The following is a 137,922-nucleotide window of genomic DNA, read 5'->3' on the forward strand; positions in this document are numbered from 1 at the left end:
GATCTTCAAATTTGTTCACCAAAGCAACAAAGTTAGCGAACGTTATTCATTGTTGCATCTTTCTAAACAGCAGCTACAGACAGAAGAAAGAAAAGAAGTAAAGATGACACTGTATAGAGACAAGGGCACAATAAAAATAGACGGAACTTTTTATTTACAAAAAAAAGATGAACAGTGATTTGTCATTCATTCTGAGACTCTCCCCATGTCTTCATTTTTCTAATTTACTTTATTAGTATTCCTTTTTTTAATAATATATTTATTTTTTAAGTGTACATGTGTTTGTATGTGTATATATGTATATACATATATGTATTTGTGTGTGTATATGTATGTGTGTGTGTGTGTGTGTGTGTGTGTGTGTATTATTGTTTTATTTATTTTTAATTCTCTCTATTTTGTCATTATTATTCTTGTTGATGATGGAGATATGGTTCCCCGTTCCTCTTTCTGTGAATGTTCCTGTAAAAAAAGTCATAAATAAAAAGTTTTTAAAAAAGCGTTTGTTTTTTTCAGGTTTTGAAAGAGTGAACAAAAAAGAGGGAATAGATTGATGATGGTGGCTACAGTGTGTAGACAATAGCATTTGAGTTATCTTATTAAGTCCAGCTTTGCATTGTTCTGAATACTATAATAATCCTAATGCTGATAAATTGCATCACTTTCTCACAAGAGATTCAGGTCAAAGTGCTTTAATCAAAAATGAACGACGAAAAAGAGATATTGATGATAACATTGTCCTATCAGGGACATTTTCAACGGCATTTGTGTTTTAAAAGCGCCTTTGTTCATTTCAGTGAAGCTGCAGCGTACAGACTTGTTTGGCTTTACTGTTTCTGATGAACAGTCACACCTGTGCAGCCACCAAACATGGAGAGAGGTGTGACTGCGCTGTGTGTGATTAAACACTGTCAAGAATGACTGCAGTCATAATTCCCAATCTCTCTCCATCTCGCTGCCTAAGCCTGCTGGCATTCTGTGCATGATGATCTAAAACAACTGTGACCGACCCCCAGATCAAGTCTTGATGCCCAAAATGTCAGCTCCTTGCTTGTACATCACCAAACTGTCCGTGGGCCAATCCACAGACTGAACCCACCTCTCTGTCCCAACCGTTTGGTGCTGAGGCCTGCAGCTAGACGTCAGTTCGTTACTTTATACGAGGAGGTAATTCAAAGCTGCACAAATGTCTAATAACCAAAACATGAGCATTAATGGTTCTGGCCACATTAGGGCTCTAAATGATTTTGGGGAACACTGGGGACGTAAGGAGAGCTGTTGCTCTGAGAAGTCAGCTGTTGCAGTGGGCTGCAGTATAGCAGTGCAGGGGGACGACGCTACATGTGCTTCCCTATGTGTTTGTATGTGTGTGTGTGTTTACGTGTCGGAGTTTGTGAACTTATTTAAAGCCGACAGCTCTGGGGACTTTGGGATTCATCTCCTCCTCATGTGTTATCTGCATGCCAGCTTTTCAAATGGTGCACCAAGTGACATAGTACATAAACCAGCCTCTGCCTCTCTGAAGAGACCCTTGTCCCAGAATAGCTCAGGCCTACTCTATCTAACTGATGCCCAAGAAAGTTTGAGCCATCACGGCAACACCTCTCAGTCTGCCACGGCAACAGATAGTGACATCAACAAAGATGGCTGCCTCCCCAACTCAAGACATCCCTCTAGGAGTTTGGTGTTCTTGTCTCTCTCTGCGTTTGCGTCCACGCGTGTGGAGGACAAACACATTCTGTCATAGTACAACTTGACCGGTCATTACTGAGGGTTTTGTAAAAATGACGGCACCTCTCCTGGCAGTGGACGGCCATTTTCGGCTTATCTGCGTGGCTTTTGCAAAATTCGACACAGCCAACGGTTAACAGTCAATCTCCCTATCAGGAATGCTGGACTCTGGCTTTGTCTATTCTGAGAAACTGTGGTCCCCTTTCCCTCCCCCCATGCTGCACTGTCACCCTGCTCTCATACCAGGCACCAACCTCTCCCCTTGCTCTGAAGGTCAGATCTGGTGGAGCACAAGCGTGAGAGGCGCAGAGCTTATGCCACAATTACTGGATACACAAAACAACACCAGCTACGTGTGACGATACGACACACGGAGTTATCGACGGACTATTACCGAGATTATTCCCATCTTCTTTTGAGGCCCGATGTGCTAAAGTTTGTGATGTTTTTGGCTGTGTTCTCACAGAAAAAATCTTTAAAAACCAAAACTAAATTCAGAATCTGTCATCACACCTTCTGGACGAATTGCAACACGTTTATTGGTGTTAAATCCATGTGAGGCGCTTTATTGTGTGACAGTGGTCGTGCGCCATGTTTCGCTCTATTAATATAATGTTGTGTATTTATAGTAGCATGTTTAATGCCACACAGCTCCTGAAATAATCTCTTCTAAGGTTGCATCCTCCGCGGCCACACACAATAGCAAACATCCCTGGCAGCACTTAACAACACACAGACTGCAGGGTTGTTACTTAGAGGCCAGCTTGAGTTCGCAGCATCAAAGTCACCCAAAGGGAGTTCATTTCTGCTCAAGGTGGAGTAAAATGACACAACCGGGTTTTACATGTGTATTTAGAACTACTGTCTGTAACTTTCATTCACTTTAAGATTTCCTGCTTTTATTATTTAGTGCTGTTCCTGCTTGGTGAAGTTGTTCTTGGACACAAATCTCTGTCTTAGCAGAGGTAAAGATGCATTGCCCTTCAGAATGCACAGAGTGAAAAAATTCCCCCCTACTGGGATGCTCCTAGTGCAGCTCTCTCCCTCACAGTGTGTACAGTGCATAAAATAACTGGGATACAAAAATAGCCGGCTTGAGTTTAGCGCAATGACAAAAACGTAGCTTTCCTTTTGTGTCAATTGAGACAGGCGCTCAGCACCAATAGGCGCTGGAGGAGGTGGCATATGCTAATGAGGGACAAATGTCCACTGACCGTGACCTTGACGAACACAGTATAAAGGAGGGCACATCTCAGTAAGCTGTTATTTCGTTGTGGTCGTCCTGAGGTCAGTGGACAACTTTTTTTTTCTTTTTTTTTGCCTTCGTTTGGTAGGTTGCTCCTTTTGCGCGCGGGTTGGCTGCCCTTTAAAGAGTCTCACAGAGTCTTAATTTCATTCTCAGCTGTAAAGTAATACTGTTTACCTCCTGCCGGCACGTGTCGGTTAATGCGCAATACTGTGTTTCTGATCTCATTTTGGTAACAGTGGAGTTGCGCTTTTTACGCACAAGCAGGTTTTTTTTTTAATTGTTTTATCAATAATGGAAGGTTGAAGTTACAAAAACAGCTTTAAAATATGACGAACTGCTGACCTTAAGATTTGTTTTCTCACCAAAGGAATTCCACAACTCGTGCGTCTCGCTGGTGACTCCGGTTTTCGAGGAGCTTCCAGCATGTCGCGCTTTGACATGAAAGAGTTTGGAGAGGCTGCACCGTTTTTACGCAAATCTGACCTGGAGCTGTTGGCGGCGCAAACCATCGCTTTTGACGGTAGGCCTAATAAGGAGACTGCAAAGAACCGGAGCCTTATAGGGCGCATTACATAAAACATATTCATAAAAGAAATTAATTTGGGTTTGGATGCGATCTTCATTTTGCAATAGTTCTTTGAAAAGGGGGAAATCCGTGAGGTGGTGTAAATTTGTGCTTTGTCATTGTTTCATTCGACGCAGTGTTTATAAAACAAATGTGCAAATAATGAAACTAGTCAAAATTTGTATGAATATTTTTTTATTTAAGGTAATTCTGCTGGACACAATAACAACAGTAGTAAACTGTTGGATTTAGTTCTTTTGGTTAAATGTCACAGTTCTTTGCTATTTTATTGTGAACTTGCTTTTGAAAACAAAAATCTAAAATTATTATATTACAACAAGACTTTTTTTAATTTTGAAAAACTGTTTGCCAGATTTTGGAGACTTTTGCTAGAGTCCCCAAATGCTCCCACTAAATCCACATTCCTCTGTTGTGCTGTTAGGTAAGAAGCGAGTCTGGATCCCTGATGAAAAAGAAGCTTACATTGAGGTGGAGACCAAGGAGCTCAACGGTGATAAGGTCACTGTTGAGACCAAAGATGGGAAGGTAAGTGTCCATCTTGCTACAGAAACATCTTTTCAGCATACGTACGTGCTCTCCTCCTCATGTCTACCCGTGCCCATCACTTCAGACCATGACAGTGAAGGACTGCGACATCCAGTACATGAATCCTCCAAAGTATGACATGATCGAAGACATGGCCATGCTGACTCATCTCAACGAGGCCTCTGTGCTCTTCAACCTGCGCAGACGCTACGCCGCCTGGATGATCTACGTGAGTATCCCTTTATGGAGAGATGGTACTTCCCCTCCACCATGTGTCCTTAAGAGGCAAGATTATCCAGATGAAATTACAGAGTTCATCTTTGACCTCGAGCAATGTCAACCTGTCAGTGGCAGGATGGTTTTAGGGAAAGTATCACAGTAAGTTAATCTTGTGTCATGTCCTCCTGTTTCCTCAGACCTACTCGGGCCTCTTCTGTGTGACGGTCAATCCATACAAATGGCTGCCGGTCTACACAGCTCCTGTGGTCGCCGCCTACAGAGGCAAACGCCGCTCTGAGGCGCCGCCGCACATCTACTCCATCGCAGACAATGCCTACAATGACATGCTGCGCAGTGAGTGCACAAACTCCTACATTTAGTGCCAAAGCACAGTAGACACAAGCACATACAGCCAAGCCTGAAATTATTCATACCACTAGCGAATTCTGACTTAAAGTTACTTTTAAATGTAAATAAAAGCTGAGAAATTATTTTTTCCACAATGATGCCTCTTGTATATCTTCTTTTTATCTTTTGGGAAACACCTGTGTCATTTCAAATCAAAAACAAACTTGTTGGTTCAATACATGTAACTTTAAGTGAAAATTTGCGAAAATAATTTGGGGCTTGACTTTATTTACTGACAAATATACCGAATATGAACACACGTTTATTTTATCCTCACCAGATCGGGAGAACCAGTCCATGCTCATCACGTAAGTATCAGCCACTTCAAATTTATCTCATTTTAAATCACAAATTAGAGGTGAAACACACAACTTGTAACAGCCTCATAAAATTAAGACTGTCCACACACAGTCATTTTAAAGATTTTATATTTTTTCCTTCAAGTTTTTGATTTTCTCACTTTTTTCTTTTCTTTTTTCTTCTCTTGTAACATGCAGTGTTCATTTGCTAGTTTTGTGACCAGTTTTTACTGTACTTGTTGTATGTGCACTTTATTATTTTTTTACACTCCTATAGCGGAGAATCCGGTGCTGGCAAAACTGTCAACACGAAACGTGTCATTCAGTATTTTGCCATTGTGGCAGCTCTTGGGGAAACTTCTGCCAAAAAAGGAGTAAGGCTAATGTGGCAACACCTTTTTTTGTTTCCCACTTCCTGTTTTCCAGCTTTTTTTTTGCTGTATTTTATTTGTATTTTCCTCATTTTTTTGGTCCCAGGAATCCTTCAGTGTATTCCCTTTACCATGTCCATACATTTTCTTCACTGTCAGAACTGTGAATGTGATTACATTCATGTCTGAGTCTTTACCCCTCATGTGTTGTGTAGCCATTTCCAGCCACTCCGCTCTGCCTTCTTATTGGTTTTTAACTTGTATTTTCTTTCCCCTTCTCACGTCCTTTTTATGGCTCAAAATTTTCATTTTCCTTAATTTTTCCCTTTTGCTTTGATTTTAGTTTTTTTACTTTTCTATGTTGTTTGATGCTCATTTTTCCTCCCCTTTTGTCCCCTGCGTTCACCACATTTCATCACATGAAACAAGGTGGCCATTGGTTTTTACCACAGCTTTAACAACCAGTTTCTAATTTTCCAGTTGGTTTTGATGTTCCCCTTTGATTGTGAAAGCATTATTTAATCATGCTTCCTAATTATAAGACACTCATTTGCTTCTCACCGTCTTCGTTTGCAGCAAGGTCCAGCCACTAAAACAGGGGTGAGTTTTACAGCAATTAAAATAAATTAGAAGTTATAAAAATGATGCTTCAAGCCATCTTGAAATTATATTTTTGCTCTCTTCTAGGGGACTTTGGAGGATCAGATCATTGAGGCGAATCCCGCCATGGAGGCGTTTGGTAATGCCAAAACGCTAAGGAACGACAACTCATCTCGATTTGTGAGTCAGATTTCCTTCATTAAGAACACAGTACATAAATTCAAACTGGTTCAGTATTGTTGATATTTTTAATTGTTCAATTTTTGGTTCATTTCTTTCTTATTCTGATATTTTTCCTGCAGGGCAAGTTCATCAGGATCCATTTCGGTCCTACTGGCAAACTGGCCTCGGCTGATATTGATATATGTGAGTAAATGGACACAGGCCGTTTTTGTTTTTTTAACACTACATTTCTTCCTTTTGTTTCTTGTCTGAAATGAACATGCCACAACTCTCTCTGTCCTTCAGATCTTCTGGAAAAATCCAGAGTAATATTTCAACAGCCTGGAGAGAGGAGCTACCACATTTATTACCAGATTATGTCGCAGAAGAAACCAGAACTCTTAGGTTTGTAAATGAACTTGTTCTAGATATTTCTTTGCCTATAAATGCAGAGCTCAGCCGTGATATTGTAAACTGTTTGTTGCAGACATGCTGCTGGTGTCGTCCAACCCGTACGACTACCACTTCTGCTCTCAGGGTGTGACCACTGTGGAGAACCTGGATGATGGACAGGAGCTGATGGCCACCGATGTGAGAGCTTTTGTCTTTTGCACGTGAGAGGTGGTGAGAATACAGTAAATTGAGTAGATTTGCAGTCCTGACATTGCTTTTCTTGATTTACAGCATGCCATGGACATCCTCGGCTTTCTCCCCGATGAGAAGTACGGCTGCTATAAAATAGTCGGAGCCATCATGCACTTTGGCAACATGAAATTCAAGCAAAAGCAGCGCGAGGAGCAGGCGGAGGCCGACGGCACTGAAAGTAAGCACCAGCAGTAAGCGCTAAAAATATAGCTACAAATTTTAAATTGAATTTGTGTGACAATCTTTTTGACATTTTTGGTGATTAGGTGCCGACAAGGCCTCATACCTGATGGGGGTCAGTTCAGCTGATCTCATCAAGGGCCTCCTCCACCCGAGGGTGAAGGTGGGCAACGAGTACGTGGTGAAGGGACAGAATGTCGAACAGGTGAGGAAATAAAAAGGCTTCTGTCTGCGTTTTTGTTGTATTCTTTCAGACTGTGCAATGTGACACCATCCAGCCCAGACAGATCAAATATCTGCCACTGTGTCCGACACGTAAAAGCACCACTGTGGTATGAAAGGCACGTTACAGCGGAGTAAAAATCCAGTGTGTTGAGTTTCACCTTGTTCTGGTGGATGATATTTTCTTAACTCTCGGTCAAACAATACAGTCGTCGCTCCGCCCATAGTAGATTCTGGTATCTAAGCAACAGAGGCCATCCATGTGAATGACAGCTGTATTCCTTCTGTGTGTACGTGTGTGTTGCTGCTGAAGGTCACCTATGCTGTCGGCGCTCTGGCCAAAGCCACATACGATCGCATGTTCAAATGGCTCGTGGGACGCATCAACCGAACACTGTACACCTCCCTGCCTCGCCAGTACTTCATAGGAGTCCTGGACATTGCAGGGTTTGAGATCTTTGAGGTAAGTTGGCATTTCCTTTCAAACAACAATCATTACAGATGGAAGTTTTTTTCAAACCATTTCTGTTTGCATGCTTGTGTCTCCACCCTTCTCTCACTATGATGAATTAGTTATTACGACGGCAGTATGAACGTGGGTGACATTTTCTCATATTGTTCCTGCTGAGCACCTGTTCTTTTTCATTGCAGCTCAACAGCTTCGAGCAGCTGTGCATCAACTTTACAAATGAGAAACTGCAACAGTTTTTCAACCACCATATGTTCATCCTGGAGCAGGAGGAGTACAAGAGGGAAGGCATTGAATGGACCTTCATCGACTTTGGTCTGGACCTTCAAGCTTGCATCGATCTCATTGAAAAGGTTCTTTACTCATAACAACCTTAATTTGATCACTAGTGAGTTTTTTGAGAGAATAATGAGGCTAACATGTTGCTCTTTCTTCAGCCGCTGGGCATCATGTCCATCCTTGAAGAGGAGTGCATGTTCCCAAAGGCCACAGACAGCAGCTTTAAAGCTAAGATGTATGATAATCACATTGGAAAATCGCCTAATTTCCAAAAACCACGGCCAGACAAGAAGCGCAAGTACGAGGCTCATTTTGAGCTGGTGCACTACGCTGGAGTGGTACGTGTTCTCACTAAACCACCAACACAATCTCACCACAGTCAGCCTTTCAGAGAATAAATTTCCTGTTTATTGATTTCAGGTTTTTTTTTTTCACAGGTACCATATAACATTTTTGGTTGGTTAGACAAAAACAAGGACCCACTGAATGAGACGGTGGTGGCGTGTTTCCAAAAGTCCTCCAACAAGCTGCTGGCTTCTCTGTATGAGAATTACATCGGCTCAGACTCAGGTGGGAAATGCTTAGAGAGCAATGTGGAAGAAAGAACTGAGAATTTAGGTTGATAGAATCAATCACTCCTCTGATTCTCTTCTAGTGTCCGACCATAAGATTGGTGGCAAGGAAAAGAGGAAGAAGGCGGCCTCCTTCCAGACTGTATCTCAGCTTCACAAGGTGAGGCCGACTCCACAGGACTATTAGAAATGCACACTGGCGATGCATGTGAATGTCATTTGGGATTTTGTGAGGCATCATTGGACAACTGGGGTGGAGGCAGTTAAGACTTGCAGTGATGTTTAGGGCAATGATCACATGAACATCACTTTAAGTCTGTGCTGGCTCCTCTCTCCGTCACGTCGAGGATTTCACAAGTGAGCCACAAAAATTTGCACAATGGATTGACTTTGTTGTTATTGTTTGCACTCAATGATGTTTTAATAGAATAATGAATGTATTTTTACTTACTCAATCATCCATTTGCTGTTTCTTCCTGCAGGAAAATCTGAATAAGCTGATGACCAACCTCCGCAGCACCCAGCCCCACTTTGTTCGCTGCATCATCCCTAATGAGACCAAGACTCCAGGTAACACAAAGCAAAAATCATCACATATCAAAGGCCTTTAAACAATAAGAATACATATTACTTATATAGTGCTTTTCAAGACAGTCAAAGACACATAGGATAAGAATAGGGATTAGGCTGATGTTTGAAACCCGCTCTACACAGGGATCATGGATCCATTCCTGGTGCTGCACCAGCTGCGCTGCAACGGTGTGCTGGAAGGCATCAGGATCTGCAGAAAAGGTTTTCCCAACCGCATCCTCTATGCTGAGTTCAAACAGCGGTGAGACAAATACACACACTGCACGAATTAAATATCACAGCATTAAAACTGAAACTGACGCATTCTTGGTTCATAATTTCAGCTACCGCATCCTGAATCCACATGCCATCCCAGATGATAAGTTTGTGGACAGCAGGAAAGCTGCAGAGAAGCTGCTGGCGTCCCTGGATGTCGACCACAATCAGTATAGATTTGGACACACAAAGGTGAGAGGTTGTGTGTTTTTACTCAAATACCCTATCTATACAATTTATGCATCTGCACCACATTACTAGTTAATTTTCAAATTACCACAAAATATATAATTTTGTATTTTTCAGATTAAATTATCCAAAAAACACATGCAGTAGTAAAATTAGCTAAACAATGATGAACTGCATTAAAATGTTTACACATTAATGTATCGTATTAATAATCCAGTAAATTAATGTTTCTATATTTACACTTAAATGGGACAGTTTTCTGCATTATGCTTTCTTTTAACACTTTATGTATATTTAGCTAATAGTACTTGCGCTAAATTTTGAATACAATGATTTCACTTGTAATTATTAACACTTTTATTGTATTGTTACCAACAGCAAAATATTCTGTCTACATCTCCTGAAATTTGAAATTATTTAGAAATCCCAGGTTTATATTCATAATAGTGACGATTTGATTAGATCTGAAAAAAAGTCTTATGTTTTTCATTAATTAGTTTTAGTTACACGTTTTTTAAACAAAGGTGCTGCCAATTTAATCTTTGCTTCTTCTACTCTTTGCTTCATGTAGGTGTTCTTTAAAACAGGCCTGTTGGGTCACCTCGAAGAAATGAGGGACGAACGTCTGGCCAAAGTCCTGACACTGTTGCAAGCGGCTGCTCGTGGTAAAATCATGAGGATGGAGCTGCTAAAGATGATGGAAAGAAGGTAAAAAAAAAAAAAAAAGACCAAAATGACTTTCATTTGATGCCAACAAAGCCATAAAAGAATACAAAACGTGTTCTTGGGCACTCCAAAGTCTTTGAGCTCTACCTCACAGGAAGGTGAAGACATGAGTACGGAAAAAAAGACCTCTGACACCAGTTGCTTCCGTGAACAGGTTTAATAACAACACGGTCGGCCGCGAGCCCTTCAGCCTGTGATACACTACACCTTCGCTTTCACTCCCCTGCTCAAGTATGTGTGGCATTCAAGGGCAGTGTTATCAGCGTGTGTGAGGCGTGTGCTTGCCCTTGTATGGTTACCAGGCATGTGTGTGGCCCTGTTGTTAATAAGGGTCCCGTCCCATCCCACACCACACACACACACTCGTAGGTCTCTGGCCATTCTCTCCATCCACTCTCTCTAAATTAAACAATGTGGACGGTGTCCTCAGAGCCAGGTGGCGACATGTGTCAAGTGGCAGCTGCTCAGGCCCTCCCTAAAAATACAACCCGGCCCCCTCCCTGGATGCCCGATGGCCCCTGGTCCCTTTTGTCCACGGCGCCTGCACTTCTAAGTGAGTGCATTGATGGGATATGTGGTGGGTGACAGGATTAAAGCCCGTTGGACAGAGGGCTTTGGTTTCTAAATAAACACGAACGCTCACCTTTGAGGGGCACCCAGCATGGAGTCATGTCAAAAATGCAATCAGCTCCCCCACCCTCATTCAGTCACCTCCCACCCCGGCGTGTGCGAGCTCACTCAAACCCTCTAAACACCGACAAGAAGTCCTTGACCAAACCGCCGTGGGTCCATATTTAGGGCTGTGAGACACCATCCTACTGAGACTAAATCAATCTGGTAACCCTGTTTGGCCACAGTCGTGAAACATCAAAAGCAGCATTAGGTGTATGATTTCATTTGGCATCGCTCTGCATATGATTAGATACACAGAGTGTGTAGCTGCAGGATTAGTGCCAAAAATCAAGCACCAAGGAGAAGCCACGAAATAAATAAACGGGGAAGTCCGGGATAAATCTTTTTGACCTCGCTTCTCTAAACGGCACTGGTCTAAAGTTCAAGTTTTGAACTAATCTTAAACAGGACTGGACCACTACTGGATTTTGTTACATTTTTAGTGTTTAAAAAAAATTATGGTTTGACAATGTTTGCAAACATTTGCCCAACTTTCTTCTTCTGACAGTATGTCTCTGCAAGTACTGGATTCAGTTAGGCACTAAGCACATGCAGACTACCGTTCAAAAGTTTGGTGTCACTTTTGACAGAAAAGCAGTTTTATTCAATGGAAATAAGATTAAATTAATCAGAAAGACAGTCTACACACTGTTAATGTGGTGAATGACTATTCTAGCTGGAAGCAGCTGATTTTTACTGAAATATCTACATAGGAGCACAGAGGAACATTTCCAGCAACCATCACTCCTGTGTTCTAATGCTACATTGTGTTAGCTAGTGATGTTGAAAGGCTAACTGATGATTAGAAAACCCTTGTGCAATGAGGTTAGCATATAAATAAAAGTGTCAGTTTTCATGGAAAACATGAAACTGAATGGGTCACCCCAAACTTTTGAACAGTAGTGTATTTTTTAAATTGCAAAGTCATAGAGTATCCCAACAACTTTAACAATCTCCTCAACACAATTATGAAAAGCCTTCTTTACTATAGATCATGTTTAACATGTTTATAATGTCCAGGACAAGCGTTTAATGGTAAAAGTAGTGAAATCACTCTGAAAATAGCATAGGATTTATTTAGTTAAAAGGGTTATTTCTATTGGAAAAAAAAACCCCAGAAATCATTCTAGTGCAGTCATTTAGGGAAATGTCAATAGAAAAGCATAGGCACAAGTAATAAACTTTTTATGTACTCTCTGTGATGTTCAGGTATTACAGCTGTCTTAGTAAGTGGATATATATGCGTTACAGGTGAAATTAGAATCCAGGCAGATTTTAAATCCGCCTAGGCAGAATTAGAATTTTGATTTTGCTTAGGCGAGATTGAAATTTGAAGGGTTTTGAATACGATATGCTCTGTTAATGTAATTATTTGTTTCATGATTATTATTATGTACCTTGAAATTTGGTTTTAGATACAAGGTAAATAATTAATTTTGAATTAATGTCAACTTTTGTCCTCAACACTTGGCAAAATAAGCAGGGAAAAAATTATGTTGTCAAAGTAGTTTCTGGGTTTTTTTTTTTTTTTTTTACTGTATACCAAAATCCTGCTAGAGAGTTAGGGTTAGGGTTATTCTTTCTAATATACAGGCTATTGATATATCAAGATTGAAATCCGTACAACAACCATGGTAGGATTTTGATTTCGCCTAGGCAAAATCAAAATTCTAATTCTGCCTAGGTGGATTCTAAATCTGCCTGGATTCTAATTTGGCCTGTGACACACACACACACACACATATATATTTTTTTAAATAAAATACACTGGATGAGATTAGCTTAACTACTCTATAGTATTTCCACATACTCCATGGCAGCTGCAGTAGTAACCTTGATTAGCAGTCACAGAGCCATGTGACATTTTAGGTTAATTTTATTTTTTAAATATTTAGATCATAAAGTGCCACTCTTCTATTCTCTCCCATTCTTGAACTTCAGGGAAGCTCTGATGATCATTCAGTGGAACATCCGAGCCTTCAACGCTGTCAAGCACTGGCCTTGGATGAAGCTCTTCTTCAAAATAAAGCCTCTACTGAAGAGTGCCGCTACTGAGAAAGAGCTACTCTCTCTGAAAGAAGAGCTAGCTAAGCTGAAGGAAGCTCTGGAGAAATCTGAGCTCAAGCGGAAAGAGTTGGAGGAGAAGCAGGTCAGCTTGATCCAAGAGAAGAATGACCTTTCTCTACAGCTACAAGCAGTAAGTGTTACTTCTGATGTACAGTTTTCACACATTCAGCCTTTACAGATTCTGTAATAATGCGGCAACGCACTGAACACATTCTCTGTTTGTCCCGTAGGAGCAGGACAATCTGGCAGATGCTGAGGACCGCTGTGACCTGCTCATCAAAAGTAAGATCCAGCTTGAGGCCAAAGTCAAAGAAATCATGGAGAGGCTGGAGGATGAGGAGGAGATGAGCGCTAATGTGCTCGCTAAAAAGCGAAAGTTGGAGGATGAGTGTGCCGAGCTGAAGAAAGACATAGACGATCTGGAGATAACTCTGGCCAAAGTGGAAAAAGAGAAACATGCCACCGAGAACAAGGTGAGATAACTAGAACATGAGAGCAGTAAGTTTCCTCTGGAGGGGGGGGGGGACACACCATAAAAGCTCAGTGTTATATTAATTTTCAGGTAAAAAACCTGATTGAGGAAATGGCAGTTCTGGATGAGACAATCATGAAGTTGACCAAGGAGAAGAAAGCTCTTCAGGAGGCTCACCAGCAGACTCTGGATGATCTCCAGGCAGAGGAAGACAAAGTCAACACTCTGACCAAAGCCAAGGCCAAGCTGGAGCAACAAGTAGATGATGTGAGGAAACTGTACTGCTGCATCATTTAGTCTTAAGCTGTTAAATAATATATATCTAACTGGTGACATATTTTTAACCTTCCTATTGCGAATCAGCTTGAGGGTTCCTTAGAACAAGAGAAAAAGCTGCGCATGGACCTGGAACGGGTCAAACGTAAGCTGGAAGGAGATCTGAAACTTTCCTTGGAGTCAGTTATGGACCTCGAAAATGACAAGCAACAACTTGAAGAGAAGCTGAAAAAGTAAGAGCCATCATGTATTCACAGATAAACATGTAAATTTTAAACTATTATGAAGAAATATTAAAGTATGATTATCGATTATTTTCTACTAGGAAAGACTTTGAAATGAATGAGATGAGTGCAAGGATTGAAGATGAGCAAGCCTTGGTCAGTCAGCTGCAAAAGAAGATAAAAGAGCTACAGGTGAAAACCCTTCTTTCAGCTACCAATGGAACCCTTATATGATCCATAAAAACAAAATAACTGACCATTGCCTTCCTACAGGCTCGTACAGAGGAGCTGGAGGAGGAACTGGAGGCCGACAAGGCTTGCAGGGCCAAAGTGGAGAAGCAGCGTGGCGATGTGGCTCGGGAGCTGGAGGAACTAAGCGAGCGCTTGGAGGAGGCTGGTGGAGCCACCTCAGCACAGATAGAGATGAACAAGAAGAGAGAGGCAGACTTTCTAAAGCTGCGGCGAGACCTGGAGGAAGCCATGCTGCACCACGAGGCCACGACGGCAGCTTTACGGAAGAAGCATGCTGACAGCGTCGCAGAGCTGAGCGAGCAGATTGACAGCCTGCAGAGAGTCAAGCAGAAGCTGGAGAAGGAGAGGAGCGAGGCCAAGATGGAGGCCGACGATCTGACCTCGACTGTGGAGCAGCTCTCCAAGGGCAAGGTATATAAATGAACAAGGCACACAAGAGACTAAACTAGATCAAGTCAAGACCTTAAAAGACTAAAATTTCTGTCTCGTCTGCAGGCCACCTCAGAGAAGATGTGTCATCTCTATGAAGATCAAATGAACGAAGCTAAAGCCAAAGTGGAGGAGCTCCAAAGGCAGCTCAATGAAACCAACACACACAGGGCTCGAGCTCAGGCTGAGAGCGGTACAGGACTTTAATTTTATCAAAAATCTTGCTAACAGACTTCACAGAATTATAAGTAATGTCTACTTTGATTTCCTCTCCTCAAATAGGTGAGCTGGGTAGGAAACTGGAAGAGCGGGAAGCCATGGTCTCCCAGCTGCAGCGTACCAAGAACTCCTTCAGCCATAATGTGGAGGAGCTCAAGAAGCAGCTGGAAGAAGAGAATAAGGTAACAACCTGTAAATGCACCAGTCAATAGTTACTGTCTCCAAGACTGGTGCTTATCTCAGCAAATATTCAGAACTCAGACAGGTAAATTAACTGCTGTTTACATCATGATTGATCTCTGAAGGCCAAGAGCGCCCTGGCCCATGCACTGCAGTCATCTCGACATGACTGTGATCTCCTGAGAGAGCAGTATGAGGAGGAACAGGAGGCCAAAGCTGAGCTGCAAAGAGTTCTGTCCAAGGCCAACGCCGAGGTGGCTCAGTGGAGGACTAAGTATGAAACTGATGCCATCCAGAGGACTGAGGAGCTGGAGGAAGCCAAGTGAGTGAGATGTGTTTTGAACCTACAGAATCGCATGGAGCAGAATGATCACTAAAGGTCTGACCATCAAATCTGTTTGCTTCTCATTAGAAAGAAGCTGGTGACACGTCTGCAGGAGGCTGAAGAGACTGTGGAAGCTTCCAATGCAAAGTGTTCATCCCTGGAGAAGACAAAACATCGGCTCCAGACAGAGATCGAGGATCTCGTCATTGATCTGGAACGTTCCAATGCTGCAGCTGCTGCTCTGGACAAAAAGCAACGCAACTTTGACAAGGTACCGGCAATTAGAATGTTTCTACATTAAGAGAATGTGTTTCTAATGACAGCTACTACAGAAGATCGTCTCTGCTTCCATTAGGGGATAGGATCGTAATATCTTGCTTGGCACCGATTTGTTAGGTTTGGGTACAATTCACTGAGGTTACATCAGGACATAGATTCCAGATCCAGTGTACTCTAGAAAAGATGCAGTTTGAAATGGATCATTGTCCATCCCAGGTGTTGGGTGAGTGGAGGCAGAAGTACGAAGAATGCCAGTCAGAGCTGGAGTCCTCTCAAAAAGAGTCCCGCAGCCTGAGCACAGAGCTCTTCAAACTGAAGAACTCCTATGAAGAAGCTCTGGAACATCTGGAGACCATCAAGAGGGAGAACAAGAACCTTCAAGGTACAGCTGACATTAATAAAATCCAGTTGGAAGTTTGTATTAAAGAAAACACTGGTTCTGCCTTAACATAATGTGAAATAAACTACTTTTGTATCTCTTTCTACCTTCAGAGGAGATTGCTGACCTCTCAGATCAACTCAGTCAGGGAGCAAAGACCATCCACGAGCTGGAGAAGATGAAGAAGGGCCTGGATATGGAGAAAAGCGAGATTCAAGCTGCACTAGAGGAAGCTGAAGTAAGCCATTTTCTGAGGTCTTTTACTTCCTCCTTTTTGTGGTTTGTGGGGTTTTCCTGACTGAGGACAATCTCCTCAAAACCTCAGTGCTGTGTCTGTCTGTCTCAGGGCACTCTGGAGCACGAAGAGAGTAAAACTCTCCGGATACAACTGGAGCTTAATCAGATTAAAGCTGACGTTGACAGAAAGTTGGTGGAGAAGGATGAGGAAATTGACAACCTTCGGTAAGTTTTAGAGATAATTCTGTCCCATCATCCCCATCACATCATTACTATCCCACCAAAGAATGTTTCAAAACTTTATCGCCATTTTAGCCGGAGCCACCAGAGGACACTGGAGTCCATGCAGGCCACCTTGGATGCTGAGGCCAAGTCTCGCAACGAGGCAGTGCGCCTGAGGAAGAAGATGGAGGGCGACCTGAATGAGATGGAGGTACAGCTGAATCACGCTAACAGGCAGGCCTCAGAGTCCCAGAAACTCCTGAGAAACCTTCAGGTCCAGATCAAGGTGAGTCCATACTGCAGTCAGGCAATGACCTTGTCCAATATATATTATCATCTCCTACCTGAACTTGATCTGTGACTGCAGGAAGTTCAACTGGAGCTGGACGACACTATCCATCAGAATGAGGAGCTGAAGGAGCAGATGGCAGTGACGGAGCGTCGAAACAACTTGCTCGCTGCTGAGGTGGAGGAGCTAAGGATGCTGTTGGAGCAGAACGACCGGACACGCAAGCTGGCCGAGCATGAGCTGCTGGAGGCCACTGAAAGGGTCAACCTGTTGCACTCCCAGGTGGGAAGACAACTTTAAAGACACCACATTCTCAGTAAAGGGGCATGAAGATGGAATTTAGTTTTCCAAGCTTTCTAAAAATAATTTGCAAAAGATAACCTATTAATTGATATCTGTTTTAGCTACCCTCATTGTTATGTTAGAGGTTAGTTTTAGAAATGTAAGAAACCAAAGCTGACTCTGTTGCTTCAGAACACTGGGCTGATCAGCCAGAAGAAGAAGCTCGAGTGTGATCTGTCCATAATGTCGAATGAGGTGGACGATGCTGTACAAGAGTGTCACAATGCAGAAGAGAAGGCCAAAAAGGCTATCACTGATGTAAGTGCAGCAGTTTAAACAATTTGGCTCTAGACATACAATCACGGTGTCTGATTAAGATCCTGTTCACCCAACAGTCGTAAACACACACATCTGTGCCAGAAGCCTTTGGGTGTTTCCAGTTCTAATACAGTTAAGAAATTCTCTACCGCCCATTTAACACAAATTATCTGCATTTGTAGGCAGCCATGATGGCAGAGGAGCTGAAGAAGGAGCAGGACACAAGCGCACATCTGGAGAGGATGAAGAAGAACATGGAGCAGACCGTAAAGGATCTGCAGATGCGTCTGGACGAGGCTGAGCAGATCGCCCTCAAGGGAGGCAAGAAGCAAGTTCAGAAACTGGAGGCCAGAGTAAGGGACTAACTGAAATAATTCTCTACAGTATCACTGTTCTATCTGCTTGCAATAATATTTTTTGTTGGCAGTTTGCAATGAAGTAAAGAGAGTTTTCATATCTTACTGGTAGGTCAAAGACCTGGAGAATGAAATGGAATCTGAGCAAAAGAAGAGCCAAGAGTATCAGAAAGTAGCGCGCAAATATGAGAGGAGAATCAAAGAGCTCTCCTACCAGGTAAGAAATCAGTCTGTTTGAAGATACAGCATGCTAGAGTCTGCAAATCAAAAGTGGAGTAAGAGCTAAATGTGCTGTCTGTGCAGGCTGAGGAAGACAAGAAGAACCTGAGCCGCCTGCAAGAACTCATCGATAAGCTGCAGGCCAAAGTGAAGAGTTATAAGAGACAGGCTGAAGAAGCGGTGAGTCCACGGTCAAAGATGCTGTACTGGCTCACATCTTAGTGATGAAGCGTAAAATACAGCTATGAGGTGATGGTGAGGTTCATAAAGTCATATCAAAAAGATTCTTTGGTTCGCTGTATGCTAAACAGTTTTCGTGAATTCCTTCTCTGCAGGAGGATGAGGCAAACACCAACCTAACTAAGTACAGGAAGCTCCAGCATGAGCTCGATGATGCAGAGGAGAGGGCAGATATGGCCGAAACGCAGGTCAACAAGCTCCGTGTGCGCACCCGCGACCAGAGCAGCAAGGTTGGTCCACAATGCCATTCACATTACAGCACGCTGCAGAGTGGAATTGTCTGACCTTTGGAAGAATTTATTAAAATTAGCCAGCAGGCTTCAGAGCAAGAACTAATTTTAGAGGAGACTGGATGTAATCCTCCGTTAAAGATGAACCCACATAGCCCTTTCATGTGATCGCCGCCGTGGTTCTGAGTAACTCTGGCACTGTGTACGTTGTTGCTAATAAACATCTCTGTCTCGTGCATTTCAGCTCGCTGAGTGATGTGGTGAAGAAGAAAGCGCTCAGTCGGCCAGCTGCAACAGCTGTGCGTGACCGGGACGACACACCCGAATAAAGACTTTAAAACCTCTGAAGGCGACTGTTGTTTTGTGTTTCTGTGTGAATAATATGATAAAGATATCCAATCCAACAGAGACAGTCTAAAGAAGAATTTATTATATCATTAGCTTGACAAACAGCTGTTAAATAAGGAAAAATGAAGTTCAATACCAGCATTAGAGGGGGAGCATGAGGGTGAGAGTTGGTTACAGAAGTGGTTATAGTAGAATGTGAAAATGAAACTTTTCTCTGCTTGGTAGTTTAAACAGAGTTACACAGAGATTAAGACTGAAGTGAAAAGATGAAAGTGAAATGCAAAATATATATATATGGGCCGCTTCCTTAAATGATCTTATGATTGAGATTTTACACCATATCATCCACTTTCAGCCTCTCTTAAATGCCGTCAGCCTTAGTGAGGCGAGATACAATCACATTTGATCAATAAAAGCACCACAGTTTTAAAATGTGTCTGGCTTCAAAATGTGTCTCATAAGGACTTCATCATGCTAAACATTACATAAGTCTACGGTTAAAGTCAAAGTTTCAGGGATCTAAAATAAAACTCAAATAGTGTGTTATAATATGCAGCATGTTCTTGGCCAAGAGGATAACATTTCAACATTTTCTATACAAACTATTAGATGAAATCTAAGGCCTAGTAGGAGCGTCACACCACATAACTGTTGAGAACCAGTTCTCTTGTGCATCTTACAGAAGGACCTCTCTCAAACTCAGATCACAAAGCTACAGAAGTCAGGGTTCAGAGATTGTTTATACAGTTGCTCCAAAGAGCTCACAACATTCATGCCATCACACCAACAGCCTCTCTGACTTCCACCGCGGATGACCGAAGCAAGAAGAGTGATGATAACACACAGTCAGTACTAAAGAACACCACTGCAGAAGAATCCTGCCTCAAACTATATTGTGATTTCAAGAAACAACAGCAAACTTTCTTGGGCATTCAACAAAGAAAACTAAGAATCCGTAAGAGAAGCACTTGTTGTGTACTTGCATTTATGCCACTGCAAAGCACAAAAGATGAACTAATTAAAAGTATGTGCACACCCATCAAGAGATTTAAGACATGCTGAATGAAAGCTAGAAAACAATCTTAATTAGCTTTAAAGCAAATAAAAGGCTTCAAACATGTAAAGAACGTGTTTGTTTGCATCCCAAGGCGGCAGAGCACAAGTAAAACTCATGGCATCAGGGGCCAACCGTAGAAATGCCCTTATACATTCACATGAACGCGTGTTATGACTCATGACATGCTGGGAGTAAATCTGTACACTTGTCATCAGAAGTGGTTTGATCTGTACGGTGTCAGGATAAAATATGAGGTAGCTGATTCATTTGTACTTATCTCAGGTTCACACTGTTTAATTTAAGACACCAAATTATCTGCTCAGCTCCGCATCTGCCGTTTCTAATAAATCAGCAGCACGTTCAGGCTATAGACATCTTTTACAGAGCTGTGCTTCACCGTTCCTCCTCAATCCGAGTTAAACATCAAGTTGTGCCATGCAAAGAAAGAGCCATCAAAACAGAAAGATTGTCATTCTCAGCTTGTGGCCAAAGACTGTGAAAAATGGCAGCTAACCAGAAAAAGTGGTGGACTTTCAATCCAAAGCTGATGATGTTGGGCTGAAGGCTAAGTCACGTAAAACAAACTGTGTGGGCTGGAACAAAAAGTCTCGTCTTAACACTAACGCCTGCATAGTTTATTCTCTTCCCAAAGCATCTCTCACAACATGGATACAAATTCTGTTACAGAATGAAGATGTTTTTAATGAACAAATGTGTTAAAATATAATAAACAATAAAAACAATTCATCTGTGCAATGTTTTATTCTACAATTTAACCAGAGCTAAAAGCCATTGTTTTGAACAAGACAAAAAGTCAATCAACAAAAATAACCTGGAAAAAAGTCGAGTCCCTGGAGTGAAGCTTCTGAAGCCACAACAGAATGGATGGTTTTAGGTACGAGGAACCCCGTGTGATATGTAGAACATGTCAGCCGGCCCTCAAGCTACCTAAATGTGCTGAGTACAGCCAGAAAGCACCATCAACAATAGCCACCTAACAAAATAGACCCACAGACAGGTTAAATGAAAATGCTCTTTTGAGAAGACCCCCTGCAAAAAAACTCCACTATCACCAGTTTGCCCCACAGGTCAGGCAGTGGAGTGGCATGGAGTCAACAGAGAGCGTGAAGGTAGTGTGAGAGTGAGGCTGGTGACTCCTGGCAGCCCTGGGACACACCACCAACCTGCACGTCTGGGTGAAAGCTCTATCTGTGGTCATTTCCAAACCAAGTCCACGTGAAAAGAATCTTTTTTTCTAACATATAATTTGTTGAATCATACATATTTTTTCATAGAATTTTGTATAGGTTATATAAAAAGCTCTATCTGAATTTCACCTAAAGCAAACAACCAATGCAGGTGTCATTTTCCAAGGTCCTTAAACTGTCCGTTATACCGTGTGGCCAATCTGGGGCGGGCTTACAGGTTTTTCTCCTCTTCCTTTGATAACTTAGTGAGAAGACGGCAGCCAGGCAAATTGCGCATCTGCTCACGTCTGTGAGGACGGCCTCCATGCGAAGGTGCAGACAGTAGACAGGTGAGATTTACATCCAGAACGCAGTCACAAAGCGCCTGGATGGCTCGGCTCAGGGGAGTCGTCACCAGCTTTAGGTGTCCATGTTCCCCGTGACCGTCTGCCCCATCCCATCCCCAGCACACTGAGTGCACACGCTGGAGGTCAATCCTCCAGCAGGTCTCTGTCCAGATCCATGAAAGGCTCATCGATGTAGCTCGCTATGGCACACAGAGAAGTCCTGTCTGAGCCCAGCAGCACTGACACCGTCTCCTTCCAGTAGCTGAAGGGGATACAGGAGCTCTGAGAGGACGGAAACCAGAGCAAAATTAGAGCAACAAAACTTATTTTATTTGCTACCAACTTCCCAGTTAGCCTTCTTATGTAAGGGACAGACTGGGAAGAATTTCACCAGTTTGCATGCTCAACTGGGAAATCAGCCTGTTTAGCTAGACGTCTACTGGATCAGTATCAACAATTACATACATAAAGTTAAATAGAAGACTTTGTCGTTGTACATGTGTCCAACAAAAATGTAATGGTTGGGTTATGAAACTTGGTCATGATTGATTTTCCTCACCAGGGGGCAGCAGAATGAGTTAAAAACACTGAAATCCCCTACAAATAGCTGTTAGCTGACAAAGAACTGCCTTTTCACACATCCAGCAGACATTGGTGCATTCAGTTAAGCAGTTTGTGAATGTAGGTCATATGTTTACTCTCCCTTTAGCTGTGTTGTCGTCCTACTCATCCCCTTACCAAAACAGACAACTCTTAAGCTGTTAAAGGCATCCTTCTATTGATCAGTTGGACACTAACTTTATCTGTGTGCTGTTTGGTGCTGATCAGGAAGTTTATGGTGCATTTAAAAGGGATTTCTCAGTGGCACAGATGGAAATAATACTGATCGGAGCAGTGAAAGTGAGAAAAAGTTATGGAGAAATGTTTTAGAACCGAGGGAAAACGTAGTTAGTGATAACTTTTTGTGAGTTTGTCACTACAGACCAACCCCAATTTCACAAACATCTGTAAGTACATTACTGTCTGCTTTCAGAGGCAAAATGATTTAGAAAACTGGGAGAAATTAGCAAAATGTGATTGAAGCTAGATCATTTCTTACCATTTCCACTGCCCTTGAACATGTGATTCCTACTGCTTTAAGAGTGCTTTTAGAAGACACTTAAGATATGAGTCATGGCCAAAGTAACAAAATTAGTTTTCTTCAGTGGAAAAGGAGGTAAAGTTCTTGATTTCCTGAATGTAAAGGAGATTTGACCTACAACAGCCCTTTCTAAAAATGCAAAACAAAGTTTTATCTATTAAGAACACAACTTGTACATTTCTACAATGAGCTGTTCCTTGGAATTTGTCCATTCTATTTGAACCACTGCTGTGTGAACCGGTTGTAAACAAATGCGTTTCAGCCTCGTCACACTCGCACTGCCCTGACACAGCACTTGGATTCTTGTTTTAACGGGCATGCAAGCATGTGATTTCTCTTTGGGAATGTTTTTAATGTGTGACAGAAAAGCCACTGAACAAGAACAACGGACACTGAGAGTAGCTTCTCATTGGCTGCTTGTGTAAACCAGCTGGTACAGCCTCTGAAAACGAAGACATTTACTGATGCTTCAGCTTATTACAGGAAAGAGGCACAGCTACTCACGTTCTCCAGACAGGTGCTGTCTTTGTCCTTGTTGAGGTAGTGGCGCTGCCAGAAGCGCAGTAGGTTGTGGAAATTGTTGAGCAGGCAGCCTGGGTACTTTTCAGCATACTCCTTCTCCCGCAGGGCATTGAGGTAGAAGGGCAGTTTAGCCTTTCTTCTTGCCAGCATCAAGATCACCAAACTGGTGTTTAAACAGCTCACATTCTCCTGCAGGAATTACAGATGGGGAAGATGGAAAAACTTTACACTGACAAACGATTTTGCTTCCTAATTAAAATGTACTTGATATGCTAATCTGACATATCTAATGTTACTAAAACAGAGTTAAATTCATTCAGCTAAATAATCAGACACTTTCTCTGAAAACAAGACAAAGAGAAAATGAAACAAGACCTGTGTGAGTGTCTGTACGTTGATGATGTTGATCAGTCGGAAGAGGAAGGACAGCCTGTTCTCAACTCTGGCCATGTAGGACAGCAGGCAGCACTCAGAAAGTACCTCTACCACTGAGGGAGAGGCAGATTACCAAAATCATTGCAAAAAGATAGCTTAAACTTGGACTCAAAACAGAAAATGATGTGACAATACTAATAAGTATGTAACATGTAAATAGTGTTTTCAGGTATCATCTGTCAACTTAAATGCAGCTTTCCGATATATTGTGTCAGCTCTAGAAGATGTTGTTTCATGGTTAACCATTTGACAAACGGAAATATTTTACTATTGGACAAAATGTGTCATGTTTATTAAATATGCTCAGACCAAATTAAACTCCCCAAAGTCCTAACTAAACACCTTAAACGTTCTGTACTGAATCAGTCAGCATCCCTGTTTACCTTTGACATCTTCAGTCTGGCTCTCAAAGCGGTCCAGCGAGAGGACGATGCAGCGCACCAGCATGTTAGAGTCCACCAGAGAACTGTTGATCTGTGTCAGGAAGGTCTGAAACTAAAAAGCAAAATCAAATACCATTAGCTGTAATTTTTTTTGGGGAAAAAAAGCACAACCATGTCGTAAAAGGGCAATACAGACAATATATTTTTATAAGACGCACAAATTCTACCTTCTCTGGAGTGTTGACGTATTTGTTGAATCTTTTGAAGGCATCGATGTTGAACTTCATGAGTTCTCCAAGCAGATCGAAGTAGCTCTGAAGGACATCTCGAGATGTACAGCCACTGTCTATGATGCAGAACAGGATGTGCTGTTGAGAGATTTAAGCAGAAAGTGAGCAGCCATTCATTTAAGCAATTGGTAAACAGGAAATTGTGCAGTGTGGACGTCTCTTTATAGGTGATGTGACAAACACTAAGGCTGTAGTTTTACCTCCAGCAGTCCCCTCTTCAGAAGGAACATTTGGTCTGCATAGGATGTGGCTCCTCTGAGGAAACTTTCCACTGCTCTTGCCTGCCAGAATCTACATTTACATAACAGAAGGAATCAGCAAAGAAGCAGAACTAGACAGACAAATCTTGAGTAATCTTTGTAACAATTTCTTCCATCTCAGTTCTGACAAAACTCAGGGCCTTGTAACCGACATCACTCCTTTTTAGCAAAGGAGGAGGTCCGTTGCTATTTTCATGATCTAATAACATCAAGACTGCTTCTAAGAATCTTGGTGTTGTTTTCGACCAACAACTGATCTTTGAATCTCCTAATACTAAGCTCACTCAGTCAGATTCCTTTCAATAGAGAAACATTGCAAAAATCAAAGTCATCAAAGTATTATCAGTCAAAGACACAAAACATCTAGTGCATGTCTTCTGTCTTCTGTTTAGACACGTGTAACTCGGAGTTGTCGGTTCCTCATCACTCCAGTTCTTGCTTCCCTTCATCACTTCCAGTAAAACATAAAATTGTCTTCAAAATGTAAATAAATTGCATAAAAAGCATTGCATGGCCTGGCCTCTGCATATACAGCTGAGTTGCTGAGCCCTTCTTTCAGCAGTCAGACTCTCCAATCATCTGATTAAGGCATGTTAGCCGTTGCCCAGTCCTATTTTAAAACCTTTTAAAATCTTTGTGGTCGTAAGTCCTCAACACAGGAGCAGCCTTTTTTAAAAAAAAAAAAAATCAAAACTCTGCTGAACTTCAGTGTAGAATATTTTGGTCCTGTGCTTCACGTTCTCTCCATTTACAATGAATTAAATATCTATATTTGTATTTATATGTGTGTATTTTATTGTATATGAGAAGCACTTTGAAACAGTGTGTTTTATAAAGTGCTATAAAATTAAAAATCAGAATCATTATTATAAAAATTGCAGAGAACATTGTGCTTTAACATGAGGATATTTAACTCTTAAAAGAAGGCACTTAATATCAACAAATTCATTTTCTACATCTTGATCTTTGCACTACGTGATGCTAACCTGAAAGACGAATCTGGAGGCTCCCTCTTCATGACAGTAAGGAGACGTGTGAGGAGGCCCTTCTTTCCATCACACACTAGACTTCTGTCTGTGTTGACCAGAGCTTCCACCTCTGGGATGTTGGCCTTCATGGATATGGCACTCAGTTCATTCAGCTCCTGGCTGTTCAGGAGGAGGTACTTGTTTCTGGAAAACAGAAACACCTTTCAGAAAATGTACATAAACATAGCATCAAAGGACACATCAGAATAAAAGTAATCAGAAATGGCTGCTTACTCATGATGATCACTGAAACTCTGAAGTAGCCGCAAGAACTGGATTTTGAAGGAGATTTCCTGCATGACGACAGTTAGAGGGTCACTGCTGAAATTCACAAGTTTCACTTAGTTGTTTGGAGTCTATTTGTTAAAGAGCAATTTGCAGGTTGGCAATGCAGTGAAGAAAAATGAGGCAAAACTAGGTTTTATAAAATTATATCTATATGTGAACTAAAATAACAGTGTAGTTTTTATAACCGTTTTATACTCGGCTCAAAACAAAGAGTTTAGTCATGTCAGCAGAACAGACAGCGCAGCCAAGCTAAGTCCAGCGTAACAGTATGAAATACGGATCAAACAGTAGTTTGACAATGAAGAGGTTAAAAATGTATATCCATACACATATAAGTGCAACTTTACTCATGAGCCTGCCAGGTATTGAGGAGATCAGAAACAGGGAAGGATTGTAAGATTTAACAGCCATCAGTGAGAAATTACAAAGTGGTGTCTGACATTTGATAATGTTAGTTCCTGTTGTGTTACATCTCACTACTGTAAAGTTTGCAATTACATATCAGGCTCCAACACAGCAGGTATTGGTTGTTCAATACTGGAGAGCTGGTACTTTAAACTGTCTTATCTCACTTATCCAACATAAATCAACACATTTTATTCTGCCACAAGTGAGTACATACAAGAGTCAGAGAGAGAAAGAGAGAAACACAGGAGTAGTAAAGAGCTGAACATTTTTAGAAGTCTGCAACCATAAAAGAGACCTACAGTGCAGATTCACATTTTCTTTGAGCTGACTCCCTGACAGATCTGTGGTTGCTGCCACCACCGGTGCCAAAACCAGAAGCTGCTGCTGATGGAACTGAAACTTCTACGTGCACCATGGGAATCATCACTAGCTATCAGTATCACACATCCTGACTGATTCTCATCTTGAACTCTCATCCCTTCCCTGATTCCATCTTATCTTGACTAACATAATCCTCCTGTCTGAAATGAGCCCTGAACAAAAGTGTGTTTTGCATTACAGATGCAGAAGTGTAGTCTCCACTCATGCAAAACTGGTCCAGGCATAAAGCTACTTTGCAGTTAGGGAAAGTGTGGACTCAGTGTCCTGACAGGCTGGAATGTTCTTAACATGCATAAACACAGTAAAATACAATGACGAAAAATTCTGAAATGCAAAGTGATTAGGAAAATATAGCCACTTTCTAAATCACAGCGAGTCAGATCCACTACTGCCTATGAGTGCACAGGACACTTTGGCAGAGACGGCTCTCTTACGTGACGTAATGTGACAGACTGTAGGCAAGAAAGTGTTTTAAAGAACTTGTTCATGTTAACTTTTGCCTTTGTGGCTAATAAAACATGAAAAATATATGCACAAACCTTCCAAACTGTCATTTCCTACAAATATTAAGTAGATATTCAGTTTAAAAAAAAAAAATCAACCTGCAAGTTGCTATTTAAAAGATTCGTGGGTTAATAGTTCATACTGGACTACAGTCGCAGTTCTCATTCTGGCCGTGCACCACATGGTTTGAAGCTGTGTATTTCCTCCAGATGAGTTTGTCAAACAGGTTGTTGAGACCTGGGATGAGACGGAACTCAGCCAGCATCTTGTGAACCTGTGAAGACACACAATACATGGGTCAGTGGAAAAACTCAGTCAATATCCCAGTTCAACCCAAAAGGAGGGAGGAGAGTACCTGGTTCCTCTGTCGGCCCATAAGGAGGACACAGAGCACATAGAGCACTTCCACTTTGTACATGATCTCATGAACGATCTTCATGGACTGGGGCAGTCGATGCCTCAGAGGGCTGGTAGCCAGAGAGCTCTCATCTGATGACTCTGCAGGTGAGAAAAATAATCCTAACATGTTAACCAAAGTCCAAAGGATTTAGGCAAAGTGAGGAAAAATCCTAACAACTGAAAGCTCACCTGTGCTGCTTTGTTCAGCCTCCTCTGTAGCCATCTGCATGAGGGCATCCAGCACCAGAGCATTGTCCAGCCACGTGTACCAGTCCTCCAGCTCCTGCAGGAAGTTGGCGCCTGTAGCTTCAGACACCTTCCTAGTGGCCAGCTTACACAGCCGCTCAATGAAACCAGGGATGTTCAGAAGGGTGACTGTGGGGAAGCAATGTTCAGAGTTCAGTTACTGATTCATTCTTCTGCAATAGAGCACCACATGGTAAGCAGTAGAACTGAGGTCTGTACACTAAAGACAGCCTACCCTGGTTGACCTCTGCTCGCGAGGGACTAGCATTGCGCTTCTGCTGAGCATTTTTGGCCAACAGGGTGTGCTTGTCATCATTTCCTACGTCAGGTTCTGAGATTGTGACAGACAGGATGCGACAGAAGTTGGCCAGCTGTTGCTGGTCAAAGCTTTGGACCAGGCCTGACAGGTTGGGGATGCCCTCTAACTGGATCATCTCCTGAAAAGTGCAAACAGATTCACTGTCATCAAATGCTGACAGAACACAGCTATGCAGCATCTTCACAAGCAACATGTTTTGAGTTTGACCCCGGCTGAATTTGATTTACTTAAACAGACTCATGGATAAAAACTACACATATTACAGTGACTTATTTTTATTTACAACTAACAGACAGTGTCTTAACTTATGGCTGAATCATCACTTTTATATAAACGTTTTCTTACTCAGTGATTTTTGAATAGTTCCTAATTTCTGTCATTTTTGGTAATTTACCGATCACAAGTACTAAAACGAAGAAAATTTGCTTTTGTCCAACTGCACCTATAAACACCATAGGAGTATTTACTAAGCCTCCACATGTGGGCGCCACAACACATTGATGGAATCACACAATTGCAGGATTTGGAAGATTTAGTGACATGATCCAATTTACAAATGACTATGAACACTTCAAGCCAAAGTCTCAGAATATACAGCTGAGGGACAGTGACTTGAACTTTGAAATAAGCACATCAAGGTTTTAAAATGAAGGCATGAATGTGATGTGAGGGACACATTCAACAATATCGGTGTCAGCACTTGGACTGGAGAACAGAACCAGCAGACAAATACACAATAGGTTCTCATTTGAACAGAAAGCGTATGATTGACTTTATGATGAAAGAAACAGGAGTGCATAAAATTATTAATTCTAAAATTAGCAGCATTTGCATTCTCATGCTGAAGATTCAATCCAAGTTTGACCCTGACCTTTTTAACTCCAAGAATATCTTCAATGAGAGTAGCAGTCTGTAGGAAAGTCTTCTTGTTTGTCATCAAGGTGAAGAGAAACAGAACAAAGTCATCCCTCGCTGCCAGGCTCTTTGTGACCCCCTCCGTCTACGAATTGAAAGAAGAAATTTTGCGTTGTTCATGTCCTGTCTATAAAAATGGTTCTGATTTGAAAAAAATATCTCAGCGCAGACAAACTTAAGAGAAAATATGTCTAGTCATACACATCAGTTAAAGTGAAGCAAGGTATGATGAACCTCTGACATTTTCAGGTATGTAAAAAATGTAATGTGATACTTACACATATACAACAGTTGTAGAGAACACTAAGGCAGTCTTTGACCAAGTCATCATTCACTGTTGTAACAGAAGCACAGATGTTATCTGTTACAGCATAACGAAAATCAAATCAATTATCATCATGTACAAATGTGTCTACTCCCCAAAAAGAAAATCTCTACAGAGATGTGATTTTAGTGTAACTTACTTTTGGGTTTTTTCTTCTGCATAGTTAGTGTAGGTCTCATCAGGATCTCCACAAGCAGCTTAAAAACAAAACAAACAGAAAAATGAGAAAATGAGTAATCAAAACAACCTCCAGGGCATCTGAATCCAACAATAACAGAATTTCAGGCATTAGGAAAGTAAAACTTACATCGACTCCACCAAAGAGGTCAAAGGTGTACGTGTTGGGGAAGGTGGATTCCTGAGCGGTCTTCCTGTCCTCCGTGACAAAGGACATGGCCTCCATGGAGAGCTGGGAAGATAAAACCTGGCGAAGAGCATTTATAATATGGCATTGTAATCATCCAGATTCCAAAATAAAACATTCAGCAATAAGTGGCTAAACTAGTAACACACACTGTAGCCACAATGAGCACGTAATACATGTGGATCATTAATGGAGTGGCTGCTCCAACAATACACCTCCATTTTCATCAATAAAACTGACTAAACCAGGCATGAGAGCAGCATGTGGTACATATGCATCAGAAATATCTGCTCTGCAAATGTAATAATAGATCAGCCTTCTATTTATATTTTTATTCAAGCTGTTCACTGCTATTTCACACAGAAACGGGTCATAAAGTATCTATTTACCTTTTTAAGCTAGTCTACCAGCTGCCCAATGTTTAATAACTTTATCCCATAGGTAGCTTGCTCTGTAGATGGTAAATTTCCTACCTTAAATATTCACAATGCTGTGCTGAGTGACTGAAGACGCAATCCCAAAACAAAAGCTTGCCCATTTTTTGCATCTAACAGTGTTACAGGTGTGGCCAGTACAGGGAAGCATTCCACAGCACATTCACTCTGCATATGTTACGCGTTCAGTGTGGCCAAAGCATCACTGTTGGATGGACTAGAGTGCACTGTGTACCTACCTTAAGAAAGCTGTGGGCATGGGAGAGGTCACTGTTGGGATGGCTGCTCTCGTAGAGCTTCTGCAGCAGAGTAGGGATGCCATGCCATTTGGCGCGTTTATCTCTCTCCTGGAGCAGGCCACCTGGGAGCTACAACACATAAAGACAGGCAACTTTAAAATAGTGCAACGTACACAGCGAAAATGCATAGCTATTTGTTTTAGGTCTACAGAGGGTTTACAGGTTCATAATGTTATTTTGGCCTCCAAGGCAAGTTTCACACAGTGTGATTCACTTATGTATAAAACATATGCATGTGTGGTCTGTCAAATATTTAACACATATGAAAACCACAGACTGAGATAGCTGCTCTTCCCATGAATTATAAGTACAACTTTTAAAAGACGAACAGATAAGGGTCAGGATTATATAAAGATTATTAACCTTCTATTAAATTAGACTTAGGAGCCACACCTTAAGTCATTTAACAGACTACGCAAGAGAATAGAAATTTAAAGCACATTCAGAACATTTTATCCGTGGAATAATTAAGAGCATAGGGCAAGACAGTTCTCATCTGCCCAGTTCACAATCATTAAAACCAAAATGTACTGTGTTGCACAAGATGCAGCAGAATCCTAAGTTCACCCTGCTGCGTATAGGATGCCAGCACTGCTGAGTTTAGTTCTTATTTAGATTAAACCCTAGTGGGGCTTTTTGAAATGAGTTTTTTGGCACAGTCACAGAAGAAAACATTCTCTATATTTACAGAAAGGATTTTCTGACTCTTCAAGTAATGAAAACACGGACTGTTTGGTTGTTAGAACAATTCTCAGTAGACAACCTCTGTTAAAAATAAAAGGCTGTAACAACAGAGTGACCATAAATATGCATTAAAAATTGTATGATAATTTCTAATCCTAGCAGACACAGTAATCTTAATAGAAACAGAATCTCCTGGCATTCTGTATTTACCCCTACAACTAATGTTTTTATCTTTTTTGCAAAGGAAAAAACAAGCCAAATAAACAGCAATCTGGCACAACTCAGCTATCATAGGCAATCCACGCAAAAAAAAAATAAAAATACAGAAAAGTTAAATCATATTAATTCATATCATTTTATCAATAACATGACTGATATCACAATACTGATATCTACTACATCTCTGTGAGCAGTCAAAGTAAGTTGATGACGTATTTTTCAAAAAGTGTGCTGCCTCCGAAAACCTCCCATTAAGATGTGATGTGTCAGCAGCACTGGCATGAAAGCAGCAGTAGTCTCAACACTCAGTGATCAGTGAGAGAAAAAGTGTCGAGGTTGATATTTATAGGGTTATATAAATATACTTTGTGTTTTTGGCACGTCTGCGTAATTTAAAAGTTGAAGTGTCACCTCCAAGAAGCACCGCGTTTCCCTGAAAACAGCAGTTCAGCAAAGAGGGTAAAAGTCACGACAGCAAAATATGCAGAAACATTGCATAAGAAAATAGAGTAAGTGGTTTTATATGGTTTGTAATGGAACGATTTAGGTCATGAGTTGATAAGGAAGAAGGTGGAAGAGACATGAAGCAGCTACATGACCAGAAATGCCCGGACAGGTGTGCCGTTCACGAGCAGAGGCACCGAAGAGAATCAAAACAGTTGACGTAAACTGTCGCTAACGTTAAACCCAAACCAGCTCAACGAATACGGTTTTCAAAGTTACAAATGTCGTTTAAATGTCTGCATGTGTTAAATAAAAGTAAACTTGCCAACGTTAAGTTGCTCTAACAGCTGTTGTGGCGCATCCATTTATGGAAACGATAGTTATTGTGGTTAGTGTGTCGTTACGTAATCACCTGAGCTGTTCAGCTGGCTTAGCTAGCTAGCTGACGTTACCCGTTAGCAACATTAGCAAACGATACTGTCGTTGATTGGGAGATTTAAACATTACAAGAATTACACTACTGGCTCTCTAGTAACACTGACACTACGGCACCCGAAATAAACAACAATAGTCAGAGAAAGTTAGCTTCAGAGCATTTTATATCGTATTTAACCTGGCCTGTAATGCTAAGCTAACATAGAGCTAACAACAAAAGACCCACTCGCAGCGGAGCATTTCTTCAAACACTTGCTGTACTGATAACGTTGTTTTAGCTTGTCAGCGAGCAAATAAGGCTCCCTAGAAGTCAGCTATATTAAGATTTAAGATGTGCGTTTCATAAAAAGCCCGTAATGTTTCAGCTAGTTGTGAAGCTAAAGCTGACAGAAGCGACTACATCTCCAGTGAAGTCACCAGGACAACGTCTTCATTTTCAGGCTTGATTCCAAGCGCAAGTCCCTGGTCTCAGTCGACCAACTTTCGGGCGTCTCAACTGTCGAAGCAGGCGTCGTTTCTCTTACCTGTGTCCCTCGGCTGAAACCCTGGCCAGTAATCTTACTGGCCGTGAACTTTGTGACGATATTGCTGCTGCAATTTCTTCGTTTTCCTCCAGTACAAGGGGACTCGGACCCCAGAAGCGTCGCCATTATTTCTTCTTCCTGAACTGAGCTGTTCGGGCAGGAAGAGGAAGGCTTTGATGAATTATTGGACGTAATTAAGCGGCATCTGCTGGCAGAGAAGCTGCAAGACACCGCAAGAAAAAAACATCTTACTATGGCTCAGTCCGTGTCAGAACACACACAGGTCAGGAAATATGTTCCTGTACTGTTTTGGATTTTTTTTTGGCCCAAAGATCAAAATATGTTAAACATTTTAGCTGAATTGTGAGAATTTCAACTCATACAGCAATTTAATTTAGTGAGATCTAAGCAGATCGAAATGGCCAAATGGCTCCACAGAGGGTACATTTTTAATTACTGGCGCATGGAAATAGAACAAAAGAATGAATGAATGAATGAATGAATTTATTTTGGTCAGACACTTCAACACATTATATTCTCAATTTCATCATCATCAAAGTGCAATATTTTTAAGCAAGGGTTGTATATATGATGTTATATCAGGCATAACATTGTGACCACCTGCCTAATATTGTGTTGGTGTCCTTTATGCTGCTGAAACTCCTCTGACCCAGTGGGGCATGGACACAAGACCTCTGGGGAGATGGTGGCAGTGAATTCTGTCGGTCCTGTGGGTTGCAGGGTGGGACCTACCTAGAGGCTTATACTGGTGCATTCCACAGATGCTTAGTAAGATTTGGATCTGGGGAGTGTGGAACCCGGATGAACACCTTAGCTCTGTCATGTTCCCCGGGCCACTCCTGAGCAGAATTGTGGTGTGTCGGGGTGCGTTGTCCTGCTGAGGGTGGCAACTGCCATCAAGCATTCCCATGGGGGGTTGCTTTATCTGCAGTGCTTAGATAGGTGGTACATGTCAAACATCCACATGAATGTCAGGACTCAAGGTTTCCCAGCAGAACGTTGCATTATAACAAGGTAATCGATGTTATTCACTTCACCTGTCAGTGGTCATAATGTTGTATTTTTTGCTCTTAACATGCCAGAATGGTGATATGGAGTCATTCAAATGAACATAAAAACTGATGTGCAAAGGGTTCAAATGGCCTCCATCTAATTATATCTATTGGTTGCTCGTGATACATATCTGTCACCAGCAAAGGAGGCAAAGACAGTCCAAACTAAGACCAACTGAAACACTGAAACCTCTGCAAATAAATGTAATGTTATTCCATTGAGAAATAATGGCTCTTTTGTATTGCTTTCTTTCAGTACAGTACTGATCTCATCATTCATTTGTCTTGTTGTTACAGCACTCGCCATGATGTGATTCAATAAATAGGAGATTTTTTTGGGATGTCTGTCTGATTATCATCACTTTCCATGTTCAGTGTTCATTTTAAGTGAATGCATGGGAGCATTCAGTGAGAAAAATAAGGCTCATATGTTGTTAAAGTTTAACATGAAGACAGCATGAAACCACCTTCAAACTTTGTACATATAATGACAATATACAGACCTCTATACACACCGGTGTTTGTGTTCTTGCGAATGACTCCACATTTTCATTTTGCCATGCCATAACAGCAAACACACTGGACCCTTGGCTCACAATACTTAACACACAACGAGTTCTACTGATGTTAGGGGCCTCAAATAGTGGTGAAATGTCTGAAATATGTTTTTAGTTGTATGGAAAAGCAGTCATTATAGCAGCCTTAGCAGCAGCAGTGATCACAGTTGTATCCGGAGCAGCGTTGGCATTAGCTCCACAAAAGTGTTGCTCTGATGTTTTCACATATTATAAAGAAAGTATTTGTTGTTTTTTTGCTAAAACTAATGGAGGTACTTCTCTGTGAATCTCATGTAAACAATAAAGATATGTGTAAAAGTGTACAGAGGTTCATTTTGCACTTCAAAATATTACACCAACCTACCTCAGAATTATTTTTCACTTTCTTCATATCATTAAAATTGAATTATTTCTGTTTTTAGATTAGCAGATGGCTTCCATCCAAGAACAGACCTGAAATGAAAATTGATAATGTGTAGTGGTTAAAAAGAGAATTATACTGAAATGGGTTGTTACCCCAGTCGGGATTTTACCCTAGTTTATACCCAAACAGTAGTGTTGTAGTTTACGCAGCAATAGTGGGAAATAGAAGGGTTATATTGAACATTATGTCTAAGCATTGTGATCCGTAAATCACATTGTACACTCTCCCAAAAAGAAATAATAATATACATATGATATATATTAATACTATATTCTCTTAGCTACAATTCTATACAGTCATCTGTTGTTTGAAACATGTTCTTCCACTGAACCTTTAAACATTTTGATAGTTCTAACTACATGTAATCTCACACCAGCACCACAGGCAGTCAGATACCAGTTCCTTCTTACTAGCTGATGTTGATTTATTTTTTGTACGCCGTTCATAACTGGTAAACTGTTTTTACATCCTGTGAAAGGGCCTTGGTTCAGCATTTCTCTGTGTGGTGTTTGTCATGTGATGCCCCTGCAGGCCAGAGAGAGAAAATAATGCAGGTACTCAGCGTTGCACAACCTGCGATGATTGCAGCTATAATCTGTTCCATTGTGTGAATGTGAGTCTGACCCTGAAAGAGGCACATGCTGGTACATGTTGGAGTGTTTTTACTGTCTGTAGCCAACTGAAATAAAGCCCTTTTATATTTTTAAACTCATCTTAATACCCTGGACTTTGATATTTTAGGACATTTTTTTCTTTCGCCCCTCTTCATTTTTATTCCCTTTTATGAGCACCAGTGTTTGAAGGACACCTCCTTCAGGACAATTTCAATAAAATGCAGACCAGAGCTTTTCTTTGTGAGATTATACTCGTATATTTTGCACATTCACCACATAGGTAATATATTCCATTGGATTCCAATAACATAATCATGACAATATCATATTACAACAATATCACCACATATTATTACATTCAAACCGCATGTGAATATTAGGTTATAATAAAAGAAAACATTCAAATGGGAGCAAATGTCTCATTGACTTTAAGTTTTCAGCTCACACCTCACCTGTATGTCTCTTTGGACACACAAAACAGTCCTCTAGCTGACACAGTTTGCCCATATCTCTGAACAGTGTAGTGTCTGAGCCCTCCTGTTCCTCCAGAGCAGCCCACAGGCGTTATATTTGGGCCTGCTGACGGCCTCTAGCATTGGCTTGCCCGAGCCGCAGCTGAGACAGGACAGTATCTGACTCCAGTCCATCTGTCTGACTTTGTTTTCTCAGACCGACCCGCTGTGTTTCCTCAGGTGTCCCAGCTGTTGTCTGTCATTTGGAGGTAGGAGCTGATGGCCTCCCTCAGACCCTCGCTCACCAGAGAGTTGTCTGACTCCGATCTCTTCCTTCTTAAAATCACTGACCTGGAGAGGACAGAGAGAGGATTTGAATGAGTAAAGAGATTACAATTTCGGATGTGCTACAATTTAAGTTTCGTGAAAATGTCCCAAACATGCCTGCATTGTCTTGAAACATATAAATTAACGTGTAAACAGGGACAGATGTAGCTTTGTAATAAATAGCTAAATCCAACCTGCTCTGTCTTAGTTACATACAGTCACACCTGGCACCTACCCAGTGCAACCAGTCTTATCTGTTGGCATATCTGCTGGTGTTTACACGCTCCTCTAACCAGTTTACTCAGCACTCAGCACCACACATTACTGTGGAGTTTTTGGGACACAGTGTCAACAAAAGCTGAAAATGATACGCTTCGCTAAGACAGGGCTGCCAGGTGCTCATGCAGTGCTAAAAACTGAGCAACACAGTGACATCTTGTGGCATTCATGAGCAGAAGCAAAGCCACAGAGAGTCTGCCACACCTGCTAATGTCCTTCCAGTTGATGGTGGGCCTCCTGATAGTCGTTGGAACAGGCCTGGCCTCTCTAGCGTTGTCTAACCCCTGGATGAAGCAAGGCACCGTGAGCCGACAGCACAGTCCATCTGCACATTCTGTAGAAGGAGGCGGCCTTTTAGTATATTAGTCTTTGGTGCATTCATTTAAGAAAAGAGGGTCACAACCACGGCACAAACCTGAGTAGTGATCCACCAGCTGGTGCAGGCAGGAGAATGTGAGTCTTGGAGATATGTAGAACCAGCCGTTGGGGAGGACGGAGATGCGGTAGTGCTTCACACAGTCCTGGTAGGAAGAGCTGGTTCTCCTCAGGACAGACAGCGAGTAGCAATCTGAAGACAGACACAACAACAGTTAGAATATAATGGTGCTGATTCTTAAGTTTGCATTCATATCTATCACTCAGTTTGATCTTAATACAAGGCAAATTGAATGACTGCGTTTGTCACAATGTAATCTACACTACTGTTTAAATAGCAGAAGTTGCATTTTAATTTAAATTATCTCGTCCAACTAACACACACATAGTATTATTACAATGTTGGGCTCAGAGGTCGATGAGTTGCTCTAATCATTTCCTTATACTACATTACTGCACAGTGCAAATTCTTTATTCAAAGAGTAAAAATACAGCATGCATGTAACTCGATTATCGCCATATTAATATTTATTATAATTTATACTCATTTTTATTTTCTTAATACACAGTAAATGATTTAGTATTTATTGCTTCGATTTTTTTGACTTATTATTATAATATTTTTATATATTTTTGTACTTATGTTTATCCTTTATTTTTTTCTACTGCTTAGATTTCAGCAAATGTATGTGCGATTTTCCCCTCTGGAATCAATAAAGTATTTCTGATTCTGATGCATTTATGTATCAAAAGTAAAAGATTTTGCAAAAGAAACTGCACTCTGCGACTGATAAGTTATTATATATTATATTGTTAGATTGTTAATATGGATGTATCGGTGCATATGTTGCATTTTAATGTTGAACTTTAGTACTGACAGATCTTTGGAGGGAATCTGTGCCATTTTCTTTTATTATTTTTATGTTGAGGTTTAATCATTAACAAATGAGTGCATGTTATAACTGCATGCCTTTTTAAATGATGCTTTATGTCAGATAAATTAATTGGAACACCTCTGAGTTGAGTATAAAGTAGTGTAAGATAGAAATACTCAACCAAATTGCAAACACCTCAGAACTGCAGCATTTAAATGAATATGTATATAATCACTTAACACCACAGGTTGAGTCTGGATTGAATCTTTTATGATGCAATTTGAAAAGAAAAACTTCTCTAACCTCTGCTTGTTTCTGACTCCCGGATCAAGAAGGCTCCGCTCTGGTTATCAGGATGCATGAGCAGCTCCACCGCCTTGTACCTGCTGATGCCCGAGAACAGCCACCTGCACAAAACAAAGATCCACATGTTCAGAGCAGCAGCACAATAAGACAAAAGAGCATCATGCTGACAAAAGAGAAATATATATTTTGCATTTGTCTTTAAATTTGGAACATCCGCTGGAACAACATCAGAGCACATTTCGCCACCGGAGGAGGACCGAAACTGCAGGAGGCAGAGGCTGATCGAGTCACTGGAGAGTTCCAAACATCTGTCTCCAGTGAGGTAAAGTTCACCTACACCAAGACCCCTCCCACTCTGCAGGGAACCCCCCTCCTTTCAGTTCTTCTGCTCTTTAGTACAACTCCTCTGCTTTCTCAGATCAGCAATGACTCAAAGCACATGTCCTCCTGAAGTGAACTCACCTGTTAGTCACTTTGGCTGTATAATTGGTGGGGATGTAGCTCTCGTGGCCTGTTGTTGTGGATCTCACCATCATGAAATCACCATCGCTGTTTGATAAAAACAAAAACAAGCCGTCATGACTAAATGTGTCTCTCTAGATGAAACCGCAGGTGAAGGTGAAGCAGTAGCTGCAACTCTTACTCTGATATGACGGTTAGTCTTTCCCCGATGCACATGGTCAGCTCTCTGTGTCCAAATGAAGGGTAGTCATGGAGGGACACAGTCACGCTTTCCTGGAGGTCTGCAGAGAGGTCTGCAGAAAGGTGGAGACATTGGAAGTTACTTTTTTTTTTTCATTAGTTTGAATTTATTTATGTATTACTCTCTTGGGACTGAACCGACCTGGAGACTCAGATTCACGTGGATTTTCAAGTATAGTCCGGTTTGATCGACATCTAGTGGGGCAGATCCCCATGTTCTTTGGCTTCTTGGTGATTTAAAATGTCTGCTGTGGATTTAAAAGAAGAAGAAAAAGAACAGAGAGAGAGATTAGACAAATGAGGCCTAATTAGAAAATGATCTGTATTAAAAGCCCTTCAATAACTAATCTTCATAATTTCATCTTCCTCCAGTTATCAGATTATGACTACATCAGTGAACCCTCCTGTTGTCCTCATTTAGAGGCACCAAAAAAATATTGTTTCCTTGTCTGAAAAAATACAAAAATTCAGCAAAAAAAGTTCCCCAAATGTCTGAAAATTTGCAAAACCTTCAGGAAGAAATACTTTTTTCCAATAATTCCAATAATTCCTTAACAATTTCCTTTAAAACTTTTGTTTAAAACAAATACCCCAACTTTGGCAAAAAAAATTCTTATATTTTCAAAAAATGAGTAAAAATCTTCCCCAAAAAATCCTAAAAATATCTAAAGTGATTAAATATATATCAGTAAAGCTTCTAATATTTTCTTTAAGAACATTCACATAAAAACCAACCAAAATCCAGAGAAATTTGCTGGATTTTGGTTGGTTTTTATGTGAATGTTCTCAAAGAAACATTTTTAAAAGTTCTTTTTTCCACCAAAAAATGTTCAAAGATTTCCCAGAAATGTTGAAAATGTAGACATCAGAAGTTTCACTGTGAAAATAAACATATTTTTCCACATTTTCAAATTTTAAAACGGTTCAATTTTGACCCGCCAGACGACACAAGGGTTAACCGACTCACAGGAGCCGTATATTATTTTGCAACCAGGCAACTAGACCGAGATGATACAGGAAGACGCCTAACCACAACAAGAGTCTTGAATATCCTGTGTTAAATTTCCACTGAAAAACATGCATGCCAGGAATAAGATTTACTCCCCACGAGAGCAGAAAAATTCAAATCTAATGAAGCAGACAATTTTTTTTTCTTTTTAACTGTGGTAATAATGATAAAATATCTTAAATAATGTTCACAAAATACAAACCAGTAATTAATTTCTCTGTTTATTTTCAGTGCATGGTCATTTCTGAGTGATAAGAGTTGATATTTTATGTAACAAAACCTATCAAGCAATGTGTTTGTAATGTCCTGGATGTAGAAAGTCACCTAAAAAATGAAAGAAAAGAAGTGACTTACTCACCTCCTTCAATTCTTGTTTGAAAAGCCAGGAAAGAGTATTCTGCAGGAGTAGTTAGATAAATTCCTCTCACAGCAGCAAGTAAATTCCAAGTCTTCTTGATGAAAAATGCTTGCTGCCTTCAGCACACACACGTTGGGCCTGTCATACGTGTAATAGATCAGGTTTCCACTGAGGCCTGCTGATCAATCAGAGTGACTATGCTCCCTCCTCTGATCTGTTCCCATCAGTGTTGTTGCAGCTGTTCATAGAGTGGGCTGACTGAAGAGAGGAGGCCTTTTTGTGTGTCGCACAGCTGCAGCTTCCTGTGACGCTCAACTGTGACATCCTGACTCAGATCAAGATGCACTGATCGCTCACAGACAGGGCTGTTTTCAAGTGGAGCCAGAAGCGCATCACTTGTTTATGGAATGAACTGTACATCTACGTAAGCAGCATTTACGTGCACATGTACAGGCAACTTGTGGTGCAATGTTGTGGGCTGAAGTAGTGATTTCATGTCATGGCGTCAGTAAACGTTTAAATATACGTACACTGGACAAACTGCATTCACCGGCCAGTCTGATTAGTAGAAATCAGTGACCATATTTTCCTTATCAGCTCAGTGCTCTCATTATTATTATTCCTCGTGTGGAAATGTTAAAAGCTAAGATCAAACTTCTGCAGAATAATGATGAAGGCTGCCATGATTTATCAGCAGTCATCCATCATGCTGACACTGCAGAGTCAATGAAACAGAGCAGCAGTGACTCCGGCTGGCATTAAGAGCCTTTTGTATCTGTGAATCAACTCGCTGTGAAAGGTTAAAGAAAAGTAACAACTGATTTTTATGATGAATCATTTATTTTTTGCCAACTGTGCAGTCCTAATGCATATTCATTTATGAATACTTGAAATGGCAAGAAAACAACCCACAGGATTATTGTGTTTTGTCTGAGAAGAGTTCCGATCTCTAATCAGATGTACTGTGAAGTCAGAACATGATATCAGATGTGCTTCTTGAGAAGCAAAAGGGCAACTCTGCTGTGAATGGAAACAGTAAACCAAGAACTGATCAGATTGGTGCTGAATCACCACGGCAGCCTGTTGGTGCAGATGGAAGGAACATTTAATCAACAATTAAATCATTCCACACTGTTGTGGCTTATCTTTCTAAAATTGGTTCACCAAATACTACCAGTTGTCACGATGCATGTTTGATCATTTTTAAAATGCAGGTGCATCGTGTTAAATGCTTTTGATTTTAGCACACATTGGCTTGGACACAGTGTACGGGAGTACAGTCCAGTCTAGCTGGGCTAATATTCTGATCAGATGATTGCTACATGACATATTGTTATGCTGGTACAGATATTTTAGTTTCCACCTCTCTACTTAGTTAGCGAGGTTAACTTCTCTGCAGTGCTGCAGTGGAAAACAGAATGATGCTGTAAGAGAAGCCTCAGTGGCTGATATGATTCCCACAGTAACACTTCGTGACATTTTGTGCATCTCTTTGGTTGGAAGATAATCTTATCACATTTGCAGAACAGCTGATCAATGTTTTTTTTTTCTTATGTGTGCTAAATATAGATAACCTTATTTCTGACAACAGCAGTTATAGCCGGCTGAGGAAATAAGAGCCACTGTGGTTGGAAACTAACTCACCACAGTCACCTCACTTTTCCACTAACACAAGCACTCGCTGCTCTGAAACGTACTTTCTCTTTCTGTCAGTCAGTCTACTACATTAGATGCAGCTGTTGCATGTATTGGCAATGTATTGATAAATTAAAAACGCTGGACATGTCCTCATCTTGTAGCTTTATTCAGTAGTAATATAAATGAGCTGAATAAGCAGACAGTGAGAAGCACCTCTTGGCCCCCATATGAGGAGACTCATACTTTTCACATCCGATCCCACTTGTTAAAGGTTGTTAAAACATTACTGAATAATCTATTCAACTGAACAAAAACATCAACACAAAGCAGAAAGAAAAAAAAAACAAAGGAGATGGTGAGTTCAATTACAAAAAATAATCCAAAGACAATGAATGCATTGTGAAGTGAGACACAACCGAATGTTCAAGAGCAACTCTACAAAGTTTTGACTTAGGTTTGCTTAGTGTGCTACAGTATGCAATGCTACTTCCACGTACCATCACGTCAACATTTTAAGTGTGCACTGCAGTTGTATTTCTGCTGCAACTGTAGATTCAGTGATCTTTCTGTAGACTTTGTGACTAATTCGCATTGCAGCAAGTTTGGAAATAAAACAAAGATATAATGACTCACAATCAATGTAGTCAACATGTTAAGAGTTTTAAAAAAAATGTTATTTTGAACACATGGAGGGTTTCTAAAGCATGTGAAGACATTCAAAACAAAGACAATGTGAAAAAAATAAATACAAGGTTGGACAGCTGAGTCACATGGTCAATGACATGGTTTAACCACTGGAATATACAACACATCTGAATGTAGCGATGGTTTCTGACAGGAATGTGACTTTGACAGTGTACTTAATATAATATTTTATAATATGCATCTGTTAATATATTCATTGCATCCTCCTTTCTAATCACATAGGTCATTACAGAGTTTCCTGGCAATGAGTTGCTCAGGAGAGAGAAAGAGAGAGGGGGGTAAGAGAAACAGAGAGAGAGAGAGAGCGAGAGAGAGAGGGGGGGAGAGGGCACATAAGTTACTATGGGAGAGTGCAGGGACAGAGTGGGGTTTAGCAGGAGACCTCCATGGTCTGGGGCCTGGCCTGGCTGTCCAGGGCCCCGGTGGCGCTGCCCTCCAGCAGACTGTTGAGGTTGTTGCGGCTGCGACTGCTGTCCATGGAGGTGATGCTGGAAGAGGAGGTGGTACGAGAGCGAGCCAGACGAGTCATTCCTGCTGACGGCACTGAAACAGAGAAACAGGCGTTGATATTCCAGTCACACAGCACACAGGCTCAGTGGGTGGAGTACAGATACCCAGATACGACAACAGGAAACACAGTGCTTACCATGCAAATAGTTCTCAAACATGGAGACTAATCAAATGAAAGAAATGTTTAACAGAAAACTGCTGAATGCATCTACTGAAAGAAATAATGAAAGAAATACAACAGCAGAATACAGCATTTGGAATTCAACTGAACTGACACGAAGCAACGGCAGCAGGTCATGCAGCAAAATAGGACACTGAGGACAGAATCCATGCTAACAGAGGAAACTAAACTCCTACAGGGAGATGAATGTGGTCAAAGTATGCAAAGGGGATCTCAGTTTGTATGTTACAGACTATATCCACCAATCTGAGCTGCTGTTGGAAATATCAAACAGTGATCTCTGGAGAAATCTCTGCATACATTGACATTCATCCACTGTAGTGTTACAGGACCACTGGGTTCAAAGCCTCCTTGTCTGGCAGCTGCTTAAGAATCTGGTACCTGATTCGTTGCTCAAGTGACTGAGAAGAACGTAGGGAACTGCAAGCAATGGTTAAAGAGGGAAAGAAAGGAGAAAGGGAGATGTGTTGAAAAGGTAGATTGTATGTTGCTTTACCCCACCTCACTGTATTTCTGATTAAAACTTTCTCACAGCTTTGAGGTTTTTGAGGACAGGTTAGAAATCATGTGTGGAAACTAGAATGTTTACTTCCTGTAGTCTTTGGCTGTTTCCCGTTTGCATTTCACACGGTGGCAACGTGTTAATGAGGGAAAAGCAGCTTTCAGAAACATGCTGAGGTGTTAAGATTTATTTTCCACACTTTCTCTGCATGAAAACACTCTTTTTAATCTGTTCTAATCCTACAGTGGCATTTACTCAACAGGGGGACTTGGTGGCCTTTAAAGCAACACTGAGGCACTGACATACTAGCTGCACCCGAGAGTGCCTCCCACAGTGAAGGGTTTGGGAACAAGAGAGAGCAAAAGAGAGTCAGCATTAAAGAAACACACACACAAACAGACTTCATCTGTGTGGCTGGAGCAAGCAAACCTATATTCACGACTCCCTCCATCCATGGATCAGAGTCTGGTTGGTGCACAACAATTCAGGATTGTCTGACAGTGATGTGTTTAGTTTTTTTCTTTGCAAATTAATGACTGTAAAACCTGGAGGCCTGTTTAACTATGCACCTTTAGTCTCCTTTCAAAGAGACCGCATCATTAAACAGTTCTGGACAGAAAATAAAAGCACACCAGGCACAAAAACAAAACAAAACAAAAAAAAAAAACACAAAAGGTAATTTTTAACGCCCACTCCTGACTGAACAGAAAGTACATTGCTGTTCAGCACATCGAGTGCCACCGTCATTTCAGTCATGCTAGAAGCACGTACACCTCACCTACTGAGGGTTGTGGGTGCCACACACTGCAAAGAGCAGAGAGGAAATGGTGTTAGCATCCATCGAGCCGCACAGGCTGCCTCTCCGTGACCAGGCTGACAAAAAACTGTTTCTTTTCATGCACTGCTGGCCACAGTCCAAACCCCATCAGCAGGGGTCTTTAGCAACCGTTCATAGCAGGCTGCAGTGAGAAAAATCCTCGTTTAAGTAACTTTTGTCATTGCACTCACGTCAACAGGAAATTCAGCGAGGAACAAAGACAAACCTGGACCACAAACACGTCAACCCAAAGCGGCGTTAGTCTGAAAACAACTCTTGGACACTGACTACTGAGTCGACTAGTGTGAACCAGTTTTACTCTATATTTAGATGTGTTTATGCACATAAAAAGAAACATGTTTACTTACTGTAGCCCATGCCCTGAACAAAGTACTTGAACGCCTCAGCAAGTTTCCCTGGCTGTAAGGAAATATACAATAAATGTAAATTGATTATTTTGACTGGAAAATTGCTTGATATCATGTTTTTTAAGGAATAAAAACTCACCTGCACAACCTGGGGCAAGCCTCCACAGTCAGCCATCTAGAAGGATATTATCAGCCTTATTAATAAATCCTCATTACAGTCAAAATATGAGTTTAAACACAGTAGAAACTGTATTGCAGAAACTTCACCTTTAGCAATGTAGTCTTGGTGGGATTTAACCTGGAATTGCACTCAACCTGAAACATCAAAGAGAAGTAAATACCGAGGAACAAAAGACAGATAAATAACAATTCCTATTCTTTGGCTTAGCTAATCCATCCCAAAGCTTCTTAGGTAACTGAGATGATGGAGTGTGACTTACCACAGCCTCCACAGCAGGTGAAGTGTCACCAACCACCAGCAAAGCAGGGCACCTGGAATATATGAGGAGGAAATATTCATAAATCACAGAATGCACTCAGAGAGAAATGTGTATTTGCTTCATCTTAGTCTTAAAACGTACGTTAGTGTGTTGACTGTGTCCTCATTCAGACCTACGACCGGCCTCTCGATCTCAAGGTCTCGACGGCTGCAGCAGGCGACAAATTACGATTTGTTAGAGGAACTGAAACAATATTATATGGTTGAAATTTTCTCTGCAATTGAAGGGTTATTATTCTGCCCTTGAGCTCTGGCTTATTGGAAAATAGATTTACATGCCGTAGCTGTGTCCAATAAAAAACACACAATAAATAAGGAAAAATGCTAGCACCGGTTTACACAAAACAGAATGTACATTGTAAGGTAATCATGTAACGTATCGTACTATTGGTAGGAGCCACAGAAGAGGGCCAAGTTGTCCTGGTTGATGTCTTGGGCAATGTGGAGGCGGTAGGTCTGGATCAGCTCCTGGTTGTCCGTCAGCTCATCCTGGAGAGCAGAAAACACTTAGTCTGATTCAAACAGGACATCCTATTCTACTTAAAGCCCCAAAAATGAAGAATAAATAAGAGATAGGCTTTATGCAAAGTGTCGGTAAGTAGCATATATTAAAACGCCAGGGAACTGTTTACATTTACACTGATAATCCAGACAAGCTGCTAGGTCTGTTTGTACGGCATAATTAGCTTTAGCATGGCTGGTTATTAAACCGTGTCATGTATATGTTACAATCTGCCAGTCTGTGTATCCAGCAGGAGAGAAATGATGTAATTAGCAAGAGTCTGTTATAAGAGTGAGATGAAGGAAAGCTATCGAGGGAAATCAAGAAAAGTCTCCTGAGGTTCTGCTACTGTTTCACATTGTGAATGACAAAGGTCAGCAGCACAAAGAAATAACACAGGAGAATAAAGTGCTGTAAGGGAAACTCACGGTGCTGAAGTGGTGAGCCATGACAATATCCACCAAGTTACTGGTCCATCCAGACAGCTGCACAGTAGAAAAGTAAGTAAGTACTTTTAGTAAAAGACAAACCAAGCAGCTGAGACGACTTAGGAATCTGAACATTATGGTTCTGGCTACATGGCAATGCCTGGGACCTGTAATGTAATGCAGATAGACATGATACAACATTTGGTAACCACAAAGCAAAAGCAAAAATTGTAAACGACTCCAGGTTACTTACTGGGTAACCATCGGAACCACAGAACCCACCAGTGGGTTTTACAAGCAAGTTTATCTTCACATAAATGGCCAAATAACAAATGTTAGAGGAGTTACAGAGTATCTAAACTGAGAATCGGCTGCTTTAAACTATCCAGTCTTTGAATGAAACTGAACCAAATCTAAGCTTAAGTTTATGGTACTTAATCAAAATCACTTTATTCTACAAATCAAATTCATAAATTCACAAAAAGTAAACCATTTTGCAGTAACCAGATTCTGTAAAAAAAAAAAAAAAATCTGCCCTTCTCAGCACAACCGAGAATCTATTAATGACTTTGCTCTGACCAACAGTGATGTGACAAAAATTTAGGGACTTAACAGTGAAGTTATGCTGAACTGCAGACTGTGTTTACACAGAGCAGATAGGAGACAAGTAGGAAAACTAACTAAAAAATTAGGTAATATCAACTGTATGTTGAGTTACTGTTTTATTCTAGGATTGGTAGAAGCTGTGGGCATTTGAGAAATTGCTGTACATGTTATTTCTATGTTTTATCAATTTTTGTAAAATCAGTCAAAGACATAAGCTTTTGCAGTTCCTTTTTATGCTTTAAGGAACTTTATAAGGCATGTTTGAGTTTCTTCTGCTTCTAGCTATAGTTGTGAATGAGACACAGAGCAGAAAATGCCCAGAGACTTGTTGGGGGTTCAGAGAGTTAAAAGCATATTACTATAAACTCACAGTTGCTGGATTAACTTTGGCTGGGGAACGTGCATGTTATATAATCCTCACCTCTCGCCTTTAAATATTTCCAGTTGCTATTCGATACATGTAAATGTAAAAAAAAATCTTAAACAAAAGAAATGGCTTAGTTTGTGGTTTTAAATGTGGAACTTGGAACCAAATATTAACAAATAATAAGAAGAGAGCATGAAAGTGTTGTTTCAAATACATATGGGACAAAGGTCATATCAAACTCCTTTGGCTCCATGACTGAGTGTAACACTAACACGGCAAGGAATGTTCTATTCGAACAATGTAGTAGAGCAACACAACAATTTACAGTACAAAGTATTACAGTAGAATAGGAGTGAATTACAGCATTATGACCCACTGCGTCCTGTACCCAAAGCCAATTATTCCACTTTAAATGAACCCATTTAAAATGAAAAAACACCAGAAGTCTCAACGTGGTGTAAACAATTTTGCTCAGTATAATCTGAAGCTTAGTTTTAGTTAACTTTAAACTGAACCCCAAAACAGCAAGTGTAATCAAATTAAGACAGGATTAGTGCCCAGCTTGTGCTTTTAATGCCATAAGGTCCAACATTTCAAAGCAGAAAAAGAATCGTATATTTAGCCTGAAGTAGTACTGTCAGGGTAGAAAGAAGGCTTTAACACCAGAATTCATTCATTTATAATAACCTAACATAAGGCTGGAAAACTGAACTGAAATGGATGCTTCATTATTTAAAGATCCTGTCAGTGATGTATGAATGATATTCATTTAGAGCTTGACACTGGAAGACTACAAGAAGCAGAATGTTTCTGAGCTGAAGGTGGGTGATTGTACATTGATTTGTGACAGCACTACACATACGTCAAGAATATATTTTCAGTAGTACGGGCAGCATCGTGTATCCAGCAGTTAACCTTTAGATATTAGAAAAAAGATGCATATTCATATATTCTGTATTTTCAATGAGGAGGGAGATGCCTCATTGGTGTCATTTTAAGGATTTTTAACCGGTACATTCAAAGGTGAGTATTTTCTTATATCCTGAAATATGCCTGTAGAGGATATTTAAGCATCAGCTCAATGTAATGGTATTTTTCCAGGTCAGTGGTGCAGTGATAATACTGACCTTTGAAGCAGCCCAGTCAATCCAGCCTTCAGCACACGGATCAACATTGATCAGAACCAGCCCCTCCACGAGGGTGGGGTTGTTCAGCTGTGAATTAAAGGATACACGTCAGTGCATTGTGCAAACAGTATGACTTTTAGTATCTGTATAGTGCTTTTTCCTGTATTTTCTGTGTTGTGGTACCCTTATAGTTTTCAGCCGATAACTGTCACTGGTGTAAAATTACAATACAACAAAGACATTGATAAAACGTGAAGGTAAAGTGTGTCTGTGAATTTGGTGACATGAAACAACAAAGACGGAATTCTGGGCTTCCAAATTAAAGGGAATGGTTTTGGAATCGCCTGAAGACAGAAAGAGGATGTCTGGGGAAATCCAAGATCCATTTTGCCCCAATGTCGAGGGAATGCTGCGGATGCTGCTTTCAACAAGATGCAAATCCAGTGCAGCAACAGCTGCTGTAAGTCTATCATGGGTAAACAACACACATCATTCCAAGCCAGTTAAAGCAAATGCATTTCACAATCAATTTTTCCTCATTAAATCAAAACAAGAGCAGACTCTCCAAAGAGAGCCCAGAGTAAGAATTCCTAATCTCTGCATCCTGTTAACCTCTTCTCTTTTCATTATTCATCTTTTAATGCTTCTTCGCACCTCTCCGTCACTTCTGGATCTCTCTGCTAGAATGTGCTTATTTTAGCTCCACTGCGAGTGTGGAAACAAGACAAAAGCAACTGAAAAGGAGAGAATCACCAAGGTGATTCATCATCTGGGGAATGGAAGCATATGCAGCAGACTGTAGAGCAACCCGATGCCCTGTGTGGGCTTGATTGGAGGCTTTAATGTTCAGTGTAACAAGCTCTGTGGTCGGAAAACCTTCAATTATTACGGGCCAGACAGAAAAGAAGAATAAAAAAATAATGAGGGGTGACAGTGTGGACGCTGTGGTCCTGCTGCGAACTCACTGCAAAGCGGGTGAGGATGTATGCTCCCGCTCCCACGCCGATGCCGATCACGCTGTTGACCCTACAGAGAAACCACCGGTTACCGTGGGACTGCAGATAAACAGTTAGTACATGAACATTCATCACATCCTGATCAGCTATCAACAGAGGGCCACTTACTTCAGCTGAGTCATCACAGAGGGCAGCATCTCAGCCAGCTCGTCCATGGTCGGGTAACGATACCTGGAGATACATGACGCATGTGAGTCGATGCAAGTAGTAAGGAAAGCTTTCATTCCATGTGTCTGAGTTAATCAGAGGGAATGAGATGATCATATATTTGAATACTAGAGGAAATACTTGACTAATGGATTAGACAATGAATGGGCTTCCATTAGCAAATGAACTACCAGCTCACTTATATTCTATGTAATGCAGCTCCTGAAATAATTGTGCTCCTATTTATCAGCACTGTACTCACCCGCTGGGGAAGGGAGGGGCGGCCTCCTGCTGGCCGGGAGCATCCACATGAACCACGGCAAAGTGCTGGGTGATCTCCTGCATGTCCTCATAGTTGAACAGGGTGTTGAAGCACGACTTGTCTAGAAAGGTGCAAAGTTGAGGACACAAAATGTGAAATTCCAGGAACTAAAACTGTCAGGAAATTTAAAAAAAAACACTGTCGAGGACCTGAGCAGACATGCAGAGGCTGAAGCAAAACAGTTTTATCAACACCAGGACATCGAATATTGATAAGCCTATTTTAGGCTGACTCACGGTTGAGGCCGATGTCGTGATAGGTGAGGATGACGGGTCTGTTGCCCTTGGGAACACCTCTCATTGTCACATGGAGAACGCCATGTGGAGTCTCAATGTCATGCTCCTGCAGTCAAACAAAGGAAAAAAATAATTCAGGACCAATGATGCATGCAAAGAGAAAAAACTTACACTTAAGACAGTCACAGCTCTTATATATGGCTTTCATATAAAAAAATGATATGTGTATAATGCTGTCTTTTGATGACATATTCCTTCATTAACCATTAGCCATAACCATTTGTTCCTTTCAGCTGGTCACACTAGTAAAGACATATAAACAGAGACACATCTTTGAGCATGCTCAGTAACATCTGTGTGACACACAATCACTAGAGACAGGACATGCAGTTGCAGGATAAATTACACTGTCTCTGTTCATTCTAATGAAGGGATGTCACCAAACATTAACTTTTGTGTTAACCCAGATAGCAAACTATGGGTGAATCAATGTTGAATCTATGTTGAGACCTAACGTAGAAATTATACAGAAAGCGCAAGGTTGATAAAATGTTGAGTCAACGTTTGCTTACATAGATTACATGTTTGCAAACATAGATTCAACATTAATTAAACATTGACCCGTCAAACATTTTAATTAAACCAAAATACAATGTAGATTCAATGGCATCTTTTAAACACAAACTTCAGTATTGACAAAATGTTGCTGAATCAACGTTGATCCAACCATCAATCTTTAACCGTAACCAAAATTCAACCTTCTTAACTCTAATTCAACAATTGACTTAACATCTTTTGCTATCTGGGTAAAGTGTGATTTATGGTTGAAAAGCAAACGTTGACTCAACATTTTATCAACCTTGCGCTTTCTGTATAATTTCGACGTTAGGTCTCAACATAGATTCAACATTGATTCACCCATAGTTTGCTATCTGGGAAGGCACAGAGGAAGACACTACAGTGCATTTACTGACTGAGAACTCCAGTTTACCATTTTAAACGTTACAGAAATAAGACTGTATGAGATTTTTTTTCTTTAAAAGGAACATTATTGCTGCAAGGTACAAAGCCAGAGATTATCTGTGTGATTTCGACAAAATCCACATATCAGCTACATTTTTTATACTGATAGATGAAATCTTTGACAAGGAAACACAAATGCCCTTAAAAGAACACCCACTGACCAACACAGCGTTTGGGGTTTATATCCACAATTGGTAATGCGAGGCATGCTCTTCTTGTCTCCTCCACACATCCCCCTGTGCCCTTAGACAAACAAAGCACTGAATGGGCTGTCTTCAAAAACAGTCCGTTCAACTGGGAAAATAGTGTTTTTGTCAAAGGATCTGGAACTCACAGCGCTTTCACAAGTATGACTCTGCAAAACCGCCACCATCATTTGCTTTAGCTGAACGTCTTTGCAGGAGGACCCATTAAAATTCAAAGCGCTCACACCAGCTACTCTATCACTTTAGAATTAGAATTTCATTCTCTATCAGACACTGACAAGCTCCAGGTCAGTGCTGCACACACACAGTGTTTCTGACAAGGAAAGGCATTGAATAGCTTAAAGACAATTCCAGCTGACAGTGAATCGGACTGGTAGATGCAGAAATGTGACAAAGATTAATGGGGAAATTAGTCAAGAGATGACACAGCAAAAACGATCAGTCTCCTTATCATGTTGATGAAATTCAAAGAGCATGTGGGATAAAAGAGAAATGGTAAACTACACAAAAAGTGACAAAGCCAGTTTCCAGTCTTCCCACACACACACTTTGCAAGGTCAGCGTGATCTGGTGCTGCAAATAACACGGTTCATGACGTAGCAACGTGCGTGCGTGCGTGCGTGCGTGCGTGCGTGCGTGCGTGCGTGCATGTGTGTGTACTGCACAGAACGGCAGGCGGGGCCCATCCTCTTGCGGAGTCTCAAGGCCCACTGGTCATCAATTATAAAAAGAGAGAGCCCGAGCAGAAAAGAGAGACACAGGTTACGGCTGACAGACCAAGAGGGGGTGCGAATGACTGTAGGCTGCTGCTTTTGCTACTGGATCTCTTCTAGGTTGATGGATATGTGTCAGTCTCTTGCGATGAGATGAAGGTTAATTCTCAAGGACAAGGCTGCAGTAATTTGTAACTGAGGCCTATAATGGACAACAACACCAGAGGAAGACTGCTCATCCTGTCAGCAACGGAATGGGATGTTTTCAGACGAGTGGGACCTGCTACACAGATTAGCCTGTCGCACAAAACATGAAAACTGTTCACATAAAGCAGTCCTTGCTGGCTGTCTGCTGGCGATACTGTGCTACAATATAGAGCTACTGAATATAACCTCTCTTCCTGAGATGAAACAAACCTTGGAGAAAGTGTCTTGGAAGCCTTTACTCATCTTAGGCCTTTTCACTGATAATGAAATGATTGTGCAACCTCAGCCTGGTGGGGTTGTAGAACAAACTGTTACAGAATAAAAGGTAACTTTCTCCATGGCTGTGTTGCAGCAGGATTTTCATTTTTAGACAAGGACAGAGTCAAGGACACTCAGTGTAAAAAGGGAGGCTTTGCTCTAAGACACAAGGCAAACAGACTTTGTTTCAAATGCTGCCTTCTGCCATGTGTGCATGCATGTGTGTGCTGTACATGCGCAAGAAAAAGCAGGCGTGTACACCCCACCAGTGATAGGAAATGAAAATGTGGAAGAAATATGGGAGGGATACAGAGAATGAAGATGAGAAAGATGGAACAAGAGATAGAGAGAGTCTGGAAGTGGATGGGAGGAAATAGAGCGTGAAAGCAAATGGTGACAGAGACAGGAGAAAAAGAGAGAAGACAGGGGCAGTCCTGTACGTCAAAAAGAAGGGTGTGCCTTAAAACAGAACGGACGCATCACTTTAATCTCGCATGCTTTTAGTGCTATGTTCTAACACAACAAAGATGGAGAATAATGAAAGAGGATGCTGTGGAGAGGGAGTGAGGAAGAGTGTCTTTCATCTGTCCATTTAGGTCTTGGCACAGTTCAAAAGGTACATTGATCTGGGAGACCTGCCTCCCATCATTCCTTTTTGCACACGCATGTTTGGGTTTATGTATGTACACACAGAAGCATGACACGAACACAGGCGTGGGGCGGGGCTGCTAGTCTGGACAGCTAGAGGGGAAAAAGAAGGAGAGGACTGCAATGGCGTCAACCGTTTCCCTTTTTATACATTCATGGTGACGAGGAGATGGGACAAAAAGTGTGTGCAGGGGTTTCGGGGTGGTGGGTGGGATACGAATACTGACTGAGTAGAGGTTTGTGCTTTGAGAAAAAGGGCTTCAGGAGGTTTCCTGGTACTATAGGAGCGGTGAGGACTCATTTTCAGGTTACAAAGAAAAAGGGGGAAAGAGATGGGGTTAGGTCAAAAAAAAGAAGAGCACTATGTCATGCTGATTCTCGTCCTGCAATCCCACGGTTATCAATCGCTCTTCCTCACTTTCCCCGCCCTGCTAGGGAAGGCATAAATCATCCTGGAGAGCAGCATTACAGGGCAGAAACACCAAGCAGCCAATAAACAACTTAAGTGCACAGAAGCAGGCTCATACAGACACATCCATATATCCTGTGCATACTCTCCAATGGGATCATCCCACATACATGCCATCCTGATCCATTTCTTATACAAACACAACCCTCCCCACCTGCAGCGCACACACAGCGTGTGTCTGTCATTGAAGCAGTGGGTTGAAACTATACACTCGAGGTCTCTGCAGGGATGGGAAGGACCTGCTACAGTGATTTTGGTGTGTTGTTGCCACAGTGTGTGTGGAGGGTGAGTGACCTCTCTCCCAGTTTGTGTCATAACAGAACGAAGAACACAATGCATGCACTGTGCAACATCCACAATCATTCACTAATCACTGGGCAAAACATATATCCTGCAGTCATGGATACACACAAACCAACATAATGAGACCTTATTGATGGACACCCACACACTGACAAGCACACATCTGCAGGTTGTGGCATTTGCAGATTCAAAGACACTTGAGCACCACACATGCATCTTTCATATCATCACATTTATATGCACCACTGCACCCTGAACATGTTGACTGTACAGAGTGCAGACTGCACACATGGACACTGTGTGAACTGTAGGTGAATGCACGCGCCCGCACACAAAGACACACTGCACAAATGTTCACCCCATCCCAGCAGCTGCTCAAAGAGAAAAAGCCCCAACAAGCAAGCCAAGAAAGATTCCACCAGCTACTCCCTTCCTATAGGCAACTACTGTCACCCTGCCTTTGGAGAAATCACACAACAGCACCCCTGATCTGAACCAGAACCTCCGTGCTGCTGCAAGGACCAAGCGAGGTGTGTCATGTCAGTCAAGACAATTTGTCACTCACCACTCCATTTCCAGCGCATGCAATCTGGTCCAGGTCCAGAATAGCTGACATGTTTTTCCCACACAGGAGAGGAGTGTGTTATGCTATGTGCAAGTGTGTGCTGGGAAGCTTTGAAGATCTCCAAAGGAGGAGGAGGAGGGAGGAGGCTTTGGTAGGAAGGGAGGGATGTAGGGTGAGGCGGCTAGAGGAGCAGCGACAAGCGAGGAAGAGAGGAAGAAAGGGAGGCGAAAGACACAGCGGCAGGAGTGAGGAGGAGATGGGTAAGTAACCTGAATGAAAGCGGAACAGGGGGAGGCAGATAGGATGCAGAGAGAACAAGAGAGAGACAGAGACAAGAGGTGGGAAAGAGAGCAGGAAAAGAGACAGAGGGGGAGGAGAGTGAGACTGCAGTTTGTGCTTGGTAGTCACAGCGCGTCCGTAAATCCAGCCACTAGTGCATCTAATTGGATTGCAGAGGGTCAGGTGGGTAGTGGGAGAGGGTGGGGCTTAGAGGAGAACGGAGAGGAGGAGGGGGAGTGTAGGAGGAAGAACGGGAAGGCAGCGTGGAAGAGGGGTGATGGGGTGCAAAAGGATGCAGAGGCAGTCCAGGAACATGGGCAGGCTGCTGACGTCACACTCTGTTATTGATAAGGAGGAGGAGAGGAGGCTGACTTTGACAGCTCACCCTGGGCTGTTTTCTGCATCAGCAAAATGGCTGCTCATCTCCAAGATTCAACAAGATCTGTCTCCAGATTCACTTGTGCATCACCTTTGTGAAGGACAAATTTTTCAGTGTGAATGGGTATAATCACACCTGTTAATATACTCAAAATACAAGAGTGAGTCACTCAGCAGCGCTAATGTACAATGCAGCAGCGTGGCAAACACCAGCAGGAGCTTTACTGCAAATGTTGGCTCATTCTGCAACAATAACTAATCATACAAATGTCCTTGCATTGCTCAGGTATTCATTTCAGTATTGACCTTTAACAGATAACCCTCCTCGTGTTGCAGGCTTACCAGAAAAAAAGACGCTACAAGCTACTATTTTAGTATTTTTTCAACAATCACAGCCATACATCATGAGGATCCATGCCCTCTACACTTTCCGCTGAGTCATTTGATCCACATAGTTTATTGATTTCTCCTTTTCTACTCTCCTCTGTCATCAGCACCACTGCTCGCAGTGCAGGGTGTCACACCTTTGTCTGAGACAGGCTGCTTTGTGCAGCCAATAGCACACATGTAGACAACAGAGTCGGTGGGATTAAAAGAACCAGGGGTGCGTCATTGGCTGGTCAATGTGACAGCATGTCTGGTTGTAAACTGCTGTTTCCCTACATTTTTCCTATCCAAACCCACAGAGGGTGCCAGTGACACACTTGTAATCTATGTACACATGAAGGACTAAACACTTGTAGTCCATACAAAACAAAGACAACAACTCAAGCATTAAAAATATGCACTTTTTTTTAAAATATAAGACTAAAAGAAATGAATACATCCAACATTATATTTACATACACTGACAACATTTTTGTTGCTTTTCTTCCCATCTGTAGCCATTCGAGCCAGAGTAATGAGAACATTGTTCAATCAGTTATCCCAGATTATGGTATACATGCATGTGGTCACATCATCTCACGGAGATGATGTCTATGACTGAACACATCCTTTTCTCATCAGAGCAGGTGTCTCTTTGTATCATACTTTGAGCTATTAAGTGTCTCTGCATAGGGCAGTACAATGTAGAATTTTGTATCAACATTTCCACAATTCAGGATTTTATTTCAGCGTGTTTATGTATATAAAAATGGCCAAGCTCAACAAAACATTTTTGCATAAAACTGTCCACCACGTGACATGACATCACATGTCCTCCTCTAAGACAACGAATAGGGCTTGGATTTGGATTATACCAGCTTTTTAAGATGCCTAAGTCCCCTTAAGGACCCTCCAACAACAATAAAATGCACAGCGGACTGAAAAGACATCACAGAAAAGCAGAATGATCGAAACACAAAATGAACAGCCTAATGGCGCCCTCTGCTGAGCTTAATGAGACAGTGAGGATTTAAAAAGCTGAAGGCATGACTTCATAGCCATTTGTCTCAATAATTATTCAAGATGATTTATCAAAGCTGGACATTGCCATGAAATGTCAAACTTAATGAGTAATGATGACAAGATTACATGGAAAAACAATACTTATCACTAGAGAGACTCATTGAAACCAAGGAATAAAAACATTGCATTAACACTATCACACCATGAGGTCTATTTTTTGAGCATACAGTCAGCCATTTCCATGTGCATGAAATATCTGGGTGTTCTGAATCATGCACTTTAAAACACAGCGGGTCCCATGGGTGTGACGAAGCTGACTCACACCTTCATCCCCTCCTCGCCTCTCAGTGATGTAAGCAGGGTCTTATTGCAGACACAAGACTGCAGCTGGACTCCTTCTGGTTCTCTTTTCTAACCCCACCTCACCACTGCCATCACGATCCGCCTCCTTCAGGTGCACAGGGCTTTGGAGACTTGGGGCTTTGACATAACTGCCTCAGTACCTGTGGTTGGCCTGTGGTGGGAGCTCTAGCAGCAGGAGGAGAGCAGCTGGCTTCGTCCTCCAGCTGCTGGAGTGTCACGGCTCAGACGGTGCAGTGGTAAATTCCCCTCTTACACATGCTCTATTCATGGAAAGTCTGATGCCTTGTAGTGCGTGTGAGCTTCATTTGCTCTTGTATTACTACACATAGTGAAAGCTACTATAAAATAACACAACTTGTTTCAACATGACATTTTATCATTTCCTACATTTTCAAATGACATAATGCCAAAAAGTGGGTCAACGTTAATTCAATTTGTCAAATTTTATTTGAAGTGAGCTAGAGCTTTCTGCAAGATTAACAATTCATCTAGTGATTATCCCTCGAGTTGTTACACTGGTACAACCTCCTGAATAGAGTTTAAACAAATCATTACTTTAAGGATTTATCTTAATTCCTTGAAACTCCTGAGTGTGACTTTGTGAGGTCAAAATGGCCGCCTTGGAAATAAGGTCAAATACACTTAAGTCTGCCTCAATACCACTGAGACGAATCCTGGCACAATTCTTTCTGTAACTTACAACTGCATGACTTGAACTGAATCACAACAAGGTGAGAGGGAACGAACATCACGCTGAGAACATGAGCAGCTGATGGAGGGCAGCACTGTATGAATATAAATGTATTAATATTAGTGCAGGCAGGAATGTATGCTGGGGAGCATGTGGCATGCCTGCTCCAGCTAACATGCTTACTCTCCTCCCCTGCCTGCAGCAGCTATATTTAGCTCTGGTGGGATGCTGGAAGCAACCGTGACTGCAGAAAGTGAGAGAGGGATGAAAGGTTTAACCCTTTGCAGTCGTGATACCCATTAAAACACAGCAGAGAGCTCTACTCATGCAGGAGACTCCTTGGTAGAAAAAGCAAATTGCACAAGAGGCAGAGGGATGGCAATCTGATTCCCTATGCAAAGATAGGATCAAACAAAAGAATCTGGAGCATTGCCCACTCAAGGCCAATAACCTTGTTTTCTGGAATGATAATTACTCTGACTTTATCACATAAATAGATCCCCTCATAGCTGAATATCTACTGCAAAAAGCAGGCTCATTGTCTGCAACACTACAAGCAAACTGCGGCAGATACCACCTGCAACAACTCTTAGAAGAGATCCAACTCTGTAAAGACCATGTGTTCACCACAAAAAAAGAGAGAAAAGAAGTATCTCCACAGATCTTAGGAACACATCTATACCTAGAAATACATTACTATCCTCAAACAGCGACACTGTATGCCCTTTGGGAAGCCAGTCTAAAGGTCCTGCTAAAAATCTCTAGAGACGGGGCTAAACCAACTGCTGGATCTACGATGAGCTGATTGAAAAACATGATGCCCTTCAAGTCCTCACAAAAGTATAATTCCACAGTGTCAGCATCCAAGGCTATTTTTATGGCATTTTGCCCGTTTCTAGTGATCTTACAGTACGATGTTCCAAAGGGAGTGAGATGAGAATGACATGTAGGGTTTCCAGCCAGATTAAAGATCATCAGGGTGTTCAACCTCGCAGGAATATTTCTCTGACCTTAAAAATTGAATGAGGTTTCACATATTTGGAAGGGTGATCCAGCTGCCCATCAACATAATTCTTTGTTTTTGTAAAAAGGAGATCCAAAAATATTCTTTTTCCTTCAGTGTTTCCCAAACTACCTTAACTTCACTAAACAGGTTGCTAATGTGAATATAGTGGCTCTTTATATCAGTCCAAAGCACCCACAGTCCACAAACATGACAGCCAATTGACACAGAATTATGGTTCATACATACTAATTCAAGAAAACAAAACAAGGCAGGGTTGCAGGAAAACCTGTGATGTGTTGTAATATAACTCGACATTGTTATGGCGATGCTGAAGTGTAGTAGCTATATAGTTTCCATCTTTCACCTTCAGAGGTCTCAGTTTGAAACCCCATTTTTATCTTGTTTTGTACAGCCTAAACCCTTTGAGAATACACAGACATTTACCACTGCCATTCCTCTAGCCTAATATGGCTAATGTTACCATTAACTTTGAATGTATGTCGACAGGTGAGAGCTCTGTGGAAATTAAGGGATGGTGGAAACTTAAAGGCCAATTTGAAACCAATAAACTAGACTGGCTGGGTTACGGTTTTTAATGTCGTCTGTTGTTCAGTGAAACCTAAATTAAGCTGGTGTCTACATCTGTTTTCTTCTCTCTTGCTCTATGTGGTCACATATAGTTCATTTTAATGCAGTAAAAAACTTCAAAACAATCGCTTTTATTTCACAGGGAAATATTTAGCGCTATTTCCCTGTCAAATAAACGTGGTCAACTGTTTTGCCTCGTGCTGTCAATCACAGACGCAGAGAGAGTCTTCTTCCTGAAAGAAGCACTGAGAGCAGCTCAACTGTATTGAAAGCTACAGACACTGAAACAGCCCATTTAGAGCATGACTAAAACCAGGAGTTACACAGTCATGTTAAAATTCATCTTTTCTTTTTTACTTGAACATTTGTAACTGATAAATTTAAATATATATTCTGAGCACAATATGGGACCTTTAAGAGGTTCACTGCCAACACAGACCCTAAATATTGAATATTCTTTGCCCACTGAATGAAAAAGAAAAATCAAACATGCTTTTATCGAATGAACTCATCATTAATACTCTGATTGGGGCTTCATCAGGAATGGTCTCTTGTGTCCAGGATTTATCTGATAGGTCAAATATTTGCATGCTACGCCACAGAAACACAGGTGCACATAATCAAAAGCAACAGAAGGTTAATCATGAAAGAGCTTTTTTCCCGCTAAACTCTTGTTTTCTCTATTCTGTTAACAGTCAGTGCCAGCAAGGGCAGACTTGGGAGAACCAGCTGAGCAAAACACTCCCTGACCTCACTGGTTTATCCATTGAAAAAAACAAAAAACAACACATTTCACCTGCATGTGGTAAAATGGGCTGTTACTGGTGAGGAACAATGTTTAGATGTAGGGCAGGAAAACGGATGGGTTCAGCAGTGAGGGGCTGAGAATGAGGCCATGTCCCAATGCCCCCAACCCCCCCAACCCCCTTCCACAAGCACAACAGCATCGTCTCTAACCACAGTACAACAAAAGGAGCAGAGAGCAACACTCACCTGGCAGTCAAAATCTTGAAAGTTGCGTGCATTCTGCAAGAAAAGATGAAGAGGTGAGACAAAATGTACCTTACACCTACAGATGCCACATTTCTGTATGAAGCCAAAAGTATGTTTGTGAAATGGAGGTTTATTCATTACAGTTCCTTCTCTTTCTTACATTAACACCAATAATACTTTAGTTTAACAGCAGAAGAAATAATTTCTTTCTAGGATGGTGCATCATTAGTCTTTATTGAATCAGTAGGATGCTAGAGAGTAGATGGGCAGAGAGGTGAGAGTGGGCAGCAGACAACAGAGAAGATTCTTATGGGATTCATTTGTAGGTACAACATGTACTTGGGTTTGGAGGCAGATGGTGGCTACAGAGCCGTCTTTCTTCTTAGTGCTGACATAGCTGTGTGGCAGAAATCATGGTAAAATCATGCTTGTTGCAAGACTACACTTAATTTTCAGATAATGATAAAAAGTGATGAAGCCAGTTCAAAGGAATGAAAAGCGTTTTCTTAGGTCTTAAGATAAGTGAACCTCAACGTGCGAGCAACACATTAAAAAAAATTGCCCACAGGATATATAATAAAACATGTTTAAGATCTATTTAGAAAGCATCTTCATCACAGTAAAGTGCCTCAACACGTTCAAGATTAAGATGGGGGAGTTTTTAATAAATTAGCATATTTTCCATATAATCTGATGCAGCTCTGTTTAAATGGATGAAATTCCCATCAGCTGTTGGACTATAAAATATTACTGATGGTACCTTTTTGTATCAGATACCAAGACATTAGCAGCAGATTCTACAAGTCTTGTAAGTGGAGAGTCGGACTTGGCATCCTGTTGCTTAGAATCACCTTATAGGTGGCTTGAAAAGAATCAAAAGTCACATATATTCATAATCCCAGATGATAAAACATGTTTAGTTGGTCTTGACTGCTGTTATGGTTACTTTGCAGCAGTTCTTTTTTTCTTCCTCTTTCCTAGCTGCATGATCAGTTAAAATCTTGTATGATCCATATGGTAATCAGAACCTGTTTCTGCATAGAACCAAACAGAAAAAAAATGAGGATCCTTTTTCCATCACTGTTTCAAGACTCCCGGTTTAACTTTTTAATGAGCTGGCCACTAGGTGGAGTGAGAGGTCAGTGCCAGTCTCCTTCATTCAGATGATTTTTATGAAGCATGTTCCGCACCCTGTATGCTCACAGAAGACGTTTACCTTAACGAGTATAAAACCCTGGCAAAGCCAAATGTTCTCCTGCTCGTTCTTCCAGCTCATCGCTGAGGCAACGCAAACCCCCTCCGACCTGATACGCTAGCATCGCTGCTCCCCCCCACCCCACCGACTCTCCCCAGGGGAGAACAAAACACTCTGGTGTAAACACCCTCTTTCTAATCAGTTAATCAGCCGCTGAGATGAAGCTGAGAAGAGAAGGAGGCCAGAAGAGGACAGGAGGAGCTTTGATCTGCCATTTGGCTGTTCCTTTGCGTCTTCTGTCTGTTCTCCTCGTCGCTCACTTGATGGAGTCTTTCAAGCTTTCAGAAAAAAAGAGAGATGAATTTCTTCCAGCTTCTCTTTTGATCTTTCTTCATTCTTGCTGGACTGTTTTCTGTGACTCTCATACATTGCACACCTCCTTCTCTTCTACTCTATTGCCTCATTCTGTCTATGTCTTTTCTTTTTTTCCCCTCTAAATCGACTTGCTCTCTCATTTTTTTCCCTTTTTTTCCTTTCCCTCTTGACGGTTGAGCAGATATGAATAATTCACTTTGATGAACGAGACTGCAGAGTGTGCTTGCGTGGTATATTAGCGTATGTATTTGCCAAGGACCGCCATAGTGGGAGCTGATTCACTTACAGAGCACAAAACATGCCTTTTCACTTTGTGTGTGTGGTTATATAGATGTTTTTGGGTGCACGGCCGAGCGTCAGTGTTGTCTCGTTCTCACCACAGCTTACCTTATTGGTCAGCAGCGGCTTGATCTCAGTCAGCTGTACATCCTGCAGCTCATCCATCTTCCTGTCTGGTCACTCTAAACCACTCTGTCCAACAAGAGAAAGAGAAAAACATTATACTCTGCTTTAATAAATAAGAGCAGCTGGCCGAGCAACACACGTGCAACATGCACATCTAGCAAAAAATTGTCCATCTTTCTACTGACCGTTCAAAATGACTGAATAAAAGAAGATGTCTAAAGTCATGTATAATGTATGTTTAATGGCAGTTCTGTTCGCTGCAACTAATTATAATCATCATCACTGATTCAGATATTGCTTCATAACTTGATTAATTCTTTAGTCTCTTGTAAAACGGTGAAAAGCGCCCTTTACAATTTCCCAAAGTCTTTATTTTGTCTGAGTAGCATGGGGTTGAAAGCATCTCCCTCTCCTGGGTCTCTTGTCCTTTCAACTCCATGCTGGCGCACTGTGATACCGATATGAGGATACCAGAGCCAGGGATGGGAGATAGAGAGGTCGTTTTCTCAGTTCTTCAGGAAAGGGCACACTTCCAGTCAACACAGGTGGTGTGCAAACAAGCGCACACACAAAGAGGGATCAGGCCAGGTTTAACAAGAAGCTCTAAAGCCCACCTCATTTGTTTTCCCCTTGAAACCAGCCGTTTGTCCCCGCACATAATTACTGAACAAGAACATTGACACAAAAATGTCCCCCCTCCCCCACCATTCCCTGAAACGGTACCTCTTCGGCCTTGCCTGTTTGCACAAGGTGAGGACAGGAAGTAGCATTGAATTACCTGGCTGTGCCCAGGAGTGTGGCTCAAGTTGCAAATAACAGCAGATGGAGCCGCTGCCTCTTCTAGGTCAATGTTTAGAAAGGGAAGACAAAGCCATATTAACCTGTACTGCACGACAGCAGCCTTGTGGTGCAGCCTTGATATAAAAAAGACAAGCATTTATCAGAGCAAATGCACTTGATGCCACCAGAAAGAAGCAAGAAGTAGGACTGGGCAGAGGACTAGCTAGCAGCTAAGCACGGCGCCTGAAATCACTTCCTGAGTCAGCGCCAACCCTCCTGTAATGACCTTGAGCTGCTAGAATCAGATAACCTTCAGGCTGGTTAGTGAGGAGTCCAGCAGCCAACTTTGAGCTGGAAACACCAGCAATAATGATGTCATGCCATGTCTGTGTTATGAGCAGCTTCATCCTCTGATTGCTTGACAAAGGTCTGAACAGACATCTGGCTGTTGACGCATGAAACGGGTCAAGGGTCGCCCTGCTCTGGCACCTCGCTTAGAAACAACCAGATAAAGCAGATGGGTACAACTGAGCACAATCCTCAAATTACATAAAACAGTCCTGAAAAAAAAACAGTAAAAACATCCAGAGTTGGAAGTACTCAGCGAGCAGAAATGGGGAGTGAAAACATGCCCGGCAAAATCCCTGCTGACAAATCCGGCTCAAGGGTGGAACTAAATAATATTTAGACAACTGAACAAGGAAAAAAGAAAAACAAATACTCTGAATGCTTGAGCAGATTGAACGTATTGGCCGGATCAATCCAACACTTCCTCGGGCTGTCACAGAAAGTGGGATGGAGGCAAAGACTGCTTTAATTGTAGCTGGCTAGCCGGGAAATTCAGGTGTTAAGGGAGACAGGGGTCAAGGCGAGCTTAAAGTGACAGACTGACTGGGTGGCTTTCACAGTTCAACCCCACTGACCTCTCATACTGGGTTACCCGGGCAACTAAGCACTTCGCCTCCATTCCCTCCCATCATAACCTCTGTCCTTTGGTTTCCACCAGACAGACAGATGTGACCCCCCCTGGGTTCCTGCTGGTCCTTTAACCTACTGTAACACCAAATCAGCTGAAAGAACAGCACACCGCATTTAGAAACATCCACCAGCATCGCCACCCCTTCCTGCCTACTCCTTCACTGTTCAGCATGCACAGTTGTTGCCATAGAGACAAAGCTGGTTGCTGATGTTTATTCTAAGCTAGGATAGACCCACGGGACAGATGTGAGGAAAGGAGACAAGGGGAATAGATAGTGGTAGAAAAGACTGCTGCTGAAACCTGTTCTGAGCTTCATCGCCTTCAGTTCAATTTTACCCCTGACAATTCCTGAGAAGTCAAACGTAACATACATACTGTCTTGATATGACAGCACAGCTTAGTGTAATTGCAACAGGAAAGTAGTACCAGATGACAGCGGAGGAAATGTCATTTGCAATCTGTGCAGCTTGCAGGGTTTGTCCCACATTCACACCATGTCAGGAATGTGGAAGAGGATGGGGGAAGGATTGAGAGAGCTGATGTGATAGAACAAGACCCTCTAGCCTCTAGAGTCGGAGCATCTGATGTGGTAGATTGCTCTCATAAATGGTCTCCCTGACACCAGATTCTGTTTTACCTGGTTCTTACGTTATTAAGAATGAGGTAACACAAGATTACATTCCAGTGCTCACGCATGATTTCCCTCGTTTCTTCTTCAGGTCAATTTCCCTGCACGGCATGTTGCTATCAGGGGAGCCTCGTTTCAAGGCTAAATATCATGCCACATAGCGAGGGACAAGGGGAATGTGCTGAATGAACAAATGACAAGAAACAACCCATGTCAGAAAACCACACGAGGCTCTTTATATGCAGGAAAAGGTCAGCTTTCACCGCAGCCTAGTGTCAGCAGTGTCTCTGGCAGATCAGGAGGCTTTATTTCTGACAGTGATTTTATCAGAGGAACTGTAGACACATGTTGAAATCTGTCAGTTTAATAAGTGGATAAATTATTTAGCATCCCTCCCTCCCTCCCTCCCTCCCTCCTCTCTTGTTGGCAATAGGGCTGGACCCGAATACCCTGAATATCCGAATATTCGTTCGCTACAACACTATCCGGATATTAATTTTGGTATCCGAATACCCCCCCACCCCCACCGTCGGACGTCACCGGGCAGAAAGAATATGCAGTGTTACTGTCTTCCCTCCGCCTTCGGTCCACATCGGCTCATCTCGTCCTGTGATCACATAAACATATACACATACACACGTGGACAAAATTGTTGGTACCCCTCAGTTAAAGAAGGAAAAACCCACAATTCTCACTGAAATCACTTGAAACTCACAAAAGTAACAATAAATAAAAAAATTTGAAAATTAAGTAATCAAAAACAGCCATTACTTTTGAATTGTTGATTAACATAATTATTTAAAAAAACAAACTAATGAAACAGGCCTGGACAAAAATGATGGTACCTCTATAAAAGATTGAAAACTATTTGACCAGAGTGACATGATTAACTCAGGTGTGTCATTTAATTGACATCACAGGTGTTTCCAAACTCATAATCAGTCAGTCTGCCTATTTAAAGGGAGACAAGTAGTCACCCTGCTGTTTGGTGAAAAGGTGTGTACCACACTGAACATGGACAACAGAAAGCGAAGGAGAGAATTGTCCCAGGACATCCGAAAAAAAATTATAGACAAACATCTTAAAGGTAAAGGCTATAAGACCATCTCTAAACAGCTTGAAGTTCCTGTGACAACAGTGGCTCATATTATTCAGAAGTTCAAGACCCACGGGACAGTAGCCAACCTCCCTGGACGTGGCCGCAAGAGGAAAATTGATGACAAATTGAAGAGACGGATCGTTGGAATTGTATCCAAAGAGCCCAGAGCAACCTCCAAAGAAATTAAAGGTGAACTCCAAGGCCAAGGTACATCAGTGTCAGATCGCACCATTCGTCGTTGTTTGAGCCAAAGTGGACTTCGTGGGAGACGACCAAGGAGGACACCACTGCTGAAAAAAACTCATAAAAAAGCCAGACTGGAATTTGCAAAAATGCATGTTGACAAGCCACAAAGCTTCTGGGAGAATGTCCTTTGGACAGATGAGACCAAACTGGAGCTTTTTGGTAAGGCACATCAACTCTATGTTCATAGACTCAAAAACCAAGCATACGAAGAAAAGAACACTGTCCCTACGGTGAAACATGGAGGAGGCTCAGTAATGTTTTGGGGCTGCTTTGCTGCATCTGGCACAGGGTGTCTTGAAAGTGTGCAAGGTACGATGAAATCTGAAGACTATCAAGGCATTCTGGAGAGAAATGTGCTGCCTAGTGTCAGAAAGCTTGGTCTCAGTCGCAGGTCATGGGTCTTCCAACAGGACAACGATCCAAAACACACAGCCAAAAACACCCAAGAATGGCTGAGAGAAAAGCGTTGGACTATTCTAAAGTGGCCTTCTATGAGCCCAGATCTGAATCCCATTGAACATATGTGGAAGGAGCTGAAACATGCCATTTGGAGAAGACACCCATCAAACCTGAGACAACTGGAGCTGTTTGCTCATGAGGAGTGGGCCAAAATACCTGTTGACAGCTGCAGAACGCTCATTGACAAATACAGAAATCGTTTAATTGCAGTGATTGCCTCAAAAGGTTGTGCAACAAAATATTAAGTCATGGGTACCATCATTTTTGTCCAGCCCTATTTCATTAGTTTGTTTTTTTAAATAATTATGTCAATCAACAATTCAAAAGTGATGGCTGATTTTGATTATTTAATTTTCAATAAATTTTTATTTATTGTTACTTTTGTGAGTTTCAAGTGATTTCAGTGAGAATTGTGGGTTTTTCCTTCTTTAACTGAGGGGTACCAACAATTTTGTCCACGTGTGGATGTCTATAACATATACACATATGTCTATGTGATCACCCCTTCCTGCCCCCAGACGAAAATATTCGGAGCTCGTCTCTTCCCTGCACCTTCGGCCCATTTCGGCTCATCCCGCCGTGTTCTTCGGCTCATTTCGGCTCCTCCATTCGTGTTTGTAAACACCACCCGAATGGCCGGGTGGCTGCCGACTCTGAAGTCACGCTTCACTTCGTTGCATAAACACAAGACAAGATTAACACCGAGGAGCCGGAGCCTGAATGCATTCATATGTGGACAGAGGTGCCTGCCAAAACACCTACTTTAGATAGATACGTTGTTTCTGCCAACAAAAAGCAGTCCTGTCGCTGCCATGTCAGCAGACGGCCCTGAGTGATTGATGAACACATCCTTTACTGCTCCTTTTCCCCTCTTCCTCCTTTTCCCCTCTTCCTCCTCTTCCTCCTCCCTGTGCACTCTCTCCTGCTGTCTTTGTCTATTCATCTCTACCTCACCTTGGACCATCAGGAAGTCTAAGCAGGCCGTATGATGGACGACTGAGAGCCCAGCTGTGATGCTGACCGTCCCTTTAGCCCTTTCAATTAGTCCTCCTTCCTGTTTCTCGCCATAGCAACTGTGACCTCAGAATAATTTGTTGTCATCATCATTCACGTCACGGCCGCTCTTTCACTCTGACCTCTCTGGCTACAGCTTGACCTAGGTGAATATCACCATGGTGACCTCATATTAACCTGCCTCCAGGTCTCTATGAAGACCCTGACTCAGCCCTCAGGCACGCTGCCATGGCGATGTGCTGTAAAGCTGAAATTGTGTTCACACATTAGTCGGCCATTGCAGTAGGAAGAGGATTAGAGCAAAGATGACAGCCTGCAATTCAACTCAGTGTGCCACGTAAAACACAAAAGCATAGCGCAAAGTATCCACAAAAGGGGCTTAGGCCAGATCTGTTTTCTGGTGCACTGATCTGAATAAACTTTACCAGAAATGTACACCAGACGCTTATTATCCATTACACACAGTTTAAAAACTTCTGCATCTCAGTCACTGAAAAGATTACCACATCATTAAATCTGAATCATTATGGTTTATTTATTAGATTTACTTCAGACTTCCCATTTCAGAAAATGCTTTGATGCCAATCAAGATCTACTTGGCTTCTTGCCTCAAAGCAGTTAAATAAAACTGCATAAATTTAGGATAATGTTTTGATTCTCAAGAAGTAACTGTGGCAAACCTTTCAAAACCAACTTACTGGATATTTGTGGTGCAACTGTCACACACACACATACACACACATATTTATGTCAACTATAAATTCTGAAAAATATTGTTTCCAACACTCAGCATCAAATGATTGGATATTTGTGGCGCAATTGTTATTTGTAACACACTCACAAACGTGTTTCTGTCAACTATGAATTGTGAAAATATTGTGCTGATTAGAAATCACTCAACTACAGTATCAGACAAAAAACTAGCAGTCATCGTGTATTCCTCCTCCATATCACAGTCACACTGACACCTCATAATGACTGTACCAACATCTGCATGCCTGGGTTACTCATCCAGCCTAAGGTAATATATCTGAGAAGTCTACCACAATGTAATGTTTTATTTTAGTCAATATAATCCATAGTTATTGTTAATTTTAACTAAAATATTTCTAATACAGGCCAAGAAATGAAAGGCTTGATTTGAATTTCACTACCTTACTTTGAATACAGAGACTTCAGCCTAGCTGTCATGGTGAGGGGGCTCGATCATTAAGATAAGACAGGAGGTTTAAGAGCCAGAGCGGCAGTACGCTTGGAGTTTGTTCATAAAATTAACTGACAACATTTTCATAATGTTTTTTAATGGTGGCATCTAATGCTAGTGGTTCCAAAAGTGAGTCAATCTCGATAGACTTCCATGTTTGAAGGTCCAACTCTGAGGCAGACATAAACATGTCTACAGCCAAAAAACTGCTGGAGCCATTTACAATGTTTGTGACTGACAACTGTACGGAGTGTAAATTCTGTTCATAACCCACCTGTTTAGATTGTACTAATTCTTAAGGTTATGTCTAATTAAGAGTCTGGCTGCTCTGAGTGACAGGTGGGAGCCATCACAGGACAGTCCATGGCTCACCTCAGCTCCACTCACGCTCCACCTCATTGTCCATTTTTGGATTAGCAGGAGTTAGTCAGAGTCACGCACTGCCAAGATGGTGACGGTTTAAAGACTGCTCTTACAGAAACCCGTGTGTGACGTGACAAGAGATTTTGTCCATCTTCATTTACGGTGGATTAATCAGACAAAATCCTGCCTGAGAAAGTGAACCCTTCATTCCTTAATTCAAAAAGTCATCACAGGTGTACAAGATTTTTACTGATAAATTTCAAAAATTACATGTTGCCAAAAATCCAAGTCAACCATTTTACTTTTTTTTTTTTTTTTTTTTTTTTTTTACAAGCCTTGACTCTGCACCATTTTCCCGCCTTCAAAGCCAGCTCAGTGGGCTGCATCCATCGAAATATCCAGCCCTTGATGTGAAACACAGCTACTCACAATTACCAGCTCATTTCCAGTGAGAGGAAGTAGTGTCATCAGCCTGTCTGCTTTCTCTGTGAGGTAATGGCAGCCAAATTACCGAGGCACACAAGCATGTCTGTCCTCAACTGTAGCCTCGGTCCTCCGTCAGCACTCCACCAAGCTTCTCATCACAATAGAAAGCAGGCCAGAGCAAATTCCAGAGATACTAGCCTCCTGCTAACCATTCAGGCAGCCTGCTTCACTTCAAGAGCCCAACCAAATTCTTCCTGCACAATAATAACTGTCATGTTGCTCTACTGTTAGACTGGGAGACTGGGAGACTTCTCAGACGTCACTAGAAAATTCTTTATCCGCCAACTTTTCATAACAAGGCCAAGCTAGTGTTTACAGTTCTCAGTCTGGAAAGGTGGCAATCCACACCAGAGTAAAGCTAATGGACTGTGACAAGGCTCAGTTCCAGATTACTGTTCTAAGCTTGGTCGTTTGGTAAGAGAATTAGAAGAGGAAAATCCATTTGTTTGGCATTTTAGCCCGCCACCTCCTCCTCTTGTCAGGTCAATAACAACATGGGTGACAGAAACAACAGTTGAATTTTACTGTGCTCTGTTCAGTTTTAGATTCAAAGGGTAAAAACCAGGCAGAAATGTGATCTGTAGTATGCTCTTTTGTTCTCCATCCTGGAAAAGCTGACCTATAACACCGATCATCCCCTGCTGATACTGTCAGCAAACACACACAGATGAACAAGCACGAAGAGCAACTCACACTGATGCACACACACTCACAGCTCCCCATGCTTCACTTGTACTTAATTAAATGACAGCTTGCTCTCCTGAGGCTCCATCATCCTCCTTACAGCTTGTATGATTCCCCTGACACGAGCTGACAGAACATTTTTTTCTTCTTTTGACAATCTAACAAAAAGAGGACGATGAAACACTGCTCTGATGTCTTTCTCAAGATTCAATCAAACTGGTCTATTCTTATCCAATATCCCAAATCAAAATGTGCAACAGCACCCACGCCTGCTTTGAAACTTAACTGAAAACAATGGGTTGGGTGCTTTGAGCTGTGATTCGGCTCTGGTATAAGAAGTTCGTACAATGGAAGCAGACATCAACACGCACAGATGATCACTGAATAGGAGAGAAAAAAGGAAATACAAGATCAGCTCAGTCTACCAGAGACCAAACAAATCTACCACCTCAAACACAAGCCGCCTCGTTTGATCCCTCCACGGTTAAAAAGGTCTAATAAATGCTAAATACTGCATTACTATAATTGGCTCACCCCTCTTTGCAAAACCGAATCTGAAGACAGACTGGCTCAGCCATTACTACATTTAATATCCTGAGCCTCCGGCCAGTCATAACTCAAAACGCAAGTGATAAAAATGTTGCAGTGGTTGTACTTGGACTGAACATGGGACATTATACGCACAGGAACAATATTGCGACAGCGGCTGTGAAGTTTTAAGACCCAGACACCCGATTGAATTTGAATTGAATTCGTGCATCATGACCTTGTCCTCCTACTCCTGATATTCACTCTGAATGTACGCAGCTTTCTCTCTTCAAAACATCCGTCTAATAAACCGCATAACTGCATATTTTTGGAAGGGAAATCCTACACTACTCATACATCACTGTGTGTGTGTGTGTGTGTGTGCAGAAAAAGCTTGGTTCATCAGCAAAGATGCTCATTGGCACATAGCAGCCACTGCACTGATCTGTCTGCCAAAAAAGGGGGCCCTCCTCTACTCACTCTGACCTCTATTGGCATATTGGGGACAGCCTCACAAACAGACAACCGTGTAAACAGGCGCATTACCTCCATATACAGACACACCGAGGCTCACACCACAAAAAGCACAGTATACACCCACGGTACTGTATAGACATTCACACAAATTCCTAATCCTGCAGGGTCACAGAGTGTAGGACCCCTCTCATTATTCTCCGAGGGCTTTTACAGAATTGCATTATTCCTTGAGGGGCCACTTTATCTGCTAATGGTCTTATGAGATTAAGCAGCAGCAGCATCTGGCTGTATTGATTTATAACCACACATCTACTGGCATCATCAGCATGCTGCACCTCGGATATGAAGACGCACACAGTCTGAAAAAAAGTCTCTGGGGACGACTGACTACCTTCCTAAATAGAGTGCTATGGTTTGTAAAATTATTTGTCATAACTTCCAAAGGCATGCTAAATTTACTGCACTAATACAGACCCAGAGACCAACGGTAACATTTTCCACTGCTGGGGTGATTTTTCGGACCGGCAAACTGGAAACTCAATTTATCCATGACAAAAAAAAGGAGGTAACACGGCTTTGAATCTGGGCGTTTGTGAGGGCAGCTGGGATGTGATTCAACCCTTCCATGTCCCTCCTTCCTCAGTACATTGTACTATAGAGCCTCACAAAGTTAGCCAAGCATCTATTTTGGTCATCATGCATAAATAAAGAAGTAGTCCCTGCACTAAGCTACATATCAATTCGAGGGAAGTCTTACTGGTCAGTGTGTTTTGACTGAGCCTCCATGACTACAACCAGAGAATGCAGTTGAAACCACATGTTGGAAAGCTACAGATGTTCATGAAGTGCTCTATTTAAATTGAAGATGGCTACAACTGTGACTCATATTGACAGCAAGATGTCCACACCTGATTGAACCTCTTTTCAGGACATTGTGGACCTTTCTAGCACCTGTCATAAGGGGATAACTTACACCTTAACATGGGTGTAGAGAAATATTTTATGCTTGTACACTTTGACGTTTATCACATCTAAGGTAGAGGAACCAATGTCAATACCCCCCTCAAAAAAATGCACAATAGATTTTGGGTCACATCATCCATCCCACTGAACACAAGCCACTAGTGGCTCTACACTGTAGGTTCTAAGTTTGCAAATTAAGAATACACAGTGCTTTATGCTGCGATTGCCACAAACAAACACACATGATTAATGTTTTTCATCTTTGCCTGAGATTCCACAAGGCTTTGACCCAGCTTATCCTTTCAAACAATGATAAACAGACTTCATAAGAGAATGGCACTATGGAGACTGCAATTTAAAAAGTTGTAGCTACATGACACACATCCTCAATAAAACAATACACTCTATAGAACATACAGGTCACACAAAGGGGAGGCATGGTGAGGGGATGGGTTTGAAGGGAAAAAAACATATCACCACTACTAAGGGGGGACAGATGAATCTTGATAGACCCGCTCTGATAGGTCACAGAGGTGTGAGCCTGGCTGAATGAGCCTCTGCTCCTGGTATCCGGCTATAAATAAAAGTGAATGGTCGGTCCTGTCAGCCCTGCACTCAGTGCTGCTAATAGAGTACCTGCCCCAACTCTGCTACGCTAGGCTAGCTGCCGCTCAGTCTGTGGGGATTTCCTTCGCCATGCTCAGTTGTGCAGAGAGCACAGAGGAAGACAAAGTGCCAGAGAGATCCTGTGTGTGTGCTGGATCCCAGCTGGCCGATGTGAGAAGACAGAGTTTCCAGAACAGCAGAGTCTTGCTGGAGGCTCAGCAGGACCCGTAGACTGCGGTCAGACCGGCCGAAGAGCAGCTGTGGAGGCAGCAGCGAGACCATCTGTGCAGCTCGGTCACTAACTAGCTCACACACACACACACACACACACACTAAAATACACGCCCACAGCATCAGGCCAACAAGCAGGATGGAAACATGAGATAGTCCTTCCATAAAACATGAAGACAGTGCAGAGGCATGAGAGTCCGTGTGTCCTGAAACAGTGCAGACCTGTGAATACACAGACGGCTTTGAATGTGAGCATGTCTCAGTGTGTTTCAGTGTATCAGAGGCCTGTTGCCTCACAAGAACACAGCCTCTGCTAATAGAGTTATCCGTGTGGTCAGCTTGGCTGTCACAATGACTGATTACTGACAATTCAATCTCCCAGAGAAACACAGAGGTGGCTCCTCTGGCGCCTTCCCTTTGCGAATCCTTGCTGTGGAGGTCGGCGGTGTCCTTGGCAACCACGGGGGGGGGCCCCCCCTTAGCCATCCGCAGCTCGGTTGGTGGCGCCGCTGAAATCGAACGACCTTTTTCACCATTTACATGAAGTCATCCTCCTCTCATCACAACAACCAACGTGGAATGCTGTACCAGTCAGCGGAGCTCCCACTTGGCTCAAGCAGTTGTTTTTAACTTTCAGTCCAGAAATTAAGCATCAAATGAATCACAACAAGGTAGTGACAATTATTCTATTACAAATATCTCAAAAGCATGTCTATATGTGGAAATGTGCAAGTCACAACTCACACTGAGCTACACACACTCCCCAGGGACCCAGTCTTTTAAAGAAAAGTCCAGTGTTTCAGGATCAGGTCTTTGCGTATCATCTCTGTCTGGATGTAACTGCCTCTAGCAGAAACACAGCCTGAGGGGGAAGATCTTCAAACCTCCAGGGCCCTGTATCTGCCTTTTGCACTGTCGCAATAAACCATTTAACTTTCTTGGGTGTTCTCTAGACCATAAAGCAAGCTGAGGATGAAATCATTCATGCGGTGCAAAGCCTATTGTGAGACACTGGAACTAAAGCTGCATGGTGCTAACATGTTTACGTTTCCAGAGCCTGGTGTACGATGTGTGCCAGCTTATTTGTATCTATGATAAACTGGGATTTTTAAAATCCTTTTCTTTTACTTTTTATCTCTCTCCCTGATAAACACATTCCAGGAGATCATTCAGAGTGCACATTTCCTTGGATTTAGATACAGGAAATGAAACAACAACCTTCAGAGAAAGTAAAAGAGAATACAATACTGTTCATGTGATGGAATTTGTGCATTTACTTAAATTTATGTGCAGGTGCAAAAAATAAATGAGCCTAAATGAACGGTAGACACATCGGGGGGGATCGAAAGGTCCAGCTTGGCTTACATCCAGCATTTTGGATCAACAAGCTTACCACCTGTGCTCTGCCTCTCCTCGCCCCCACCTGCGGATTTTACTGCTGATGTTGATAAAGAAAATGGAGACAGACAGAGCCCTCCCTCCAGCAGGGGTGTGATCCAGCTGATAAGAGTGTCTGAAAAATGTGTGGACGCCACTGCAGCCAGCCAGCTAGCAACTGCGTCCGATGTTCTGAGATTCACCAGTTTGCCATAAGAAGGCTTATCCTCCATCCCATCCCCGCTCTAAAAACAGATGGGGCAGGGGTAGATTGGTAGCTGTCCGAATTTACTGTTAGGCTGGGGGGGGTCAATGGAAATTTCAGAAGCTAACCTGGAACAGACGCATACATATATCAGCTGTTTTTGCAAAGCTTGTGCTGTAACTGGAGGCCTGGCACAGCTTAAATTACAGATGCCGTTTCCATAGAAAAACACAGCAGCAGCAGCAGCAGCAGCAGCAGCGCAGAGCTCCAAAAGAAAGAGTCAGGCTGAGGAAAAGACACGTAATACGATGTTTACAGTAGTCTCATGGCAATAAATTTTTAAAACACACACAAAGTGTTTGCTACACGTGCTTGGTATGATATGACTAAAACGTAACAACAAAATGAGACAAGAGCGTGCTTGTTGACAAAGGTATTAGGCATTTCCAATTACGAGAAGAAGTCACAGTAAACATCCACACAGGTTATGCTTTCCCCTGCAGGGCTGGCACACCAACAAACACAGTAGTGCTGAGGTGAAAGTGAACACAACGCAGACTGACTGTCAGCACAGTGGCTTAATTACTGTCTCCATCTCTCCAGTGAGTGTTATTCCCTGACATTCATCCCTGCCTTTGCTGTAAGAAATCCTCTTCCACACAAGAGCATTTCTCACTTTTTATGTACTCTGTAATCCCTGTAATACATCAAGTGTAAATTGTAATCCAAGCTGAAAAGCACCTTAATAGTGTCATTCTTTGCAACTGACGTACTTAAATTTTTTTTTTTTTTTACATCATCCGCTTACAGTGTTGATGCAATTGAAAATACAGAATTGTTGCATTATGCTGCTCTCCCTTCCACTCCAGTGACTTTTTGTAACTTCTCCGAGCGCTCGTGGAGAGTGAACCTCACCACAGATTGAACAAATATGAGAATATGTGACAACTGTAACGCAAATTGTTGCAATAAAGCACATGAATCAATTTAAAACAGTTTAACATTTCAGTCTGGAGAGGCCTGGTGAAGAAGTTTGCAGCAGATTTCAAGACCTTAGGGGGAAATGTATGGATTAATAAACAACTTTTGACACTCCCATTAGTTAAGCAGTAGGTATTCGTTGTAATAATCAACCAGGAGTGGAGTGATTCCAACGATGTGGCCATAAACCTCAAACTATCTGCGATTTCTCCTTAAAACTGACTGACAGATCCGCCAAAAGAAAGCAGTTGTCTGTTACTCGTTAGTTATCTATCGGCCTTTCCAGTCTACAATGTTGTGAGTGGCAACAAAATCCTGCGTGTTGCTTGTTGTGTAAGCGCCATTCAACCCTCGCGACCACGTGACGCCGTGAAGTGCATTGTGGGGGATAAAACTCTCAAATTTAACACCACTAGCATGAAACTTTAACACGGTTCATTTTACGGAACGACACTATAACAGACAGACAGCATATATGAAGTGCTCAACACAGAGGTCACCGTGACCTTCTCCTTCATTGTATTACTCAAGATCATGTAATTAAAATCACTTTAATGTCCGTGATGTTTTTGGTAGATTGACTATGATCCAACAGATCAGTGTACACACCCTAAGTTGACTACTTTTAGAAAGGGGAAACACCTGACGCCCACCTGTGTGACCTTCGCTTGCTCACCGGTACCAATGTCATCCATCATGTAGTGTGTGAATGTTCTGACACCTGCAGCTTCATCACTGTGACTGATGTGCTTCATAATGATGGATCTGAGGAGTTTAGACTGTCCAGAAAAATGGGCAAAATAAATAATAATAATAATAATAATAATAATGACTGGCCTAACACCATGAGAGATGGCAGGTAATACATTCAAACACAGCTTTGGGCCTTGAATTCCTGCCCATGAAATCCCAGCAGTAGAGGATATTTAATATTTCTGGGGTTTTTTGTGAACAAAAATTTTAAAAATAAAAATAAAAAATGGAGATATAACTTGTGTTGTTTTGTGCACAGCAAGTTTATCATTAAATTCTTGTTTTCCGGATCATCCTGTTATTGGTAAATGATACGTATAAGCCGGGTAAATGTGTTCCACATTATATTAATTTTTTAAAAAAGCAATCCGGCTAGCATTTCTTCATTTGTTTTAGCTCACTGTGTAACGCATCGTGACAGGCCTCGCTTTACTGTATCTGCCTGGTGGATGTGGTTTAATATCTAGCGGGTACAAAATGTGACAGAAAAACAGGGAAGACTTTAGAAACGGACAAAATGAGAGGAAAAAGAAAAAAAATAAGAAAACAAGCTCCGGTGTGAACACTGGCGTTATGTCGCATCAATGTAGAGAACAACAGCAGTGAACTCAATTCAATTCAACTGCAGTTTTTCTAACTGTAACCGCTTCGTTCGGTCCCACCGATCCACCGGCTCTAAAGCTGGTTAACACGAGGCTTTAATTAGTACCACAGAGCTTCGTTTGGGGCTCCAACGTCCATTTAAAGAGACGACAGGACAGCAACACGAACAGGTTGAAATCCAGCGAGCGGAGATAATCTCCTGTGGCATCGGGCACATCTGTAACTGGTGAGACGGTTGGAGCTGCTAACGGCGAAAACACGGTTTTTAAGACTCACCTCGTCGGGGAAATACGTGTCCGGCGGGTTCCAGTCAATTCCTCGCTGGGTTTGTTGTTGAATTTCAGTGGTTAAACGTATTTCTAAGTAAACAATACACGCCGCTGCCTGCCTGCCGCTTCCTCTGCCTCAACTAGTATTTCGCTGTGAGTCTGGGCGGAACTACACGCTGCGGCGCAGACACCGCGGAGGAGCCAATGGGAGGCGGACCGGCGCAAAGGCAGGAGTCAAACAGGAGGTCTCACTCCGCCGCGAATATTTAGGACGAGACTCTGACCACGAGGCAGAAGTACCACAGAATGTATAATAATGCAATACAGTAAGCCTCTATCATTATTTTTATCCTTGTTGTTGTCGTCCCACAGTGGGTTAGGGGAGAGGATCTGCATCATTACAGGAAAGGGTAAATATAAAAATAAACCTAAAATATCTTATATCTTGTCTTGTCTTATCTGACCTCAAGAAGAAAAACACTGATGTGGCACAGTTTCTATTATACAGTAAGTACAAAAATGTATCACAAGGGAGTACCATAGATTGTATATTAATGACAATGCTATAAGCCTCTATTAATTCCACAGTGGATGAAATTTAGATTGTTACAGTAGCAAAGGGTCAGTAAAAAATAAATCTGAGACATACAGTACACAAGTACAAGTTGGATACAAAAATTTGACTTTCATGTACAACACTGTCAATGTAATGTGCAATATTTATTTATTTTTTTTTAGGTGCAATTTACTTCGGGATCAAATAAGTCTTATATTTGTCTGCAAGAAGCACAGAAGTACCATAGACTATATAATAATACAACATGAGCCTTTATTAATCCCACAGTGGATGAAATTTGCATTGTTACAACAGCAAAAGGTCTGTGGAAAAATGAAAATAAACCTAAGATATGCACAAGTTAGATGCACAGATTTCCCTTTCATGTACAACAATGTCATGTATATTATGGATTTGTAAAGATCTAATTTTCCAGGCACAGTATGTCACTATCACTAGCAATATTGGGTACAGGAATTTCCTTCAGGATTGATAGTTTTATCTTGTGATGTTACTTACTACCACGATATAATTGTCATGTTGCAATTTTTACTTTTATAATGTGGCCTTTTTTCCAGCTTACTCATTTTATTTCAGAATCATATCATTAATTAGGGTCCGAGCACCGACGGCGCCGAGGACAGGCGGTGCAAGGGCACTGACTGTCTAAGGCAGGGGTGTCAAACTCAGTTCCTGGAGGGCCACCATCCTGCATGTTTTAGATGTTTCCCTCTTCCAACACACCTGATTCAAATAATCAGCTTATCCTCAAGCTCAGCAGAAGCCTGATAACAAGCCTGATCATTTGACAAAGTTTTGTAGGCATAAGCAGCAAATCAGGACACACAAAAAACTCAATCACGGCCATGCTGTAAACCCAACAGGAAGTTGACCATTTTGAATTTGCTGTACATTTTTGGAGATGAATAACTCAGACGCAAGTCCCAGAGACCTAAATTTGCCCAGTATGTGCAACAGACCTTCCTGATGAAGTTATCAAAATGCTGTTCAAAAGTCAAAGGGCACGGCCATGGCGACTCCCCAATATATTCATCCTTCACCATAAAACAGGAAGTGGTGTCTAACTCTGCTGAACATGCTCCAATCTGCATGAAACTTTACATGTGTGATCAAAGTCCTGCCTTGACATCATCCATGTGGTTATGTACATTGACAGCCATAGCGCCACCTTGTGGTATTAGGAAAGCCATTAAAAAAAATAAATAAAAAAAAATAAAAACTTTCATGTACTATTTCAAGCAGGATGGTCAGATTCACTTCAAATTTGGCGATATAAGCCTAAACACATTGATTCCCACAGAAAATCGTGACTTTTAGAGAATTTCTTTGGATTATCTTCAAGAAGTTGGCAACAGTGGGAAAGAAAACAAACTTCTAGTTAACAAGAAGGTAAAGACAATTGAATATTCAAAGACCTAAAACAGCTGAGAGGAAAATTTATCTTGAATTACCTTTCAACAGGAGGATGCAGGTCTCTGTGTGCTTGGATTTCTACAGTGATAAAATATCAGTGTTAGCTTCACTCTTTCAAAAAAAAAAAAAAACACACACAAATAGTAAAGCTTAAAAATTGACCATCAGATGGCAAAGTCAAACATTTTCAAATCCTGGATGCATCTGTAAAATCTGATGTATAAACCATGAGATTATGTAAATTTGCCAACTGTCAGGTGTAACACACACACACACACACACACACACACACACACACACACACACACACACACACACACACACACACACACACACACACACACACACACACACACACACACACACACACACACACACACACACACACACACACACACACACACACACACACTTAGATGTATGGAAATTTCCATAAAAGTCACTTTGAGTTTATAGTCATTTTTGTATGACCCCTGAGGGAGGCCAAATGTTAAAATGTTGTGCAAGTATTTTAACATAGTTCCAGAAATGTTCATGCCAGACATTTTTAAGAAGGAAAAGTTCAGTTTAATGGACAGTAAACTGTAAAAAAACATCATTGTAAAGCAGAAGTCAGTAAACCGGATGAAACTGGTCCGTTTCAGCTTTGAGGGCAATAATTTATGAGATTCTACGTTCAAAAGTCACCACTGCTCCAATCAAACCATAATAACACATAGTTACAAGTAAAATTAAAGAGAAAAACTAAGTGTAGATGCACCAAGGATGAATAAAAGCGTGGCTATCCACCTTTAATGTCAGCTGGAGTGTCTTTGCAGAAAGGCAGAGGGTCTGGACTGATCACCAGCTTACTGAACACGAGTCCAAAAACCACCATGACCAGTCCTTTTTTCTGAATCTGGTCCAGAAAGTTGGCTGGACTGAAGAGCAAACAGGCACATTTAAATCATCTGAAACTAAAAATGCAGCTTATTATTCTTTAGATTACCCAAATTAGATAAGCTTTTATTAATCCCACAGTGAAGAAAGCTGTAGAGTTTTATGTAGGAAACAGTCAAAAATAAACCAAAAAAATATAAAGAATTTTGATGGACAGATTCTTTCATAGGTGGACTTCAGATTTTGCACAGATTTCTATAAGAGTTAATAATATTGCACATTTCTATGTATTGAAAAACTAAAACATTCACCTGAAGATGCTGGAGGATCCTCGTGTGAATCCCTGATAGAACTTGTTTTTCCTGGTGAGACTGGCCAGGATTAACATGATCCCAAACTGTAAAACAAAGACAAAATTCATCAGGCCTCAAATTTATGCATTTGCACTTTACAGTTACTAGTTTATTCATCTAGTACAGTTTTACATGCCACACAGAAAAAAAAAAATTTATTTAAGCCCCAATTCAATCCTCGATAAAAGTTTCAGACATTTGTTTCCGTCATATCATGGACAAAAGCTGTAATACGTGTTTTAACACTGCGTTACGGCGGGGAGGGGGGGGGGGGGACCCAGGCAAACTGGTCTGATCAAAAAGGGGTTTTATTGAAGCAGAAAACTAAAACAATACATAAAGGAAGGGCTGCAATGGGGGGAAAAAAATTAAATCAAGCTACAACTACAAACACTATGAATTTAACAGAAGATCATTAAACTAACCAAAATAACAGAACTAAGCTCAGGAAGGGTACTCACAACCAGGGGAAAGTCCAAAACTGACAGGAGCACAACAGAGTACAAGAGGGGGAATCAGAAGTGTCCATAATACTGAAGTAGTCCAGCGGTGGTAGGTTTGCTGGGGGAACAGAATCCATGACAACTTGCGAGTTGATGATCCAGCAGGGACTGAAAGAAAGCACAGAGCTTCTATAGCTGAGGCGAGGTGGAGAACAGGTGAGTAGTGTTTAGCTGATTGCTGCAGCTGACACTCATAGCAGTAATCAGCCGGTAGAGTGCAAACAGGTGAAACAGGGGGAGCAGGAGGACGAGTGACAGGAAGAGAGAGAGAGAGACATGAGGGAGAGGTGACAGACGGGGAACCAAAAAGGCAGAACAAAACCAAAACAGATCAGGAAACAAGAAATGAGGGAAAAGAGGAAGAAAGACAGGGGCCAGAGCAAGATCCTAACACTCTGTTTCAGAAGCCAGTTAGTAAGCTTTGAGTTAAGATGTTTTATTTTACCAAGTCGATTCTAATCGTGTTTCATCACTTTAATTTACTCAGATTCAATCTTTGTTTGAAATATGTTGGTTTTGCACTAAAATCTTGAGGGACAACTGACATAATTATGCTTTTTATGTGCTAAACACAACAAAAAGACGCACACACAGATTTCCGTAACCAACATCAGTCAAAACAGTAATGCAAAATATAGATTTTACTACTGACACATTGTTTGATGTTGTTTTGGGGTTTTCATGTATTCACTGTTTGTTCTCTCATGTTAAAGTTTGAGTCTCACCCACTTTTGTTTGTGTTAGGCCACCTTATCTTGTTTGCAGCCATTTGCCAAAATCAAAAAAGTTCATTTTATTTCTCATTAATGTACACTCAGCACCCCATCTTGACAGAAAAAAACAGAAATGTAGAAATTTTTGCAAATTCATTAAAAAACAAAAACTGAAATACATGGTCATAAGTATTCAGACCCTGTGCTCACTATTGAGTAGAAGCACCCTTTTCAGCTAGTACAGCCATGAGTCTTCTTGGGAATGACCCAACATGTTTTTCACACCTGGATTTGGGGATCCTCTGCCATTCTTCCTTGCAGATCCTCTCCAGTTCTGTCAGGTTGGATGGTGAACGTTGGTGGACAGCCATTTTGAGGTCTTTCCAGAGATGCTCAATTGGGTTTAGGTCAGGGCTCTGGCTGGGCTAGTAAAGAACGGTCACAGAGTTGTTCTGAAGCCACTCCTTTGTTATTTTAGCTGTGTGCTTAGGGTCATTGTCCTGTTGAAAGGTGAACCTTCGGCCCAGTCTGAGGTCCTGAGCACTCTGGAAAAGGTTTTCCTCCAGGATATCTCTGTACTTGGCCGCATTCATCCTTCCTTCAATTGCAACCAGTCGTCCTGTCCCTGCAGCTGAAAAACACCCCCACGACATGATGCTCCCACCACCATGTTTCACTGTAGGGATTGTATTGGGTAGATGATGAGCAGTGCCTGGTTTTCTCCACACATACCGCTTAGAATTAACACCGAAAAGTTCAATCTTGGTCTCATCAGACCAGAGAATCTTATTTCTCATAGTCTGGGAGTCCTTCATGTGTTTTTTGGCAAACTCTATGCGGGCTTTCATGTGTCTTGCACTGAGGAGAGGCTTCCATCGGGTCACTCTCCCATAAAGCCCCAACTGGTGGAGGGCTGCAGTGATAGTTGACTTTGTGGAACTTTCTCCTATCTCCCGACTGCATCTCTGGAGCTCAGCCACAGTGATCTTTGGGTTCTTCTTTACCTCTCTCACCAAGCCTCTTCTCCCACGATTGCTCAGTTTGGCTGGACGGCCAGGTCTAGGAAGAGTTGTGGTCGTCCCAAACTTCTTCCATTTGAGGATTATGGAGGCCACTGTGCTCTTAGGAACCTTGAGTGCTGCAGAAATTCTTCTGTAACCTTGCCCAGATCTGTGCCTTGCCACAATTCTGTCTCTGAGCTCCTTGGGCAGTTCCTTCGACCTCATGATTCTCATTTGCTCTGACATGCACTGTGAGCTGTAAGGTCTTATATAGACAGGTGTGTGCCTTTCCTAATCAAGTCCAATCAGTTTAATTAAACACAGCTGGACTCCAATAAAGAAGCAGAACCATCTCCAGGAGGATCAGAAGAAATGGACAGCACGTGAGTTAAATATGAATGTCTCTGCAAAGGGTCTGAATACTTCTGACCATGTTATATTTCAGTTTTTCTTTTTTAATAAATTTGCAAAAAATTTCTACATTTCTGTTTTTTTCTGTCAAGATGGGGTGCTGAATGTACATTAATGAGAAATAAAATGAACTTTTTTGATTTTGGCAAATGGCTGCAATGACACAGAGAGTGAAAAATTTCAAGGGGTCTGAATACTTTCCATACCCACTGTAACTGTTGGTTAAAAACAACTAAAAAAAAGAACTCTGTTTAATAAGTTGTATGATGATGATGATTATTGTATTATTACCATCATCACTATTGTTAGTCTGGGGCATGTCAGTGTTTATCAAAACCCTTGATTCTGGTGCATTATTATTTTTGTCCAACCATCCATTCTGACTCAGCTGACTCAGGTGAAGGCAGGGGACACCCTGGACAGGTCGCCAGTCTGTCACAGAGCTCCATATACAGACAAACAATCACACTCACATTCACACCTACGGGCAATTTAGAGTTATCAATTAACCTCAGCATATTTTTGGACTGTGGGAGGAAGCCGGAGTGCCCGGAGAAAACCCACGCATGCACATGGAGAACATGCAAACTCCATGCAGAAAGATCCCAGGCCGGAATTTGAACTGGGGATCTTCTTGCTGCAAGGCCAAAGTGCTAACCACTACTCCACTGTGCAGCCCTATTATTTTTGTGCTGCTTCAAATTTTAAGAATAAATCACATGTAAGACCTTAAAGACAAAAACATCCTTGCAAAAAAACTTCCATAAAAATACTGTAAATTAACTTTTTGCAAAAGATCAACAGATCAATGTGTTGACTTGATGCTGCACAATCTCAGACCAGGTCAAGTAGTTGATTTTTTTTTTCTTTTTTAATATAAAGGTTATATCTACCTTTTTGCTTTTAGACATCAGTTTTAAAAGGTTAAACAGAGGCCTTTATGGATAATAGTGTCAACAAAGGGCCACAAAAACATTATATATTAACATTACTCACTACCAAATGCTTATTTACTGGCAGGATTTTGATCCTTTAAATAGAATTTTGAAAGGTTGGATGACAAAAATGAATCATTTCCATATACTGAGGGGTAATGTGGTATGAGGATTATTATTAGCAGTTCTAGTGTTATAGTCTGGGATATGTCAGTGTTTATCAAAAACATTGATTCTATACAACTATTTTTTGTACAGTATCATAAAGAAAAACTCACACTCAGGACCTTGAACACAAAAATGCAATCAGACTCCCATAAAAACATCATATATTAACATGGAATACCTTTAGTTACAGATCAACATGTATAGAATATCGGTGGGGGTTATGTATATTATTTCTTATGCTCTGTCACCACATGATGCTGGCTCAAATTTTGGAGCTTAACCGATTACAGTTCCCATCAAGTCTCCATTTTCAATCTGATTATGTAACCACACAAATCAGCTATGCCATAAAAAATATTACAAAGTATGCATGCAATCTCTTTTTATAAACACATTTTCCCAGAAATGACCCATTCATTCATACGGTTTTTCCGAGCCGCTTCCCGGTGTTCTGTTTTTGGCTCATGAGCAGCTTAAAGCTACAGGTTGAATGCCTCGTCCAGGGGTACGTCAGCAGGAAAGCATTTAGAATGATTTTCTGCATACTGCTGCCCTTAATTTTCAATCTGATTGTGTAAGGCCACAAATCAGCTGTGAAGAAAACATGTTACATCAAAGCCTGAATGATGCAACCTTTGACTTCACCAGCGGGTAAACGGAACGAGAAGGACTGATCACATTCAAACACTCAGCACCTCAGAGACACTCGTAGTGATTAATAACAATGATAGTTTATTTATGTACCAGGAAATCTGTTTGCATTGTCTTGGACATTTTCCCTGCTTCTAAGCCAGACACTTACAGTACAGTAGCATACAATATCTGTATTTGGAGAACACTGTCAATAAGAACACATTTTTCAATGACATATTTACAAACAACCAAAACACTGTAAATAAACGGATGAAACGGAATAAAGAAAAAACAACAGAAATTTACAGGATTTTATAAGTAATATTTGTCACTGACACAAGATGCTAGGTTAAGAAGAGACGAGTCCACGTTACAGTTTTCAGTGAATCATAGGTCAAATGCTACAGCAACGACAATGCAAAGAGTAATTTGAAGTAAGGGATGTGGTAACTGAAAAAACACACTGAACAAACTGATAAAACTGGTACACTGATGAGCAGACGGTTAGGAGAGAAGCATTTCAGCTTAAGACAAGACAGAAATCACGTGTTATCTCTAAAGCTGAAAATAAGACACCTTTGATACCAGACGAAAATAACTTCACAGTGTAGTGGAGAACGAATCCTTGAGTAGGTCAAAAACAGAACAGACTATTTGTAGAGACTGCTTGTACAGCACTGTTACATCCTGGAGGCTGTTAAGTTACCGTCTGTCCACACATTTGCAACAAGAGTTTAAACACAGTATGGCATGATAGATGAACGAAACTCAACTTTGGGACACTGTTGATGGAAGGAAAAAAACAAGATAATTTGAAAATGTGTTCAAGAAACTATTGCAAAGAGTGTAGGTTCAGGAACTCGACTGCAGTTTGAATATAAAGCTTCTGCATGTAAAGCACTGTGTACTGAGAGAGACAGGGCAACCTTAAGCAGTAGCTCAGACAAAAGGCATTCAGAAGGTTTAGAGTTGCATGGGAACCACAGAAGTGTAATCTGGTCCTAAGGATTTTCTCCTGCATTTACGAGGTTACTTTTTGTGTTTAATCCTGATTTAAGATGCTCACTTTCCATACGTGTTCATATAAATATTCTCATATGACACTGGCTGGCTGCGGCATCGGACTCCACCGCACAGAACCTTTTAAAAATGAGAAACAGCAGCAGAGGTCGGGTCAGAGTGAATGTGCTGAACCATCTAAGTCTTGAACATAATGTTATCTCTGCAGCTGGAGACCACTGCGCCTCCTCCACTATGCTGCTCCTGCATGCTGTGTGGCGACTGAACCTGCTGCCGTTCTCTGGCGCCCTCATGTGGAGCTGTACAGGGAGATCTGCTGCACCTTGCCGAGCTGTGTCAGCAGCCGTTTCATGCGGTGTTTGAGCTGAGGCAGGCGAGCCAGAGGTTCAGGAGGCTCCAGCTCCCCGGTGTAGTCCAGCCAGCTCTCCAGCACTGAGGGAAGAGCCACAGGTGAGGATGTGTTGATGTGTTTTAGCCCACACAGATTAGCTTCATTTCAACCACACAACATCTTAGCCTCTTGAACATGACAATGAAGTGAAGGTTGACACATCATTTCATTCATCATTAAAGCACTAGTCCTTGCATTCAGTTCAAATTGCATTCAGATTTAACTGCCTAGATACCTACCTATAGAACTTTATAGACTGATATAAATAAGTGTCATCCTCACCATCCAACATGATGACCATTTTTGGCTTTAAGTTACCCTGCTGATTACACAAACTTTACTCATTCACGGGCCTTACCGTCCAATTCCCTCTCGATGAAGTCCATCCTGTGTGAGACATCGTCCTGGACTGCATCTATGTGATCCAGCAGGTTAATCTGCCACTGCTGATGCTGCCTGCTGTTATCTGCAGCCTCTCCAGTGTCCCTGCAACTCTCTTCCCTGTTCTCAGCCTGGGACCACGAGCCACCCATCGAAGCCTGGAGATGTTCAGGTAAAATTAGACAAGGTTCACCTTACAAACAACTTTGGGCTTCAATGTACAAAGCATTCTAGGAAATTGTTATACAATATGTACAATACTCAGATCTTATGTCCACTCAAAGTTAGACATGATTTTTACAGTGGAAAAACATGCTTCTAGAACCAGCAGTTCTCCTATTATTGATGAAATGGGGCCCAACCTTGGTACTGATGCTTGTATATTTGGGCTTGTCCATCTCTAGCAGGCTTCCATAACGCTGCTCTCGTTCCAGCAGCTCCTCTGTGCTTCTCATGCTGTCCTCCAGCTCAGACCCCTGTCGAGTCTCCACCACCAGCCGTTGCTCCACTGCCGGGTAATATGCCCGTGGTTTCTGGTAGCAGTGTTCACTGGTAATGTATGAGTCCTGGAAGGATGGGAAGGGGGAAGAGGAGCAGGACGAAGAAGAGGTGGCAGCAGTAGCAGCCCGGCTCAGCCTCTCCAGAGCGTTGGACATTAAAATCTCTCCTCGGCTCATGTCCTCATCAGGAGTCACAGGAGATGGAGCTGCAGTGCTGCCCCGACATGATTCAAAGCCGATCTGTGACCTCTCTAAATGCTTCCAAGGCTGCCGCCACAGCTGCAGGTCAGGGTGGGTGTTGTTTCTTAAAAGCCAGAAGGAAAAAAAACAAACGCTGAGTAAACGTGAATGGAAATTAAACACAACTGAGTCATGATCCACATTTAACTTTAACAGGAACCCAGCCTCATACTCTGTTGATGTGTACTCACTGTAAGACGCTCATCTTGAGCTGCAGTCCGTTGAGGATCTCTGCCACGTGGTGCACATCTCCCAGCAGCTGGTGGGTGGTGGTGATCTTCTTGGCGTTTTGGTGGGAGTAGTTCTCTTCCAGGAAAGAGAGGCCGTACATGTGACCGTTGCTCAACCACTCACGATCGTACCAATAACGCAGACTCTGCCTCTGACCTAAGAGTGACAAAATTAAAACATTATCCAATGCAATAAGTTGCTCAGAAGTACCAAAGAAAGATTATCAGAGGCAAAAATATGTAAAACTTTGGGGAGAAGGTCTGCTTGCAGTTTTTGAGAACAGGCTGCATTCTTTAAGATGTGGAGAGTCCACATACACATACAGACTAAACAAAAAGACACATGTGAAGAAACTAAGTCAGCACAACATACTTGTTGTATGAATATGTGTTTCACAAGCTCTGATTATGAACTGCTGTTCACTCTTCTACCCTGGCAGTGTTAGCATAGTCTGCGTCTTAAGTCACTGTTTGTTCTTTAGCTAAAAACAGCACAGTGCAGTCTTTCACCTCTGTACTTCCACAATTAATGTGGACATGCTAGTCTGGTCCCTGAAAGTCTGTATAATTTAGTTCTCATTAATGCTATTAAACAATGGCCAACAACGTTCAGGTCAGGGTACAGTAAGTACAGCTCATTAGCTTTAATTTAGCTAGGGCAAAAGGCATTCTGCAGCACAAAGAGACTATTTAGAGGTTTTATGATGCTGAGGAACTGTAAGTTTTATATGAAGTATAAATAATGGCTCGATTCCTTATGTTTTATCGTCACCTTCTATAATGACTGTAACAGCACAGCGCAGTGGGTTTGATCTCCTGTGGCAATAAGATGGCTAACAGGAAAAAAGTGAATGTCCTGGAACAGCGATACCTCTCCAAGAAATTCATGGAGAGGTGGTTGTCACGATTCACCCATCCGTCACTACCAGCAGTACAGTGCTGGATAAATTTAAATACCTGGGAGTTCACACTGACAGGGAGCTGACAAGGGCTAACTACACCATCACCATGTTAAAAAGGGCCAACAGCATGTCTACAGCCTCAGGTGTGTGAAAATCCTTTGGCCCTGGGCCCCAAATTCTCAGGGATTTCAGAGGTATTACAGAGAGTGCTCTGACAGCCGGCTCCAACTGCAACTGCACCGGCACAGACTGCAAAGCCCTAGAGAGGGCAGGGTATAGAGCTCAACCCATCAGTGGGTGCAAGATGCCTGGCCTGCAAGAGCTGTTCAGTCAGCGGTGCCTCTAGTGGTCACCAAGGGTCACAAAGGACACAACACACCCACACAACAGCCTCCCTGATGCCCTCTGGTACGAGACAGAGAATTCACTAATGTAACAGCAGCGGAACACGGAACAGCTTCCTCCCTCCAAACCACAAGACTACTTAAGAAATAAGACACAAACATCACCTCAACTAATGTAACCTCTTTGCAATATTCAAAAGAAATGAGCGCATGTAACATTTTACCAATATTTTGTTTGTTGGTGTGTTTGTAATGGAACCTCACAGACAATAAAGACAATAATCATCTAAAATCTTAAACTGGAAGCATAGTTTGGGCTGCTGTTGCCATAGAGAGACACAGCTGACTGCAACCAGTGGTTAATAATCTCGTCTAATTAGGGGCTCGGGCTTCGACACGAGCCACTCTCCTCTCCATTGCAAAGCAATGGGAGGAGAGTGGCTCGTGGCGAAGCCACGAGCCACTATTGTTCTCCTGCTGCGTTTATCTTTTCTATTTTCTTCACGTTTCCGCCGTTTTTCGATTCGCTTCTCGTCCTAGGCCTTTGAGAAAACCAAAACAAATTATATATCAAAATGTGCGGCTTCATCGGGAATAGTGTGCTATGACTTTTCTAAGAAATTCGTCATTTTTTCGCAGAATTATTCGCAAAAAACTGCGAAAAAAGTCCCATAGGAAATGAATGGGGACTGAAAAAAATCGGCTTAAAAAATCCACTTTTTTCCAAACGCCACTCCTTCGCCATACGTTCACCTAGAAACTTCATTTAACCATCAAAACGTAGTGATTTTTCTTGTCTCCGCAGGAATGTAGTTTATGTCAGGCTGAGATTTATAGTTTTTGATCAGTGACTCCTCAAAAAAGTGAAAATTCTCAAAATCTGCTCTGGTTAGAGTGCGGCATGTCAGTTGGTAGAGTGGAGGAGAGGAGAAAAATCCGCCTGAAAATTTCCCGATCGCATCGCCCTCACGACCAAACGATAAATGTCAGGGGAATGAAATTTGGTCAGATTGTAGACAATTTTCCTGGGATTCAAATGAATCCAAGTTTGAAGACCTAGCTCTTTCTGAAGTGAAATGGCAAGCAGCAGTTTAGACCAAAGTTGAACCCTTCTCTCCATAAGAACCAATGTAAACTGAATCATCTGCCTCATGGAGGAATAGTGTTTTTTAAATCGCTGTAACTCGGTCATTTCTCACAATATTTGGAAAATAATTACATTTATGGTTAGCCACGGCCTTCTTCTCGCTCACGGTCATTTCGGTTTTCAGCTCGCACTCACGGTTAGCCCACAGTTAGCGCCAGAACGAGACGTTGCGCGCTGCTGCTGAGAAGCACTTTTCTGCTGTCTGTGGCAGGCACCGTTGCTATGGGGGCCCATAGCAACCGCCCTTACACACGCGCAGGCATGTTCGCACGCACACACACAGACTCATTGGAGTGCCACGCCCACCTTCACACCCAATACCTCCACAGGAGCTGCATTTCAGCCTGAAAATCAGTTCAACCTCTCAGCTTCACACAGCCTTGAGAGCAGGGGTGTCAAACTCAGTTCCAACACACCTGATTCAAATGATCAGGCTCGTTATCAGGCTTCTGCTGAGCTTAATGATGGCTAATCATTTGAATCAGGTGTGTTGTAAGAAGGAAAGATCTAGAACATAGAAGATAGTTGACCTCCAGGAACTGACTTTGACACACCTGCTTTAGAGTAACTCCAATCCAAATGTTGACCAGGTGAGATTATTCCGTCTTTGCCTTTCAAAATAAAAGCACAGCAAAATTTCAAAATAAAAGCCTGCGACGAACTGGAAACGCCAGTTAAACCTCTGAACTTCACTCAGCCTTTTGAGTAACTCCAATCCAAATTTTGATCAGGTGAGATCTTCCTGTCTCTGCCTTTCAAAATAAAAGCACAGCACAATTTGCCAGTTAAACCTCTCACCTTCACAGAGCCTTTTGAGTAACTCCAATTCAAATTTTGACCAGGTGAGATCTTCATGTCTCTGCCTTTCAAAATAAAAGCACAGCAAAATTTCAAAATAAAAGCCTGCGATGAACCGGAAAACGCCAGTTTAACCTCTCAACTTCACACAGCCTTGCGAGTAACTCCAATCCAAATGTTGACCAGGTGAGATCTTCTTGTCTCTGCCTTTCAAAATAAACGCACAGCACAATTTCAAAATAAAAGCCTGCGACAGACTGGAAACACCAGTTAAACCTCTCACCTTCACACAGCCTTTAGAGTAAATATGCCTATCCCGCGCTGCTCCGGACATGCACACATCCCGAGCCCCTCCCACGATTTCCGCGTGCGGGAATTGTCTAGTTGTTTTTAAGATGTTGTTGTCCTATCCTAAAAGTGGTGATATTAGTTACTGAGGTGGTGCACGTTAGAATTACAATTAAAGGCACTATTATGACACAATGTGCTGTCTAATAGTTACCCATTATCACAGTTAAACATAAGGTAATGCACTTAATAATAACGCACTCAATAATTTCAGTATTCTTGCTAGACCAGGAGAAGTATAATGATAAGAATAAATTAGACAGTGATATAATAATACTGTGTCTGTTTGAAATCCAAACACACACATTGCATAATGACAAGCTTCACTAGAGAGATATCAAGTACAACTTCAGATGTTGGATGAAGCTTGAATTTAAGAGGATACAATGCTGAAATTGCCCCAGAGCTCAGGATAAGTAATGAAAAATATCTTTCTGCCACACAGGAAAATTAAAGGTAAAAAGTAAAACATAATAAAAAATGATTCTGACCCATATTTAGCATGTAGCAAGAGAAATGTGAACAATCCACACAATGACAAAGCATTAGGACCTGGGAAATATCTTTGTACTTTCATGGTGACTTTAAAAAATAGATATATTTTTTGCATAAATATCTTCACAGTCCATTTTCAAATGCAAAGCGTGTCCCTTTTCTTGTTGTCCACTAGATGGCGGATAATAGTTTTTCAAATGATAGAAGCAGCACACTGATCTCTACCAAATTAGCAAAGCACAAGTTCTTTAACGTCATCAAAACTAAATGATGAGTCTTAGCTGAAGGTAATGCTCTTTTTTCTCTCACCTGGTGGGTCTCTGCAGATGTAGCAGGTGTATCTGTCCGGAACATTGTCCTCCAGCAGGCCCATGCAGGTGCCATGCTGCCAGCACAAACAGTCTTCACACTAACAAAAGAACAAACACGTTTCACAATTGTGCAACTTCAAAGTTTAATCCCTTATGATGGATAAATCACGAGCTGAAACTAAAACACCTGGCTCACCTGAATCATGAAGTCATTCTCCTCCTCCACCTCACAGATACATCGCACGATCTCTTGGTCATTGGTGTCCACAGCACCGGAGTCGACGCTCAGAGGCGGCGTAGTGACGTCCAAGTCCACCTCAAAGTCATCGTCACTCCACCCACAGCTGTCAGTGGACCAGTCACTGATGCTGTCCTCATCTACAGTCGCAGGGACAAGCAGAACAACTGGGTTTTTATGTGAATGACCCAACTTATCAGGTTTTAACTTTTCCTTGAATGAATCAGCTAAGTCTGACTAAACGATAAGCTCAGTTAATATTCTTTAACTTTACAGAATGCATTGACAATGAAGACTTTAATGATTATTTGTGGATTACATGATGAAGCAAGCAATAGCAGCAGAGAACAGCTCAGGATTCAATCAATCATGGGTTTAAAATATGGACTTTCCTTGTACACAAGTACCAGGTGTGATACAAACTAAACAAAAATTAGCAGCATGATTGATTGAATCCAAAGGGAACAGGAGAATGTAGGGCGAGGAAGCTATGAACAGTCACACACACACAAACACACCATCAGAGATACCCACCATCCACATGTATCTGCTCTGAGTAGCTGTATCCAGGCCTGCAGGGGTAGGCCTCAGGCTTGTGATTGTGTGAGGGGGGTGTTTTGAGTGGCAAATTCAATTTGGACTGAAGACCCAATACTGAGATGTCAATATTCTCCTCACTACCTGTGTAGTCTGTTAATACAGGGAAGGGGGGAAGCAGATGTAGAACAAAAATGTCAGCTTTTAAAATGCTAAACAAATGCCGAACAGGAGGTGACAAAATGTGGGACAACAAACATTATGGAGAAATGATATACTCAAGAACACTTAGGAAAAATAAATGAAATAAATCCATACTGCCAACATCTCAGGCCTTTGAACTCTGCAATAACCAATCAGTGGATGGCAGCCTGTGTATAAATCTGAGTTCATGCCAAAGACACTAGTGTGAATGCCAATTAGAAATAACAGAGAACAGTGTAGGATTTGTGTTTGGATCAATCAATATCAGCACCACAATATAATTTGGCTTTTCAACACCAGTACTGTCACATAAAAGAGTAAAAGCAAGCTGTGAGTCACAGACAAGAGAATGAGTTGGAGCTTTTTGATTGGCGTAATGGAGTGACAGAGGCCAGCAACAAATGTTTCACTTCTCCCACACACAGAGGCTCAGCCACCACACCAACAGGAGTGAATGGAGCACTTTATGCTTTGCAGGCTAGCCATTCCCGCAATGTCACAGTGAGTGCACATGCAGAGCAGCAGATGTGTGATCCAATCCCGATGACAGGGTCCTGCTTCTTACCAGACTTGGCCTTCTTTTTTTCTTCTTCTTCTTTAGTTTAATGCGGAGGAAGTCCTTCTGTTTTGGTTTCTCTTTCAGTTTGTCTTTTACTGACCCTGAGGACCATTAAGTGACAAGAGTTAAGCCCTGGGTGCGCACATCTAAGCTAACACTACAGGTTCCTATTCTATAACATAACTGTACAAAGCAAAACTATCAGTAAAGAACACCTTTTCACTGCATACTGACCAATGTCAAAGCCACTCTTGTCTGAATCCTTGTCCTGCAGCTGGCATCCATTCCTGTCCAGCTGGTTCTCCTTGCTCTTCTCTCTCAGCAGTGCCCTCTGCTGGTTGCCCTGGGTGTTGACTGCAGGAGGGGCTGATGTTCGCCTGCCTGCAGTCTTCACCTCACCACGGGGAGCCGTGGCAGCTCCAACAGAGTCTGGAAAAAACATCCAACAGCGAGAATAAGTCCAAATTCCTGACCTTGAAGCAACACTGGGAGAGCAATGCATGGCCTAGTGTTGTGTGTGATTAGTAATCACAGCCCGTCATGATTCAAAATTTCTGATTTTATTGTTACAAGTAAAGGTTTCAGCACAGTAGAAATAGCAGCTGACCCAGTTGCTCGTGTCACTTCAATTGGGACAACAGTGAAACTGGAGCGGAACTCACGCATAGAGGCAGAGATGGTGCGTCTTCTCTTCGTGCCATCCAAACCAGTAGCAGTAGACTGTTTGTCAGAGGCTCTGGTCTGGACACTCCTGGAGGGACTGCGCTCCCCCACTGGAGGCTGCTCCTCGCCATGATAATATTTCATGTGGTAATGCAGCAACTTGGCTTTACGGAATGACTTTGTGCAGCCAGGAGCGCTGCACTTAAACGGGTTGTGGTCGAGGTTGATGGACAGGACAGGAGGGGGTTGGTTTTTGATAACTCTGTACACTAAAACATGGAAAACATGAGAGATGAGTGTCAAGAAAATGCATTAAAGAATCCAAGTGATGACTGTATTTGTTTATTAAGCGCTGGGATGCACTCACATGGTTCTCTGCTGAATCTGTTGGGGTTGTGGAAACCCTGTTTCCTGACAGCTTTCAAAGACAGTAGAAAGATATTCATCTATTAGGTCTTGAAAATATTCAGTTATTATTTTTCACAACCCTACAATCCAATGACATTTCTGCTAATTACCCTGATTAACACTTACGTTTCACAGGCTGGGGAGGCGGCGCGTCAGCTGCAGGCTGAGTACTTTCTGACTGGACATTTGGTTTCTGCTGCACACCTCCATTGGATTCTGTGGTTGTCATAGTGACAGACACCTGCTCTGTCGGTGTTGACGTCTGAGTGGGCATCTCTGTGTATGGCTTGGGTGACTCTTTATATGGCTTTATTCCACTCTGTTCTGTTTCCTCCTCTTCCTTCTTCACTTCTCCGTTTATGTGACACGTTTCCACTTTCTGTTCATCGTCTTCTTCGATCTTTACTCCATTTGTGAGTCCTGTCACTTTTTCTGCATCCCCGGGTTTGCTCTGGTCTGCTTGCTCGGATATTTCCTCCTCCTGCTTGATAGTGGGTGCAGCCTCTAGCTCACCATTTGTTTTCTTGGTTTTTTCATTGACCATCCTCTCTTCCCGCTCCTCGTCCTCACTGTTGCTGTCCTCCTCCTGGTCAGAAGTGCTGCGTCTGGCTCGCTTGTTTTTGGGACCCCCGTTCTCCTGAGGCCTTCTGTCTCTGCGATTCGGGGCCCTCCTAACCATGTTCCTTTCAGAGGACCGACACCTCCCTCCACCAACACCACCTCTCTGTCAGCAGGAAAAAGAGGAAGCTTTCAACGAGTTGAAAATGTGTACTGAAGACATGATCGACAGAAGCCACAACAAACTCAGAGACAATTACATTGAACATGGATATTTCTGATCAGTAAACTACACGTACCTCTTTAATAAAAGGCTTCACATGTATCCCCTTCACTGTCTGGATGACACCATCATAAAACTTCACAGTGTAGGATGCTGAAAGAAACAGAGGAAAACAAAATTATGCAAACTTCATTTAATACAAAATCACAAAGACAATTTTGAGGTAGCTGTGCTTCAATTCCTGTTTTCATTGTTCTTCTGTGCTTTGCCAGTGAATGAGAGCGTTACTTCCTATCACTGAACGCCATCCAATACCACAGTTTCCTTTTTGAAAACAAAAGCTTAACATTTCAGTCTATGCTCCATATTGCACAACCTAGCACTATAACCACACAGCTCAAAAAAACGGGGGAATATCTACAGTGTCTTACATTTGAACTTTTCAAAAGAATAGAACAATAGAAATACTTGATTGATCCCCAAGGGGAAATTTTGTTGCTACAGTTGCAAGCAGAAAGAGTAACGTGATCATCATCACACTACAAATACATAAGAAAAATATACTAAAGCACAAAATGCACAATAAAGTGTCAAATATACTGCGATTAAAAAAATGTATTAAAGTGTAAAAAGCTAATATGAAAAATAAGGGTAACTCTAGAAATTATTCATACTCACCATCTTTATTGACAGAAAGGACCTTAGCGGGGTAGAAACGGCAGTCAGACCAACTGGCCAGGACCTTGTCATTCACGTGAAAGCCCTGCAAGAAACGACATTTCATCTAGCAAAATCTAACGGGAAGTGGAGCTCTGAAATACTCACAAAACTATCATTGTTGCTTTATCATGATTTAAAAAAACCAACAGAGCTCAAATTTTACTTGCAAGTAAAAGTAGCAGGCATGATCTGGATGATGCAAATAAAACCAAAAGTATCACATGTCAGCTTCCCTTCCCTCAAGGAAGATAGGTCAAGAACTATGCAGAAATACACTGTGGAATAAAGGCCAGAGAACACAAGATGCCCTAGAAGTGGGGCAGAACTTTCAATTCCTCTATGTACTACAGTACAAAAGGAGCACAAACAGCATTCTTTGCTTACAGGTATAGGAGCGTCGTCATTCAGGCCCTGCCGCCTCAGTTGAATTCTCTCTACGGGTCTCAGGTAGGGGCTTGTCCAATCAAACCACTCGTCGTAACGGTGGCTCCACTGCCGGTAATGGATTAATACTTTTTCATCGTCGTAGTCAATCTTCTCAATGTTGGCAGCATACCTACACAGGGAAATTCAATCATGCATGATTGGGAAGTGAGAAAGGATTGTACTTCTACTTGTTCCTTTTCCTTTCTGTCAAACATTGGATGACGGTGGCAACCAAGTAGAAATGGATCAAGCTTGAAAATGTCAACGTGTAGAATGACAAAGAATCACAAGACAATGCTTCAATTAGAGGACACTGTGCTGGGCATTAATGCATTACTCTAAGATGTTATTTATATTTTAATTACACTGATAGGGTTAAATTAAAGTTACAACCTATATAGTAACAGTGTGCTAGTCTGACATCTTGTACGTTTCCCTTTTTGCAATTGGAAGACAAATATCAAGTGTATTTCTATACATGTCTGAAGGAAGGAGAGGAGAAATAATATGTAAAAGGTTGCATTAGCCTACACAAAATGATTGCTCCCACCGTTGTCCTCATAACAAACATCAACAGATGGGTTTGGATTAAAGTAAAATCTTTTGCAGTTATTTTTTCTTATCTTATGCTTATTGGAACCATTACAATAATTTACAATATGATTAAAGACTCTTTTTTGGCTGTCTTTTAATATTAATCTAGGTGAAAGTTGAGTTTGGTGTATACTTGAGAGCACACGCCCATCAACTAGCTGTTGTTTACTGAAAGAGAAGCAGTGCTGCAATGAAAGGTTCAAACGGTTTTATTCACTCTTTTCTCACTGGAGCTAAATCAAACCCAGAAATGAGGCGATAACAACTTCTGGGTGAGTGAAGGAAGTGGACAGTAACATGGATGGAGATGAATGAGTGAGGCCATGACTCACCAGTTTTTGAGGCTGTCTCTAGCCTCAAGCTGAGCTCCCACCTCAAATGTTATCCCTCTTCTGTTAGGGGGCGTCTTACTCATACTGCCCACATCAAGGCTCCCTTCCTGTACATACAGACACACACAATAACCAATAAACATAAAGCTAAACTCATATGATCTGCTACTAATAGGCATATGTCTAAGAAGGGACACAATACGCGTGACTATCAAGGTCTTTACAGACAATATTGCAGTCAGCTCTGTGTGTCTCAGGTCATCACCAACAATAATTTCACCAGAAGACTCTGGCAACAAAAGAAAATCACAGCTTTCAGCTTCAGCAGCAATTTTAACATTGAAAAGCAAGTAAGACACCCCCTTCATGCCAGCAGAACAATAATGCTGTCCAGGCTGAGAAAGAATAATGTAAATATACACAAGCTACTGATTACACATGTTGTAACATGGAGCAGCACAGTGTAAGGATAGTGGAATCTGGAATATTAAGGTGAGCCATGCCCCTCAAATGGTGGTGAATATGTAGCCAATACTGGATGTTCAGCAATTTCTAGTTAAGGGTGCATGGGCGTCTAAAAATGATCTCTTGCAAGAATCATAATAGAATTACCAACATCTTATTGGAGCATATATAATCTCAACAAAACAGGACAAAGCAAGGGAATGTGCTAGAATGACAAATGCTCATTGTAAGCACCCACCACTACAGGAGCAGAGCAAGTATGCACCAAGCTAATTCTGCACAACAAATTCTGCTTAAACTGGTTCCTATCTGACTGACAAAATACAGGCCTGCTGCTGATGTCCAGCCCTTCAGCTATTATAAAAAGGGCTTGGTAGGGCAGGATCATAGAGAAACAGCCTCCCGATCACTGCACCTCTTTTGTCATGCATACAGTACAGACGACAGATTAAACACACCGGTGGCCTTCATTCAAGACTAAAAGGATGACATTAAATGTGACAGCATCTTACTTTTGTCCGGGATATAGCTGACTCGGTTCACCATAGCGGAGTCTGTCTGGAGTATCTGGCTCTCAGCGCAACCTACAAACCGGATATCTTCACACCACTCAGCCCACGTGTTTTCTGGACAGCCAATATCACGCATAGACACAATAGGAGACAATGGCAAAGACCATTATAATTATCTCTGTGTTGCATGTAGATCCTTAGCACGATAACAAAGAGCGAACAATAGCCTATTTAGTAAAATATAGGATTTTAAATGGTGTTTTATGGCCCGCACAGGGAGCTAGACAGACGACAGCGACACAACCTGGACGCAAACGAATAATCTTTGATGCCAAAACTGTGGCATGAGCTTAAAAGGTGAGGTTGCATAAGGAATATTTTGCCATAATAAATTTAATCGTAGTTTAGTATTTCACCGTGAGATACAGAAAACGGAAGCCGAAATGCCGTTTCATTCTTTCAACCACGTATTTGATACATTTCACAGGTCTCAAGTATTTTTAAAATAGAAAACAAACCAGAAAATGCAGCTCCTTGCTAGTGCAGGTTTCCTATTGTTGACCACTGCCAGCCTGACTGCCACTTTATTGTCCGGTGTTTTATAACCAGTGGGCATAGCGCGAGAAGAAGCAGCACTGACGTAGGCGCTTTGGACAAACCTCATTGGTCGAACGTGTGCGCGGCGGACGGGAGGCTGTCATTTGATTGGCCGAGCAGCTGTCACTCACGGGGCAGTTCGGGGCCTCGCGCTAGGCCTACTTTTCATACTTTTCCTGCTGAGAGCGAGCGGCATGGAAACGTATTTAAACTTCTCAAACTGACAAACCTGCGCAGATATTTAGAAGCCCCCGGTCAGAAAGCAGGTGTCCACCACCGGCACACAGGCTGCTACACAAATACGACAACAAAACGTCCCAGCACAACGTTTTATAACCTACTCCGTCACGTTTGTTTTGGACTCCAAAAGCCGACATGCGGCATCACACCGTCTACGCTGTTGATGCGTTCACATAACCGGGCCTCAGTCACGATGTTCCGTGAGATTATAAACTCCGAAATGCAAAAGGCGGATACGATTCGGGCTTCCTACCTGTTCTCCAGTCACTCTTTGTCCGGCTGGGTGTAAAATGTGAAGAGTAAATCCCTTGAAAAGCGCAGGTACGGCCGCCTCCGCCTGTCTGCTCCCGGATCACGCAGTTGAATTTCTCCCCGTTGCATTCACCACCGGCGCGGGCTGTGTGGAGCCGCAGTGCGCATGCGCATTCAACGGTCCTGAACCCTCGTGTATCTCAATAAGATCTTTTATCTCCGAACAATGTCAGAGTGATGCGTGTAAATGTCTTAAAGATAGATTTTATTTCTGACTTGAGAAACAAGGCGACTTTTAAATGAATTAATCTATTACAATAAAATATCTATCTATCTATCTATCTATCTATCTATCTATCTATCTATCTATCTATCTATCTATCATAAATGAAATTATTTCTCTAGTGAAGGTAAATAAAACAGATCTACTACACTTGGAAAATACCCTCTTTGTTAAAATAGATGAAATACATAATTTTAACCACCATTCCAATGTTCATATGTTAGACCAGAATAAGTATTTTAATTGAATATAATATTAATTAATTCATGTTTTACACTGCTAATTTCAGACAATTTTCAGACACAAAACACAAGTTCTTATTACTCAATAGATTGGGATATAATTTATGGGTTGGCTGAACAGCTGAGAATTCACTCAACTGATAAAACTGAGTTCTACTATCATATAAACAGATTTCCCAGGATGCATTGTTAGAAAGTAAATATTCCCCAGAAACTTGTTCTTTTGTTGTTTGAGAAAACAGGCGGGAAAAACAGGCATGTTGCTGAGTATTGTTGTTAAATTAAGCTATGTAGTTGTGCTCTTGTTTTTGTTATAATAATTAAAACAATTCTAGTCATGACAAAGGTCAGTACTGAATTTAATCCCTACACTTGTGGATCGATGTTAATTCTAACAAGAGCAGCTTATCAGATTGTGTTCAGTCAATAATGGCTTTAGCATTTATAGGAAATAGAAATTCTCAGAGGACAAAAAATATATTGAACTCCACTGAAGTTTATTTAACTCAGGTAGGTCTATACTTTGACAACCCATATAATGACTCTCAGCAAATTAATCAGCACATTTTTGAGCCTAATATGATTTACAATGTGGAGCAAGAGTAAGATACATCGTATTTAATCTCAGCTAACTTAAAAATACTACAAGACATAAACACTAGTATATAAAAGTGCATTGAAGTAGTTGCAACATTCATAGATACTTGATCTCTGATGTTTACAGTGTAAGGATATTAAGTATAAATGTTAATTACTCATATACTGTTGTAAAACCATAGCAGCATACACTTACCTGTGGAAATCAACGTTACTGTTGCTGTCTGTCACAACTGTTTGCTGAATAAATTGCTGAAATGAAAACTGTTATTTTTATACTTTCTGACACTGAATTTAAAAGAAGGCTTCCCGCTGGGTTTATGTCCTCCTGGGTCTGTTTTCTTCACCTTGTTCCAGCCTGAGGTCAGAGGTCGCTCCCCTCTGCTGTCATGGTAACAGTGCCGGAGCAGCTCTTCACCTGTGGCCGACAGGTACACGATCGCCAGAGAGTGACGGATGAAGCGGGTGACAGTTTGTGCAGCGGTGTGCTCACGAAGACAAACAGCTGAATATGTACAGACTGGATGAGTGAGGGTGATGCTGTGTGACAGGATGGGGGTGTTTGCTGAGCCTTTCACCTGTGCAGTCGCAGATAGAAAGGAAAAAAGACAGACTCAAAAGCTCAGTGAATGTAAAGTGTCCAAAGCTGACACGAGATGACCTCTTCATGCAAAGTGGATGAGAAAAGTGGCTCCCTAATGTCTGGATGTGACCGTTTGATGCACATTTTAAAACTCCATTCTTAGCTAAAAATACTGAAAGACTGAGAAGGGCTGCTTCTGCTTTCAAATAATCCCAACAGTTCGCTTTGCTGAATCAAAATAATCAATACGTTTAGTAAATTACGGACCAAGAAAGACCTACTAAAATGATTTCCTAAATTTTAAAATTAAAAATCCATGTATTGATTAAATGGGCATGGTATTTTTAATTAAGTTTAAAAGGTTTTTGGTTAATTTTGAGGAATTTAATTTAATTTTACTGTTGAAAAAAATGTATTTCTTCTCATATAATCTAATTAAGGTATGGCAGTGTGTTACAGTCTACTTAATTATTTAACTATTATTTATAGCAATGTTGCAATGAACCTTCAGTGTGCATCTAAATTCAAGTGTTATTAAGGTTCTAACACTAACATGGGAATTTTATTTTGCAAATTTTACTCCCTATAAATTCCTTAAACTGACAAACTGACAGTAAAAATAAATAAATGAATTAAATAGTCCTATGAGTCAAATTAAATTAAACTAAATAGTTAGACCACAGTGAGAATTTAGACATTTTACACTAAAATGCTGCTAAAATCAATGCAACCAACCAAAGATTCAGTCTTCACACTGATCTGATTGGTCAGAATAATTTGGCAATTTATTATGTCACTTTCTTTGTTTTTTGGCAGTTGACAGTTTTTTAAAAAAATCAAACAATGCATTTGGTACATTTTTTGCCAATAATAATTTTGTCATACTGAGAAATACTGCAATACTGCATACAGGGCCCCCTTCTGGTGAAAGTATATGTATTTTATACCTTGCTAACACCCCATATGATGTTTTTTTGTATGCTGGAAGACGCATTTTTAGCAGAAAAAGCAGTCTTCAAAATACAGGCTCAATCTTTCAGGGTTTATAAGTAACAAACCTATGAAATTAATGTCTTCAGCTTGTAGGGTGGAATTTTCCATGTTCAGTCTTCTTCAAAATCACTTCCCAGCTCCAACATGTGTGGCTCAATCCCTCCTATATTACAACTTGCCCATTGTGTAGAGTAATTTTAGTGAACAGAGAGGGGAGGGTAGTGACATAGAGGCAGCATTCTTAAAAGAAGATATGGTGTAGACTGCAGAAAGAGATGAAATTTAGTAGAAGAAAAGTCATCTAAACATGTAACTTTGATGTACAAAGATAAACGACCGAAGACAGATTTAAATGTTCTTCTTTGTGACTGACTTTCTTCATGTTTGTTCATCCTCTCTTCTTTCTTGTCCACTTTTTAAATGAAAAACAATATTCCTCCAAAATAAAAACAAGACAATCTATCAACAATTAAACAAACCTTTATTTATGGACAGTCATTCCATATTATGACAAGAAGGTATGGAAACACACAATACACGCACATACATGGAAAGTGGTTTGAGTCATTCCTATGTTCAAAAGGCAAGTGGTTACAGCAGAGAAATGAACAGTTAATTACAAAAAAAAACACTTTTTATTGCTCTTTACAGCAACAGTTAACTTCACCCATAACCTGATCATTAGAATATACTTAAGGAAAGTTAATACTATTTTACACGCAGTATTTATTTACATCGGCAAAGCCTGAGAGGGGACACAAAAAGCTCGATTTACATTCTCATATTGCTCAACAGTTGAACAATACTCCATTCTCAGTACAGGGGTTTGTGTCAGATTCATCAAATTTTCAGTCTGTAAGACAGGCCATGTACAGTTATCACATCCATCACCCGTTTTATCAAAAGACCTGAGCCAAGAAACATAACATACAGATCACAAACAAAAGAGAACACAGTTCCAATTGAAATATTTCTGAGAGACAATAGCGAAACAGTTTCGTCAGTTGAACAACCAGCCTCCCACATCACTACAACATAAACTGTAATTAGAGTTAACGCTCCCGTCTGGCTTCAGCGAGTGTTTAAATTTGTAAAAATCAAAGCACTTCTATGTTTATTTGCTTAGAAAATCACCACCATCCATTAGAAAGAGCTTTCTGCACATCCTTTCAGCTTGTGCTTTGAAATGAAGGCTGTCCTCTGTCAGAACAGCTGTGGCGATGCGGCTTTTTATGTCTCGTAAAAAGAAATACGAGGAGACCAGCTATCAGTACAACTACTCAAAACAGCACAGGCAAGCTTATTAATAAGACACCATTACAAGAATTATTTTACTTTTCATATTTTCAATTTTATGTACATGATAAAAGTGTCTTTTGTTCACACGCTGACAATCCCACACACACACACTTGAATGAAATCAGAGAGCCTAAAACAAAGAAGCAGAGCGTCAACACTGCTGCCTTAAGAGTTTTTGTGCAAGTGAATTCTTCTTAAGTAAATACTGCAAGACTCTCACTTTGCACAGCCCAGTTGTCCAATGTAACTGTATTATTACCCATTCAGTAAGAAAAAAAGGGTAAATCTGTTTTCACATGCGGCGGTTAGAAAATACAGTCATTAGAGTGAACTGCTTAAAAGCAGCCACTGTGGATTTTAGTATCAAAAACAGTGAAACCTAGGATGATGCATGTTTTCTCTCATTAAGAAAGCAAGAGAGCACAAGGGCCCAAAGTCCAAGCTGTTCTCAGACTCCTCGCATTGTAAGAGGTGTAATATCTCACCCCAACCGTTTCCAGTGTGGTCTGAACAGAGACAGTGTTTATGCATGATTATGAATGTGTAACTGGAGATGCTGGATGGATGATCCAGCACCTGAGGTGAGCTCTGTGCTTTACAGTGTCTACACCACCCCTTCGATGAAGCTGGTGTCCAGGTGAACGATGAGCATTCTCAAGAAGGACATCTCCTTGCGTGTGTTTTCAAAGATGATCCGTGGGTCGTCGGATTGGCATCTGAGGCAGTTAGGAGCCATCACCATGGCCAGGTTGTTCACATCCATCTTGGTTATTGCAACGTTGGATGGCTGAGCAAATACCTGGAGATAATCCAGATACGTAGAGAAGAAAAGCATTGAGCAAAACTCAGCAAGTGTTCAAGGAGTATACAGACTGACCTTCGGCCTGCAATGAGTCATCTGTGAGTCGCATTCAGTTATCTAAACAGGTCAGATGATAAATGTTTAAAAGTCATTAAAAATTAAACATTAATTATTGTTTAAATGATCTAAGTAGGTCAGGTGATTGGTGTTTATGTGCACTAAAGGTTAGCTTTCAGCATAAAGTTTAGATTAGGGCTAAAATAGGTTAAAGATCGTGTTTGTCCATCAACACGCTGGACAGTATTACATGGAATATTTCAGGTTTATGTGCAATATTTACATTTTTTGTGAAATATTTCACCACAGTGTGAAATTTCCTTCAATTTAGGTTGTTGCCAGTAATATTTTTTTCTCTATTCAAGCTGTATTTTAGGTTACCTATTTGTATTTTTACTAATGAACCCTACTTGTATCTTACTGCTGTTCCATTAGGCACTGCATTTATTCACACGTTGTTGTATTTTTGTCCAAGCAATATCTGGCACAAGAACTGCCCTTTGGATGAATGAAGTTCTATCTTACTTGTATTCATCTTATTCTTACCTGTAGGAAGTGGATGAAATAACAGAGAACCAGCCTGTTGAGCTCAGGCAGAGACTGCACCACAGCGATGGCTGCCACCGGGTCGTCACAGTTACTAACGCACTGCTTGTAGAAGTTCATGGGGATGAGAGGCTCCTCCAGCTCTCGATACCAGAGCTTCATCAGAGAGGCTGAATGGGGGAGACACATTCTTTAATTCACATATTCAAATCTCAAATACACAGCAAACCCAACAGTAAGTAAGGCAAAAGCTTGACAGAAAAACAGTCCTTCCTCACCAGGAACATTGGGGTCGGAGAGATTCTCTGGGATCCTCCACTGGTCTACTTGGAGCTTCAATGCATTCACTTCATCGATGTCTCCAGGCACTCTGAGGATAAACACAATGCGACAGTTACACAGAATGACCACTAGAGGGCCCTCTACCTCTATCATACATGTTCTTCATGCCCTGAAGCAAACCTGTTAATCATGCACACCCAATTGGCTTCAAATGTGGCCTGGTGGCTGAAAGTATTTTGCTCTTTGTTTGCAGTGCTTCTTTGGAACAAAACAAAAACAAAATAAACATACTGTAACCAAACAACACACACTTCAGGAAGGTCCCAGTGTGGAAGCAGAGTTTCACAGAGAGATTTGTATATAGTAAGTTAGATGAAAAGGAACAGCTTTCTAATCAAGCCAAGATGCTGCAGAATTGAATTTGCTGGAGAAAACCCTTCACAAACACACAGTTGTGAAGCTCCCACGTGCTTGTAAGCTTAAGCAGTAATGTAAACACGTATCATGTAGTATCAAATTAAACAGCGCCGGTCTCAGGAGCAAAGCAGGGCTGTGTTTGTTCTGTCTGTTCTGTGTACTGTACACAGGGAGAGCCTTCTTAGAAATACAGGGATGCTGGAGACCACACACATTTGTTTATGCACACTATACATACAACACAGCACAGCACACACATGTAAGAGCCCCTTCTAATTTCCTAGACTACACTTTCTTTCTCTCACACTGCTCAAGTCGAGGCATGTTACTGGCTGAGTTGGGTCTGTCTTACCTGAAGATGCCCTCTGTCTGAGCCCCGCCCAGAGCCAGAACATACTGGGAGAGCTGAACCTGCACCCAGGGCAGTTTCCTGTCTGGGAATAACTCGCTCTGCCTTTCCATCACCTCCTCCAGAGAACTGCCAAAAAGGGAGGGGGTGACGATGGCACGTCTGCTGTGGTCGATCTCCTCCAAGGTGGGCTTACGTAGGCCCTGGAGGGTGAGAGGTGAACAGAGGGGAAGATTTACTGCCTGGGTATGTCAGGAACCAGGATACTAATCATGGCTGTGTCTGCAGCTGCACTACTATGACCTGTCTGTGTTTACGTCTCTACCTGTGACTGAGTCAGCGCACCTGTAATTATGCTTCTGTGACGGTATCTCGGGTGACTCAGATTAGGCTCGCAACTTTCAAACCAATATGTCCTATTTTCATCATGTGGAAGTGCAATATTTTGACATCTTAAGCTTCAATCCTCTTTTTTTATTTGTTAGCTCACCTTTTTGCCACCAGTGATTGCCACCTTCTGCAGCTTGCGATGGCAGAACTTAGCATACGTGCTGATAGGAAGGCCTGCAAAATGACAGAACAAGTAACTTCATCACTGAGGAACAAAGAAACCCAGCTCCACAAGAAACAATATGCACACCCTTTCTACATCCTCAAAGACCCTGAGTAAAACCCTTAAGCATCAGGCATTACTGAAAACACAAAATAATAAATGATTTAAATTCTTTCCCACAAACAGGACAAGCATGGGGTTTTTTTTCCCACAGATGTCAAACAGAGTAGGAGAGGCAGGCAGTGGTAATTGGAGAGACATGTTGACGGTGTGATTCTGGCATATGGGGATTAGAGCAGGCCCGGCTAAACTGTCAGGCTCAGGGAAGATTTACTACTGTTAAACAAAAGCTTCAGAGACAGGATCCAGCCTACACATCCAACGTTCAGGTGACTCATCAGCATATGCAGACAAAAAGGCCTCAGGAGGGAATGAGAAACACGGAAGCTCCCGGTCTGCTATCTGACCTAAGAAGCTACTGAAAGGTCCAGATCTAATTCGGAAGCAATACGCATTCCAAGAACAACACCATTTTCGGAGACCGGATGTGCTTCAATAGACACGAGGCACAGAAGAACCTGATCTGTCCTTGAAATATTGTGTGGACTAGTTTTCAATCAAAAAGCCAAAAGAAAACCTTGACTGTTCAGTCATTGTCTGCGCTCATAAAAAGAAATCATCTCCATCTTTCATAGCTGTGGTAACTTGAACTGAAACGCTGAGCTCTCGTGGGGTCTGTTCCTGTTTTCTAGACTCTTCACTGTATCAGGTACCTGAACCAGCGCCAAATGGACAAACATACTGATGGGATTTTAAAAAGTAGCAAATACTTTCCAGTATTTTCCCTACAGTCCCCAGATTTATAGCAAACAGGTGACTCCTATGCATGCTTGCAACTGCTGCTAATCTGACCACGTCTGACTATAATTATGTCTAATTAGAGAGATCATACCAATAATTTGCCCTTGATCTTGGCAAGTATGAGCTTTTTTCCCAGGGCTCCCGACATAGAGGTTCTACAGTTATGGGGGAAAAAGCAAGAGTGCAGAGCCTCTGTGCTGCACTAAGAAAAGGGTTTGAACACTACTGGTGGTCTATATTTACATCAGAGTTGATGGCATGAAAACAACAACAACCAGGCAACCAAAGCCCGGGAGAAATGTGAGCTCATTAGGAGCTTGAGTTTACTGTACCAGGCTGAGAACGGTGTGACACCTGTCTACACGCTGAAGCTAAACTTAACAACAAAAACACAGAGCCATTAAAGGATCTTGAGGAGACAACTTCTGTCTCATCTTGGTTATTGCTTATGAGATTCTCATCCAAGTGCTGGCTGAAGCCAACCCACTGTAAGTATCTAAGCTCAGACCGGGCCAGGTCTGGCCTGACAACAGGCCCCTAATTCCCACATGCAACTCCCACTCCTGCTGCTTACAGCTGCCTATTGCTCTGGTTAGAGACAATGCGCGTGTTCCAGTCTCTCCAACCATCAAGCAAATAGCAGCTTTCATTATACTGTTTTTCTGGTAGCCGGCGGTCATTAAAATTCCTTGAAACCTAAGACTTAGTCAGAAATGTTTAGCAGGCTTTCTCTTTGGGCTCTTAGTCAGCTGGAATTTTTCCGGCATAGAGCAGTAAGTCTGAGTCACTGAAGTACAATATGTGAGGCCACTGCTGTGGTGGCTGTTGTGGGATGACGGGGTTCCTCTCTAGTTACATCATCATCAGACTGGGCAATGTGGGTTGGTCTAATGGGGGCACGTGCCAATGAGTAGCTATCCTCCTAAATGACCGACACAAAAGTAGCAGAGAGACCACTAATATGATTCACAGTGTGGTCCATTATACATGCACTGAACCTTCTGACATTCTCATCCCACTTTTTTTTTTTCCAACTTGGCCTTCTGTGAAACTCATTCATTGTGTCTGCGAGTACATCGGCATGTACTCATCTGACAAACTGCACAGCACTGACTTTTCCATCCCACTCTGAGTGGTCTCTCTACAGGGAGCGATATGTTTGATTTGTAATGGTTTGCATTGCTTAGAGATTCTAAACAAGTTTTGAAGAGAGTAGAAAAACATGTTTGGGACTCCCTCCCCTAAGTACTACCAAGCTCTGTCCAACAGATAAGCTCGTACAAGTGGGAAGTACTGAATGCACATTAACAAGTGAAAGATTTACCTTCTTCCTCTTCTGTATTCTGTTTTCGCTTCTTTCTGGACTTTGAATTCTTCTTCAGCTTTAGTTCCTGCTGTTCCAGTATGAACTGAGTCACTATGAAAACACAGAAGATAGCAAAGATCAAATTTCTGATGGGCAGTTAGATAAACAGACAGAATATTGAACTGATCATAAACAATACTGTGCTTGATTATACCGATAAAGCGAAAGTACAGTGTCACAGGAAAATGGAAAATAAAAAATAAAATGTGACTTCTGTTAAAAATGGTGAGATCTGTCTGGGCTATACAAACAATGACAATCAGACAACACAGGGAGGTACAGAAGAAAGAAAGGTGACCCACCCTGTTGCTCACTCTGAGACTCACATTTCTTGTCGCTGGTGGGCTCCGTGTGTCTCTGGATGTAGCCCTCCAGGTAGCAGCGGAACTTGGGTGAGGGGGCAAAGAAGGCCAAGCTGACAGCCATCAACTCCCAGCCTGCCGCCAAGCTTCTGGGACTGGCATTGCCCGTTGTCTGTCTCACCAGCTGCACGTACAGCTCGTCCCGCAGCCCCGGCATGTCCCAGCACTTGGTGACGATGAGCAGGGCGCAGTGGCGTCGATCAAGGCGTGAAGGCCTGTCTCCCATGTAGGCCTGCACCAGCTTGAACATCTCGCAGGCCTCCTTCCTGACGGCGCGGTTGCTGGTGACGAGCATGGGCTTTTTGATGGATCCACGGTTCCAAGACAACATGTTGGCGATGGAGACTCGGCGTCGGAACAAGCCTTGTGTGTGCATGTTGAGGTGCTTGCTGGCCCAGTCCTCCATGCCCATGTCAGGAGGTGGGGGCTGCCGCAGGGTGGCGTAGGAGAGCTGGTAGGCGGATCCTGCTCTGCCGCCTGAGCCATCACCTCCCTCTCTGCTGTCATGGTTGGCAGAGCGGTGGGGACCCAGTGAAGCTGTCCTTCCATCCACCATGCCTTTCTTCCTACTCTCCAACTGAGCCTGCAGCTCTAGGGTGCCCACCTGCAGGGGAACAAGAGGTGGATATGAGACATAGAGAAGTTAAAAAGAGAAGGAGCAGGAAGGAGAGTAGAGGAGATAGAGAGGGTGAGCCAAGAGTGCAGCAAAAGCTACAAACTGTGTGTGTGCAGCTGCAGTCTTCTTGACTGTGTCACACTAAGAGCTGGGCTGCCTTCCGCCTACTATGCTCTCCTCTGCAGTGCTGGGACTCGAGGGGGAATTGTTGCAGGACCGGCACATTAATTTCCTAATACCAGAAAAGAACTGTGGCAGGAAAAAAATCTCCTTTCAAATCCTCATGAACCCTGGCCTCAGCAGCAGGTGAGAAAATAGTGGCACAACAGGCCTTACCCCTGCCCCTCCTTATACCAGGCTCACCTCCCCTGCAAAACCAAAGCTATGCTCTTCACAAGACATTCCTGTGATCTCTGCAGTGGAGTTTATGACTGTAAGGAGTACCTCAGCTCCCTTAATAGAGAAAACCAGTAACCAAGATATGCTTCACAAATAGCCAGGAACAACACAAACCCTGTGCCAAAATCAAAGCTCAAATTTACTAATGGAACATAAAATGCATTGGCATGCCTTTTTAGTGAGACTCTGAGGTAATATGGAAGTGACGAGTGCCAGATAAACTGGATTTCAGACTTTGGTTTCTCAATCTTATAAAGCAGATCTGAGGTTTGGCTTTGGAAAAAGTCTATATAGTTGTACAAAACTGCTGTTTTTGAAAATGAGTAACAGAGCTCAAAACCAAAAGATTAAATGCATGAGTGAAATAAATCATATGTTTAGTAAGGAAATGAGACACAGGCGGTACAACTTCTGCTTTCAGCAAATTAAACTGTTCCACAGATAGCTTACAGATGCACCAGCACATGGTGGTAATTTAGTCATACTACGGATTGAGACAAGAGTGAAACTGTAGAAAATGTTTTCAGCTCATATAAATTGAAATTATTCTTGGAGTTAGTAAAAATGGTTAAAGATGGTATCAGTGCAAGTTCATTTAAAGGTCTTTCAGCAATAGCAGAACATTTAATACTGGAAAACGCAGAGCTTCTCATACATAGCAGACCATAATCTGTGAGTTTGTGTGTGTGTGTGTGTGTGTGTGTGTGTGTGTGTGTGTGTGTGTGTGTGTGTGTGTGTGTGTGTGTGTGTGTGTGTGTGTGTGTGTGTGTGTGTGTGTGTGAGTGATATAACAGCAGGTCTGGAGAACATTCCAGGACAGACTTAGGGGGCCCGCTCACTGCTCCTTGGCTGTTGTCTAACATGCTAGAGCTACAGTGGTACCAATAAGTCTTGGTACCAGCCTGCCTCCCCTTCCTCCTCCTCATCTATCTGCCAAACTTGGACCATATGGGCCACAGTGGCCCTCCTTCCTGACCAAGGGAAGCCATGTCCTGAATCTTTCTGGCCTGGCATGGGCCCCAGATGCCCAAGCATAGAGCTGGCATATGAGTATACGGTACCTGCAGAGCAGGGCAGATGGACGGTGGTAAGAGGATGACAGGTAGTGCTGGGACTGCAGCCATTATAGTCAGCAGAGCTCAGTTTGCTTACCGTCTAATGTCCTGGGGACACTTAGGCCCTCAAGACTGGAATGTAAGAGGCATTACTCACAAAATGCTCTGTGTTATTTTCAAGAGACAGATTAGCTGTGCCGTTTTCATCCCAGAGGTCTCTTTTGCATCGAACATTCATTATTACAGTTGCAGAGGCGGAGCTGGACAGCTTCTGAAAACAACACTATAGTGTATGGAAGTATGGGATGTAATTCTGTTGCATGAGGAAATTTGGAGATTAGAAGCAGCAGAACTGGCTCCACATGCTTCTACTTAATTAAGTATTTCAAGAAGTCACAGTTCTTTCATCTTCAATCCTGTGTACCTTTTGTGAGGACCTTTGATGTGAACATTAGCTACTATGTTTAAGATGCATGTGCTTCTTTGTAATTTTTTACTCTGAAATGTCAAAATATCTACTGACAAATCTACTGTGTTGTCAAGGATTTTTTAAAATTGAATTTGCCCCTCTGGTCAAGAGGAACATTTCTGCTTAGCCAAACAATCCGTCTATTCTGCTACTTACAGCTCTCTGAGGACTAGAGGCACTCAATAATACAAAACTAGCAGCAAAAAAGTCTACAATGTGGAGATGCTTTATTGATGCATGTTTTGGCCTCAGTGAGATTCTTCCCTAAACTGAGAGTGAATCTGGAGAGATATTAGTAATCTGAGCTCTACCAGACCAAACAAAGCTGAATCCAAGCAAACCTGCTGAAGTAAACAGACCACACAAAAACATACATGTTGGAACTCTTAATCAGACAGGAACATATGATATTGTTGGATTAGCTAAGATGTATTGTTTTACAATCTGTATTTTGTTGTAAACAACAATTTGACCTGTAGCTGTGTGCCTTACACATTCACATGCAAATATAATAAGAGGTGAGGTTACCTGTGAGGGTGGTCCTGGGGTCTCTGGTGAGGAAAGGCTGGCCTGGCTATTTACACTCATCTCCAAGGTGTCCACCTTTTCATAGGTCCTTTTTTGCCTCCCTGGTATGTCCAAAGGAGTCAGAGCAGGGTTGCCATAGTTACCTGCCCCTTTGAGTGACCGGGAAGCCCCAGTGAGGTCCTCTCGTGATGCACACATGCCTGTTGACCCTGCTCCACCTCCTCCAAACCACCTGAGTGAGCCTGCAGGGGATCGTGTCCGAGGTACAACAACCCTCTCCCCCATGTCCGGGTCCAGTCCTGCTCTCACCTCCCTCATGGTGTTAGAGCGACTCACTACCTCCCTCATCTCAGCCATTAGCCTCTCATTGAGGGCGGACAGCTCCCCACTGCTGCCTACTGACCCTGGCCTGCCTCCCGTACCTCCACCAGCTCCCACTCTCCTCCTGCTCTTTCTTCTCAGACTTGGGGATGGTCCGGTGGAGTAACCAGAGTCTTGATAGTTTGCTGTGGCCTGTGGAGTTGAGGAGGGGAAGTCTTGTGAGGCCTGGCTGCTCTGCCTGCTGTGTCGTGCCTCCATGGCGCGCTGCACAGTGGCCTCCAGGACCCGCCAGTTTTGTTTCTTGTCCAGTGAACTTGGGCCAGGGTTTCCAGATTCTCTGTCCCTCATCTGGCCTCGAGCATGTTGCAAAGAGTGGGCCTGGGGCTGGGGATGTGGCTGAGGTTGGATCAAGACATTGTCCAGCTTGGAGGTTGGGGAAGGAGCACGTGTGGGAACAGGAGAGCTGGATAAGAGCCCTTGTTTGGGGTCCACGTTGACCATGTGCTTGATGCACTCCAGACCAGCTGGGCTGTAGTCAGAGGAAGAAGGATTCCTCCTGTGTCTGGACCCTGGATGAGATGAACCAGGGTGTTGGAGGTGTCTGGGCTTCTGGAGACTCTGGGTAGGTGTCAAGCGAGACAGAGGTTGTCCATTGTACAGATGGGCTCCCTCTACCTCCATGTCTGTAGGGGGTTCATCATAAATGGGACACTCAGAAACCGGCTCATCATAGATTGGGGCAGTGCAACCATACTGGGGGGAGACGGGGCGTGGTGTGCTGGTCTGTGACCTGTGAAGGAGTGGACTTGGCTGGCTGTTGTCTGATGTCACCAAACAAAAGCTGCCATTGCTGGCTTTTCTCAGGTGATGGGCCTGACGTGAGTCACCTGCCATTTTGCCAGAAGGAGCAGTTTTATATCCCTGGGCAGAGTTTAAGTGTCCTCCTTGGGCTTTGTTGCTGGTGGGATGCAGGGTGAAGGTATTGGCTTTGCTATGTGCACTGTGCTGGAGGTGCTGCTGCATTGCTTGGTTGGGTTGGCCACGGGTCATGCTGTTCACCTTCACCAACATGGCTGCCTTAGAACCGGGTGCTGGCTGCCATCTCTGAGAAGCATCCCTAAAAACACAGAAAACAGAATTAGAATGAGATTATGTGATCATAATTGAGATTAGAATAGACATTGATATCTATATAAAGTCTGAATAAACACCCAAAAGTCAACAGACAGAACTATAAAAGTAACATGATCACATACAATCATACACAGGCATCAAGCCATTCGCTATATTTCATCTACTCTAAAATAACCAAGGCTGACAGGGCTGGGAAAAATCAGCAGCAATCCACAAATTCTTCTCTTAACATTTCACTGACCTCCACAGATTTTACTCCATTTTTAGTCTGGCAGTTATAATAGCCTTGTCAAAGCCATGAGACAATAACTCCAGTGTGTTGTGCAAACCAAGTGCCCTAAAAATACAGAGTGACTGAACACAACACAGCTCACTGAAACCCTCCTCACATGTGTGACTCATATGTCTGGAGAATATATTAGGCTACATTATGACGAATACTTGCTGAGAATTGTATGGACTATATATATGATTTAAAGTATATATATGATTAAAAGTCTGCCAATTCATTCACTGAATGAACATGTGGGCTGTAAACCAGCAGGCCATGTTTAAAGAAGTTGCTCTGAGGAAAGTAAGGACAGCAGGGGTTCCCAGCTGAGATCTTCACTCAGGTCCAAAGGTTAATTCCCCGCCCCTTTTGGTTAAGCGACCAGGCTAACTTCAAAACCAACGGCCCACTGCTAGTCCCAGCAATGTAAAACAATCTGCCATCAATCTGGCTACACTGCTGTCCACTCTGCTCACACCTCATAATCTTCCTCTGCAATCAGGACTTTTCATTCCACAACTGATCAAAAGCCTGCTGTTTCAAACCATCAAATGTGTCTCAAGCTGGTATTACTGCACATACATGAACACAGACGGCGTCTACGTGAAGCAGCACTGAATATACAACCTCAACATACTTCCTTGCTCAAAAGGTCAAGCAGGTAAACAAGTTTTAAAGCAGGTAAAGGAGACTTACCTTCCCTCCTTCCAACCTCTACTTAACATTCAGCGGGATAATTAATTACATCAAAGCTGATTGCCTTGTGTCCGGGTAAATCCAAACATAAACACAGATCAGCAAAGAGACAGAACTTGTGTTTACTGGCTTCCCTTTTCCAAGAGCACTAGGGTTCAGTTGAGACTTGGGCTGTAACGGCAGGAAGAGGACGCAGAGGGAGGAGAGAAAGAGGCGGAGTGACCCTTGTCTCCCCCCCACATCTCTCTGGAACAATGCTGAAACACTTCCCCAGAGGACCTCAAGCCAACGGCAAACTTCCTTTAGTCCTCCTAGCTATAGCAAACCATTCTCTCTCTCCCCCTCCCTGTCAGGACCCTGTGCCACCCTCCACTATAGAGTGAGTCACACCACCTCCGCTGTTTGAATGTAAACAGGCTCTCATCTTCAAACAGTCCTGCAGATTTGCCATCCAGGCAGAGGCCCATAAACAGCTGGGCCTCAGCCACCTGGCACAGATCCAGAACAGTCTGCCCCAGCCACTGATGCTGGGAATGCCCCAAGGCCCCCACCTCACCAAAACCAATCAAGACGGTTTACTGCCTAAATAACACACTCACAGACGGACACGTGTGAAGACAAGCTCTGATGGACGGGATTCACCACAAACCACTGTTGTGTAGTTACAAGCAAGTGTGAGTGTGTATGGTTACACAGGGTGGTCAGGGGGGGTTGATAGGTGACAGCTGTAAACATGTGAAACCACTGTTTATACTCTTTGAAACTGTGTATGTTTTCTCACCTTGGTCTTGTCAAGCAGGAGAAGCTGATATGAATGCTACAAAATTATTGCCACCTCAGCAGCTGACACACAGCTGACTGTTTAGCACTGGCTTGTCACGGCAGGAACAGCTAACACATGAAACATCAAGGCCTTTCCCGTAACTGGACTTCACACAATAAAAACCACAATAATCAATTCCTCTCCCATTATCCACAAACAAATCAACCTTGTTGCTCACACACTAAACAGCCTGTGGGTTCATTTAACTGCTAACTGTATGAGATGTGAATCTGTGTTCGATGTTCCTGGTGGGCGGGTGACATAGTTTATGAGGACTGACCCTGACATAGCAGTGATCACTACTTCCTGGAACGATGGAGAGAGGGCTTCCCCATATGTAATACAAACAGGAAATGCCTAATGTGATGTTCACACGCTGCATGCAGGGTGGAAGGGGGATTATACAGAGCTTTACAAAAATTTTGAGTTTATTTATTGGAGATTCTATACCCTTGGAACCAAACAGCCCCTTTGATACCTCATCTTTAAAACCCATAACCATGCACAGCTTTGGAAATAATCATTAGATCATGGTCACCACTGTTTTCTGCCTCTTCCTTTGCGGTTCTTGCTGGAGCCATATTGCGTTTTCTCCTTAAAGTTGTAATAGACAGCTGTTGTGCTGCTTCTAAGTTGGTTAGCGATGGCACATATGCTGTATTCCTTTTCGTTTAACAGTAAAATCGCAGTCTTCTAGTCATCCTGTAATTCTCATCTTTTAGGTAGTGTTTAGTGCTAATTTAGTTTGGATTATCTGTAGAATTTCATATAATTAGTTGCATGAATTTGATTTATTATAAGACTTTTTCATGTCTTTTAAAAGATGTGATCATTTAACCACAATTATTAAACAAAACAAGATTATCATCATTGCAGGCTTATTCTGTGGACTTAAAACAGGTGGTCGAAAAAATAGTTCCAAAGGCTGTGTAAAAAAAAAAAAAAAACTTCTATGATATTTAAGCCTGTCTATACTAACATTAAACTATTTGATAATAAATTTGGTTGCAAAATTATATAGTCTGTCCCTGAGGGATTAAAACTGAACACAGACCACAGGACTGTAAGGAGCTCCTTGCTAAGTCCAACTAACAGTTTTGGGACAGAGGGATTTTGTCAAGCTTTGTCTTTGTTGTTTGCCTGCCATTGTCCCAGTCAGGCTCAGCAAACATCTAGCATGTTCCCCCCGTAGCACTGGTACATTGTGTTGGGTGTCAGCAGGGAGTTTGATGCGATGATCATCATGACTGCATGCAGGCTGGTAGCCATCTCCAACGGCAAGGCTGTACAGTGTCTTCGATCTCTATTCAAAGCTTCTAATCTAATTATACAGCTAGAACAACACTTACGTATCAGCCAAACCCAGGTCAACTAAATAAAGTATGATTATAGCCCTAAACTAAAAGAGAAACGACGATAGTACAATGGTGAGAAACTACAACAGCTATAGCAGGCTTAAGAGGAGAAACGTTTAATGTTGGTGGTGGTTGCTGAGGGGGTTGAAGGAGAACAGAGCGAGAGAGACAAGAGAGGATGGTGTGAGCATGTGTAAATGAGAAGGGGTGGGGATTAGTCGTGGGAGAGTGCAGCAAGGGAATGAGCGGGAAGGCTGGAATTCCTCAGGGCTCATTCAGGGGCCTTTGTGGCAATGTGGGGAGCCTCACACAATGCATGGCTGTACCATCGTCACGGAGACGCCGCCCTTAACAACAGCAATGGAGATCAAGGATGGAGAAGAAAAAGAGCCATCTTCAACGTCCAGAGCCAGTCAGACAAACACATGGGTGCTTATGTAACACTGAACAGGCCTGGACTTTCTTCTAACCACAAAGAAAGTTGTTTAAAAAGGGTGTGTTGTCAGCTAGTAGCCTGGCTGTCAGGTGTTAGTTGAATATAAGCTGAAGGAGGGGATTATGCACAGCAATTTATCACAGAGGCTAAAAAAAAGACATGATAATTATCACTGGGAGTGTAAGAACTCTCTCCTGACTTTTCCAAATCTCCCACTGTTTGCAAACAGATCATTTCAACTATTTCTCAGGCACACCTGATTAGACACAGTAAACGCACCTGTGGTACGCCAACAGATGCATTTACAAGCCCCGTCATTCAGACCATGGAGCGAGCATGTGAGAAAGAGACACAACTGTAAGATAAAACAAAGTTAGAGGCCCTTTGGAAACATACAGGGTAATCTGATTGGCTTCTGGGGTAACAAATCAACTTAACGGTCAGCAAATTTCAATTAGTCTCGGCAGCTCTGGTTCCATATACACAGTCCAAGATACCTCTGTCACTTTTCTGAATATTCCTATGGTGAGTTTGCCTCAGTAACCCACTGAATATTACTACGGGAAGACGGCTGTCAGCAGCTGTACGGTCTCTCCTTTCTTTGCTGCCTGGAATAACGGTTGTTGGAAAAGCCATCAGCTGAGTCATTTCGGCGGATATGGATTGGAAGATCTTAAATGTACCTCCTGGGAATAGTGGGGTCTGAAAAACAGGGGTTATTATTAACATTGGCTGGACAGGAAGAGGAAATGTGGTCACATAGGCCAAGCTTCTGCTACACAAACACCTCAGAGCACAGACCAATGGGATCACTGCTATCTGCGTACAGGAAGGAAACTGAAAAGACAAAGAGGATTCACTAAGGACAAAGTTGTATCCACTTCCTCAATGTATAAAGCTGATTTTTCCTCTCGCTTTTGAACAATCTGTCATAAAAAATACCAAGTGGAGCCATAAAATAACATTTTGGAATAGAGGCAACACTGGTAGCATCCTGTAACACACCTCCAGAGAGCCAGTTGTCCTGCAACAGCTGAACTGACGCACCTCCCTCCTTTGAGCCAAGATGTCTACCAGCTGTGTCTGTCTGTGGCTCCCGCAGCTCGAGCCAGTGAGGAGTGCCGGGCTGGGTCAGAGGACAGTCAGATCATTCTGAAGGGACAGGATAAAGCCAAACCCTACTAGATTCCAGAGAGACCCGCCTCTGGAATTTGAAAGTCTATCTGCAACTCTTTTCGTGAGGACAGATCCAATTATAGAACACAGTTTGTATGACATTATTAAGACTGTCGCCTCTTCTCTCCCTCTCTCTCACACACACAAAATCTGATACAATCTAGTTACAGAGATATGATCAGGAACATAAAAGAGCAGATAAACAACAACAGAGTAGTACACAACACTCTCTCATTAGATATGGACGCACATGCAAAGTTTGTAGCACACTAAACACACCATCATCATCATAATCCTGCATCACAGACAGACTATAAAATCAGACACAGACGGGCGTTCACGGGTGTCATTCTGCAGCAAAATAATAAGAAAAACTGGTACAAAAGAGAGTGTGTGATGTGTGGGGAGAAGGAGGAGGATTTGGAACGTCTACTTTGTGGGTGTCCCCTCTCCTCCTTGCTTGCCACCCAAGTGGCAGACCTGTTCCAGGAGTGCCTGAGCTACACTCCATTCGTCGGGTGACAAATGGAAGCAATTTCTGGGGTAGTACAAAATAAAAATGAACTGTAATTTGATCAGTATTGTAGTCATATTTACCAGACACGCAATTAGGTATTTTGCACTGTATGAAAACAAAATAGTTAACTGATGAAAGATGTTCTGTAACTTGTTAAAAACTCACAAAGAATGTTATATATTCGTAACATAAACAATTTTGACAAAGCATTGACTGAGAAAGCTAGTTTGGTAAATACCAATAACAGAAAACAACGAATGTTGGATTTTCAAATGAACATTTACATTCCTTTTGATTTTAATGGACTTTTTTAAAAATCTGTAATCATGTTTTTTTAGTTGTATTTTGTTTTACAACAAATTTTGTGTGCAGACCGTTATCCATATGTTAATGCTGAGTTATTACTGTGTTATTATGAGTCATTTCCAAATTGTATTTTTTTTGTGCTTCTGTCTTGTAATTTGTTAATGTATATGAAAAGAGAGAAAACGCTTTTTGTGTAGTTTTGATAATAAAAGAAAAACAAAAAACACACCATCTCTGGATAGTCAGAATAGGCCTGAGGACAGTCCACATGTGGTGGCATTGGTTCTTTATGAAAACACTAAAAATATTCAATCACACCACAGCAGTATAGAGAAGTTAACTGCAAAAGAGGGTTTCAGTATTATCTAAAATAATACAATAGAGGTTTTGAATCTACTGCTTCAGTAGGACAGAACTCTATCTCTGTAATTTGGTTCTTCCCATAAACTTTGCAATTATGAGAAATACAGAGTGAAATTGGAACATGTAGAAGAACAGCACAAAGATAAAAACAAAAAAAACAGGCACATTGTCAGTTCTAACCAGAGAAAAGTACCTCTTTTTGAGAGGGAAAAAAGAAAGAAAGAAAACCTTTGCTATTATAGGCAGACTTAAATCCCCAGCTGTAAAGATCTGAAAAATGAGCTTACCACACCGGGAGTGTACAGATAAAACAAGTCTTTCCAGTATAAAAATGTTGTGGCTACATCCTCAGAATGGCGGGAGATGAAAAGCATGAGAGGCTACTGCTCTCGCAGTAAACATGCACACAATGTGTGACTCATTAAAAACTTAAAACTTTATCTACCCCATAAGACGCCCGCTCATTTCCTAAATAACCCCACTGGTGATTTCTCCCACATGACTCACAGCCAATCAGTCACAAGCACATGAGGGGAAGCCGGTTTTGCTTTTGCCTTCATTCAGACTTTTTCTTTCATGGTATATCTTAAAAGTCCCTTAAAAACTTCCCCTTAAAACTGAAACTGAAACAGACATTAAAATAACGTGTTTTCAATTTTGTTTTGTTTTTTTGTTGGCTGCTTCACCAGAACTGGGACCTGTTGGACAAGGTTTTGATGTTTGTCCTTTAGCTTCCCTAAAATACATCACACTAAAATGTAACCAAACATCCTTTTAACTGAAGCCATTGCATGCTCATAAAACCATCTCTACTGTGTCCTCTTTGATGTGTAGCAGCTTTGGTACACATAAATATATGCAGTGGAGCCGAGTCCACTTAGACACCGATTCACAAAAATCTAAGCATTCTGAATCTTTTCAAAGTACTCTAAAGCCAGCTGACAATCAGGAAAGGCGAGTTTTAAGTGTCTAATGTCAGTGTGTCTGCCGTTGACTGAATGCTTGTGCACCGCTATATCATTACAGGGCTAAATGAGAGGGGACATACAAGTCATTTGGTGCTATTCTCCATTCAGCATACCTACACTTCCTGCTTAGAGAAAGCTATAAGTTCACCCTGGGGGACAACTAGGTTTAAGTGAGGGCCTTTGTTCCTTTTAGTGGTCCATTATACCCACAAGGCAGCCCACAAGACAAAAGAGTGCTGTGACCCTGATGCGTATCACCTTGGGTCACCTCTGGGTTGTCTTACACCATGTTGTCATGTCTCATCAGCAGACTTGTTGATGAGACATCTACTCAACCTCAGCAGGTCTCCTGTAACTCAAAAGCTCCGTGGAAAGAAGCCCACACACAAGATGAGCACAGGCACAGATCAGACTTTCTAGAGTCAAATCCCATACAGATGTTACCTGGCTGGCAACAACATGCAGACATAGACACACATTTAAAGGTGGTAGAAATTTAATACAGATGTTATAAGCCAACACCTTTCAGCTCCACATCATGGAAAGAGATCTGTTAGCAACAGTTTCCTGTCCATAACCACACGTGACTGACATGTTTACTACTGGAGACCAGGGTACTTCCCTGATGAGCTCCTCAGGCCTAAAGTACCCAGAAATTCCCAGGACATGTGATAAGACTTAGCAAATGAGTAACAGATCTGGCATGCAGGTAGAAATACAAGCATGCTCATATTCTTACAAATAGAGGGATATACAGACAAAGGAAGCTGCATCAACTAAGCAGAGGTTAGAACAACATACTGTACAGGGTGTACTGAGTGGAAACTTTGAAAACTATCCATCCATCTATTCTGATTATTAATAGCCATAAACAAAAGGAAACTAGTGTTGGAAGAACTGGGATTGTCCCATCCCCACAATGAACTGCTTTGTTTTTCAAAGGTCAGAAGTTAACATTTCATCTCCGCTGAAATCTCACAGAAAAAAGGTAAGAGAAAAGAACATGCAAAGACATGTCTGAAATAGCTGAGAAGTTCAAACCAAACATTGAGGAACTTTACAGACCAAAATGCCCCATCTATGAAAGTGAAAAGTTATGACCGGAAGTAGGCAGATCAAACAAAAGAAAGAGGACTACATTCTAATAAAAGCCCCTAACACGCCTCTGCTCTGGGTAAGACAGACAAAACAATTAACCAACCTCAAACCCTTCTAACTCTTCATGAAAACTTTCTCCCTCGCTCTCATCCATTGCTCCTTGTCATTATCAATAAGGCGGGCCACTAACTGAGGACAAGCATGTCTCAGAGTTTATTTTCATCCAGTTTGAGCTGTCACATTCCATCCTCTCTGTGCATTTGGTGGTGGTTTCTAATTACCTGCTAAAAGATGGAGGGTGGTGAGCATTTGAAGGGCCATATGGCTAAGTAGGGTATCAAGTCCCAGTGAGATAGAGACTCCTCAGTGAAACACAGCTGGCCATTGTTTAAAGGGGAGACAGAAAAGGTTCTGGGAAAGGTTGAGTCACTGGGGCAGAGTGAGACCCTATGGGGAGTTTTAACACTCCCCACACACACCAGATGCAATGCAACAAGGTCTCCAGGAGTGCCACTCAACAGCCATCGCTTACCAATTAGTTCCCCCACCACCTTTATGTAAGAGCAAAGGATCAGAGGGTCAGAGGAGAGACCTCCTAAAGGCCAATGTGAGGTACAAGAAGAGGCAGAAGAAACTGGAGAGCCACAGTCGCCACGGCAGAGCCTCTGAAAACCAGCAGGGTCCGCCTGTTTATACGCGGCTGGAATGTAGTGGTTCTGCTTGTTATTAACCACAGACAACACTCTCTCACATGTCTCTCATGCAGGCACATAAGAGGCGTTACAGTCTTTGATGGCCTGGGGCCTAGATTTGCTTTAGGAAAATGAAATGAGTGCTGGAGCAGAGAGGGCAGAGTGGCAGTGAGCACACAGAAGGACACTAAGACGGCCTCAGTGGCCATGTGCCAGGGGAAACAGAAGTGGCATGTCTGGAATCTGGCTTGGAGGGAAGAAACGGTGGTTTGGATGAGGCCACAACACCAAGCACATGACGGGGTCTCTGAATGACTTACTGTTAGACCCCGTTCTGCATCAGTAATCCTAGCGTGAGGGGAAATGTCATGCTCTGTAATACTACTGACCGTTTTCCCCATTTGGTAGCGATTTGCTGAAATGGCTGGGCATGGTTCACAGGCAATCGTATGGAAACATGGGACATATGGAATGTTCAGATAAGTGAGAATGAAAACAAAACAGCAGTTTGAGTCCAGCTCAAGCGGTCAAAAGTCAACATAATCCTGCAAGTTCTCATAGCAGCAGCATTTTAACGTCTTTACAACACACTATAGCACATGCTGTGATCACATTTCTCTGGTGTTCTTCTGGAAATATGATCCACTAATGATTAAGCATAATTCTCTTTCCAGATTTACTGTAGCGGCTACTGAAGGTGTGGTCAGGCTTACCTCTGTGGCTCTTTGCAGCTATCTGTGCTGTGTTCGGTGCTGCTTCCATCTCCCTGCGATCTGCTCTCCACTGCTGGGTCCAGCTCGGGGTTGGCAGTCTCCTCGTTGGGCTCCAGGGCTCTGGGGACCAGGCTGTCACTGTCCTGCTCGGGCAGAGGTGTGCAGCGCCCCTGGCTCCCAACACTGCTGATACTCCCTGTGGTCCCATGGTGGTGCCTCTCCACACCCCCTCCGGCCTGCTTGGCCTCACTGCATCGCTTCATGGCCTGGAGCTGGGAGAGGGGAACTATATCGGCTCCCTGGGGTCGATGCCAGACTGTGCGGCGCCCAGTGGAGTTGTAGTAGTAAAAGCGGCCACTGTGGGGGTCAAACAACTCCCACCACTGGTTACCGTCTGCCTGGCGGACAGGAACGCCTGGTGGGGGATCCCAGCCGCATTCACCAGTGGTCAAATTCACATACATACGCTCGCGGGAGCGTGGCTCCAGGATCTCCACCCAATCAGCGCTGAATCAGAAGAAACAAGACAAACGGTAAAGTGTTATTTACAGCTAAAAAATGGCAACAGATCATTCACCAACAGGATATGATGATGCATTAGAGGCCACAGTCACGCCTGAGTACTCATCGAGTCGACAAGCAGTAAACAACTCACACTGTTTGACAGACTGAGAGGTTCAAAAAAGCCCACTTGCCCATATGGAGAGAGTGTTCATGTTTGTGTTCCCTACATGTCTCCATCTGCATGTGTGTGTGTTAACAGTGATGTCATCTTTAGGCAGTCGAGCGGCAGAAGTGATGGTGCGTATGTGTGTTCCCTGAATAAGGAGACAGGTGGACACACTCCGTGAGACACCAGGCATGGAGTCAGCAGGGCCCAAAGAGAACCATACGATCTGAATGCTACTAACGCAAAAACCACAAAGCTTAACTACAATCACAGGGTGACAAAAGCCAGCTCAGCACAATACATACAGACAACAAAAAAGAGACAGAGAAGAGAGGTGGTGCAAAAAAGAGGCAGAGAGAGAGAAAACTAGAGAAAAAGACAATCCAGTTTTCAGACACGCACACAGGCAAAAAGTGACAGATAAGAGTTGAAACTGATTACACACAATAAGAACATGAACTTAGTTTAAGAGAAATCATAGAACACTGTGTGTGACACTGAAATGTTACTGAATGCTATCACACTATACAACAGGTATGTGCTATCGCTACTTACATAAAATCAGGGTTAGCAAATATATCTGATAAAAAGCAAGAACTGCACTTTGCTGGTGCTATATATCCAGGTCATGATGCACTTCAGTGGACTCAGTTTATGTCTCCTTTGATGTTGTTCCCTAATGGAGGCCCTAACTCTGCCAGCAAATCCATGTGGGAACAGGAACACTGCAAACAGCCTGAATCCTTTATCAAGGCTCTGCATCACAGTAGATGTCAAGATCACAGCCAGAGGAAGGTCTCAAAATATCCAATAAATCACAAGGCTCCTTTCTTTTCTCCCTTAATAACCAGTTAAGGGTTCTGGCAAGGCTAGGCCTTTTCTATTCTTTAGTGTCTTACCCAACTCTAGCCTAGCATCTTTGAGAGAAAGGTGCCAGTGGGGAGGAATTAGTGTCACAAGAATCTGCTAGAGGTTTGGATATTTTCCCAGCTTTCTCAGGACAGAAAAGCGTTTTTTCTCCCGGTCACGGCAGTTTGTGGTACGCGCCTACTATCCGGGTTACCTAGGATGATCAGAGGGGGCAATAAGCTTAGCATGGATAAGAGTGCCTACAATGTCCACCAAATACCCACATTCGTTCCTCGTGTGCCTGCCAAATCAATCCTCTGTGCACCCCGGTCTCAGAAATAGACTCGGAGGAGCGTGGTGCCAGTCAGCTCTGCCAGATTTACAATGTCACCCTGTTGGCTACAACTCACTGGGAACAACAGCTGTTCTCTGTTTTAATTGCAAAGCCTTGAGTAACACTGACATACCTGTTCATCAAGTATCAATCTTTATCTCTTTTATGTGCAGTCAGCAGCAGCAGCCAAAGACTTTCCAAACCTTGAATTAACGACATAGACAAAGCATAGAACAAATATAGGAGCCTTCCACATACTGTCTACTCATGTGTCCTAGTGCTCTATGCTGGGAAGCCATCTGGTCCTATCTCCCACTCCAGGCAAGCGGCCCTGACCTCAGTGGACTAAACATGAAAGGTGTTTTTATATTCTGTTTTTACCCTACCTGGAAAGACAAAAAAATACATTTTCAGGAAGAGGTGTGCGTAAGTGTCAAAAACTATGTTTGTTTGTGTTGCCAGACTTGGATGTAGCACCAGAGGGTAGTGTTTGCAGTCTGACTTCTCACAAAGAGAGAGGTCCCACAATGAGGCCCAGCTATAAGAAGATGACTTTGAGACTGATTAGATCTGCAACACTTAATGGGTGGGAAGCCTAGCAAATAATGGGGCATTCAAAGCAGAGGCCAAACAGTCAATACCACCCCACACATACCAGAGCCTTCATCCTTTTACAGCTCCCGGCCTCCAAAAGAGGCGTTCCCACACTGAGAAACTGATCTCTCCATGCTTCATTCTTTGTGATTCTGTTATGCGTTTGTCATCCTTCTCTGGAAATGCAGTGTTTGTATCTGAATCCAAATTAAAAACATCAAGCAAAAGAAAGCTGAAGCTGCATGTCCCACTCTTTATTGTATGTCCCAAAATTCCACAGCAGTGACAGCACTGGGGGGAAACAAGCACAGAAGTTAAAATGCTGCATGGTGTCCTAAACAGCCCAACAGCAAAGCAGAGTTTGAGGGTCAACTGTGGGGGCCATAGCTGACGGGTTTAGCAGCGAGGGGTGTAGCAGTTGCATGAGCACTGTTCCTTCTGAGTAAATAAGCAGCAGTTTGAGTCGAGAGCAAACCTGCTGGGCTCTGTTGACACAACCCGATAAGCAGGAAGACAGCATGGCGTTCAGATTCTGAAATCCCTTTGGAAGTACTAAAAAACATGGAAATGATCATTAAATGGGTCTGCACTATACAGTGGGACTTGTCATCTGCAGGACATACCAGGACTGAGGTTAAAACGCTTCTCTACGTTAAAAGCTTATTTTTTATTCCCACCATATTACAGATAGTGTGACTATCAAAATAAGATAAAAGTGATTATTTTGCCTTTGAAATTTAAATGAGCACAGTTGCTGTTGCTCCACATTTCTGGTGAAAAGTATGTACTGGATAAGATACCATGTAAATGAACCTCAGCTTACTCAGCTTTAGGTGATCCCCTGACTGGAGAAGCAGACATAAAAACATAGTGCAGCTGAGGCAATCTGCCTAACGCTGCAAATGTTCATAAATGGTTTGGAATGCAGTCTGCACCAGCTCAGTGAAGTTTAACTCCAACAGAAATGTTTTATATTGATCTAAAATTAACTTGCTGCACACATGGTTCTATGACTGAAGCATACTGCACCTGATTTACCTCTGGGAAAACTCAATCTAATTGAAGCAGGCCTGCATGCCAGAGATCCATGTTATGGGTTTGTGCAGTCCTAAACCAGCACTTGACTGCCTTCAGTAAACACATGGAGAAATGGGGTTAGATTTTACAGATTCCACCAGAAATCTTTTCAGAAATAGTAACTTTTAGCTGACACAAGACTTCATGAATATATAAAGTTTTGTGGAACCTATTTTCCAAGCAGTATCCCCCACTGAGAATTTGCTTCAATTCACTTTCCTTTTGTTCACACAGCCTGGGTTCATCATTCAGCAAATGACAGACAGTTCTGTGTCAAGACAACTGCCCACAGGTTTGAAAGTTATCAGAAAGGAAGCATGAAATCTCATGTCCCGTTTACTCTTGTGTGCAGTAACACACACTGTTCTCCCATGGCACACAGGGTCTCTGTCTCCCATTTGGGTCAAGGAGACGCTTCAGCAGCCTATGGTTATTCCACAACTAAAAATAAAGCTTGTCAAATTGTGAAAAAAATCTCTGCAAACAGAGCCCACCACTGAGACCAGGAGGCCAGAACTGACACACAACCACAACTACACTCAAGCGCACCTTCTCGACAATCCTGTTTCTCTCTGTCATAATGTGCCAGAGACTTTCTGAAGGAGAAATACTCTATCATGCACAATTTACAGTCAGCTCCAAAAATAACTAGAACTGAGAGCAGTTTCCCAGAGCGAGGGAAACAACAGAATATAGCTCATGGAATCTGCCCCATTGTTCAAAGCCTATGCCAAAGTGTAAATGGCACTTTTCCCAGCAACAGTAAACATAGAGGACTGGACAATGCATCCACTAGAAATAGGGCAACAAGCAACCTTGTGTCATTGTCCAACTTTGGATTTCAAACAAACTCGGGTAGCATTGTGGCTGTTGATTTCATCGAAGAGATAAACCACACAGAGAGAAAAATAGATTGTTTTTTCTGGGTAGCAAAGCGTTTTGACTAAACTATATCAGCGCGGTTACATCAGATAATCCGGTAATGGATGAAATGCAGTTTTATGCTTCACTAGCATTGAGGCATTTCTGACAGACAGATAGGCCACCTTTAGAAACTGAGCCAGATGGGGGTAGTATGAATTCATTTGGCCATAAACTTGTTTTGGTGAGATAACAGAAAAACCAGTGAGTCAGTTAAGCTCCCATTTATCGTTCTGTACTCTTGGAAGGTAACCTCTAACCTTTTCCAACAACAGACTATTCTGAGCTGTTGCTTGCGACTGTCCCTTGTGGACTGAGGCAGGCTGAGTTCTCACACAGGGCCTGCCATTCATCGAGGAAACCTTAGCACTCCTGTCACCAGGCACAGCAGCAAGTGCCAAGGTCCACCCTTGCCGGTGTATTTACAGACCTGCTCTTTCCTATGTGGAGACATAAAACATCCTTTCTCCTCAGATACTGGCTTAAAAATAAGCTTCATTTTGAGCAAAGTGAGGAATTTAAAATCACCTTGCTGTACAGATACAAAACCATTAAAAGTATAGCAACACTGAGAAACCACAGGTAATTTGCTCTCACAGAACAAGCAGAGGCCTGTACCTCAACATAATACAAGGAGTGATCTGCCAGAACCAGACTTCTGTTTGGTTACGCATAAACCATGTACAAAGTCTATTCAGCATGGCTGCTAGGCAACCTGCTTATCTAAATATTGTAAAACAAGAGCAGGGACACGCACCGACTACTGAGTGCTTGGCAGCAGTTCTAGTCGCAGCAACTAACGAAGAGCGTAACCGTAAACCTGGCATGTTGAGTGCTGTGGACACGATCCTGTTTTCTGGTGTGAAGAGGGCAGCAGCTTTAGCATGTGTAACCTCATCAGCAGCACTGCAAAGGCAAGACTGCACTGAAACACATGGAGAGGTTGGGGTTTGGGCAGTTTCCATTTTAAAACACTGCACTACCAAGTGTTTTTGCATGTAACTTTCTCACTCAACACTTGCAACATATAGGTTTCATTAAAAAAATATTTATTTCTATATGTGGGTGCTATGACAAAAAAATCCCACTCCAAAAGTCTAAGATATGGCATGAAATGAAAGCTCTGTTAGGTATTGCTCATCGACATAAATGACCTACAGCCTTTTCCTTTTCACGAACATAGTTTAGCTTTTACAGAGGTGCAGTTTTGGTTCCTAAAACCTTCACTGAAAAAATGTTACCGCAGTAAACTGGACTGAGGCGAGATGCGTATGAGCCGTCACTGTGTAGGACGTGGGATCAGGCTCCTGCTCTCCACCCAGGCATCCAGAACAATCACAGGGTGAGGGGAGAGTGCACATGTTTCAGATGACAGAAAAAAAAAAAGTCCTGCACCTGTCATTCACACATTCTTTGGCCCTTTTGTTTCACACCTCCCGTTCCTGCTGTGTCACCAGAGTCGGGGGTCAGTAAAACTCACGGCACAATTGGCCTGTGTGTGATGCGTATAATTTAACAACAAACAAACTGGCATAAGGGCTGCCGAGTCTGTAATAAAGCAATGGACTTCTGAGAGGCATTCATCCCCTCAGCAGCCCCTGTTAAAGTAAATGCTAGGGGCTAGGATGCTGTTAACCTACCTAGTTCTCTGACTTTAACAGTGCTGTGTTTTTTAAACCAGATCCACAGGGCTGCACACTGCCTGCCTTGTTTGCTGTTCTTCATATTGTTTCAATTTCTGCACATGCATTCTTTAAACACATTGCTTGTGTTAAATGTCTTCTGTAGATTACACTGCATTTTTCCTGGCTAAGAACTGGCATTTGTGGGGACACTACGAGCCTCCGTTACCATATTTGTCATAAATATATGCATCTTCCCGCTATTTCTGGCCACTTGATTAAAAAAAATGGTCTATTGTGCTGGAGTAACGGTGAGACAGTTAACAAAGCTGGATTCAAAAAATAAACTGCTATTTTCATTCTCAACTCATATAAATGGGTGCTGAAGATTTTCCTTTGGTGCTGGCTAAAATCTCTTTGGCAGTGGTGCCAAAAACTTCTCTGTGCAGGAAAAAAAAACCCGTTACTGCTCCTCAGTTGATCAAAAAGGTGTGAAAAATCAATGGACAAGAACCTGGGGTGATTCATGACTTGCCAATGAGACTTTCAAAAACCCGCTTATTTTTCAGAGTTCACAAAAAGGCACGATAAATTATAAAATACAAGGTTTTTCTCTCAGTGTCGGCCTTTCATCAGTGCCAAGCAGCTTTCCATCTTGAAATAAAATTAGCTTTTGAACAGTGGCTGCAGAGCAATCTCCAAAGTAAACACATTTAAAAACAGCAGACTCTTAATTGTATGGGGAGGTAAAACTGACCTGACTGAAAACACTGACATATGATTGAAAACTGTTGACCTTAATTATTGAAATGGTTCAGCTCTGTAGTAGTTTTAATACAGCTAACTAGTGTTAAGCCACTGACTCTTCTCGTTTTGTGTGGTCAGAAAACTGCAAAGCATGAAATTGCTCTTTGTTTAAAGGTCTCAACCCATAAATTGCTATTAGAATTATTTAGCAGGTAGCCTGTATGAGTTTACAAAAAAATCAATACTTGTACATTAGCAGTTTTCTGCAGAACACTGAGATTGTGTGATTGGATACGGTGAAACAGAATGCATTATCACAGAGAGACTTGGAGCTGACAACAGATAGACAGAAATCATTTCGAATAGATAAAAATCTTTCAAATTGGACCCCATTATTGAAGTAGGGGCCTCCTATCAGTGCACGCATTTTCTCTCTACTTCTAACCTCCTCCTCTTTTCTCTTTTCCTCCTAAACTCCAGCAGCAGTTGTCAGTGTCCATTCCTCACTCCTGTGCTGACATTGGCAAACAAGTTTTGGGGTCGTCTTTCACGGTCAGACACATGAGGCACGAAAGAGCCGGCCTTATGTGAGCCGACCCAGGCATCACGGTGGCAGGTTGCCAAGGAGGGGAAGAGAGGTAAAGCACTTTAAGACCAAACAGCCGGGCAGCCACATGCCTGGCAAAGAGAACAAGGCTATTGTGGGAGGATAAAGATGAACAGAGCAGTGGACTCCTGAGATCTCTCTGTCACCTGATTCACCTCCAAAAACTCCTGTGTGGATAAGATGGTAACAAGCTGTTGATATTGGGTGTGACAGTTCTGTAACGAACGGGGAAAAAAAGAGAAATCAAATAATAAGGATACTGTACAATCCCATGATGTGCACATAAAAAGAAAGTCTTGCATCACTGACAGACTAAAGTTTGTCTGAAGTAAAGAAAATTTCACCAGAAAATTAACACCATTGAAACCAATACTGCCTTCCTTCCTGTCTTTCTAAATCTCTGAAATACTGCACAGTAATTCTCCTGCAGCGACTCTTTAACAAGAAAATGTCATCATCACTCAGTGAGGATGAGTAAACACGTCCAATAAACTCTTTCATCTTGTCTAGTATTGCTTTACTAAAGTGTGATTGGCAGTTCTGAGTTTCACAATGACACACTTGAAACTGCAGGAACCAGATGGTCCGGTTTGCTCTGTGTGCTATACACTCAGCCTATACTAACCACACTGAACATGGGGTCTATTTTAAAACCATGGCATGGTCAAAAAATGCAAAGTGGACTTTTTGATTTTGAAGCTGTCTCCACAACCTGTAATCTGTCTCCACGAGAAGAAAAACAAAGAACAATGTGGACTGCCTGTGAATTACGTGCACATGAATACAATGATCTGACTGAGAAGCCAGAAAAACATTCCTTCTTCTTATACATGAAGTTTGTGGGCTCTCTGGGCACAGAAAAGTGAGTACCTAGTTGAGAAGATGATTCACCACCATATGCATTACAAAGCCTGTGAAATGCACCCTATTCTGAAGCCTGTGATAGTACAGAACAATGCAGACTATTGTCAGATCAGCAGGCAGGCTTCATTCAGTGAGAACTGTCTGTGTTAGGAGTCCAGCCTATCAGAGTCCTGCTGGGAGGAGCTTGGGACATGTATAGAAAGTTTGGGGTGACCTCCTTCAACAGCTGCCCTAATCCAGAACTAGAGACAGTTTCCCCTCTCCGTTGGCACTGGATTAGACCGGATCTCACAAGGTCGCTCAGCCACCTTCAGCACGGCCAGCTTTTCCCATGCTGCTTTCCAACCAGCGATTTTACATGGCCATAGTGAATTCATTCCTTGTAGTTGCCAAACGTTCACCCCCCACTGCAACAAACTGATTCTTCATGAGATGCGAGATAAAAGTTCCTACCTCACCACCGGTTCCAGGAGAACATTTTTGTGTTGGCAGTTGAATGTTAGTTCAGATACCCTTGCTGTAATCCGCCTACAGACTAAATGCAGAGAAACAACGCTCTGTGATTTCTGTATGGCTAGTATTGTCTTGTCCCACCATCTTGGCTTCTCCCATGAATGCTGCAGCTCTCAGCAGAAATACTGGGAACTTCCGGCCCCCTTAGTGCTCTGCTGAACAGTCCCTGTCTGTCTGAGACCCCACTCAGCAACACAGTCAATAAATTCCCTTTTATGGGAGACGCCAGTGTTTACAAACAGTGACGTCACGAAGTCACGTGATTACCGCGCTGGTTGGCAAGAGGAACCAGAGGAACAATGGCTGATGATAACAATGCGAACTATCCTTCCGTGAAATTGTCCGATTATGCTCAATCCTCATCACCTGAGGCCCGACAAAGATACGTGAGTAAGCTGAGATCTCAGGGAAACAGTAAAACCTTGCCAGATCCCTACAATTTGAAGACTGAGTGGGTTGACGATCCTTCATTGTGGCCGGACATTTCCTTCACTGACATTTATTTTTACCTGATTGACACCGCTGGGCAGTTCACCCACCCAAAAATATATAATTATGAATTAAAAATAATATATCTTCTGTTAATCTTCAACAAGATATCAAAGAAACATCAAGAAGTTGCTGTATTTTTTGTCTGCAGTATGGCTTCTATGTAACAGTAACAGACTCACAGTATTGGTGATCGAAAATAGGACAATTCTAAAAAACGATCGCTAGACGCATACAGAAACAAATGTGGTTACAAATAGGAGGCTGCTGGCTTAAGGAGATGTTATTGAATATACTTCATTCGACTTTAGTATACTTTCATCGCCTCAACAGCGATCGGTAACACATGACAACACTGAACCAAACCGAAAGTGTAGAGATCGCTTCACGCGAAGGATGCGACACTAAATCAATATCTTTTGGTAAATAAGCTCAAAGTTGGACATACTAAACATGCTAAACTGTTGAATAGTTTACCTGAAGAAAAGTGGGAGCCACAAACATGATCTCTGCTGCTTACTGGGGTACAATTTTTCCTGTTGATGGCTGAAGCCACCGCCATCTTCTCTCTCCTGACATCGGTATTCGGTGAAATTTCAAGCCTGATCCCTTCTCAAAACGCTTCGTACAACCAACAACTACACACGATATTACCATTGTGGTAAATACATGTGCAATTTCATTCATGAAAAGCGATAACTTTCCGTATTTGTTTCAAACCCGATACCGTTCTCGTAGCAAGCCGTTATGTTACTGCCGGTTCTTGCCAACCAGTAGCAGTCTTGTACCACGTGACCATAGCAAATGACGACATGCTGGCGTCTCCCATAGGGGAGAGCCTGACCAAACACAAGTCCCTGTCCTTCCTAAAATCCACCCCTTTCATTAGTCAAAGAGCATATGAGGGCTTTTCAGGTCAGATAAGACTCTGGACGAGAGCGAACATGTGCAGGAGAGGCTGAGGATGGGATCAGGGTGTTTACCACATAGGGCCTGGCCTTTCTGTCCAGTACACCAGCTGTCGGAGCAGCAACAATGGGGTCACTTGTCCAAACAAGTAAAATGAATGGACCTATTAGGATGTAATTGTGTTTAAAAACCACAAACAGTCACTGCCCAAACTTTATCTTGTAAAATCATTTGGGGTCATATATGTTACGACTGGACACAAGCTATGCATAAACACAAACCTTCAACCTCTGCCATCTGTGTGCTGCCAAAACAACATTTTCCATATCTGACCTGCTTGCCTACCACCAGCAGCAGTTAGTAACTTCCTTTTGAGTAAGACCGCACCATCCCCCCCTCCAATTCCTCCCCTGCTGACATGACAAACGAGGCCAGAGTCTAATCCCAGAGCAGAGTTACAGGGTGAGTTGGGGGGTCAGCGGCTGGACAAGGAGCCACACAGGAAAGACACGTTCAGACTGTCCTCATGAGGAAGTGAAGGTGCAGACTGCAGGCTCTCTAGGATTAGAAATGCAGAGCAGCCTGGTGAAGATGTTAACGCTCAGCATGCGTGGGCCTGAGGGGAGCACTGGATTATGATTTAAGAGGCCATCGCAGGGGATCAACATGTAGGGACAGATGAATATTTTCCTAATAACAACAGACTGCTAGGTTGTGGAAGAGTGACAGTGGATTTCGGAAGCAGAATGTTTCTAGATAAACCTGAATCATATTTCATTCATGTGGGTTTCAGTGTTGCATTTCTGTTTTATGCAATTTATATTTTGTGGTTTTTGGGCAGACACCATTAACATTTCCCTCTATGACAGCTCACTAACTTTGAATAAACTTTCTCACCTCCCTAGAAGCAGATGATTCATTAGTTTTGTGGCCTATCTGAAAGAGCCTTGAGCTATTATCCTCTGTAATGCTGCTGAGCGATGATCAGCTCTCTTAGCATCAAGTTCAGCCAAGTGTGGCCCACGAAGTTAAACCAGCTTTTAATCCCCACAGAGGGAAGGTTGTAAATGTGGACGGCTGTACAGGTACAGATAAATGTGTTTGGGCAAATCACCTTAACCTCATTACGGAGTCACTGTGGCAGGCCACAGAGAATCAAAGTCAAATGAAAAGTGTGTGTTGAGTGTTAAGAACACTTATCCCCGGGGACGTGACCAGGATTACAGTACAGAAGAGAAGGGTCTGAAAGCTGGAACATTTGGTTTGAAGCTGTATGTCTAAAACACTCATTCAGTCACACTGATTGTATTATTAACATGTCACAGCCCATAACAAGCTGCTCACGGCAGCACAAGCTTCAAAATCAGTCCCTCTTAACAGGCAAACAGACGTATCTACTGTCAAATCCTCTGTCGGATGGACGTCCTGTCTTGTCTTTGTCAAAGAACGCAATTTTGATTCATGTTGTCGAGGGGGCTTTACGGTGTGTTCTCTTTTGTCTGCCCACTGTTGTGAGCTAGCAGGGTAAACAACCAGACAACGTCCTATTGTGATTTCTGCTTCTCACACTGACAAGCACATGAACGGAGGAGACGTTTCAAGTGGCAGCAACATCGAATGGATCACTGTCTGCTGCCATCCTGCCTTCTCTGGCTGTGACGCATATAAAGATGCTGTGATAGACAGACAAAGACACAGCGACGGACAGATAGAACATTTCACAGGTCTGCAGAAACAGCACACAGATGCTATGAGCAGGCATCAGATGAGCACCAGCTGGGCAGGAAGACGATGAAACTGCTGCACCCAGGAAGCCTGGATGTCATGCCATGCCAAGTTAACAGCTCCAGGCTATGTGAATGACATCTGACTGAAGGGTTTGCTTGTAAAACAGTGTAGGTGGCACAGTGCTGCACAATATGGACACGTGCAGGAGAGGTGGAGGATTATAGGACAACAAAGACTCTGCAACTTCAACTTCTACCAGTGAGCCGTCAAGTTTGAACTACATGAAATCACAGCCCTAACTCTGAAAAGGAAAACTTTTGAAGGGAGCACAGCTTCTCCTGCACATCTCAGCAGCTTTAAATAGACTGTGGGGGCTAAAGCAAGCAAGCAGCCGATGAAAGCTGAACAAAGTTTTAATGCACATCTGCACTCGAGGCAGCTGGTGTAGAAATCCGACATGTGGAGATCAAACCAGAAGCCGGAGCTGAGAGCCACCAGTAAAAATGGGAGCAACAAATGGACTGAGGAGCATTTGCCTTCCGTTTGGGTTACTGCTCTTAACCACAGCAAAGAGTTAAGAGGACGAGTTACCGGAAAAACCAAAAGATGTGGCTGGTGGTAAAAGATAAACGAAGAATGTCGTCTCCCACAACAGCTAATTTAAATCGACTAAAAACAGTAAAAGAAGCCAAAAGTTACCTTTAACTTTCTCTCATAGTTTTTCATGCTACATGCTAGCAAGCTAGAAAACCGTTTATACCTGTCGGACGTTCAGTGTGGCGTAAATAAAATATCAATAAAGCTACACTTGAATTTCAATTAGTGGCTTCACATTAGCATTTTTTTCTCAGTCGCACTTGTTTTTTTAACATTTAAGGTTTAAAACTAGAAACAAACAGTTGAGATGAACAATGCAAGTAGTATTCACTGAGCGGCATGTCCTGTTCACTGTCCGCTCATAAGCTGTCGGCGGCGGGATGTTTAGCGAGGCAACCGGCTCCGAAACTTTCTCCGCTTCACTTCGTCAAAGTTAAAGTTTGCTTACCTTGTCCCGGACATTCTGCTTCACATTGTAAACGAGGCGTAGACAAAAGAGGAAAACAGTGTAGTGCTCGTATCGGGATGAGAGGCTTGTTTTCTGAGCGGTCCGGGCAGTCTATGGGAGGACGGGACGGTCCTCCGGCGGTGAATCCGATATGGAGTCTCCGCCTCCGCACGTGAGTCATCGGTTAGGACAGGGGTCACCCAGTCTGCTGCTCCTCACCACACACTGTGGGAATCACTGGTTTTAGCTGGATTTAGCCCTGTTTTGTTGAATTAAAAAGTAAAGCCACAGAAGAAAGGATTGATTTACATGCTGGCTGTAAAAAGAGATCAAAACAGTAATAGACACAATAAACAAGAAATGTAAGAAATAAACATGTATTGAGGATGGAAAAACTGTAAATGATTGATTTTATTATTTATTTATTTATTTTTTGCAGATTTTCACAGTTTAATTACTTATAAAATACAGTAAAATCACGGAAGAAAGTATTTATTTACATACGAGTTATGCAAAAACTGAACCAAACTGTGGGCTGACAATGTACAAAAAATAAATTCAAGACTGAAAAAATAATAAATCTTTTTTTTTTTTTACATTTTTGATGTGTTTATATATTATCATTTGTTTATTTTACACTGTTTGGCCATAAAAATACATTTTTTTTTTTACTGTAATACATGAGCAAGAACATCATGATTTTAAGGATGTTTGTAATTATCCAAAAGAAAAAATATGTATATTAAGGAAAGAAAAATGGTAAAAGATAATAAAAATAATCTAAAAAAAAATCACTGTAAACAAAAGATCAAAACTATACACATTTCCCACATTGTGGATTAATTACTTTAAATATTTTCACTGTATTAAATCAACAATAATGTAATTATTTTAAAGACATTGATAATTATTTTACGAAAATTATGGTTATTAAGCATTAAGAAATGGCGGATCTGTTATTTTACAGTTTACCCAATTTGCGTAATTACAGGTAATATTTAGTAACTTCGCAGATTAAAGTATAAATTTACATGTCGCTGCAAAAAAACAAAAATTAAACAAAACCAAAAATATATATATTAGCAAAAATCTAATTATTTTAAGGATATTTGTAATTGTTCAAAAGATAAATTATGTATATTATGGATTGAAAAATGGTAAATGATAATAAAAATAACCTAACAAAATCACTGTAAAAAAGAGAAAATTTCAAAACTATACATTATTTCCACATCATTGAAATATTATTGTAACTATTTTCACTGTATTAAATCAGCAAAAAATATAATAATTTTGCAGATGTTTGTTATTATTAGAAAGAAAAGTTATTTATATTAGGACTGGAAAATGGTAAATCATTTTTAAACTGTGACATTGCAGATTTTCCCAGATTTTTTAAAATTACAAATGATGTCTAGTAAAACCATGAAATAAAGTACTGATTTACACATTGACTGTAGAAACAGGTCAACACTGTACATAATGTTCACATTAAAAATCTTTCTTTTCATAAATATTAATTAGTTCTTTTTCAGCGTTTGACAGGAAAAGTTACACTATATTTACTATATTAAATTAGCAAAAAAATACTACTGTATACAGATAGTTGCCATTATTTGAAAGAAAATGTATGCCTATTATTGAGAAATGGTAAATAATTTGACTAATTTTATAGATTTCCATGTTTTGTTTTGTTTAACTTGATTAAATCAACAAAAAAAATCAACAAAAATATCAATCTTTTTCTTCAGTTTTGATTAGTTATACATAATAATCGACTAAAATCGCAGAATTGTGTTCATTTACATATTGACTGTCAAAAATATTAATAAAAAAGGTCACAACTGTTAATAATGCCATTTTAAAAACTTAAAAAATGTCTATAAAATGAATATTTTCACACATTTTCTAATTTTTACATGTTGTGGTATTCTACTGTGAAATGTTCGACTTACTTGTCCAAACCTTTCACATTATGTTTGGAGGAAACATCACTTTTTGACAACTTCTTGTGAAACATGATAAATAATAGATTGTATTTATTATTTCTAGTTTATTTGCAACAAAGACAGACTGCTGTTTTTTGTTGTGTAACTCCAATTACATGTCAAATGCCCAGGTAAAACCAGATTTTAGTTCGAATTTTAGCTGTTAGAGGAACCGTAGCAGAACAGTGTGTTTGCTAGGTGACACATGAAAAATCCCAGCTTGATGACTGGTTAGCTTTTGTAGAATTTTACAAGTAAGACACAGTTTGTTGTA

General features: G+C 42.0%; 6 protein-coding genes and 1 long non-coding RNA gene across 13 annotated transcripts; 1 reads left to right on the plus strand and 6 right to left on the minus strand.

Annotated features, from left to right (window-relative positions):
- The first annotated feature begins 3,355 nt into the window (after positions 1–3,355).
- Positions 3,356–18,789, plus strand: myh7ba (myosin, heavy chain 7B, cardiac muscle, beta a). Its single transcript, XM_051947772.1, has 42 exons — positions 3,356–3,500; positions 3,988–4,091; positions 4,177–4,320; positions 4,508–4,664; positions 4,999–5,026; positions 5,295–5,391; positions 6,076–6,168; positions 6,291–6,354; positions 6,457–6,555; positions 6,638–6,741; positions 6,835–6,973; positions 7,062–7,180; positions 7,511–7,660; positions 7,849–8,019; positions 8,104–8,283; positions 8,383–8,515; positions 8,601–8,677; positions 9,000–9,087; positions 9,232–9,349; positions 9,432–9,555; positions 10,124–10,260; positions 12,892–13,147; positions 13,248–13,490; positions 13,580–13,756; positions 13,853–13,998; positions 14,091–14,181; positions 14,263–14,652; positions 14,737–14,863; positions 14,953–15,071; positions 15,195–15,391; positions 15,482–15,665; positions 15,890–16,055; positions 16,166–16,290; positions 16,399–16,514; positions 16,605–16,797; positions 16,879–17,082; positions 17,275–17,400; positions 17,583–17,753; positions 17,869–17,973; positions 18,060–18,155; positions 18,311–18,445; positions 18,690–18,789. Exons 1-42 carry the CDS (start codon positions 3,404–3,406, stop codon positions 18,699–18,701), a joined length of 5,802 nt encoding a protein of 1,933 aa, XP_051803732.1. The 5' UTR covers positions 3,356–3,403; the 3' UTR covers positions 18,702–18,789.
- A 64-nt stretch (positions 18,790–18,853) lies between these two features.
- trpc4apa (transient receptor potential cation channel, subfamily C, member 4 associated protein a) lies at positions 18,854–32,802 on the minus strand. The gene is made up of 18 exons (XM_022200206.2): positions 32,632–32,802; positions 30,266–30,394; positions 29,536–29,652; positions 29,368–29,425; positions 29,182–29,237; positions 28,860–28,988; positions 27,905–28,106; positions 27,613–27,798; positions 27,380–27,522; positions 27,167–27,298; positions 25,678–25,736; positions 25,402–25,587; positions 24,356–24,446; positions 24,093–24,233; positions 23,866–23,977; positions 23,423–23,535; positions 23,030–23,236; positions 18,854–21,666 (listed from the first exon to the last, which is right to left on the minus strand). The coding sequence occupies exons 1-18, from the start codon at positions 32,755–32,757 to the stop codon at positions 21,529–21,531; spliced, it is 2,325 nt and encodes a 774-aa protein (XP_022055898.1). The 5' UTR covers positions 32,758–32,802; the 3' UTR covers positions 18,854–21,528.
- Positions 32,803–35,531: 2,729 nt separating this feature from the next.
- LOC110955275 (src-like-adapter 2) lies at positions 35,532–40,249 on the minus strand. Its single transcript, XM_022200205.2, has 8 exons — positions 39,983–40,249; positions 38,758–38,863; positions 38,557–38,668; positions 38,376–38,462; positions 37,911–38,014; positions 36,773–36,925; positions 36,562–36,691; positions 35,532–36,102 (listed from the first exon to the last, which is right to left on the minus strand). Exons 2-8 carry the CDS (start codon positions 38,828–38,830, stop codon positions 35,988–35,990), a joined length of 774 nt encoding a protein of 257 aa, XP_022055897.1. The 5' UTR covers positions 38,831–38,863; positions 39,983–40,249; the 3' UTR covers positions 35,532–35,987.
- Positions 40,250–41,770: 1,521 nt separating this feature from the next.
- Positions 41,771–77,113, minus strand: ndrg3a (ndrg family member 3a). Of its 4 annotated transcripts, XM_022200201.2 has the most exons (17): positions 76,950–77,113; positions 61,990–62,073; positions 60,033–60,065; positions 49,954–50,059; positions 49,658–49,778; positions 49,357–49,419; positions 49,198–49,258; positions 48,233–48,319; positions 46,133–46,189; positions 45,588–45,691; positions 45,285–45,350; positions 45,144–45,195; positions 44,971–45,018; positions 44,843–44,878; positions 44,704–44,755; positions 43,398–43,436; positions 41,771–42,868 (listed from the first exon to the last, which is right to left on the minus strand). In XM_022200201.2, exons 2-17 carry the CDS (start codon positions 62,044–62,046, stop codon positions 42,696–42,698), a joined length of 1,155 nt encoding a protein of 384 aa, XP_022055893.1. In that variant the 5' UTR covers positions 62,047–62,073; positions 76,950–77,113; the 3' UTR covers positions 41,771–42,695. The 4 variants fall into 4 exon arrangements, with proteins under 4 accessions (XP_022055893.1, XP_022055895.1, XP_022055894.1 ...); XM_022200203.2 differs by lacking the exon at positions 43,398–43,436; XM_022200204.2 differs by lacking the exons at positions 41,771–42,868; positions 43,398–43,436 and adding an exon at positions 44,297–44,322.
- A 1,608-nt stretch (positions 77,114–78,721) lies between these two features.
- Positions 78,722–80,963, minus strand: LOC110955072 (uncharacterized). Its single transcript, XR_007941994.1, has 5 exons — positions 80,626–80,963; positions 80,123–80,208; positions 79,722–79,852; positions 78,971–79,010; positions 78,722–78,854 (listed from the first exon to the last, which is right to left on the minus strand). It is a non-coding gene; the product is annotated as an uncharacterized LOC110955072 (long non-coding RNA).
- A 3,641-nt stretch (positions 80,964–84,604) lies between these two features.
- phf20a (PHD finger protein 20, a) lies at positions 84,605–98,723 on the minus strand. The gene is given in 19 exon segments (XM_022199929.2): positions 84,605–85,980; positions 86,298–86,478; positions 86,683–87,124; positions 87,252–87,447; positions 91,634–91,733; positions 91,832–92,013; positions 92,408–92,563; positions 93,180–93,200; positions 93,203–93,274; positions 93,408–93,602; positions 93,836–94,105; positions 94,204–94,254; positions 94,371–94,968; positions 95,102–95,178; positions 95,704–95,788; positions 96,130–96,301; positions 97,098–97,204; positions 98,075–98,188; positions 98,593–98,723. Coding segments are annotated over 17 exon segments (3,024 nt in total). The 5' UTR covers positions 97,181–97,204; positions 98,075–98,188; positions 98,593–98,723; the 3' UTR covers positions 84,605–85,837.
- Positions 98,724–102,325: 3,602 nt separating this feature from the next.
- arhgap46a (Rho GTPase activating protein 46a) lies at positions 102,326–135,810 on the minus strand. 4 transcript variants are annotated; one of them, XM_022199923.2, is made up of 10 exons: positions 135,661–135,810; positions 122,692–123,198; positions 111,823–113,260; positions 108,696–109,359; positions 108,352–108,444; positions 106,104–106,177; positions 105,617–105,816; positions 104,844–104,935; positions 104,566–104,735; positions 102,326–103,959 (listed from the first exon to the last, which is right to left on the minus strand). In XM_022199923.2, exons 1-10 carry the CDS (start codon positions 135,672–135,674, stop codon positions 103,765–103,767), a joined length of 3,447 nt encoding a protein of 1,148 aa, XP_022055615.2. In that variant the 5' UTR covers positions 135,675–135,810; the 3' UTR covers positions 102,326–103,764. The 4 variants fall into 4 exon arrangements, with proteins under 4 accessions (XP_022055615.2, XP_051803943.1, XP_051803942.1 ...); XM_051947983.1 differs by lacking the exon at positions 135,661–135,810 and adding an exon at positions 123,347–123,405 and having other exon boundaries at positions 108,720–109,359; XM_051947982.1 differs by lacking the exon at positions 135,661–135,810 and adding an exon at positions 123,347–123,405.
- Positions 135,811–137,922: the final 2,112 nt, after the last annotated feature.

The sequence above is a fragment of the Acanthochromis polyacanthus genome, chromosome 5, assembly GCF_021347895.1.
Source record: "Acanthochromis polyacanthus isolate Apoly-LR-REF ecotype Palm Island chromosome 5, KAUST_Apoly_ChrSc, whole genome shotgun sequence".
In the NCBI taxonomy this organism is placed as follows: domain Eukaryota; kingdom Metazoa; phylum Chordata; class Actinopteri; family Pomacentridae; genus Acanthochromis; species Acanthochromis polyacanthus.

What these genes read in the sequence shown, in the direction of transcription:
- myh7ba (XM_051947772.1), top strand. Translation starts at nt 3,404, where the DNA reads ATGTCGCGCTTTGACATGAAAGAGTTTGGAGAGGCTGCACCGTTTTTA. An exon ending in ACGCCGCCTGGATGATCTAC is followed by an intron (nt 4,321 to 4,507) that starts GTGAGTATCCCT and finishes CTGTTTCCTCAG; the next exon opens with ACCTACTCGGGCCTCTTCTG. An exon ending in TGGAGCAACAAGTAGATGAT is followed by an intron (nt 13,757 to 13,852) that starts GTGAGGAAACTG and finishes ATTGCGAATCAG; the next exon opens with CTTGAGGGTTCCTTAGAACA.
- trpc4apa (XM_022200206.2), bottom strand. Translation starts at nt 32,757, where the DNA reads ATGGCGACGCTTCTGGGGTCCGAGTCCCCTTGTACTGGAGGAAAACGA. An exon ending in ATATTCTTGGAGTTAAAAAG is followed by an intron (nt 28,107 to 28,859) that starts GTCAGGGTCAAA and finishes TGCACTTTTCAG; the next exon opens with GAGATGATCCAGTTAGAGGG. An exon ending in AGAACTGCGACTGTAGTCCA is followed by an intron (nt 25,737 to 27,166) that starts GTATGAACTATT and finishes GTCGTCATGCAG; the next exon opens with GAAATCTCCTTCAAAATCCA.
- LOC110955275 (XM_022200205.2), bottom strand. Translation starts at nt 38,830, where the DNA reads ATGGGGATCTGCCCCACTAGATGTCGATCAAACCGGACTATACTTGAA. An exon ending in AGACTAACCGTCATATCAGA is followed by an intron (nt 38,463 to 38,556) that starts GTAAGAGTTGCA and finishes TTTATCAAACAG; the next exon opens with CGATGGTGATTTCATGATGG. An exon ending in GGAGTCAGAAACAAGCAGAG is followed by an intron (nt 36,926 to 37,910) that starts GTTAGAGAAGTT and finishes GTCTGTCTTCAG; the next exon opens with ATTGCTACTCGCTGTCTGTC.
- ndrg3a (XM_022200201.2), bottom strand. Translation starts at nt 62,046, where the DNA reads ATGGATGAGCTGCAGGATGTACAGCTGACTGAGATCAAGCCGCTGCTG. An exon ending in TCACGACATCGGCCTCAACC is followed by an intron (nt 49,779 to 49,953) that starts GTGAGTCAGCCT and finishes GCACCTTTCTAG; the next exon opens with ACAAGTCGTGCTTCAACACC. An exon ending in TCTGTGATGACTCAGCTGAA is followed by an intron (nt 49,259 to 49,356) that starts GTAAGTGGCCCT and finishes GTTTCTCTGTAG; the next exon opens with GGTCAACAGCGTGATCGGCA.
- arhgap46a (XM_051947982.1), bottom strand. Translation starts at nt 123,390, where the DNA reads ATGGGCAAGTGGGCTTTTTTGAACCTCTCAGTCTGTCAAACAGT. An exon ending in CCCCAGGACCACCCTCACAG is followed by an intron (nt 109,360 to 111,822) that starts GTAACCTCACCT and finishes GTTCCCCTGCAG; the next exon opens with GTGGGCACCCTAGAGCTGCA. An exon ending in CAATCACTGGTGGCAAAAAG is followed by an intron (nt 105,817 to 106,103) that starts GTGAGCTAACAA and finishes CTCACCCTCCAG; the next exon opens with GGCCTACGTAAGCCCACCTT.